Consider the following 112,646-nt stretch of genomic DNA (forward strand, 5'->3'; position numbering starts at 1 on the left):
CGTCATTTGCATCGACGTCAGTGACAAACACAATTATACGGTTGCGCAAATCTGGATTACCAGGATGATTTATTAGCACGAAACAACACAAATCGAAAAAAAAATGGTAGGGCTATTTTATGCAGTCCAACCATAAGGAGCAGAATATCACTGATACATGCTACAAAACATTTCTCGAGCGAAAACAAAATGCTGCTTTAGCTATTTGCAACTTTTACGACCTATAGCGGGCGCGCCGGTGCTAACAAAATGGTTGTCATCTGGATGATCGTCGTAGAAAAGCAGTAAGAGGCGGGGTTTGAGACGCGTAATTAATTCTAGTTTTGCTTTATACGCGCTGTATTAGAGCCTTACTTACATTTTTCCCATCACTGAAGTGTAGACAAGCACCTTTACTGTGAAGCCGATCATCCAGGAGCTAGGGAGTGCGATCCTCGCACCGCGGTACTACCATCGCTGAAACCTATATTATCTATATGAGGAGTTCACTATAAACAAACTTGAGATACGGAAATGAGTGGATGCATAACAAAGACAGCCCACATAAAAGGCACGGCACTCGCACCTTCTTTCAGTAGGTTGCGTTCAGAAAGGCACTCAATGTTGGGAGACGCTTTGTTGGTATTTTGAGAGGTCATCCTGCTCGTTAGTTTCCTGTCCTGATTTATGCTTATCAATGTTCGCGTACAGACGGTGTTCGCGATAGCAATAAGTGCCGGACTGACGACAAAAAGAAAAGGAACAAAAAACCTCGACGTTTTCACGTAGCAAAATCAAATATACAACAAGCAAAAAATGTGTCTTCTTTTCGTGTTCACTTCCGATTTTCTTCTATTTGTTATTTTCTTGACACTGAAGTCTGCATTGTTGACGTGGGTCGTTTACCGTTCTGCGTTGCACCTCAGTGCAGCAATGATTGCTTCCGTGAAAACACGTACCCCTTTTGTTTGAGGATTTTTTGGGGAAACTGTAAAGGAAAAAGGTGCCTATGGGAAAGCGAGGGAAAAAAACCCTCATCGTATAAACTTTCGTGTGAGATCTGAGTCATTATCGGCACAAAAGCGGTGTTTTCACTTGCTTAATCAAAGTCATCGTACTCTAGACTCTAGAAATCGCAACATAGAGATTAAGGGTGTTCCCTCAGTCGAAAATGAAGATCTGGCAGCAATCCTACAAAAAATAGGCAATTTGATTGATGGACCAATCCTTTCCCGTGATATCGATGTATGTCATCGCGTTCCTGCTGGCAATTCATCGTCATGCCCGCTCATCATTGCACAGTTTAAGTATCGTTCGAGACGGAACGCTGTAATTGAGAAAGCGCGGAGAAAACGGGTATCAACGGCCAATCTAGGTCATGCTACACGCGCCCCTGTCTACGTCAATAAACACTTGTGTCCGGAGCAAAAAAAATGCTTGGCATGACAATCGCCAAAAAGAACGAACTAAAGTGGAAATCTGCGTGGACGAGGGGAGGAAAAATCTACGCTCGAAAAACAGATGAGTCACGGGTTGTTCATATCAGTAGCACTAGCGATCTTGCCAAGATGATGTAGCAACTTTGGCATATCTTTTATTGTAGGCTAGTTTCTTCATCATGGCTGCTCACGCACATCTTACGCCAAGTGAAATAACCGCTCTTTTTACATCCACTAAAGGAAAATCGATATCTTTCTTTCATTCGAATCTGCGTTCTGCGCGTCACAAAGAGGACGAACTGTGTGCATTGTTCCAATTGACTTTGGATTCTCGTTCGACGTAATTATGCACACCGAAACCTGGTATCAAAGTGAGGAGGAGGTACTAAAACTGAATAAATCCAAAACGTTTTTCTTGAACCGTGATTGCAAAAGGGGTGGAGGAATATTGATCTGTGTAGAAGCTACTTTCGACTGCGAACTTGTTACTGAGTTTCCTCGCATATGTGCTGATTTTGAGATTCTGACGCTGAAGTGTGCGCAAAATATTTTTAGTGTGGTGTATAGGCCCCCAAGTGGAAACTCTAACAATTTTTTGTGTTATTTCGATAAGTTTCTAGATTTTTCAAGTGCAAACAAGTATAATCTTTTTGTGGGTGGGGATTTTAATGTCAACATGCTTACTGCCTTAAGTGTGCAATGTTCATTTAAATGTGTCCTTGATTCAAACGACTGTGTCAACGTCATTACATCGCCAACACATGTTACAAGTGTCTCATCCACGCTTATCGACCTATTCATAACTAATACCGATTTAGGTAGCGCATATGGCGGTGTCATGGGTGTGCAGGTAAGTGATCATTTGCCAATATTCATGATCGCAAGCAACGTCAATGTTATTCATTGTGATACACCTGCAGGCATTCGTGTGTTTCGAGATATAAATTCTCAGACACTCGAAACCTTTAGGTCCTTGATTGGTGACGTAAACTGGAACCCAGTATACAACTCAAGTTCCGCTGATGACGCGTATATCAATTTCCTAGCTCTTTTTTCGAAAGCAAATAACAGTAGTTTTCACTATAAACCAATCCAACAAAAAAAAAACACTCATAAGCCGTCAATAACCCAAGGATGTCTCAAGATGATTCGTATGAAAAATAAACTATACCATAAATTCATAAATACTAGGAAGCCTGGTGATTTGAAAAAGTTCAGGACACATAGAAATAGACTGACTAAAATGCTTAGGCAAGCAAAGAAAAATTATTTGCACTCTTTATTTAATGAAGCCACAACGTCAAGAGTAGACAAAACATGGAAAATAGTAAATCAACTCCTAAATCGATCTCTTGAAAGCAACAGCACTCTAGAAATTAAAATTGGCGATAGAATATTGCGCGGACAAGAACTCGCAAAATCGTTTAACAACTATTCGCTAACAGTGTTCATAGCAGTCATAACCCTCTGTCGACATGCTACCTAGAAACTCGCAATGAAAGCAGTGCCTTTTTTCACCCTACTGACGAATACGAAGGTTTCAGTACATTCAATTCCACCCAAAATAGTAAATCAAGTGGCATTGACGATATTCAAATTAGGCCTGTCAAATACGTTCTGGACTTATTAGCACCGGTATTATCCCACATTTACAATGTTGCAATTTCTTCGGGTACTTTTCCGCGTCAAATGCAAATTGCCAAGGTGGTGGTTATTTTTAAAGGTGGCGACACAAATTATCAATCCAATTACAGGCCTATCTTCATTTTACCCGTCTTCTCTAAGTGCCTGGAAAAACTCATCCACACCAGAATTTCTTCGTTTTGCAACCAATTCTCTATTCTGACCCCCTCGCAGTATGGCTTTCGAAAGGGGCGCTCGACTGAACTTGCCTTGCTAAGCCAGAAAGAAATAATCTTGAAGTCATTTGAAGAAAAGTGTACCGCTCTCGGTATATTTGTGGACTTTTCTAAGGCATTTGACCGCATTAATCATATCACTTTACTTAAAAAGCTTGAGTTTTACGGCTTTCGTGGGATTACTCTTGACGTTGTGACTTCATATTTAGAATTTCGCCAACAGTGAGTTGTCATCGACACTCAGCATTCAGGTTTACAGTCATTAGCTGACGGTGTTCCTCAGGGAAGTATACTGGGACCTTTACTTTTTAATATATATATATATATCAATGGTATTGTCAAAATTAGTACGGAGGCAACTTATGTTATATATGCTGGTGACACTAGTTTATTTTTTTCTGCTGAAGATAAGGAAAGCTCGCGCAAGTCGCAAATCATACTCTTAACTCGCTTCACAAATGGAGCTCTGTAAATTCACTTCCTATTAACACTTCCAAAACTAAGGCAGTGCTCTTTAAACCGAAGAATAAGTCTGTGGTTTTCGACTACAACATTGTTCTGGGGCCCTCCATCATTGAACTAGTACCTAGTGCTAAAACCCTAGGCGTAATTTTTCAGGAAAATCTGTCATGGGATATCCACATTGAAGGTCTCATTCGCAAGATTTCGAAAGCCGTTGGCATTTTTAACAGCTTTCGCTTCAACCTCCCAGTAAAAATTAAACTCATTTTATACAACTCTCTATTTTCTTCACATCTAAATTATTGTCATCTGCTTTGGGGAACCACAACATTAACCAATATAAACAATCTTCATGTCTCTCAGAAATATGCCATACGGAGTATCTTCAATGTCCCATATGATTCTCATACACAGCCCCTTTTTAAGACTCTTCATATCATTCCAGTTACCAACCTGTATGACTACACAATAATTTTAAGATACACAGCGGGCATTAAACTGAACAATACTTTATTTCAAGAGATCACTGGTATAGCACGAAGTATAAATTTTTATTCTACTCGTAATGAGGATGTCTGGAAGGTGCCATACAGCAGAACAAACTATGGAACGCAGATGTCGAGACATCACCTCCCGTCATGATTGAACAATCTAAGGAGCAACAACTTCACCATAGAAACACTAACACCTCGTGCCGTCCAAAATATGTTTCTGTAGCTCACTTATTTTTGTATTGTGCCTCATGATATCAGTGTTCAACTTCCCAGTTACAAGTGTCTACATATTTTTTTTTTGTTCGGTTCTTTTTTTACTCGTCTTCCTGCTATATAATTATCGATTTTGTTTACATTTTCTTACAATTTGCTTATCCGCCTCTGTCAAGAAAACGGGGGTGGGGCCCAGTCAAGCCAACATGTGTTGGCTTTTTGCCCATGCCCCTGTCGTCTGTACATATAGACGCAATAAACTGATTCTGATTTGGTTGCTCGAGAGAATGTTCAAGTTTGCTCGTGCCACGCCCACGCCGTTTCATACCGAAAAACTGAAAATAGCGGAAGATCAAACATTTATTTGGGATAATGAGTACAGGATACTCAATAAGGTAATTAAAATACAATATCAAATACCCTCAATCCAAAGTATTCCCAAGATGCCAAGATACTTTAAAAAGTATTTGAAATACAGTATCTTGAACAGAGTATTTGAGATAGGCATTAGTCTGCCTGCGACCCTTTCGCGCTCACTCTTACCGGCAAAAGACGAGATGCTGTCGTCAGAGAAGGAAAGAAAAGCAGTCTACTACAGAGCAGCCCATCCCGCGTCCTTCGATGGAGTCAACATACTCGCCAGTCACACGGGACGAAGAACGGCGGAAATGATTTCAGAAGGATCCGACGCCTATACCTTGTTCATGGAAACCAAACGCCCTCGACTAGACCACAAACCGTTGTCCCTGGGACTTTGAGATGTCTATCGGGCGGATCTTGTAAAATAAATAAAAAAAATCCAAATAAAATGATGCCAAAATATACATTTTTTTCATGATCTACTTGTTTTCTTGAGTTTTCACCAACGTTTCGATTGCTAGAAAGACGGGAAAAGAACTCGCGAGAGCGCTTAAAATCGCCTTTCGTAGGATGAAGAAAAGTAGGTTTCTATGCACAAACCACGGCCGTGAATTTTACGAGAAATGTGTTGGGTCATACCTGAATAAGAAGAAGTTTAACTGTATTCTGTGTTTTCGATGCAAAAGGCTTTCATAGTAGAACACGTGTGACGAACCATTATGAGTTAGATCTATAAACGCTTTAAGCATGCAAGAACAAGGAAATTAACGAAGGTTCTTCCCAAAATTGTAAAATGCTACAACTTCAGCTACCACTGAGTGCTCGACCCATCGACATCACCAAGAAGAACCAGACCGATATCTTTCTTTATCTTTTCCGTCCACCGTCGGGACCAACCTCCGACACCGAAATTTCAGATCGGGGACCATGTGGGCATATCCAAAGAACGACACATTTTTTTATAAAACCGTAAAAACAGTCCTTCACAGATAGGGTGTTGACTGTCGACAGAATCCGACTAGGTATTCCCACAACCTATTACCTCGTCGACGTGGTAACAAAGTAGCTCGTTCTCGGTTCCTCTTACGAAGCGAGTGGCAACGTGCTTCCATCCCCCAAAACAAGGCCTGGATCATCGAGAAGGCTTTGAGAAAACGACGCGCGCGATCTCCAGTACCTTGTGAAATGGAGAGGCTACGATTCTTCCTACAACAGCTGGGAGAGGGCCGGTGAGTTTGAAAAAATAAAAAAAAAATTAAAAATATATGCGATCATGTTCTTCACACTGCATTGAGTTTTTCAATGAACTCTGCAGATTTGTATCACACACACACACACGCACGCACGCACACACAAACACACACACACACACCTATTGTCAACACGGAACTTTAGATCTACGGTATTTCGTTACCTTTTAGGAGTAACGCGTAAAACACCATTTAAACAGTCTCGTTTTATTTCTAACCTGAGTATACGTGGCCTGTACATGACGTCATTTCCGATGACTTCCAGAGAAAAGGGGAAGGAGGAGCTCCCCTCTTATCAGGATCTTCCTTTGTGCCTCCCGGATTTGCACAGGCGTCGCTATTCTCCTCCTATAAGTTATAAAAGAATAACCTGTCACTTAAAATTCTTACAAAAGCAGTTTCCCTCTCCTCCTTTTACATGGTGTTCAAAAGTATCCGATGTGACGTCAGTGCAAGGAGCCCATATGTCTACTGCGACAAAGGCAGATGAGCAAGACGAAAGGCGACTAAACAATATCACAATATAGCATTGTTTATCGCTGAATACGTCAGTCGGACTCTATAGACCGTTTTATCGTGGGTAGCGCCATTTTGAGAGCGAGAGAGAAAAGGGGAAAGGGCTCCCGGCGCTTTCCCCCTTTCTGATTGTGTAGAAAGAGTGGAAGTCCCGGATGAGAGGCTTGGCCGGTGTTGGGTGTCTGCTGTGCCCCAACTTCGTTCGCGCTTTCTTTTCTGTTTTAAACTCGCAAACTTAATTAGAGCCACGGACTTCGATGGCAACAGTCCCCCGGTCATCGGGACACCATCGCTCGGTCATAGGGTGCACGAATAACGACAGAAAGCGTCGAATACTGCCCAAGGACCTCGTAGCTTGCATGGAATCCGGCAAGGCAAGTGCGGCTGCAATGTTTTGGAGCTCCACCACTTTCCGCATAACTGGAAATGATGAACCATTCATAAATTTTCGCTTGCAATAGGCTATTCCAACGTAGCCGTTTTTAGTCATGAACAAGCGATACACGAAACGGGAACCTCAATTAACTTTTGTAAACACACGGAGCTGCTACAGATCGTTTTGCTGCGCTGCTTTTATCTTGCGTGTCCGTGTTCTTATATTTCCTTGTGGATGAACGACGAAGACGTTCTAGATGTGCTTATATCGAACCGCAGAAAGCCTCAAAGCAGCCACGAATTATTTTACTATTTGATGCAATATTTTGGGTACTAACCTCCAATTTCTATCACTGACACGTTCGCTGCCGCTGTTCCCCTCGTCGCCGCACTGGCGGATGCCTGGAGAAACGTGCACACTGGGCTCGAAGACGCAGATCGCAACACACGAGACGTACCCTGCAGCGACTATCCAGCGCTTCAAAGCGCCCAATCAACAGAAACAACCCACCAGCGGCACTCCAAGGAGCGCTTTTGCCGGGTCTCTGGTATCGCGCAGGATATCGCGAATCAGGAAAACCGATAGAACTACCTTTTCAACAATTTCTAGCCTCACCCGGTGGCGGAAATGAACCTTCAACTAAGTGTTGTAAATGATGAAATCGAGTCAGTCACCACTGCAAATTATCAGTATTAAGATAAATTCAGTTACAAAATTTTACAAGCTGAAACAGCAATTATCACGAGAAAACTGGCACGCACCTTGCGAGCGTACCCCATGTTCATCGGCGGTACAGCGTTCGGTACGCGCTCCATTCACAATATGTTCCGAGCACAGTCGAGAGGATGGCGTTTAGGAAACGTCTTTTCGGTTTACGGACGCAATCCACTGCCGCCAAGACCGGGGTCATGCGGAAAGCGATGGAGCTTCAAAACATTGCAGCCGCACTTGCCTTGCCAGATTCCATGCAAGCTATAGAGGTCCTTGGGCAGTACTCGACGCTTTCTGTCGTTATTCGTGCACCCTATGACCGAGCAATGGTGTCCCGATGACCGGGGGACTGTTGCCATCGAAGTCCGTGGCTCTAATTAAGTTTGCAAGTTTAAAACAGAAAAGAAACCGCGAACGAAGTTGGGGCACAGCAGACACCCAACACCGGCCAAGCCTCTCATCCGGGACTTTCACTCTTTTTACACAATCAGAAAGGGGGAAGGCGCCGGTAGCTTTCCCCTTTTCTCTCTCGCCCTCTTTCAGTAAAACGGTCTATAGCTGGGGCTGTTTTTCACCCGGCAAACACAATAAGGTCCGTTGGTTGAGCCTTCTACAGTCGTGTACTGGCCGAACGTAAACCCGGAACTTGTCAACGCGGGAAGGCGCAAAACTATTGTCAACCCGGAGCTTTAGAACCATAGAGAACAAAAGAGAGAGAGAGGAATCCCATAATCGCCAGCTCTTTTTGAAACGCAGCACTGCCTTTTTTTGTAGCGCGTCAGCAGAACGACTCTTCAGCGTCGCCGGACATGTAATCGCAAAGAAGCGGGTAAACCTCACTCATGAAAACTTGATGAGGTAGCTACTGCTAAACTGCAACGACTACTGAAAAGAAAACCATAAACCATGAAACAAAAGCATTTGTGTATGTGTTCGTCAAAGTAACGAGAAAAGTAACTCGTTATCGTTGAGGTAAACTCAAGCGTTCCTTTTAGGATCGGTAACGAGTAACGTGTTTTGTTACTTTTTCAGTAATGAGTAACGGCATTCAGTTACTTTTGGGGCATTACGTGTGCGTGTCTGTGTGCAATCTATATGCGCAGAGGAACTAAGCGAGAAGAGAAGACGAGAGGGGACGGCAGAACGCCGAGCTCTGGTTGGAATCATAAGTGGGTAGACCTAAAGCTAGCAGCCTTTGTCTAATTGCGCTCGTCGAACGCGTTTGAATGCGAGATTCAAAAGCCGGACACCGGCGTTTTGCATTCGAACGCGTTCAACGGGTGCAGGGTAGGTAAAAGGCAGCTATAGTCGGTTACAAGTCAAGAAGGTAGGAGAAGCTCCTCCCACAAGTGTGATGCGCCCGTTTCAAATCTTTCCGCGGTCGAAAGAAGAGTTCACTGGAAACGCTCCTTGTTCCGCTTCAATGGATTCCCACTTGTCTCCGATCCCACTTTTTAAGAAAGCGACCTTTGTATTCATCGGAGAGGGAACCGAGCCCCTGAAAGCAGCCTTTGTATCCATCGGGGGGGGAGCTAATCCCCGAAAGTCGTATTTGTTTCCGTCGGGGGGGGGTTCCCTCTCGTGGCTTCCACAATGCTAAGTCAAAGTCGAAAGATAAAGCAAATATCTACAGAAAGGCAAGACCCTCCTCGCGCGTTGGCCGCGACGTCGCGGAAACGGTGGGACGCTATTAGATATGGAGGTGGCGGAGGGATATCCGATTCCCTTTGAGGGGCATTTGCCGCTACCTTCTTAACCTGTAACTGACTATAGCTTTAGGTCCACTCACTAATCCTTCCAACCAGAGATCGGCGTTCTGCCGTCTCCTCTCGTCTCCTCCTTTCCCTCCGTTACTCGCCGCATAGGTGGTGCAGGTTAAACACGCTGAATTTGCCCAAGTATGTTGTTGGTGTTGTTGTTTTTTTTTGTTTTTTTTCCGAAAGACGGCGCAAACACAGCTACCGTACAAAGGGGCCGTTGACCGACCTAAGGAAAAACTGTTTTTGACCGTCCTAAAATCTTGTTCACGTGATCATTCCAGTTGGATAAATAATTTGCTTTTAAGAAGCAAGCTGAGCTATTAATACAAGTAGCTCTATGATAAATGTTGTATAAAAATTTCAACCCTTCATTTTTTTGCCCAAGTTTCAATGACGACCATCCTAGTGATTGTTTCGTGTTGGTTATATAGAAAGAAACGGTCGTGGCCCAAGACAAAGGGTGCAGCAAGATTTTTTTTATGTTTTACAAGCCATGAATGCGATCAACGACTAACAGCGCCTCGAAGTTGATTGTTATATTAAAACAAAAACTTAAAAAAAAAAAGCCTGAAGCTTCACATTATAGCTAACGCGGCGTGCGTCAGTACTATTCACAGCCTCTCGGATTCTTGTTTTCCGGATCTGTGTAGGCTGCTGCAGAAGAAGTTTTTGCATTCACCAGAGTAAAGGACGTGCTGTCTTCTAAGTTACACACGCGCACACAGTTGTGTTGTAAAGCGCCGCACACTTGTTTTAGTTACATTGAGGTCCCCGATACCGAAAGTTTGATACAAGTGTTAGAGCCTCGACATGGGAAACGGGGACCAGTGAAGGTTTAAAAGCGAGCGTTTAAGCGCGAAACATATGCACGACGAAACCGTCCGATCCGACGTGCGGACTGCCGGAATGACCTTGGGGGGAGAGGGTTTTCGTAGCATCGGAGAGCGTTGAAAACCCTCGCCTCCGACCGTCGTATTGCGCGGTCGGAGGCGGTGGCAGCTGTGCTAAAGCGCGAGACACATGTACGACGAAACCTTCCGATCCGACGTGCGGACTGCCGGAATGACCTTGGGGGGGGAGGGTTTTCGTAGCATCGTAGAGCGTTGAAAACCCTCGCCTCCGGCCGTCGTATTGCGCGGTCGGAGGCGGTGGCAGCTGTGCTAAAGCGCGAGACACATGTACGACGAAACCTTCCGATCCGACGTGCGGACTGCCGGAATGACCTTGGGGGGGGGAGGGTTTTCGTAGCATCGTAGAGCGTTGAAAACCCTCGCCTCCGACCGTCGTATTGCGCGGTCGGAGGCGGTGGCAGCTGTGCTAAAGCGCGAGACACATGTACGACGAAACCTTCCGATCCGACGTGCGGACTGCCGGAATGACCTTGGGGGGAGAGGGTTTTCGTAGCATCGGAGAGCGTTGAAAACCCTCGCCTCCGGCCGTCGTATTGCGCGGTCGGAGGCGGTGGCAGCTGTGCTAAAGCGCGAGACACATGTACGACGAAACCTTCCGATCCGACGTGCGGACTGCCGGAATGACCTTGGGGGGGGAGGGTTTTCGTAGCATCGTAGAGCGTTGAAAACCCTCGCCTCCGACCGTCGTATTGCGCGGTCGGAGGCGGTGGCAGCTGTGCTAAAGCGCGAGACACATGTACGACGAAACCTTCCGATCCGACGTGCGGACTGCCGGAATGACCTTGGGGGAGAGGGTTTTCGTAGCATCGGAGAGCGTTGAAAACCCTCGCCTCCGACCGTCGTATTGCGCGGTCGGAGGCGGTGGCAGCTGTGCTAAAGCGCGAGACACATGTACGACGAAACCTTCCGATCCGACGTGCGGACTGCCGGAATGACCTTGGGGGGAGAGGGTTTTCGTAGCATCGGAGAGCGTTGAAAACCCTCGCCTCCGACCGTCGTATTGCGCGGTCGGAGGCGGTGGCAGCTGTGCTAAAGCGCGAAACACATGTACGACGAAACCGTGCGATCCGACGTCCGACCGCGCAATACGACGGTCGGAGGCGAGGGTTTTCAACGCTCTCCGATGCTACGAAAACCCTCGCCTCCGACCGTCGTATTGCGCGGTCGGACGTCGGATCGGACGGTTTCGTCGTACACGTGTTTCGCGCTTTAATAAAGCGCGAGACACATGTACGACGAAACCTTCCGATCCGACGTGCGGACTGCCGGAATGACCTTGGGGGGAGAGGGTTTTCGTAGCATCGGAGAGCGTGGAAAACCCTCGCCTCCGACCGTCGTATTGCGCGGTCGGACGTCGGATCGGACGGTTTCGTCGTACATGTGTTTCGCGCTTAATACCGGTGGCAGCTGTGCTAACGCTCCCGTTTGCGGTGCAAATGTCGCGTTTGTGCGGGTGTTACGTATTTCGTTCTTTTGGAAAATAAATTGCCAATTCATCATTACTCTTTTAGTGTAAAATATGATACGCATGTTTCAAAACTTAATGCACAATGAGAAAACAAAAAGTGCAAGTTTTGATATTTTCAAAGACATACCTCTGTGCATTCCAAGTTTCTAGACTTGTAATCCATCCAAGACGCATTCTTATTTTTTTATTAAATAGGCGAAGGACTCCTTTAGTTCCGCGTATACGGGTTTTTCCTTATTAGCACACTCACTTTATTTTTATATTTATTCAATACGACCCTTTTTTATGCGATTTTGAAGTGTCGTAACTCAGTTTCACATCATAACGCAGCCCCGACATTTAAGGGCATGCTCCTGGTAAATATAGGAACTCAGCATACACAATATTAGAAGTGCAAGGCCACCCGTTTTTTTGTAAACACAACTTGATTGTGATAAAATTTTAAAGAATTCCCTTAACGCGTTCCTGGTTTTCTCAGACAGCGTTCCGGCATCTTATCTGATTTTTTTTTTAATTGCATGCTAGAGGAATTAAACTGGTTCACTGCAAGCGTGATTTTTTTTTTGTATTCATATTCAGATTCGTTTAAAATAATTTTAAATCATGGGACTATTTTGAAGGTCAACTCTGTATGCAAGAAACCGGTTTCAAAAAAGAGGACAGCTATTTAAACAACGTTTCTTTAATTAGAGCATTTCTCCTTCTAATTAAAATAAATCTCTATGATTGTAATTTTTTAAAGCATACTAATAGTCCTGAATAATAAAAAGAACCTACGTTGTAGCAGACGACGCGTACTTGCGCCATCTTTTGTAAGGTGGCTGAAATTCGAGGTTGAGAAGTTCAGGAAAAGTGGCGCTGATTCTGTCCCTGACGCAGAAAAATCTTTTCTCAAATATTTCCTCGCGCTACTTCCTTGTTCTTGCAATAAGTAAATAATCCTGCAAAAAAAAGCAAAAAAAACAAGGGTCTCGAGCAAGTTCTCGAAAACATCTAGTTCTAGCCACCATAGTGCCTATAAATAAGCTATTCAATGCTGTCCGCCATGTTCCGACACCAGGAAAGGTGCGAATATTGAACTTCATATGATGGTGATGACAAAGGGGAATTTCCTTCCTTCACTCCAAGATTTTTACCCGATATATATATATATATATATATATATATATATTTTTTTTTTTAAGGTTCCAGTTTTTTATTTCCTTTGGTTCTGTTTTGTTCGCCATCGTGCAGGCATTTGGGATTTTTAGTTTTAACGTTACTCTACTCGTAGAGAACTTACGGAGTGTGTTATGTGTAAACCGCAGTGACTGGTCGTCATGGTAAGGCAACAAACAGCCAGTCATCGTGGTTCAGATCTGAGGCTCAGGAAAAGGGTCTAATAAACCCCCTTTCCATGCAGAAGCGTTGCACATGTGCGAAACCCTCAGTACGGTCGTCTTTCTTTTGATTAATTTTCATTTCATTTATTCAAATAAGAACAATGTCAGACGATCAACTTTCATGGTGTTGGTTTAATAATGAAACGACTCTAAGCTTCCACTTTGTGCTTTACACCAACCACGACTCTCGTCCTTTGCAACTAATTATAAGCAGCCAGGCCCGACCATGGCCGAACTGGAAGCGCGCGCTCTCTTTCTCTTCTTACGGCCTTTGCAATCGCCCGGGAGTCAATGGCATCTTTTCTCCGTGTGTAGTTCACTTGCTTGCAGCCAGAGGCGCAACCACCTCACCCCACTTGACCCCACTCGGAGAGTCCCTTCGAGCTGCTTTGCGCTAGTGTTCAAGCTTCGTAGGTTGTTGTTTTGGCGACGGTTTATTAAAGTTCGCTCCGATTTTAGTCACTCTACCGACAGTCAGTGTCGTCAGCAAACTGCCTTCTCCTGAGACAGTGGCGGGACCTCTGTACTTGTTTGTACAGTCACTCAAAGCGCTAGGCTGGTTCAATTTGCAGCAAGTTCCTCAGAATACTTCTGATTAACCATGCAAAGACGGTCACGGACAGAGACGAAAAATCAGCGGGATATGTGCACAAGCCTTCAAGGAAGCACTTTAGGTTGTAATCTGCACTGTGCGAAAATTGTACAGACTACTACACCCTCGTCTAGAGAAGCTGACCGGCTTCATGTGCGGCCTATGAAATGATGATGCAGACCACGGCAATAGATTGGGCCTGCTGACATTTCACGAGAGTGTACGAATTATTTATCGTTTAAAGTTCCTCCACTCAGAAGGGGTCCGTCTCCTCCTGTTCTTGAGTTGCAAAAGAAGTCCTGGAGGTGAAGACGAGTATGGTTTTTCAGCAATTGCATTCGCTGTCTCTACTTACTACTTTTTACTCCCGAAACTCTCGGAAATGTGCGTCAAATATTCACCGTTTTGGGCTCATCAGAAGCGCTTTAGATAGTGGCTGAGGGCCTAAACGTAAGGATCAGATGTCAAAGGCTATGAAAATCTCGGCCGCAAGTTACGACAGAGCTGAGATTCACTGTCAGACGCGCTCTGTGCAAACGGCCAAGGGTAGTCCAGGGTAGAGTTCCTGTATAGGCCCCCTATGGGAGCCAGAGTTGCGCATTTGTTTTCCCCGCGCCGCCACACCTCTATTCGCCGAGATCCATCACGTGAGGAGCAAAGCATCCGGTGGCGTGCAAGAAATCATGTACTTGTGCTTGATGGAAAAATAAACATTATTATTATTATTAAAGCCACCTTTACGGTCGCTCCGCCGACGTTTCTCGCGCCCCGGCGTATGTTCCCCTGCTTTCCGCCTCCTTTTCCTCCTCTCCTGTTTTCCACGCGCGGCGGCGCGCGCGGCGCCGCTATTCGCCAAATTTAGTCACGTGATGAGCAAAGCATCCAGGGCGTGCGGGAAAGCCGGCGCTACGGCCACTCGCCGATGCTGGATGCGCATCTCTGCTACCTTCCAGGGGTGAGGTGAATGCGCAACTCTGCTCTAGTCCAGGGGTGAGGTGACAGCGCCCCCCGCGAATTGCGGCGGGAGATGGCGATTGCTCCAATTGCAAAGGCCGTAAGAAGAGAAAGAGAGCGCGCACTTCCAGTACGGCCGTGGTCCGACTTGCTAAGAACAGCGTCTCAGCTGAGACTTTAGGAAAGAAAGCAATGTAAAAGCCAGCGCTCAAGCTGATCGAGACTCAAGCCGCGTCTCAAGACAGTCGCGCGCCCCACCCTGTGCACTACTTTCTTTCACACAGTCTCAGCTGAGACGCTGTTCTAGCAAGCCGGCCCAGTATCACAACTCATGAAGTTTCCTCGCGCTTCTCTTTCGTTTTTCTAAGCTCCCCAAATAAGTGTTGAGAAATAAAATCAAGCGAGATGCTCAGTGCTGCCCTGCCATGTTCTTCCATGACCGGGCTAGAGAGCGGTGTCCTTGTGGCCTTTACTCTCGCCGAGGAGCAATGGGACTTCTCTAGCTGCGTAGGGTGCGACCACACAACCATGCCCAACACCGCCTGAGCCATCCTGAACAACTGTTTCCCGACCACCGCTATTAAAAATGTGTGCAATTTTACTTGCTTGAAATAACTGTAGTGAGCCGATTGAAATAAGTTTCGGCTTACAATAATTAAATTCTCGCCTATAAAAACTCGTTTCTTAAGGAGACAATGAGAAAGACGTGTTCCACATAAGTCCCTGAAGGCAGCTGGCCTCACGACCTGTAGGTCTATTTACTTTGGAAACTTATCCAACTCAACCCCGGAGCAAAGAGGACAACACGGTGAGGAGGACGTGCTTCTCAGAAGGAATTAAAACACTGTATAGGAGCGGTAGGGTAACAGCGACCCCTCCAAGCTGCCGCCGCAGGGAGAAACTACTCCCGGTGCAATGGCCGTAAGAGATCATGCCTGTTCACTCTAGCCAACGTTACTAAAACAGTCAGTTGGGAAACTCACCCTTGAGATCGGGACCGCTGGCGTCAACCGAGACGGAGCTAAATACGATAACAGCGCCACCCTTTAGCCCCGAGTTAATACATGAAAGTGGCTTTATATAGCTATACTGCGAGATAGCCCTGCGAGATGGCGCCACCGGCCCTTGCCCGACTCGACCTGAACCAATACGTGCAGCCGTGCAGTTACCGGAGTGGACGCTGCGGGAGAACTGGGCGGCGTTGCGATCACCATTAGCCCGGTTCTCAAGTACGGATCGGAGCCACTTTTTCAAAGCAGGCTCTATGGCAGTTTCCCAACTGAGTGGTTCTAGTAACGTTGACTCTAGCCTAGGGTGGCTCTAGCCCACTAGCCCAGGGTGCCTACATGTATGTCTGTCTCAGGGTGAAGACATCCATTGTTGCCCTGAATGTGCCAGCGCGTGACGCTGTCGCGCGCTCTGTGCTTGACTTGGGCGGTAAAATGGCGTCTATGCATTAGTCAAAGCCACGCGCTCAAGTTGAGTGATACCAAATTGCGCGCGCTCAAACTGCATAAAAAACGACTGGGCGGAAAAATGGCTGAGATGTCACCACTTCATGTGGTCTACGGTTCGTTATCATTTGAAAAGGAGTAGACGGTCTACGGTGTTTTGCCATTCGAACGTGAACGTGCAAACGGCCATAGGAACGTGAAGACACACTGAACTTTGGGAGGTCCAGACCGCTTGGCGGTTCTCCCGTGTACATGTTGTAAAAATAAAAATAAATATTACGACAACAAGTGTGCGTGAGTTAATAATAATAATAATAATAATAATAATAATAATAATAATAATAATAGTATTATTAATAATAATATAAATAATAATAATAATAATAATAATAATACTTATTTTTAGACATACGTGTGTCTGAGGGGCAGTGGCAAAAGAATACAAAAGGAAATTCCGCACAGACACTTATGATTGCTTATTTGCGGGAATGTAAAAGGCATTGCAGTCCCTTTGGTGAAAAATTTTCATTTATTTTTTCGACATGCGTCATTTTTGCTGATTCGGTGAGTGACGCGCGGGAGACAGCGCGCTCATGTTATACACTCGACGTGGCGCCACCTTCTCCCCCATTGGCTGCGCCGTCATGTGTCCAATGACGCACGCACTTGGCCACACCTTTAGTCAGCCAGTTGGTTGCGACGTGACGTGTGCAATGACGCACGCACTACGCACACCTTAGTCAGCCAGGACCGTGGAGCCGCCGTGGAGTCGGGGAAGCGTGGCTGTCTCGCAGCCTGGAGGCCCGGGTTCGATTCCCATCCAGACCAAAATGTACTAAAGTTTCTTTCGAAAGCCATTCATTTACTTTGTTTATAGCAACCTTCGTGAAAATTGTGACGTCAATCCGAGCATTTCTAACGTGTTATTACTCTTTCCGCCGTCGGCCATTCTTGGTACCATCGCTTAATCATGCCGCCGACGCCGACGCCGGATTTTCGCTCAGTGGATTAAATAATCTTTTCGCATTAAAAAGTCTTTTGACGAGGCCATCAGCCCCTTTTTACAGCATTCAACGGTGTACAGGACCAGTGTCAGCATAAAAAGCATTTATGCATAAGATAATCAAATTGGCATTAGCTAAACAATAACTAATATCAACGTCATCAAAAGTTTCAAATAGAAATCATTCACATCGGCATCATTGAGATTACATTCATTAACATACAATGTTAGCGTTACTGTAAAATTTTCCTATGAAGATACATGTAAGACGTTGGCATACTTGTTTCAACTTCAAATTATAAATAGACCTAATTAATAATGCAAAAAAATATGAAAAGCACCATTAAAAGCACTTTGAATTCTGCTACTTACTTGCCTAACAAATGTTAAGCCACTGGGGCTATAAAATACACTTTTACTTGTTTCTTGAACATGCAGAATCTTCCTCCTCGGCGCACTATTTCAACAATATTAGGGTGGTTATTTATAGGGTCAGATAATTGGTAATCAAGTTTAATCAAACTACCATCAAAATGATGAGTTATATAGAGCGCCCTTCTGTACACCCGTCTTGAAAAAATAAGTCGGCTATTGCTTGCTTTATTATAGATCAAAATGCAGTCAAAGACTATAAGATACACAAACACAAACACGCATATTAAAAGCGCAAGGCCATGTTCATGGTTTGCGCTTGATTGCTCTGACCGGGAACAAAAAACGCACTATAGGACGTTGAGCTTTGTGACATAGTGTTTTCTGGCTCTGCTTGATTGGCCTCATTGACCTGTTATGTCGGCTGCGCTCTGACTTACAGTAAAAATGAATGTAAACGTTTATGTCGTGCAAAAGCTTTCTTTCACGAAATGCTGACAAGTCATGTCTTATATATGTTGTTTTTTTTACGTTTGATAACACTATTCACTGATTGATTGACTATGTTTTTAATTCTTAAATAGTTAAAACGATAGCTACTGGCTTGCGAGCCTCTAACGAAATCGCTTTGCCAACCCTGCACTTCAGAACAAAACCAGTATAGACGCTTTGCGGCAGCTGTGCATGGACGCCGCCATAACTGACCTTCAGTTTTTTGTTTCCTCTTATTCCGTTTATTTCACTTCATCATTACCATAGCAGGCCAGGCTATTGCCATATTAGATTCAACTGTGTCCTTTTCTAAAGCATTGGCCTTTGTAAAGGACCGTCAACTGCCGTTTCAGTTGCTCGGCATCTCGGTAAGACACGAGAAGGTCAGCAATGGCGGCTGTAATTTGGCGCCTGTGTAAAGCGTCTTGGGCACACTCGATCGGGTCGATGAGCTTGCTGGGCTCCGCTTCTGTGCGAACTGGTGCACTGCTAGCACCGCTGGCACGTTTGCTGGCATTTGTGTCAGCGGGAGTACGCGCTGAGCGCTGAGCGTGCACGGGCGAGCAGCAGAAAGGAGGAAATTAAGAGCAGAGGGGGAACATTACTGCCACGAGCTTGTTTTCTGGCCACACTAGAGTGCCTCAACGTCCTCAATGCCCTACAATGTTGTTGCCAGTTGGAAGTTTGTGTTTGTCCGTCCCTTCTCGTTTTCTTCCTCAAGTTTAAGGCCACGGTGCCACTGAATGTGGCAGTTTAGGTACTTTTTGGCAGGTCATTACTCATCTCCTTTTAAATACTGTTTTGTGGGATTGATGTCATTCGAAAGGCAATGCAATCCTCTTTCATTTGATATTATGTATCTGTTGGTTTTTACTGTTCATGCGCATTTGTAGCGTTGCGAATATGATGGCGCCTCTAGCAGCACATTACGGCCGGCTCAAGCTTGAGCCAGACTGGGTTGCCGGGGAAGTTTCGCTGGGCCTAGATTGTTTTGCCCCATGGCGCTAGGCAGCCCCATCCTGGTATGCCAGTCTGGCGACCACCGGCAGTTCCCTGTGTAGCCATGGACTGGCTCACCGCTGGAATTATGGCCTGGGCCAGGCGGGAAGCTCAGTGGTACCCCAAGCTTGGCTCTTTATTGTATATACAGGATGGGCCAGGTTAGTGGCCAGGTGGTCAGCCAAGCTTGGCTAGAAAATAGAAATTCACCATGGAGTTAAACTAGTTTAACTTGTGATATGACAAAACACATCGTAAATTAATAAAATTCAATTGATTTCCAGAAAGAAATAGAAACTGCAGGCCGCAAAAATAAACAGAAAAACATATGTACAATGCAAAAAATTGCCATGATATTATTCATGTGTCCCAGGCGATTGGCGAGATTCTCCACATCTTCTGGAGTGTCGGGGTTCCGGTGGTGGCTAATATAGTACCCCAGGGCATCTGAAATAAGAATAAACATCAGTAATTAGAACCATGGCAGATTTATTTGCACCCGTTTGTTCTAAAACGGTATGTAACTAATGCCACGAATAAAAAAAATATGCACCATTATAGACAGAATGAGAGGGAATATGGAAGCGTGTGCCAATCGTACATGTGGTGCCAGTCTCGCGGCAATTAAGTGTAGACCTTTTCTGTGTACTCTCGTCCCCAGCCACCTAAAAGGCGTATCCGGTATGGGCGACGAAAAAATAATCCAACGTTTCAACCTGCAAATAGTGAAAAAATAAAGGGGAGGCAAAACGAGAAAGTGTGACGGTTACGCTTATATCCTAAATGCCTTCTATTGGCGTGGCAAACGCAAAACAATGTTTTCGCCCATACTGGAAGTGACGTCAATTCAAGATGGCGGCGCACTTGCAGAAAAGGTCTTATACCACATATAAGCGATTTGACGAGCGACGACGATCCGCTTCACTGTCGTTCGGTCACTCGCGCGACTCGGAAAACCGCATCAAAGCGACGGGAGCAATCGACCCAGGCGATGAGCGACGATTTTAAGAAATCCAAAAACCGAGCTACGCGACAAGCGACCGTGGGAAATCTCCGCCGCTCGTCACTGACTCTTGTCGCTCGCTTAGTCGCCTAAATGCGGTTCAGCCTTTACGCAAAGCAACTCCTAAGAATGAAAAGATCCTCCACCACAGTGGCTAACCACTGTGGCAGAAGATCTCTAAAGCTGAATGTATACACTGGCGGTTGTATTAAAAAGTTCAGTTTCACATGCACCTGATTCTGAAAATGAATCCAAATGGTCGAGCCTGCTTACCTGGCTCGCTGGCGCAGAGACGGAGACAGCCATTGCCAGCGCTGCAATGAGGACGGAGCGAATTCCGAACACGCCGTTCTGGTATAGAACCATTTCGCCCACGAGCAAGTGGAACTCAGGCGGAGGACGTCATCAGCCACAGGAACCATCGGCAGAGGCAACACTCAATGCACCGGCAAACTATCTTATACATGCCTTGCACCTACGTCACATGATGACGTCGAACACCGGTGTCTATACCATGCTGGTCGTTGACTCGACGGCCCGTCGCAGCGAGAGCAATGGTAAATTGCGCCGCGCTTGGCTGTAGCAATTACCCTGTATCCCGATGATTGTCCGATCGTTTCGTCGGCATGCCCCGCGAGACAGAGTAACCGTCAAGTTAGAGAAAGTATGAGCGGCAGGAAAGGGATGTGGCCGCGGATTATCGAGTTTGCGGGACGAAATTTTATAGCGGCGAACGACGGCAGTTTTCTACCGTTGTTTACGTTCGCGCATGCCTTTGCATCAGCTTTTGCTCGTTCGGAGTGTATATGGCCTTTGACCTTCGTTGCGTAACGCCGTTTTCACGCTTTGAGCGCACCTTCGGGGCTCCCGGCCGAATCCGGGCGAGTGTCGCGCCGCGAGCCCCGCCCGACGGCGATCGGTCGGCGGCGGCGGCTGCGCGCGCTCACCAAGCCGCTGCCGCTCGGTCATCGGTTTGTACCGTCCGCGATACGATAACCTTTGCAAGGAGCGAAAGTATACAGGCGAGCCGGTTAGGACACATCATAATATAAACCCTGAAACATTAAGAGTTTCTTGTCCTTTATTTGATTTATTCTTGTCTTAGGGTTAAGATTATGACGGTAACGTTGCGTTGTTTACCAGTATTTCGCAAAATCGTAAAACTTTTTCTACAAGCGACTACTAGAGCCGCTCGCCAAATTGTGAAGCGCACAATTAAGCTTTTCTTTTTTTTTTTCTTTTTCTTTTTTTTTTTTTTGGCGACACGGCATTTTTTTGCGTCGAAACTTCGTCGGCGGCATTTCGAAACTTTCTGCTCGTAGTGCGATCTCACTAATGCCGAAAATTCCGCATGTACTGGATAAACATCATCATCTTAAGCTCAGCACGTTTTTCTAAGTTTACGGTACCCTTGTTGAAAATATGGTGCATGTCCGGGCCGTTAGCGGCATCCTACGCCTTGGTAAGCGCATCCGCGCGGTGTGAAGTCAACCACCAGCAGAGGTCGGCATTTTAGGTCGCCCTCACTCACCCTCACCCTCACAGCCACACTCACCTAAGCCCCTCACTCACTTTCACCCTCACAGCTACACTCACCTTCAGCCCCTCACTCACCCTCACCCTCACAGTCACACTCACCTTCAGCCCTTCACTCACCCTCACTGAACCTCACGGCCCTCACGCACTCGCCGCCCTCACGGCCCTCACGCCACTCACCGCCCTCACGCCACTCACCGCCCTCACGGCCCTCACGGCCCTCACCGCCCTCACCGCCCTCAAGGCCCTCACCGCCCTCAAGGCCCTCACGCACTCATAGCCCTCACGCCACTCACCGCCCTCACCGCCCTCACGGCCCTCACGCCACTCACCGCCCTCACCGCCCTCACGGCCCTCACGGCCCTTACACCACTCACCGCCTTCACGCCACTCACCGCCCTCACTCCACTCACCGCCCTCACGCCACTCACCGCCCTTGCGGCCCTCACACCCCTCACGCCACTCACGCACTGATGGCCCTTACGCCACTATGGCCAGCTTCAGATAGGGCAATTTCGCCCAGAAACTTTACGTCGCAACACCAGCAACACGGGCCGCCCGCGATCACACGCAGCAACCAATTGCTGCAATTTGCCATCGTCATCATAAAATTTTATTTTTCTTGCACTATTTGGACACAATTACGCGTTATAAACGTGCTTTTATGCATTTAAATCTCGTTAAGAATACTAATGCACCTTTCTGAAACAGTTTATTTCCAAAAAAAACGATCGATTTCAAACCAGAACCAAGTCTTTCGGTGTCATCATCACCGGCGCGAGGTATCACGTGAAAATTTTGCGTCCCTGATTGGATGCAGCCGCTTCAAACCCATTTGAATTGCTCCGAGTTGCTTGCTTATTTCGAGCCGGACCCGATCTCAGCAATTCGTGTCGATCTAGGGAAAGCTAGAGAACAACCCGCCATTACCACCAAAATTGCTGGGAAAGATGCTCGATCTGAAGGGGGCCTCACGCACTCACCGCCCTCACGCACTCACCGCCCTCACGCACTCATGGCCCTCACACCACCTCATGCACTCACCGCCCTCACGGCCCTCACGCCTCTCATGCCACTCACTGCCCTCACGCACTCATGGCCCTCAGACTCCTCACGCACTCACCGCCCTCATGGCCCTCACGCCCCTCACCGCCCTCACGCCCCTCACGCACTCATGGCCCTCATACCCCTTACCGCCCTCACCGCCCTCATGGTCCTCATGGCCCTCACGGCCCTTACGGCCCTCACCACCCTCACGGTTCTCACGGCCCTCACCGCCCTCACGGCCCTCACCGCCCTCACAGCCCTCACGGCCCTCACCGCCCTCACAGCCCTCACGGCCCTCACTCACCCTCACACTCATGAATTTTCCTGGTTCAGAAACTCACTCACCCTCACCTCACCTGTGAAGATGAGGGTGAGTGAGGGTGAGTGAGGGCCCTCATGAGTGAGGTTTGCCGAGGAATGACCACCGGTATGGTGCGGGGCCCCAACCTTCCCTAGATGTTCCCTAGCGTGACGTCACTTGCAAGGCACTTTTAACTTCCCCAAGCAGAACAGCAGCGTGAACAAAGACCCAAGTTCGCGCCACTAACGCCAGAACCGTTTTTTTTTTTTTTTTTTTTTTTTTTGGTTTTTGGGACTGCGCCACCGCCGACTGAAAACTGGCGCTTCGAACGGACGCGAGGGCCGCGCTGATTGGCCGCGTGCTCCCTCTCCTGGCACGTGAGCAGCTCTTCTCTTTCAAGGCATCCGCGCTCTGCGCGGGGACACTGCATCATCTCCAGTCCCGGGGCACTGGCGCATTCCAGGCGCTTGATTCATCTGGAGGTGCGGGAGTTTTCCCGCGGTTTCCAACATCAAGTGGGAGGCTGCCCGCCTCGGGCACTTGCGCTGGAGGCGGCTTCTCCGTGCAAGCCTGGGTAGATAAAGGCCGCGGTAAAAAGTGGGAAAGTTATAGAGTTCGCGTTCGACCAATTTCGACAGTTTGATTTTCAATTTGTTCGGTACAATTCCACTCCGACCAGTTCATTTCGGGTTTGGCCTGTTCATATCCAAACTGTTTTCAAATAGTTTTTTTTATTTTCTTTTTCAATAGGGTAAACGTGTTCTTTTTTATGTCTCTAGCTAAAACAAACTTCTTGCACTGAAACGTCGCTTTCTAGTGCACAAAGCACCAAAAATATGTTAACAGAACGCTCATACGAATTAAAAAAAAAAAGAGATAAAAAAGTTGAACGAATTATAGAGTAACAGTGGCTTTCAGCGGGCATTCTGGGTCCAATGAAATACGAGCTTGAGCCAAGGAACATTGCATAGCGGCATTTCCCTGCCCATTCCTTGGCTCACCCTATCTTCCATCTGGCAGCATGCCCGAACACTGGCTGTTGCTTGTATTGAGTGGACCAGGGAATTCATATGAACCACCATGGAACCTCAAAGCTTGGCAGAGGCATTGCTACCTTGGCCATCTCTGACCGAGGAAAATCAAAAGACAGCCAGGCTACATCATATACTGGCAGCGGCCTGTTTACCCTGGCCATCAATGACCAAGGAAATTGATTGGTCAACCAGGAAAGACGTTCCCTGGTAGTTCCGTGGCTTTCTGAGGCAAGGAAAGACTGTGAAACGCCAGGCTGGCATACAGACGTAAATGGCTGGGCAGTTGTGACCAAGCTATCACAGCTAAGTGCCAATCCTGGCCCCAGCTAAACCAAGCAAGTGTGCTACCTGCGGCGGACCCTTACTTGCTCCGCTAGTTCATGTTTTATGAACGATCCATTAAAGATAACACGGTTCCAATATAGCAGTTTTGTTAAGATGATGTCGGAGCAGAATGTAACGATACACTTTTTTGGTATTTGCACTACGTTTTTTTCATCCCTCCAAATATTGCCCTAAAATTGACATTTTTCAGCACTAATATCTTTTTAATAACACGCGCTAGGGCAATGAAATTAGCTACAGATGTAGTGCTTATAATTGGAAATATGCAGAAAAAAATTTAATGTTGTGTACATTTTTTTGTTTAGATATTTTATATCAAACGTAGCACTTTTTTCTGCTTCGAGTCATGGTACTTCAAATACCGCTGAGGAAATAATTAAACTATGATAAAATCTTTTATAACATTTAGAGAATGGTTGCCCAAGAGGTGGACGATGGCTTTTTTTCATTTTCAAAGTCATAACGCTCCAGGAGCGTTTCAAACTTACCTGTTTTGACGCATCTCTTTTTTGGACATTAAACAGATTTATTGGCATCTAATAATATTTAAACTTGGATTGAGCGCGTTGGTAATAAATTCAAAAATATATGAAAGAGTCAGACGAAGAGGATTTTGTCCTGTCCGTCCTCTTCGTCTGACTCTTTCATATATTTTTGTAATAATATTTATTGTTTGGAATATGTATACATTGCGATGTATAAAATTTTCACAGTGATCTTGCTTTGGTTTTTTAATAGGTGTAGAGCTTAGCTAATTTTAAAAACAATTAAAAACTGTTTGGGTGTTTTCTTGCGCTACCTGGCGGATGGCAGATAAACTGCTGATTTCTAATGTTCGAACAAATTCCGAGGGCGGCGTTGGCGTCTGTATCATCATCAATCTCCGTGTCTTTTTACCCTCACATTTAAAAAATATATTGGAAGATTTACTATCGATAACAGAATGGTTTAAGTACTGGGTCAGGCTAATAAATCTAAGACAAATAATTACACAAGCGTAGCGTAATATAATGTGTTCATTATTCGATATGATTGAAATCAATAAACAATGAAGACGAAGAGGAAAAGAATACACCCGAGTTCACTTTATGCCTAGAGTCACTAAATGAGCTTTAAAGTATCGGCACTCCGTTCCCCAAAATTGTTTTGGGCGCCGCCATTTTGGGTCTTGCTCCGAGCAAACGCAACTGCCGATCATCACGATCCAAAAGGACGACTTCCTCAGCATTAGATGCCGTGCTAGGAAGCTGATGCAATATTGCAATGGTCTGTCGCGGGTTGTTTAAACATTTGTGCGGGACGGAAAAGCGCTTCCTTTGATTTTAGATAAAGCTTCATATAACTGGCAACCATGATTCTAAGCCACAATATGGCCATGTGTCGTTACTCTGAACCGTGGCTAATTTACTGGCACAAGCGGGAACAATCAGAAGAGGCAGGTGTCAAAAGGTAGTGGCTTGTGGAATCCACGGGGCTTACGCCATGGCCCCTCCAGGTATTACAAGCCTCTTGAACAAGAGCATGAATAGTGTCATTAAATAAGCTACGCTTCAGAGTAGCGACACTTGGCCTTATTGTGGCTTAAAATCATGGTTGCCAGTTATTTGAAGCTTTATCTGAAATCACAAGAAACGCTTTTCCGTCCTACATTTTAAACAGTTTGCGACAAAGCAAAGCAACATTAAATGAGCTTCCTAACACCGAATCTAATGCTGAGGATGTCGCACTTTTGAATCAGGACGATCGGCAGTTGCGCCTGCTCTGCACAAGCACCAAAATGGCGGCGTTCACAACACTGTCGGGGAAGAGAGTGCCGATACTCTAAGCGCAGCTCATTTATTGGCTCTAGTTCCCGCGAAACTCCTTTTCCCTGACTGAAACTGAAAGTAAATATGAATAATACACCATTATTGTAGCTTATTTAGTTATAACCAAATACACATAATGAGAGGAGGAAGCGGCCGGGTAGGAGAAACGCGGGTTTTATGTGCGACCGTTATAACCGTCTCAAAAGAGAGAACGCACGAGCTTGCGGTAATTTAAAAGAAAAAAAGCATTTATTGAAAAGAGGCGGCACGTGGTTGTCTTTGTTATTATGCGTCTAATTGCAAATTGAAATTAGTCTGCCTTAGTGGGCGTCTGGTGTCTCAGCTGTAGATGAGCAATTTAGCCAGTACGGTACAACCGCAAACCTGGGGTCTTAAACGTGCACCACGCAGTAGTGATACACCACCGCACGCCGCTAAGATGCTCTTCCAGATCGAAACGGGCAGGGGCGGGGTGGGCTCTGCGGCTCGAGCTTCCGCTCCAAGTGCTCCGAGCTGGTGTGCGCTAGACCATGCACTCGGCCACCGACACCCCCCCCCCCCCCCCCCCTTTGTGCGTCTAATTTATATACAGGTATAAGTATTTGAAGATCGACGATGGACGTCGATCGTTTCGAGGTAATGTAACGTAATAACATTATATAAATAATAAACTTGTTGAAGGACTGAACGACTAAATTTTTCAATTCTTGGATTGTAATATGGCTGTAGCCCATTGTACTTACTGTTGATGAAGAGCAATATGAGGTGACGAGGTAATGATTAAATGATGAGGCTCTATAAGTACTACGATATTAGTGGGTGTCGGACCACAACGTACAGTGCCAGACTTGTTTCAAGTATCGTGTACCCTAAGACTTTCTTCACCCGCAACAGTATATGGTAGAATCAATGAGGATGCTGCTTTACAACTGTACGTGGAACAGGAAAACTGCAATGTGCAGAAGTGCGGCTTATTCGTTAATATGAGGGACGGATTTCTAGCAGCCTTCCCTGATTGACTATCTTGGAAAAAATGGCCTCGTTGACGTAAAGTGTCCCCGTTCCAAAAGATTCTTGAAGCATACTTAAGCCGCAAAGGAGTATGAGGCGAAAAATAAGAAAAAGGAGCCTGGTGTGAAGGATCCAAATCACCACCATAGCTTCTACTATCAAATAAAAGGGCAGTTACCCAATACACAAAGAGAGTTTGGTGATTTAGTTATATTTCCACTTAAGGGCATTGATATCCAACGTATTCAGAGAGATGACACCTCCTGGTCAACCAACATAGAGCCTTTTCTACTCAAGTTTTACATGGAAGGCCCGACTTCCGCTGAAATTCCTCACGTAGACGAGTTGTCCGACCGAATAAACTGCCATTATTCCCGATCTGGGAATCTCTGGATCTTTGTTCGTAGGCCATAGTATCATGAGATCGAGGGGTGTGGCTCTTCGTCCGCCAAATATTGCTTCGGCGATTTTTTTTTTTTTTTTTCGTGTAAGATGAGATTGTCGCGTGCTGCCGGAACAGGAACCTGGGGATTCTTCACTGAACTGCTTCTTCCGTAAGCTTCAAGAGGGCTTTTTTTCGTTTCGCACACTATCTGTTCTGCTTGCCGGTTAGTTGCAGGATGGTATGGTGCACTAATGTAATGCCTGATGCCGTTTTTTTTTTTTTTTTTTTTTTTTTAACTTGTTTATTTTATTTGAAGCAAGATTTGACGCGTTATCAGAGAAAAGTATTTTCTGTAGGGCAAAAGTAGGTAAAAGAGACCGTAGAACGTCAATGACGTGTTTGGACGTCGTGGCAGGCATCGCGTAAACTTCCAGCCACTTAGTACGCATCGCCCATGACTCCGCAGATGTGGATACGTTTCGCCACCCACCGACTGAATAGTGGATCACACAGAACCTTTATTTTTAAAATATCAAATAATTCCGGTTGAACGCATGTATGAGTATCGTTTGCTTTGTTCCATTCGTTTCTCCTCCACACACTTCATCGATTTCTTATTCACTATTTCTGAGCTTGTAAGGAATAGCAGTGATGTCAACATACGCCGCAGAGAAGCATGGGTCCTCCCTTGTTCCCGCACGAACTACAACTTACAAACTTTACATTACAACCTACCACTTGTTTTAAATAAATGCCTCACAAACAACATAAACATATACACGATTAGCATGCGAGACTTGCGCTCTTATATCCTCGTTGTTCCCTAATTTAGTGTTATAATGTTTAAAAAGTTCCGATTTTTTTTTTTTTTTCTCAAATGTTACGCTAGGAGAGTGTTGCGCACTACCAAACTGCTGCTGCCATGTAATAAGGGTCCCAGACCCAGTCAAGCTGTCTCAACAGCTTTTTGTCTGGGACTCCTTCCAGTGTTTCTGGAAAATAAAGCTTTGATTTGATTTGATTTGATTTGATTTTCAGTTACTGTTCATGATGGCGTTGGACTCAAGGAAGACTTCGAGTCCTTTCACAAAGTTAGCCCAGGTGCCAGGACTTCTGTCGAAAGCGGTAAGTGTTCGAAACGTCGACAACGTCGGTAGCCACGTGTTGTGCTTGACACTGGACACTTACCATTCGCTGAGAAGAAACTTGCTTGTTCGTCTGCCATGAGTCGTCTGATATCAGGTCATTACCGCAACACCATCTCCCGACAAAACTGGTCTTCATTGTCCGCATGTCCATAGTTAGCAATCACGTCAACTTATAAATTCCCGAACGCTCATAACTTGCCGTCGCTAAACGCCGTTCATTCATAGCGTCTTCATTGCACATAAACGTCTTCCTATTTCTTCTGATGGTTTTCATCATATTCCTCCTAAGCTGTACTTACAAGATTATGTGTGTCGTTACTTCCGAAAATATTGCAACGGCGTTTGTTTTCTGGGAACCCCCCCCCCCCCCCCCCCCTTATACAACATCTTCCGGACCCCGTGAAACATAATATTTCGTGACCTTTTTTTAGTCGTCATTAAAATGGTGAGGTAAGTACCATAAATCGCAAAGAAGTTTACTTGACGTCCGCTTCCACTGGTGTCTCGGAAGATTGAGTCTACTGAGCGTGCATTCCTGCAGAGGAAATAGGAAATTTTCATTGATAGAATATTGACACGTCAATCAACATTTGATTCCTTCTTGGTAAGATTTATTGCGAAAGCCCGTTACAACCGCCGAACCGCATGTCCCTATAGACGCTTTACACACGCGCCAGAATACAGCCGCCATTGCTGACCTTCTCTTGTTTTACCGAGATACCGAGCCACTGAAATTGGTGTGGACGAGCCGCGACAAAGGCAATGCTGGGGAGAAAGACAGAATAAAATCTAGGATGGCAATGACCTAGCCTGCTATGGTAATAATGAAGTGAAGTAAACGTAATAAGGGGAAACGAAAACTGAAGGTCAGTTATGGCGGCGCCCATGAACAGCTGCTGCAAAGCGTGTATACCAGAGAACAATTTTATACCCAGCCTGAGATTAGAGAGTTTTAGTAGATCGTTCCGATACCTCCGATAGCCCCGATAACGATACTATGCATGCGCAAGGGAGGCGGTGGCGGAGTAACGGGTATCGTTATCGGAGTCATGGGAACGATCTACTAAAACTCTCTATTCTCGCATACATCCGTTTGATGGGCCACGCTAGCTTATTTAGTGGCACTAGGCCACGCTACTTGAGCTATAGTCGGTTGCAAGCTAAGAAAAAACCGGAAATGCCTCTCAGAGGAAAATGTAATCCTACGCCGAGAAACGCCAGCCAATCGTTTTCATCACGTCACGATTCCGTGGACCAATCGCGATCCTTTTGGAAAAAAAAAAAAAAAGCTCAACATGGCTGCTGGCCTTAGCAACGCGACGCTAGTTTCTCGTGACAATTATTCTGCTTTTTTACACCGTGTTTTACGTGCCCGAGGTTACGCCACGAAATCTTAATGGTATCGGCTTGCATTTGCAGCAGTTTTTGCGCGACAACGTGAGAATCCAGCGACGCTATCGCCAACGAAAATTTCGAAGCGGGCGCGAGGCTTAGCACTGCTGAGAGGTATGTTAGACGGTATGTTAGACAGTATCTTGGACAGAAAATTAATTGGGAAAACGGTACATTGGACATGACTTTCTTTCTTTACTAAACAGCTATTTCGTTGACAAAAACGTATTCTAACTTATTTAAATGTCCTGAATGAATAAAATAAATGTTGTAGTAGTTTAAGACACGTTTCCTGGAGGAAGAAAAAGCAACGTTGCTAGCGAACTACTTTCTCGACGGCGGAGGCACTTCAGATGGGCGCAATGCGCTTGTGGGTGGAGCTAAAAGATTGTTCTCAGGTTGCATCCGACTATAGCTGAGCACAGCTGGCAGCGGCGCGAGCAAGGCCACGAGGGGAACGTGATGGTGCTCGAGCCATCCCACTGTGAACCAATGTTTCGGCCACCCCACGAGTGCGTGTAGCCATTTATTGGTTGAACTAACGCTTTGTTCAAGATGGCTGCCGTGGGACCGCAGCCTTAATTATCCATACCAATCTGCTCGTTCTGTCCTTACTATGGACACCCTGTGGTTGACATACAAAAGGTTCACAATTTCGGGTAACTTACAGTGCTGCGTGGGCATGCGTGGGCGCACAAATACTGCTTATCAAACTGTGCGTGCGGCGTGTCGGAAAGAAAATAACAAAGAATTCGCAAAGCCTAGAGCAGCGCACGAACATAAGGTGGAATAACTTTCCTTCCTTCAGCTTCAGAAAGAAGGAAGATGTCTTGTTCCTCCCTGCTTCTCGGCTGTTCTGGGGGGCGTGGTGAAAGGGAGGAAAACACGCTGTTGCTATCTTTCTCCTTCCTTTCGTCTTAAAGTGTGCAGTCACAATTTGTGACACGAACAGCTCGACGCTGTCCACAGTAAACGCAGCTGGAGCGAGGACCTCAGGGTCTCTAGACAACATGTCGGCAGTGGCGAGGCACTTGCCAGGAACATACTGCACCGTGAACTGGTAGTGCAGCAGCCGGATGGCGGAATTGCTGGACGCGGCAAGGCATGAGGTCGGTGGAGCCCAGCAACTGGATCAGCGGCTGGCGGTTGGTTTCGACAAAAGAGCGCAGATTGTGCAGAAGCTTTTTGAACCCCTGTATGGCCCACAGGACTCTCAGCTCTTCCTTTTCGATTTAGCTGTACCGCTGCTTGGCAGTAGTTAGTGACCGCGACGCAAAGGCAACTGCTCGTCGCTCACCAGGGGGGCTATGTTCGAGAAATGTTTCGTTTCTCCTAAAAAGAAACGGAAGTGACGTAAGTGATAATATCGCATCTGATTCGTTCAAGGCTCAAATGACGAAAGAGGGAACTTTCGTCATTTGCGCCTCTAGCCAATCAGACGCGATATTGTCACTTCCGTCACTTCCGTTCTTTTTAGGAGAAACGAAACATTTGTCGAACATAGCCCCCCAGATGTTGCTCCCGCAGGAGGACGTAAGAGCTGGTGCCTGCAGAAAGGGTGGCACATTGATACTTTAGACCCATGTTGTTGTAAAAAAAACTATCTCCAAACTCCGGTCTAAAAACATGCTTTTCGTGCAAGGCTCGTCAAATAATGAGGCGCTGGAGAAATGCAGCATTCTGCGTTAAGTCCTTATTTCGAACTCTTTTTGTTCGCCTTCCGCCCATTGAAAAGTATGCGGGAAGGGCCTTAGTACGCACCTGGTATCGCTGTGGTTGCTGGAAACTCTGGGTTCTATCGAGCCGCGCGGGAGCTGGATGCCATTATCCTCTCTAGCGAGTCAAAGGCTGAAGCGTGACCTGTCCCCCGGGTCCCGATCGTGTTCTTGTTTAAGACGGGCCTGATTGGCGCTGTGGCGGCGGAGAAGCTCAGCAAGAAATGTCCGATATGGTTCAGCATTTCCAGGAGGCCCAGCATGCTTTGCACGTCTGTCGGAAATTGCACACCCGTGATGGTGGGGGACCTTGTCGGGGTCTGATGCTATGCCGTTGGTACTTAACACCACACCAAGGAACTTGAGGGACGACACACTGAGGCGGCACTTGGAGGCATTCGGCGTAACGCTCGCTTGCTGCAGTATCTCGAGGGAAACTTGGAATCTGCTGTCGGGTTTAGACCGGTCTTCGCCATACACCAGGATGTCGTCTACCATGTTGACACATCCTTTGATTATCTCGAGAGTCAGTGATATCGGTTTCTGGAACACCTCTGGTGACTAAGTAATTCCGAAGGGCAGGCAGCGATAATTGAATCGTCCGAAGGGTGTAATGAACGTCACGTACTCCTGGCAGCTTTCGGAGAGGCGTACCTAGTGAAACCCAGACATTGCGCACAGTTTCGCGAAGACGGTAGCGCTTCCCAGCAACCCGAACGCCTGTTCGACGGTCGGCATCATATGCTGCCCTATGAGGACGACCCGGTTCAGCTTGGTTAAGTCGACACGCAGTCGATAGCCTCTGGCTGTCTTGGGAGCCCCGACAAGGTCGGCGCACCATGCCGTAGGAGTCTCGACCCCCGACCACTAAGAAACGCCACTGTTTAAAGACAAGGACCCCGCCTCCTTTCCTCAATTTTTCAATGCTGTTCAGCCTTCTTTTCCAAGAGCAACCAAAGTGCCCCTAGCATGCCATTGCACGCAGACGACTGCTATATTGGCCATAGTACGATCAAAGTTATGGTCTAGATCAGCGTCACAACATGAATATCCGCAGGCTGATAGATCGTACCATAGTCGCACACACAGTTCCCTAAAACACTGAAATCTTAAATAGAATAGCAACCAAGGAGCATATGTCATCTTGCTGTGAAACAGGGAGACCTGAGCGAGCAATCACGTCTTCATTCACAACCGATTCCAGGATAGCACCGTTTTAGCGATACTGGTGATGCACAGAGACAGGAACCAAGATGATCGTCAAATGATCGTCGGTTGATATTCGGACACATGGGAACATCGGCGACAGTTCGCATAGTCGTTCATGACCACTTTCACAACAGACAGCAGTGCCCGAGCATGTTGGTTATGCGTGGAAAAACAAAAACAGGGCGATCAACGGTTGACGCACTCGGCAAGAACGTAGTACATGAGGCACACAGACAATAAATCGGCATGGGAGTCGCACCTATGCGAATTTCGCAGTCTCAATGCTCACGCGAAGCCAGCGGCTTTTGAGTCTTGGATGCACCCGTATCATCAGGCCTACAGCTGCTCGAACCACTCGCTGACGACTGACTGCAGCCATCAGCGACGGCATTGCGAGATGTGCTAAAGACGGAAACGAGTGCGATGACACCTGATATCGGAAGCCTGACCGCAGCCAAAATGTACAACACGTCGCACTAGATACGGCCCGCACAAGTCTTAATATACATAATTTTGGCCCGTTTAATTTTTTAATTGTGTACCCTTCATCTAGCTCTTCCCAGTAAATAGGGTTGGTAGGAGTCGTACCCTCACTCTTAACGCACATTTCCATGAGCTCCTAGAGAGCTGCCAGCTAGGTGACGTAGTGTGTATCAAAAACCACATATCCGCCGTTCGCATTTAATCATTCTCCTGATAGTACCTTGTACTTGGATATGCAAAGGGAGCAAAATAATTAAAGGCAAAAAAATGCTGAGCAAGACACGACAATAAGGGGGTCCGTCTTAAAGGGGTCATGAAACGATTTTCCTGCTTCTTCCTCCTTAGCTTTAATCCTCAACTCAAATGCAAATTGTGAAATCACGTGGTCATGACATTCCTTCGGCACCGGTGCGATGACTCTTTGCTTCCACCGTGCTTTTTATGCACACCATAGAACTAGTCATTCCCCAGTGACGATAAGTTCCGTCAGAGAACTGATTGGCCACGAACGCGAATCCAAATATTCGTCGACAGATTGATTGTTGATGAGCGCATACGTCCGAATGACGCAGTTCTCGTGTCCAATGCGTGAGCTGTCCTCGGCTAACGTCAGGTTGGCACTGCTGACGCGCTTTGGGAACCGCGGATGTATCATAGTGAAAAGGCAGATAGCTTTCGAAGGAAAGAAGGTACAAAATAGTCCGCCATATTTTCAAATGTTCGTACCGAAAAGCTGGCTTTTGACTTTCTGCCTTCTTTCTTTTGGCCAATGAAACGATATGCGATTAGTGAAGTCCCAATTTAAAATCATTCATCCCAGCCCAAAATTCGTTTCATGGCCCCTTTAAATCCTCTGAAGCCTACTAAACAAACTGGTCTTCGACGAGTTGGGATCTGCAAATTGGCCTATGGCTGAGTGCTCTATATTACAAGTTGTCGATCAACAAATTGGCCTTTTACCAAATGGCTTTCCCCAAGTTGGCCGGATACCATGACACACAGGCATGAGCGCCAGCAGAAATATTCTCGGAAGGAGGAGAGGGGCCAGAGGAGAAAAGAAAACTTTCTTGTTTTCTTGCGTCTTTCCTAGAAGTAAAACGCTGCAACTTCTTCCCACCCCTCCTTGCACCCACACCTCCGGGCGCCCTTGCACGCATGGGACGTCGGCGACCGTTCACGCCTCTGTTCACAACAGCAGCACTGCCATCTGCAGCTCCAGAAACATAAAATCAAGGTGATGGTCGGTTGGCAGACGGTAAGGGGTGGCAACACCGAACGTTGCACAGAAGACGCGCAGACAAACCACACATCACAGTCGCTGCACAGCGGTCGCGAGAACAAGGGACCTCAAAGAGCCACAACTCGCTCGCAGTCCTCGTAGAGCCACAGCGTTGTAGTCTTTGCACCGTTGGTTGCAATGCTCGCAGCCAGGGTCAGGGCCAGGCAGTCGAGGCAGCCGAGGCACGATATGTGGCCGAAGTGGCCGAGGCCTGAAAGGGTAACTGCAAAAAAAGAAAAATGTTTTTTTGTTTTTTTGTTTTAACAGCTTAATTGGGACAAGCATGCCACAAAAGAAACCTTCCGCGAAAACACAATTTTTTTATCAATATTTATTCCACACGACGTAGTTTAGTCGGAGTCAAAACCTTTCCACATTTGGAACTCCCGCTCTTTCGACGCGCGCGGAGTGGCTGTTATTGGGCAGGAGATCGAACTATAGGGGGCGCTCTGACCCGTTTGTTTTCCCCACGCTTGGTGTTTACTCAACACAAGGCCTGTGCACATGCTGACAGGCCTTATGGGCATGGCTATGTCATCTACAATAGAGCGCGGGGCGCAGTTTAATAAAAAAAAATACTAACAATCGACGAAGCGACTTTAAGTGCCGGATCTATCCTCAGAGAATGCGAGCTTGACCCACTTCGGCTTTTGTGATGAGCTGGGATCGTGCATGCTGCATCGTTCATGCAGGCCGAGTGGAAACAAAAGAGCCCCTCCTCCCCTTCGCCGGAGAACACGAACTCCAGCCGAACGCTGACGCCGCGTTCGGTTATGTCGGCCGAACGCTGCGTCATTGTATTTGTTGTCCCCATCCGTTTAGTTGTTAGGTTAACCGCTTGGGGCGTCACGGTCTGTCCTCCTCCCCAATACGTCACTCCGTGACGTGTAGCAGCCACTCCATCACGTACGTATAATACCAACTTTGTGGCGCGCGATTTAAAACGGACGAAATAGCCGCAAACTAAAATTAGTCCCTCGCCATAAATATTGCTGTAAAAATTTTTCTTTTTGTTGGAAAAATTGTTTTGTGACATGCTTGTCCCAATTAGGCTGTTTAAAAATACTCTTTTTTCTTTGCAGTTACCCTTGAAGCCCGTCGCTATCGCAGCTGATCGCAGCCGCCATCTAAGCACAATGTACGTGGAAGTGTCGGCAGTGCCGGCATCGTTTCCAAGCTTAGCGGTTTATGACGGATGATTTTTATCTTTATGAATGTCGAAAACGCAAGGGCAAAAAAAACGACTGAAGGACCGACCTCGTCGTCTTGGCCCCTGCGTAAACGGCCTAGATTCAACCTGGGTATGGTGGCTGGAAGGGGAAGTGTGACGGGCGCCGTATGCTCGCCGTGTCAGAGAGGGGCGCGAGTTGCGATGAAAATCTTCGCCACCGCGAGGGGCGCTGCAGTCTGCAGGCGAGTCAGCGGTCTCGGGTGATCTGTTGGTTCGCGGGCGCCGGCGCTTTTCTGAGGCTGCTACAAGTTCTGCTCTTTTGGTTGTACTGCTGTTTTGGCTGTGAGTAATCATAATATACATTAGGCTAATAATAAATAAGTGTATGAAGATAAGCTGAAAGTAATCAAGAGTCGTCCTAATGTCATTTGGGTCCAGTTCAAGTCCACTGGTTTAAAAGTAACTAATAGCGAGTTCGTTTCACGGCACTCGTGCCCACGCGTGCCCACTCGCAGCGTGGAACGGGTTCGTTTCGGCCGGCACTCCACGAGTGGTTGCACTCTCCGAGTTCGTTTCAGCGCTGACACCCCACGCGTGCGTGCACTCGCTGCACCGAGAAAATCGGGAGTGCGCCAAAATGCAATCCCGTCATGCCTCACTCCGGCGGGGCCGGCGAGGAGCGGGAGCAGACGACGAGGGTTCGTCTGCTACGATGTGTCGCGGAACCGAACGGAAAAAAAGTAGATTTTCTTATAGATATCGCGTCTCGCGGGCCACGAAATCAAACGCGAGCTTGAATTGTGAGCGTCTGCTATAGACCCGTTGCTCTCGGGCAGGGGGAGCGAGCGCGTCCGCAAGACGCGACCATGTTATGCTGGCAGCACAATCCTGGCGGCGCTGTAACGTTCGATTTTGCACGTGCAACGTTCGAATGCAAGCATCTGTCAGCAAAGCATCTGTAGACGAGCGATAACAAAACGTCTAAAAAAAGAAAAACTAAAAAAAAAAAAAGAATTATGCAGCTCGCAGACTCAGCGTCCCATTCAGCTTTATTATTTTATTGCGTTCTTTCATCGCTTCCGTGAGCCCGTATGTTTCACTTTACGTGATAGCGAAGTTGAACCTACTTGTAAAAAACATGTCCCCCTGAACGATGCTCGCACTGCACGAGCGCGCGTGCTTGGAAGGGACACTGCAAGATCGGAGCTCGCTCTTGTAGCCTCTGCTACGCTGGTGGTTAGAATCGAACGGAGTATAAAAAAACTCTAGTAAGGAAGTGTAATGACGCACGTTCGAAACGCGAGCCAAATATTCTATTTTGCTCGCCTGGAGCGCTGCTCAAAACTTGAGAGCTACGGGCCTATTTCCCGAAGAAAGCAATTGACAACCCGTGATTTATTTGCAGGTTTTAAATCGCTCTGTTGCCGTACAAACGCTGAAATATACCAGTGTGTAAAGGAATGCTCAGAACAAACGTAACAGCGGCCCCCGAGATATCTATCACCATCCGTGTGCGGGGGAAAAATTTAACATTTGTCGACAAAGCTCCCCCAGCAGAAACCTCCGACTGCTCAATAAGCATCAGAGAAAGCTAAAGATGGTAACTTTACCCGAGGATTGGGCAACATCATCATGTTTAACATTTACCTATGTCAGCTAACTTGCCCCGTCGTATTTTGTTCGAGAATGTTCTCGTTCTCGACGCCCTCACCAAGGCTAATATCTGATCCACCTATAATGACGATCCAAATAGAAAGTCCCAGTTTTGCTGGATATTCCAACAGGCTAGTTTTAAGCCGCACCCTTTCAGCGGTTCACGCATAATACCATGTTCAAACGGATCATGCTTGTGCTCGGACAGCATCATCAGTTTTCTTCGGTGTAAACGGTTATAAGAATTGAAAGATCGCAACCAGCTGCTTTGTAGACAGCTGGTTGCGGAAATTTACGCCGTCTGTAACTATCTCTACGGCAGCCGAGCTGCTTGAAGTCATCGCAACTATAAACTACAGGTTGCAGCGACCAACGTTTCTAGATAAACGTTGGTAGCGACTGCATTCTCGCATTCCCACGCATCACTCCGATCAGAAAGGCGCTAGTTTCGGTTTAAAGTCGGTACCTTTTCTACAGCATAGATGGCGGCAGAATCAGTCTTCTGCACTCGGTGCATTTGGCGAGTTCGTTTGAGTCCAGTTTTCCGTGCAACACTCTGAGAGTGCGATGCATTCTGGGAGAGAACTCGAACGGTGCCAGTGCGTGTGAAACGAACTCGCTATAAAAGGAATAAAAAGAGTAATAATATAGTCAACTGAGTTCATTATGGATCATTTGGAGGTATAATAACAGGAAATAATCAAACGAGTAGCCAAAATATCAATTAGGCGGAATTAAAGTCCATTTGGTAATAAAAGTAATAAAAAAGTAATAAAGTAATAAAACAAGTAACTGCAATGTCAGTTGAGCGAATAATAAATAATTTTATTAAATCTTAGCCCCAAAAATTATAAAAGTAACTCGAAGTAATCAAAAGACTAATAATAATGACTGACTGAGCTACCACCGATAAATTAGCGCTATAATTATACAAAGTAAACAAGAGTCACCAAATGTCATTTAGGCCGAATTAGTCAATTGAATTCAGAGTAACTCAAAGTAATCAAGAGTAATCATAATGTCAATAATCATCACATAAAAATTAAATTTGCTGAATATTAGCTGAAAGTAATAAAGTTTAATTTGAATTTATGGCCAATGGGTCAAAAGTAACTCGAAGTAATCAAAAGAGGAATAACAATGTCAACTGAGCTTATTATAGATCAATTGGAGCAATAATAGCACGAAGTAATCAAAAGAGTAATCATAAATTGCAAGCTAAAATAAATTCGAGTGCGCCATAATAACTCCAGGTTTACAAAAAGAGTAATAAACATATCAATTTTGCCTCGTCAAAAGTGGGACAGTAACTCCAAGTAGTCACAATAGTGATCAAATGATCAGTTGTCGCCCACAAAATCTAAGAGTATAAACAATTATTCTAAGTTACCAAATGTGTAAGCAAAACACGACCACAGAATGCAATTAGTGCATATACTATATATCGTGGATTAAAATGACTAACCCCGGGATTAAAGTGGGTAGCGCAAGGATTAAATTGTGTGGCGCTTGGGTTAAATTGGGTGGTACTGGGATTAAATTGGACGTCGTTTGGATTAGGATGAGCGGGAAAACCTGTAGTTCAGTGTGTGGCATCTCCAGATCAAGCGGCAATCAAACATTTGTCTGCATGCGCACTTTTCTTGGACATTTTTTGCTAAATGATTTAAATAAAATACTCGGCGCGCTTACTAACGCCTGTTCATGCACTCTTCAGAGAAAGAAAAAGGTCAAAACAAAGGCTGCTTCAGAAGCAAGTAGTTTCTTCCTCTGGCTTGTATTCTTGACGCAATATCTGAAACAGTAAATAAAAGTGAGTTCTACATTCTATTCCTTGTTCGTCACATTTTTCTTCGGCTGCACTTTGAAGCATATGAAGTGTTTACGATTCATAAAGTTATCAAGTAAAAAAAGTCAAATTTCCCCAGCGGACGTTCACCTGCTCCAGCGCATTTGTTATTAAAGGTAAATCAAAAATAGTTTTTTTTTCTTTCCTTTCTATTGCGTAACAAGGCGTCAGTAGATTCAGCTCTCAAAGAAAACGTATAGTTGTCTTTTTTTTTGCGTATCAACTATTTTACAGTATTCGCAGCAAGGGGAAAATATCGCGCAGCGCTCTATTCCTATGCTCCGCACGCCAGCGCTAACTCGCCTGCTGCGCGCAGCGCCCTCTATTATTTTCATCGCAACTCTGTGCAGCCCCCCGCTCCCGGCCGCCACACTTCCCCTTCCAGCCACCATAACCTGGGTGCCCAAATTCTGTTTATCAATCAGCGTGCTGATGAAGTTTCTAGTAATGATATTTGTATAGTTTTCCTTGGCGTCAGTGAATAAGAACTTTAATTTTCCTTCCATCACTTTAGGTTTGTTTATTTTTTGTTTTATTAAATTACCAAAAAAAAATTAAAAAAAAAAAAAAAAAGCTTTGTTGCCTTTAGGGATTGAGCCCTCGGCCACTTCGTCAGTGCTATGTTCTACCTCTGCGCTGATTGAGTTTTTTTTCTTTATTGCCTGCCCATTGATATGAACAAAACACCTCACACAACCACAAAAGGTTGAAAACACGTCGGCCTTACTTTGGCAGACGCGAGTACATCAAAATCTCTTTAGCTGTACTAATTCATTCCAAACCGGGATCCAATCGGGGGGTTCAAGTTGTGCTTGGTACACATCACGAATATATGCGACACTTTCGATGAAATTGTCTCTATATGGTGCACGTCAGCGCATGTCCGGGCAGTTAGCGGCATCCTACGCCCTGATAAGATCATCCGCGCGGTGTGAAGTCCACCACCAGCATGGCGCAGCGCCCCGCCCTTCTCTAGCGTGACGTCACGTGCAAGGCATGGATAGAGGCTATGGCAAGACATGTATAGAGGCTATCTTGATCGGTATCCAAGTGTGCGAGGGCACAGAGATGCAGCACTTCGGCATGCCAAGGAAGCTTAGATCAGGCCGCGAGACCGGTGACACTTGTTTTCGACGAGTTGTGCCTTTACATACGGCTTCACGCACATTGCACTCGCAAAACACATCCACACGGCATCAATTGTTGATCGGTATCCAAACGTGCGAAGGAGCAGGGACGCAGTACTTTGGCGTGCCAAGGAAGCTTTGACCCCCCCACGAGACCGGCAAAACTTGCTTTCGACGTTTTTTTTTTTTTTTTTTTTTTTTTTTTGCGGCACTGCGCTTTTGTAAACTTTTCCACGGGTTCACAACGGCAAGTCTCAACGGTTACAGAGTCTTAGAAAACGTCTTCGGCGAATGACGACAAACGACTAGGAAACGTGCCTATAGCACGCTGGCAAAGCCGCAGCAAAACGCTAGCAAAACCGCAAATCGTCTACGAGCAAGATGGCCGTCCGGAGGCTTCACTCGCGCTGCAGCAAACAAGCGGAGAAGCGCGATCCAGCAATGGACCTTTTGCAGAAACATCGGTTCGAGAGTAAAACAAGCGGAGAAGCGCGATCCAGCAATGGACCTTTTGCAGAAACATCGGTTCGAGAGTAACTGGTTCCAGTACCCTCTCTCTCTTCCTTCTGGCCGAGCAGAGAGGGAAGATGGTTTCGTTGTGTCGACTTCGGGGCGGAAGATTACGCACGATGGGGACAAAGGCGAGTTTGGGGGAGCCGTATCTAGGTCACAGCGTCTCAATGGGTGAACAGGATGTAGCTGACGTTTTGGGAGTGCAACGGGTGGGAGAGGCCTCGCGCGCACGTTGTTTTCTCGTCACTTAGCCTCGACCCCAGTCGCGTGTAGGTGGCAGCACATATTCGCCAAGAGGTCCATTGTCATTGAGATCAGTGGGATTGACCGTGAAGATGTAAGGAACTGGTGATTCAGGTGAAGCACAGGTTGCACAGCTGACGACTACGGCGATTGGAGGTATAGGCCGCTACAGAGTTGTTGACTGGTCGCGCGACCAACGCGAACTTTAGAGTTGCATCCGTGTCCGTGGTGTCCACCCAAACGTCGTGTTTTCCTTTCCGTCCACCGGGGGAAAGGGGGGGGGGGGGGGGGGGGGGGGGGACCGGGAAGCGTTTGCTTGAAGTAGGAAATGGGGATTAGGCTTTAGCGGTTTGGAGGTCGCCATGTCTGTTGACGTTGGGGTTGTTGTTCGGGTGGTCGGCTCCCTTTCCGAAAGTGTTGGAGCCGGGGAGTGGCTCAGGCTGTATGGGGTGAACGCGTTGCCCGTCGTTTTTGCATTCGAGTTCTTTTTTTTTTTTTTTTTTTGCCCTTTCTCTTTTCTTTTCGTGTGAAAGTCTATTTATTGGTATGCTCATATCAATAAAATTGAGCTGCATTTGAGATTTGGTTGTGTTCGTCCGTATTTTTATCGTTCCCCATCTCAGGGTTTACAAGATGTCGATTAATTACCAGCTCGTCTGCACTCTCTCACTGTTTGACACGCTGATCGCGCATTCCCGCTCTGCGAGTGCGGCCACCGGACGGCCATCTTGCATCTCGAAAAATCACGTTTTTGGAACGCGTTTTTGGGGCACGGGGACGGGACTCTTCCCGTCTGAAGAGCTGACCTTATTTTGGGGATCAGCTTGTTTCCCATCCCCTCATCGTCGTGTTGAAGAGGATTCCGCTGTCCTAGGAATGTTTTTCGTGCAAGCTGGCTGTAGTCGTTCGATCAATGTGTCCATGGAGCAGAAAGCAGTGAGAGTGTCAAAGGACTGATCTGACTCTAGAGTCACCGCATTGAATCTAAAGACAACGCCGGGCTTCGAACGCGTTAATTTCAAATATTGAGTCAAATAGCACATTTAGGAATCGTATCAAGTCAGACTACGTAAACGAAGTGCTCATTTTATATCTTTTAAAGCATTTATTTATCTCCGCCTGCGTTGCATTTCCCACGGCCGCGACGAGAACCTACGGAGCTTCACGCCTGCTAAGCTTTTGGGATTGCGAATGTCCGGTATGCAACAGTGCCTACAGCTTTGATGTTTGCTCTTCTGCGACATCCAGTGGCAATTTTAATTACCAAAAATGCATGAATCAACACCTTCAAAGCGATGCGTGAACAGCCCCACGAGCAAGCAGGCTGGCGAAAGGGCCTTCCCAGTGTTGCAAATATTTTTAGCTAGACGGCGCGACGCATCTAAAGGGACTTTACACCAAACTAGGGTGCCTACATGTCTGTCTGTCTCAGGGTGGACATCCATTGTTGCCCTGAATGTGCCAGCGCGTGACACTCTTGCGCACTCGGTGTGTGACTTGGGCGCAAAATGGCGTCTATGCATTAGCCAAAGCTATGCGCTCGAGCTGAGTGACACCGGATTGCGTGTACTTCAAGATGCATTAAAAAAAGATTGGCCGGAGAAATGGCTGAGGTGTTATTACTCAAGCAAAAGCGCGCGTGTGTATGAAGCACGGTATGAGATACACTCTTTAGGTGAGGACACGGCGGGGCTGAACGCGCGGCGCGAGGAATCAGATAATGTTCGTTCGACGGGCATCCGAAAGGCTGCATCACTCCGCGGCCACCGTGCCCGCGGCTGACAGTGTCGCCGGCGGCCAAACGGCGAAACTGTGAGAGCGCAAAAAAAAATTATCTCGTTTCCATGACACCCCGGTACACCGTGGTCTTTCTGCACGTGCGACAACCTCGCTGGAGCTCTGCGCGTGTGGTACATTAGGCGGCACGAGCCGTCTTGTACGTGCCCACGAGTCACCTGCCGGCGCCGCTTGAAACCATAGTGAGAGAGAGTGAAGGGCGAACCAAATACTTTACTATGGGGAATACATTCCACTCCTCTCAAATACAATAGCCTCGGCGCCAACAGGTTTTCTGAGCTTGGCGAGAGCCATCTATCGTCGGGGAGGTCTCGGCTATCGATGATATTGATGTTCTACATACCAAATTCACTGCTGTGGCAATGCGAGACACGTGCCGCGCGCCACTTCTAAGAATAACATGGCGTCTAAACTCTATAAAAAAAATAGCTCAGTGGTGCGCTAAATACTTTGCTGCGCTGTGCCGCCATGATCTTCCCAAGGGCCGCACGTTCCACGTGCCTCGTGCATCGATGCACCTTGTACAGTGTACACCTTGCGCTACTTTTGAAACATGAAGGGGCTTTAGGTGGAATCGGAGACGACACCGCCGCGGCCGCCGCGAACATCCACGTGCACTTGCGCGTGGACTGACGCGGTGGATTCGGCGCTGTAGGCGTTCTGTCTAATGCAAATGAGCAGAGTGGACTGTATTCCCCCTAGTAAAGTATTTGAGCGAACTTTATCGCAGGGTGTCGAACCGGAACCGAACCGAAAACCGGAACCGAACCGGTATTTTTTCCAGAACTGAACCCGAACCGGAACTGAACCGGAAAAAAAAATAACGGTTACCGGCTCATGTCAAAACGGTTCGGCCACGCGCTGTTGACAATGAATGTGCTATCAATGCCATTTGTTTTTTAAGAGCCGTCAACTGACACACACCTCGCTTACATAATTTTCTTCTCCACTCAGTCTTAGGAATATAAACGCTGCATCCATGAATCTTGACCAACGCTGCATCCATGAATCTTGACATGCACGAAAGAAAAAATTGGAAAGCTGTGCAAAAAAAAAAAAAAAAAATCGCGTCACGGGATTTTATTTTCCTACAATCTCGTAAATCCTAAATGCTGCTGTGTGCTCATTTCATAACACGTTTCTAGAACGCGCGAGTTCTTGAAGCTTGCTTCCATCGGAATGAGAAAAGAAGAGGCTGTGGAGTTTGATAATAATGCATCCGGTTTAGAAGCTAACATATTTGCGAGACAGCGAACTCTTCTATTTTAATATTTATCCTATTACGTCCTTCTGGCGTTGCGTTCGGTGAAGTGTTTTTCATATTCCGTATCTTGTTTAATGAAAACTTCTTTAAGGGTCTAATTTGAGTTACCGAAGGCTAGTTCAAATAAAGAAAGCTGTATTTTCTCCCCACTTGCCGAGGTGGCGGGATAGTTAGCGAGTTCTACTTGTAAGTGGGTTTGTTAGGAGGTCGCGGATTTTACAGCTACTGCATAGGACCCACTTAGATGAAGTCCGAATGCGTAAACGTCGGTGAGGTAACGTTTGAGTGCACATAAAGAAACCATTCCTGGTAGAAATCCCTGAGCCTTACACTACAATATATCCCGTTTCGTATGAGCTGATTTCAGATGTTTTATTTGTAATTTATTTTGATGTTGCAATTTGTCATTTATAATTTCCGAACCGATTCGCGAACCGGTTCAGCGCCCCGAACCGGTTCGCGGATCAAATTAATCGAACCGGAACTGAACCGGAACAAAATTAATTTCCCTGAACCTGAACCGTAACCGAACCCGTATTTTTTTCGGTTCGACACACTGCTTTATCGGGCACGTCGCGAGGAGCGCGCTGTCCTCACCTGAAGAGTATTATCTTATACCGGGGTATGAAGGCACTCTACACCAAACTTGATTACCCCGAGGCTACACGGAGTTGGCAGCGCGAGGAAAAGAAACGCGATACTCTGGCTGTGCAAGCAGAGCTTATACAGTTACTCTATTTTATAGAGGCACTTCTTCAGAACAGCTTGCGAACAAACTTTTGCTTCTTCCACTGCAGGCGCGGTCACGGACGACCCGTTCTGAAAAAGCGTTTCAGCCAGAAGAAAAACAAAACATGTTCGTGTCTTTCTCCAACACATGCAACATCTCGCACGAGCATTCCACTAAAGCACAGATCTCCTACATCAGTTCCACTGAAAGCAAAGAACCTATTGCGAACATTGTACAGCGCACTGGCTGAAGGCAAAACTCTTTCAACATGCCTATCCACAACGCAGCACCTAATGCTGTCAATCGCAGCACGCTTTTTGTAATCGTCTGCAATTTTGTTTCCAGCAGGATTACTCAGCAAGTACGACTCTCCTTAGCATTGAAGTGTCGCTGAACAAATTGCATGAAGTATGCTCGGAACAACTAAAAATGAAACACAGTACTAAACAAGTTTTTAACATCTATACACAACCAGGTAATTAGTACATTCAATGGCTAGTTATGCAATTTATGCATAACTACTCTAGGTATAATTAGGTGCCCAATGTTTGCCAACTCCCAGAACGACAACTGGTAATATCACCTCTCACGAAATATGTTCTGAATAAGCAATGCCATCGAAAAATTCCACCGTTGCAGGATTTCGTTACATACACTGTGCAATGAAGATACAAAACCACATAAAAAAACTACCATTACTGCACCAGTTTTCAGGTACAAGTGAGGGTACTGCCTACTTGGGCTACATCTTATGAAGAAAATAGTTTTGTCTCTACCAGAATGCAGTAGCTATAGTAAACCAAGGTTATAACTCTTTCCAGCTATTAATATATTCTTAATTCTTTCCATATTTTATTGATTAGTACATCCTTAGGTGCAAGGCCTCATAAAAACTGCTTTCCAGAGTACACCACCAAAATGTCGGTAAATATTGCACATATAACATAATTATGCATAGGTATTGTTGGCTGCCAAAGCAGTCAGGAATATGAGAAATTTTTACCAGCTCTGTGAGCAGCAAAACACTAGTTCCTGTGTCAAATTTAGAAAATTTAAAAAACTATTTAACTTAAAAAGCTAGTACACTTAGTGAGTGCTTTTGGGACGCAATAAGCTTGCCTGTATCACCCACAGATCAGGTAAAAAGAAGCAGTTGCGAAGTCCATGGATTGCCCATTAACTTGGCATAGCCTGCCTGTCCCTAAAAAGATATCAGGTGACCAAAACACTAAATAATCTAACAATTGTGACTACCACACGGCTTGGGACCAAATGGTGAGAAATATTTGACGTTGTTTGTGACCGACTGTTGGGACCGTCACTTCAAACTTCCTAGCATTACTAGTAACATAGCTGCCAGAAGTTACAATTTCGACTTCTGGCTGAGCTTCAGGCAGTCGTGCATCTGCGTGAGGCTCTCTTCGAGGGCGTCTCTGAACCGAAGGGCGGACGTTTCGGCGCAGCTCTTGAACGAAGACAGTCCGAAGCCGATGGAGTGTTCCTGGGGGTTGTAGCAGCAGCCGTAGCCATCCGGAACAAGGGGACCGAAGAACATAACGGCACCGCATTTTGTGGCCACCTAGGAAGCAAGGCCAAATATGTGCCACGTTACAACTGCTGTGTTACAAACGCTGCACTCCAACTCCACATACCACCGGTTCTCAAAATCCCAGTGGCACGCGGAGGGGAGGGGGGGGGGTGGGGGGGCGGGTATGCACTGATTTTGGGATTGCACCCTTAGCGGATGGGTGAGGCACTGAAGAAATCGTCGAACTGAATGTCTTTGCAGACATTGTAGAACTCTGACAAGTCACACCGAGTTCTTGCCGGTTTCCAGTTGTGAGTGTGTTTTCACTACAGGCTTTCTTTGAGAAAGTGCTCAGATATGCGTTGGCATTTCCGTTTTCACAGCAAGACTGCTTTGAATGGGCTTGCCTGCGGGGTGTCAAATGCAATAAACGGGATTTACCTTCATTCGGCCGGATGACAACTACAACTTTCTCCGATTTACGGTGATGAAAGTTCACCGATGTGCATGCAGCACAATATAAACAGATTCAATGGGGGTCCGCTAATGACCCCTAAGATAGTTGGGGTCCTGCAGCAATGTGGAAGTTGAGAAACACTGCCATACGCTGCGATAGCTGCCAAACAAACATTTAGTAATCAAACTATTTACCACAGTTTCTGCAAACCAAGTTTTGAAAGTAGAGTAGAAAGCATAGTTCGAAAACTTTCGCTAGCGGCAATAAATTCAAATACTATTTCGCTCACACGACTAAATTTTATTGCTCCATAGTAATGGGAAAAGCACATGTACAAGTCCATAGGTTCCACGAGAGCTTGGTTAACACAAGCACTCACACAACCAAAGCACTGTTCAGACTAGCATGCTAGCACCAAACCTTCCTCAATGCTGTCCACAACTATACTGTATGATGAAATAAAAGGGTTGTGTCCTTTCTTTTGTGCAAAAAGTTTAGTACCTGTGAAACATTCTTAAGCCCTAGCCCATGGCAAGTTTTATTGAACCCATTAGAAGCAGCAAAAATGTTGAAAAACAAACAATATTACTGCTTGTACCTTTTGATGAAACTCGTGTTGTGCACCTTCGTCTGGCACAAAGAATCAAATATATCGTACAAATACATCTCCAACTACAACAAACACAGGCATGCATAATGCAAAAAGTGCAGGTATTGGGCCAGTGAGCCAGTGACTAACCGAATGAAATGTCTCATCATGTCACCTTGCAATTTTAAAGAGAAAGGTGCCTAAGGTACAGTTTTTCTGTATACATGAATATAGGAAGTAATATATAGTGTTCATAGATACATCACGAAGGTTATTTTAACTTCACCTTTGCAGACACTATTTAGGGAGACTGAACGTAGGAAGAAAAACCATTTTTTTTTCTACCTAATTAGGGCAGGCATAACACAAAATAAATGTGTGTCGAAAAAAAAAAAATTGCCCCTTATTCATGCTACAATACGAAATTGTACATTGTGGGATGTTGATGATAGCATTTGTACAACTCGGAGAAAACATTAGATGGGTACAAATGCTATCATCATCATTCCACAGAGGTACACTTTTGGTTTTGCCCGCAAACCGAACATTTTTTATTGTAACAAACCTACTGGGCAAAAAAAAAATTTTTTTTAGATAAACATTTATATTAGGCATGCCTGTCCTAACCAGGTAAAGGAAAATAAATTTTATTTTTATTTTTTTGTCATTTTCAAACGAATGAATGTGGGTTATATGATAAAGGACAAGGATTCCAAATAGACATCTAGCTTAGAATTTCAGAAAAATGTTTCACACTCCCTTTTAAGCAATGCTCTAACGAAACAATGGAAATTAACAACTGCTTATTTTTGGCAACATGTGACCCAAGGTATATATTGTTACAGGTTAAGCGAGCCCCCCTGGTCAACTAAAAGTGCCGGTCTACTGAACTTGTATACATATACAATCAAAACTCAATTTAATGAACCCTAATCTTACAAATTTCTCGATCTAACGAACAAATTGTTTCTCCCAAGGTTTCCCATAGGGCCTAATGCTTATATAAACTCAGAATAACGAAGTGAATTGACCCTCGAACTCGATTTAATGAAGTATTCCCGAAAAAATTATATGGCAAAACAAAGGTTATTCCACATTTATTTCGCCTAGAATGGATCGAAGCTTGCCATTCGCGTGCCTGCGGTAGAATCGAGGTAACGGAGGTATCCTACAAAACGAAACTGCAAGGAACACGGATTCTCCTCATGGCTTTGAATCAACTATACCTACACCAGATGGCACTAGCGGCGATGGTTCCTTCATGTTGCCTGCGACACTGATAGTCTCCGTCTCCCCACTCTTTGTTGCTTTGTTAGGATTTTCGTTTTATTTCATTGCTTATCTCTCCCTGCAACCGACCGCATTATCTCGTACATTATCTGTTCCACTCCGTTCTGCGTTGCTGGAAATGGAGCCCCCCAAAAAGAAAAGTGCTGACCCTTGAAGAGAAAGCGGATATCATTCGTGCTGTCACGAGCCGACGGAAGAAATGTGAAGTTGCTGCAGAGCATGGCATCCCAGCCAGCACGCTTTCGACAATCTTGAAATCGAAAGACGCCAGTGTGACCCCTTCGCGGTATGATCTCTTTGCAGACTTTCCCATGCGTTGTTAAAAATTTAAGTGCATGGACACGTAAAATCGGTACCATGGGAGTTCTCACAATGCCCCTGAATTAAGAGTCCATGTTTACCGAACGAAATGTCAGAGAGACGTCTTTCTCGATTTTACGAAGTTCCCGACTTAACTAAGTAATTCGCAGCTCCACTCGACTTCGTCAGATTGAGTTTCGACAGTACATCATTTGATAAAATGAATGCGTTATGAAGTGACTGCCATCTGCTAAAGTGTCATTCTGAGGGCCCCTTTCTTTTTCCAGAAACAGACTCACAGCCTTGGATTATTCTTCAAAAGTGAGCTCCACCTCAATATACAAAAAATAATTGATGAAACATGATTTTTGGACCAATGCACACCACACTAGTTGTACACACCTGACTGGAAGAAATCCGAAAGTGTGTGCTGACTTGAAAGCCTTTGTCCTTGAACAGGTCAGGAAGCGGAATTCCATTCTCGGCCGCTACCAGCTTCAAACCAAGGAACAGCCTGTCCACTCCAAGTCCGTTGATCGCCTTTAGTTAATGAGCAGGCAAGGACAGAGAAAAAAAGAAGGTACATCCTTGTGGGTTCCCACTCAAACCACAACATACTAAAAAGAGGTGAAGAACACTTTGAAGAATCTTTGCACTAAATCACTTTCCAGAGGTTTTTAGCAATACCTACCTACAGAAGACAGAAATACCATAGAAATGTTTGACACAAATTTCAATCAACGGGTTTCTGAATAGAAAACGCTTTTCCCAACATACTTCACTACCGTAAACTCCTGAAAGAATGCCCTCCCAAATTGGAGAGATAAATGTTGAAATATATGAGGTGGGTTAACTTTAAAGATGTGACAGCAAAATTTTATAAAAAAATTTGTGATAAACCCTTGGGCCCTGCCACAAACCACATGGAATGGAAACTAGTACTGCAGATCGTGGACATGGCTAATTTACGTTTAACTGTGTGATAAACACACGAGAATTTGTTACGGGCGCCCCTGTCACCTTTCCTGCCACGGGAAGGGTCTTTCCACATCAGATCGTGCAATGATGGTCTGGGTCATATTTCTTATATTTATGTAAAAAATATATGTTAAAGCCATGTTTTTGGGAGATGCACTCAGCTATATGTGAACACTGTAGCTAATTTTCTTCCAGAGATATAAGATTTCGAAACTCGAGGCGTGGAGACTGCCAAGGTTTTGCTATGGTACTTTGCACAGCCATCAATTTCACACTTCAGCATGCACATAGTTTTAATTATATTTTCTACTTATTTTATAAAAGGTTTACGACATGTACATGAAATAGTAAATATTATTGTAAAAAATTTCTATAGAAAAAAATTTACAATGTCAAATAAACATGTGTTAGAGACAGGTTCACAAATTATTTGCCAACTACTTCAGATAAAACAACGCTAAGCACATAAAAATGTTTGGCTTTAAATGCATTATACGAATATACAAGAAAAATACACCTAGCCCTTATTGCAGTTCTGTTATTTACGTAAAAACGCAGCTCATTTCTCTAGATGCAGCAAAATTGCATGTCAGTGTTTAAAAAGCCCAGCTTTTTATTTTATTTAAACACTCCTTAACCATTTATAGTTGCTTGAACTAACTTGTGATGGTAAAACATTGAGTAACATTTGACCTCCTTAAAGGCCGACATACCAACCTCGGTTTTCTGCAGGGAAGATAATCCTCTTAGTGTTCTCCTCTACTAAGTTGCGAGGGGAACCCAAGTTGGGGCAAGGTAAAAAGTGGAGAGGATATAGGAAAGGAGGAGACGGGCAAAAGTGGAAAGCGCAAAGTGTGCGTCGGCCTTTAAGAAAAAAAAACAACCTTCACTCAAGCCGAGTTAACTTGTCTTTGTTATAGGGGCTGGGCCGCATGACGTCGGCTACAAGGACACATTTTTACAACCTTCACTCAAATCGTGTTAGTTTATCTTTATTGTAAGAGCTTTGCCACATGACTTGGGCTCCAACGGGACATTTTCTTGGACCTACATAGGCTGTATAGCAGTGCTGCTCTACTGTAGGGTGTAAAAAATTATGGAGTCCTTTGTTTAACTTTATATTTGTCTTTCCTTGTGTTGCCTCCTTGAAGAATTTGCAGATTCGACAGCAAATAACTGTTGCTATCGCATCTCGCATCATTTCTGCTGTCACAGAAAAGGGCATGCTTTGGTGTAGGAGGCAACGCAAGAGAACACAAACATAAAATTAACTAGGTAAGCTAGGGACAGCATGACTTTTTATTCACTACAATAGAGCAGCACCACTCCTACAGCCTTTGTCGGTTGTAAAAACGTGTCCTTGTAGCCGATGTCATGCGGCAAAGCCCCTATAACGAAGACGAGCTAACTCAACTTGAGTGAAGGTTGTCATTTTTTTTTTTTTTTTTTCTTAAAGAGGTTATATGTTACTCAGTGTTTCGCTATCACAAGTTAGTTTGAGTCACTGTAAATGGTTAAGCAAAGCTTAAAAAAATAAAAAGTGAATTTTTTATATTTCTTTTTTTAATGTGCAATTTTATTACTTTTAGAGAAATAAGTTACATTTTTGTGTTAATAACAGAACTGCAGTAATGGTTCAACAAATTTTTTTATATATTTATCAAATACATTCACAGACAATCATTTCAATGTATTTTGTGTTGTTTTATATGAGGTGGTTCATTGGTAAATAATTTGCAAATGTGTCTCTAAAACGTCTTTATTTGACGTGTTCCATGCATTTTTTTTACATAGAAATCTTTAAATGTATATTACGTGCACATGTCGTAAAGCTTTTATAAAATAAGCAGAAAACATTACTACAGGCATGCTTCAGTTTGAACTTTACGGCTGCGCAAAGTACCATAGCGAAACCTCAACAACCTCCACGCCTCGAGTTTCGAAATTTTATATCTCCTGAATAAAATTAGTTACGACATTCGCATATAGCCAAATGTTCCTCCCAAGAACATGACTAACATTTTTTTTAAATGCAAAACCATTTACTGTTTGATGGAGCGAGCCAACGATATCAGTTTGAAGCGCGAAAACGGCACCTAGCTTCCCAGATCCCAAAGGTACCATTGGCTGGCACACGGCAACGAGGCTCCCATTGGCCGCTGTGCGCATCAGTTTCAACGATCGCCGCCAGATGGCACTGCGTGTCCGTGCCGCCAGCACGCTGATAAAACTAACCGCCACAACCCCATGCCACTACAGGCCCTGCACCAGTTAAAACGGACACGCCGGCGTGCGCCCAGAGGCTTCTGCACGTCTTGCCGCCGACCAACATGCCGTCGCCTCCATCATCCATATCATCAACAGTGCTTCTGCTCGTCTCGCTGCCGACGAACATGGCGCCGCCTCTGGCATCCGCATCGTTACCAGTGCTTCTGCTTGTCTCGCCGTCGACGAACAAGGCACCGCCTCCAACATCAACATTGTCGGTGGTGCTTCTGCTCGTCTCGCCGCCGAAGAACATGGCAACACCTCTAGCATACACATCGTCAGCAGTGCTTCTGCTCGTCTCGCTGCCGAAAAACATGACGCCACCTCTACCATCCACATCGTCGGAGGTACTTCTGCTCGTCTCGCCGCCGAAGAACATGGCAACGCCTCTAGCATCCACATCGTCGGCGGTGCTTCTACTCGTCTCACCGACGACGAACATGGCGCCGCCTCCAACATCCACATCGTCGGCGGTGCTTCTGGTCGTCTCCCTGCCGACGAACATGGCGCCACCTCTAGAATCCACATCGTCGGCGGTGCTTCTGCTCGTCTCGCCGCCGAAGAACATGGCACTGCCTCTAGCACCCACATCGTCGGCGGTGCTTCTGCTCGTCTCATCGCCGAGGAGCATGGTGGCACCTCTAGCATCCACATCGTTGGCGGTGCTTCTGCTCATCTTGACGCCGAAGAAAATAGCGCCGCCTCTAGCATCCACATCGTCGGCGGTGCTTCTGCTCGTCTTGCCGCCGAAGAACATGGCGCCGCCTCTAGCATACACATCGTCGGCGGTGCTTCTGCTCGTCTCAACGCTGAAGAACATGGCGCCGCCTCTAGCATCCACATCGTCACCGGTGCTTCTGCTCATCTCAATGCTGAAGAAGATGGGGCCGCCTCTAGCATCCACATCGTCGGCGGTGCTTCTACTCGTCTCGCCGCCGAAGAACATGGCGCCGCCTCTAGCATCCACATCGTCGGCGGTGCTTCTTGCTCGTCTCGCCGCCGAAGAACATGGCGCCGCCTCTAGCATACACATCGACGGCGGTGCTTCTGCTCGTCTCAACGCTGAAGAACATCAGCATCCACATCGTCACCGGTGCTTCTGCTCGTCTCAACGCTGAAGAAGATGGGGCCGCCTCTAGCATCCACATCGTCGGCGGTGCTTCTACTCGTCTCGCCGCCGAAGAAAATGGCGCCACCTCTAGCATCCACATCGTCGGCCGTGCTTCTGCTCGTCTCGCCACCGAAGAACATGGCACCGCCTCTAGTATACACATCGTCGGCGGTGCTTCTGCTCGTCTCAATGCTGAAGAACATGGCGCCGCCTCTAGCATCCGCATCGTCACCGGTGCTTCTGCTCGTCTCAACGCTGAAGAAGATGGGGCCGCCTCTAGCGTCCACATCGTCGGCGGTGCTTCTACTCGTCTCGCTGCCGAGGAACATGGCACCGCCTCTAGCATCCACATCGTCGCCAGTTCTTCGGCTCGTCTCAACGCCGAAGCACATGGCACCGCCTTTAGCACCCACATCGTCGCCGGTGCTTCTGCTCGCCTCGCTGCCAACAAAGAACATGGCGCCGCCTATAGCATCCACATTGTTGGCGGTGCTTCAGCTCGTCTCGCCGCCGACGAATATGGCGCCACCTCTAGCATCCACATTGTCGGCGGTGCTTCTGCTCGACTCGCCGCCGAAGAACATGGCGGCACCTCTAGCATCCAGATTGTTGGCGGTGCTTCTGCTGGTCTTGGCGCCGAAGAATATGGCGCCGCCTCTAGCATCCACATCGTCGGCGGTACTTTTGCTCGTCTCGCCGCCGAAGAACATGGCGCCGCCTCTAGAATCCACATCATCGGCGGTACTTTTGCTCGCCTCGCCGCCAAAGAACATGGCACCGCCTCTAGCATCCACATTGTCGGCGGTGCTTCTGCTCGTCTCGCCGCCAAAGAACATGACACCGCCTCTAGCATCCACACTGTCGGCGGTGCTTCTGCTCGTCTCGCCACCGAAGAACCTGGCGCCGCCTCTAGCATCCACATCGTTGGCGGTACCTTTGCTCGTCTTGCCGCCGAAGAACATGGCACCGCCTCTAGCATCCACATCGTTGGCGGTACTTTTGCTCGTCTCGCCGCCAAAGAACATGGCACCGCCTCTAGCATCCACATTGTCGGCGGTGCTTCTGCTCGTCTCGCCGCCAAAGAACATGGCACCGCCTCTAGCATCCACACTGTCGGCGGTGCTTCTGCTCGTCTCGCCACCGAAGAACCTGGCGCCGCCTCTAGCATCCACATCGTTGGCGGTACCTTTGCTCGTCTTGCCGCCGAAGAACATGGCACCGCCTCTAGCATCCACATCGTTGGCGGTACTTTTGCTCGTCTCACCGCCGAAGAACATGGCGCTGCCTCTAGCATCCACATCGTCGGCGGTGCTTCTGCTCGTCTCGCCGCCGAAGAACATGGCGACGCCTCTAGCGTCCACATCGTCGGCGGTGCTTCTGCTCGTCTCGCCACCTAAGAACCTGGCGCCGCCTCTAGCATCCACATCGTCGGCGGTACCTTTGCTCGTCTTGCCGCCGAAGAACATGGCACCGCCTCTAGCATCCACATCGTTGGCGGTACTTTTGCTCGTCTCACCGCCGAAGAACATGGCGCTGCCTCTAGCATCCACATCTTCGGCGGTGCTTCTGCTCGTCTCGCCACCGAAGAACCTGGCGCCGCCTCTAGCATCCACATCGTCGGCGGTGCTTCTGCTCGTCTCGCCGCCAAAGAACATGGCGACGCCTCGAGCGTCCACATCGTCGGCGGTGCTTCTGCTCGTCTCGCCACCGAAGAACCTGGCGCCGCCTCTAGCATCCACATCGTCGGCAGTACCTTTGCTCGTCTTGCCGCCGAAGAACATGGCACCGCCTCTAGCATCCACATCGTTGGCGGCACTTTTGCTCGTCTCACCGCCGAAGAACATGGCGCTGCCTCTAGCATCCACATCGTCGGCGGTGCTTCTGCTCGTCTCGCCGCCGAAGAACATGGCGACGCCTCTAGCGTCCACATCGTCGGCGGTACCTTTGCTCGTCTTGCCGCCGAACAACATGGCACCGCCTCTAGCATCCACATCGTTGGCGGTACTTTTGCTCGTCTCACCGCCGAAGAACATGGCGCTGCCTCTAGCATCCACATCGTCGGCGGTGCTTCTGCTCGTCTCACCGCCAAAGAACATGGCGACGCCTCTAGCGTCCACATCGTCGGCGGTGCTTCTGCTCGTCTCGCCACCGAAGAACCTGGCGCCGCCTCTAGCATCCACATCATCGGCGGTGCTTCTGCTCGTCTCACCGCCAAAGAACATGGCGACGCCTCGAGCGTCCACATCGTCGGCGGTGCTTCTGCTCGTCTCGCCACCGAAGAACCTGGCGCCGCCTCTAGCATCCACATCGTCGGCAGTACCTTTGCTCGTCTTGCCGCCGAAGAACATGGCACCGCCTCTAGCATCCACATCGTTGGCGGCACTTTTGCTCGTCTCACCGCCGAAGAACATGGCGCTGCCTCTAGCATCCACATCGTCGGCGGTGCTTCTGCTCGTCTCGCCGCCGAAGAACATGGCGACGCCTCTAGCGTCCACATCGTCGGCGGTACCTTTGCTCGTCTTGCCGCCGAACAACATGGCACCGCCTCTAGCATCCACATCGTTGGCGGTACTTTTGCTCGTCTCACCGCCGAAGAACATGGCGCTGCCTCTAGCATCCACATCGTCGGCGGTGCTTCTGCTCGTCTCACCGCCAAAGAACATGGCGACGCCTCTAGCGTCCACATCGTCGGCGGTGCTTCTGCTCGTCTCGCCACCGAAGAACCTGGCGCCGCCTCTAGCATCCACATCATCGGCGGTGCTTCTGCTCGTCTCACCGCCAAAGAACATGGCGACGCCTCTAGCGTCCACATCGTCGGCGGTGCTTCTGCTCGTCTCGCCACCGAAGAACCTGGCGCCGCCTCTAGCATCCACATCGTCGGCGGTACCTTTGCTCGTCTTGCTGCCGAAGAACATGGCACCGCCTCTAGCATCCACATCGTTGGCGGTACTTTTGCTCGTCTCACCGCCGAAGAACATGGCGCTGCCTCTAGCATCCACATCGTCAGCGGTGCTTCTGCTCGTCTCGCCGCCGAAGAACATGGCGCCGCCTCTAGCGTCCACATCGTCGGCGGTGCTTCTGCTCGTCTCGCCACCTAAGAACCTGGCGCCGCCTCTAGCATCCACATCGTCGGCGGTACCTTTGCTCGTCTTGCCGCCGAAGAACATGGCACCGCCTCTAGCATCCACATCGTTGGCGGTACTTTTGCTCGTCTCACCGCCGAAGAACATGGCGCTGCCTCTAGCATCCACATCTTCGGCGGCACTTTTGCTCGTCTCACCGCCGAAGAACATGGCGCTGCCTCTAGCATCCACATCGTCGGCGGTGCTTCTGCTCGTCTCGCCGCCGAAGAACATGGCGACGCCTCTAGCGTCCACATCGTCGGCGGTACCTTTGCTCGTCTTGCCGCCGAACAACATGGCACCGCCTCTAGCATCCACATCGTTGGCGGTACTTTTGCTCGTCTCACCGCCGAAGAACATGGCGCTGCCTCTAGCATCCACATCGTCGGCGGTGCTTCTGCTCGTCTCACCGCCAAAGAACATGGCGACGCCTCTAGCGTCCACATCGTCGGCGGTGCTTCTGCTCGTCTCGCCACCGAAGAACCTGGCGCCGCCTCTAGCATCCACATCATCGGCGGTGCTTCTGCTCGTCTCACCGCCAAAGAACATGGCGACGCCTCTAGCGTCCACATCGTCGGCGGTGCTTCTGCTCGTCTCGCCACCGAAGAACCTGGCGCCGCCTCTAGCATCCACATCGTCGGCGGTACCTTTGCTCGTCTTGCTGCCGAAGAACATGGCACCGCCTCTAGCATCCACATCGTTGGCGGTACTTTTGCTCGTCTCACCGCCGAAGAACATGGCGCTGCCTCTAGCATCCACATCGTCAGCGGTGCTTCTGCTCGTCTCGCCGCCGAAGAACATGGCGCCGCCTCTAGCGTCCACATCGTCGGCGGTGCTTCTGCTCGTCTCGCCACCTAAGAAACTGGCGCCGCCTCTAGCATCCACATCGTCGGCAATGCTTCTGCTCGTCTCGCCGCTGACGAACATGGCACCGCCTCTAGCATCCACATCGTCGGACATTAATGCTTTCACATTCACAAATGATAAGAAGTGCTTAAGTGTCCTTTATGCGTAACATGTGTCTAAAGTGTCAAACTGCCCGCGTCATGTAGGACAAATAATAAGAGGATTGAAAGAAGAAAACGAAGAGGCGACAAAACACTCACACAGCGCTGTGCGAGTGTTTTTTGTCAGCTGTGAGTTTATCACTAAGTGTGATTGCTTTTGTGGCCGGTAGTGACGTGTGTTTGTGTGTAACCCCATACTTTTTTTAACATAAATATAAAAAGTATAACCCGGACCATTACTGCTGATCCGATGTGGAAACACCCCACAGAATGTGGACGCAGCAGATTCGCACTTCACGGCCCGATGAACCTGCGAGAACTTGCTAGAAACTCTGGTTTCATGAGAATCAATACCGTGCGTGCAGATTGCAGACATAAGTGTGGGAACCTGCTACAAACTCATACATCACAAGAATGGATGCCGCAGATTGCTGACGCAGCAAATTAGCGTTTCACAGTGTGATAAACACGCGGCAAAAGCTGCACGTTTTATGCCGAAATCATGCTGCAATCACTGCTATCGTCACCTAGCTCTCTCCTTGTGGAGAATACCAATACACTATACTCGACGTCCACCAGTTTGTGCAATGTCGTTAAGGTTAGCGTAACTTCTGCAGTGCTACAGCTCCGTCAAAACTGGCTGCGCAAGTGCATGCAACCGGCGCAAAAGACGAAGTCACGTGCTCTCGCAGCGGTGTGGAGCAGCAGCACCACTCAAGCCACGCTAACCTTGACAAATGTGGCACAAAACAGCAGACGCCGAGCGTGTCAAGTCACAGATTTTTTTGCCAAATAAAGCAAAGGCAGCCTTAAAACAAATCAACATGCTGCAAAGCTGACTGGGGAATAAATAGCACTCTCGCTCGGCATTAGCTTGTGTTGTCGACGAGTCATTGAACGGCAAGATGGGAGTTACCAGCTGGGTGTAGCTTTTGTGGTTCTCTACCGCCTTCCTCAGGCTGGCGTCCCTCTCGGCCACACTGGAGGCCGAGTTCTCAAAAACCTTGCAGAAGGCCAGGCTGTCCGAAGAGGTCGACCGAATCGTTTCCGTCCGACCGTGCAGGAACATGCGCGTCGAGGCACTCTCGTATGTTGCGCCCGGAGCCCGGTGTATTCTGGGATTGCGGAAGAAGAAGGGGCAAGCTCAAAAGCCTCTGGCTCGAAAGAAAACAAAAAAAAACGTATGTAGCGGTTTTGAAACGGCACGGAAGTTTGGGTGTGCTGTACATTTGCATTGTCGATGAGGACCAGTGCAATCAAGGTTGGCGAGCGTGTCACGCCTTACAAATGTCATTCCCTCCACCACTGCAGGAGCAGTAAAGAAGAAAGTGCATAAAAATCAGTACCAAAACCTATTGCTAGTTGACTGCAGGTTCTCAAACCTTCAGATCTCGAGGAGCTATCCTCTGCCTCGAATGGCATCCAGGAACCTCTGCCAGTCTCGGCAGTGATGCACCAGAGCAGTGCAGAAGCATGCAGACCTTGCAATCGATAATGTATGTGTCGTAAGCGTTCGGCTCATAGTTACGTATCAATTGGCAGCTGATATTCTAAAATGGTGGTTACAATGGAAAACTTCACTTAAAGGGGCCCTGCAATCATATTTAAGCGTCTACCTTTTTTGCGGTTTCCAAGACTCTTGGAGTTCGGGCAAGCCAGCGGGCACGGAGAGAGTAACTAAATATCAGTGCAATATATTTTAACCGGACGACGCGGGAACCTCCTCCACCGACGAGGGCGACCTGTGGTACCGAAAGCGCGCAAAATGTGACGTCTTTGGTCCTGGGCTTACTACTGGTCAGAGCCGCTAAAAGCTTTTTTTTTAGTTGAAATACAAAATATAAGTGGCGCGAACCGTTTCAATTACTGGTAAAAGTAGTTTTTGTTCAGTATTTTAGATCAGAAAAGAAACAAATGCAGTTTATAAAGTACGGAAACAAGAAATGACCCGTCGACATACCCGCCACCACGCGGTGGAAAAGGCGGCGCATACTAGAAAAGAGTAGTGGGATCAGGCACCGGACACGGAAAGGTCCCAGATGTACGCGACGGCGCTGCGGTCGTTTACGGACTGGAGAATCCGACCGGCTCCGAGCGGTCCGAAGGCCTTCAGCGAGTAACTTTGTCTTGCGTTTTGGCCATCTCGTGGTACAACAGCGCGAAGGGACTCAAATTCTGAACTGATTTTTACCCCGTGTTTGCTGTCGTTTGTGGCCAGTGAAGTGTCATGCCGAATTAGTGTTTTATCCCGCAGCAAATGCAATGAGAGCCGCTCTGGCTGCCCGCTGTATGCAGCCTATCCAGAACACGCTTCAGTGGCGCCCTCTCGCGCCGTCGACAGGGAGTGCGGCAGCCGTGTGCGCTCGCTGAGCTCACTATCTCTTTTCTAGTTCACGGCCACTCAAGCAACCAAGGATGTCATGAGGGAGGTTATTTTTTGCTTGTTTTTGTAATCTTAATTTGCCTATAACTTTTAAAATAAAGCGAAATTCGAGAAAAGAAAAGTTACATTAAGTTACTACGATCAGTGCGCTCAGGCTTGGCGCAAATAAAAAACCAGTAAAAAAGTGCTTGCAGGGCCCCTTTAAAGGGCAACTCCGCTTCTTTTCCAGTAGTGCAAAACTATACAGTTCTCTTTGTTATCATCTACCAAACCCCCATGGCAAATATTACGACGAAATTCCGCCTAGAAGTTCATTAAAATCGCTGTCAAAGTTTGACAAGCACGAATCCGCTGGTTTTGGTTGAGACGTGCGGGCCAGACAACACTGCCCGGCTGCATTTCCGCTTCCTCCAAATTCCTTCTCCCGGCACGTCCGCGACGTCATCAAACATGTACAGCTTCTTTTTTTTTTTCAATTTTGTTTTCTTTCCCGGGGAGAGCACGGGTGGCACCAGCGCCGTGAAAGACGTGAGTGACGCGCTCGGCCGGCCCGGCGCTAGACTATTGATAGTACTGATAAGCCGATCACCTCGTTGAGCGCGGCTTGTGTTACATCGCATACTTTTGAACACCAAGTAAAAGGAGGAGAGGGAAGCTGCTTTTGTAAGAATTTTGAGTGACAGGTTAATCTTCTATAATCTTCTGGGAGGAGAATAGCGACGCCTGTGCTAATCCAGGAGGCACAAATGAGGATCCTGATAAGAGGGGAGCTTCTTCTTCCCCTTGTATATCACGTGGGTGTACATGCTTAGTGATGCCGAATATACAATGTTGTCCGGCTTTGCCACCATTTCGGTATCGGTTTGTGATCATGGCTAGAATAAAATTACACGAAAAATATTTTATTTTTCGCGAAACAAAGGATTGGGGATTGTTTTTGAGTGCTTCAAAAAGCAAAATCGGCCACTATCTCAATATTTTTGAAATTAAGCGGAGTTGCCCTTTAAAGAGAGAATTGTCAGATAAAACCGGGGAGCTCGAGGAACTTACAAGGATATTCCAAAGGACCCCAGGTCCTTGGAACCCAGTTGTGGATCCAATGGATAGCAGACATCTAAATGCACTCCCTTCTAGAACCAATTTTCCCGTTTTGCTCACAACCGAGACCCTAGCATGTTGTTTAGAACATGCCAGAGCATTTGAGGCAGTGCACATGTTGCTTCGTGGCATGGTTAGCTTATTCGGCGCTCCTAGCACGAAAGTTCCCAAAGGGGTAACTCTACTATCACGATCAAACTGAACTAAAACAGCTATCTGGCCTTTTTCTGCATCAGTGGTCCCAGAAGTACTGTTATCTCTCAATCTGTCAAAAAGCCCAAGTATGGGACCTCAACTTTGCATTCAACTCCTAGTTTGGACCACACATCTCTCTTGAAAACTGGCAGGTACGCCAGAGAAGCATGAAGGACTGTTTCAGCTCACATTGAGTGCGATGGTACAGGCTAAGCTCGTTATAACAGATCTTGATTTTGACCAAGATTGGGTGTGTTGTAAAAGGAGTATGTTGTATGCAGATAAGAAGTTGCGTCAATGGTACATACAGGAAAACCAACTAAACTCCACAAATCCGTATGTTATATCCAAATGTCAGTCAGTTGTAACCAGGTCTGTTGTAATGAGCTTAGACTGTACATAGAGAATACAATGTGCAACCTCAATGCAAAGAAAGTGGGTGCTGCAATACGGCGTAGGCGCATACCTACTTGTAAAACGCCAACTGCATGGCCATTTGCACGTAACTGTCGGGGCTGAGTTTGCAGGATTTGATGAAGTCCTTCCCATAACTGGGAAACTTGTACAGCAGGAGGTCCATGTCACTCGCTAGCCTGCCAAGGTTAGAAGCACCAGCAGAACGTTTCGTAAGACCTCGGCTCACTTGTAGCAGTTGAAATATGTATTCCTTTTAGAGTAGGGCTGTATCGCCACGTTTCTGGCCGAGAAGGAATATGCTACTCCATACTTCTAGAAGATTCGCGTCTACTTCTACCCCAAATGTTTAACACTTGAATGTTTGAGATGCCGGATGTAATACATAAGGAGGCCAACGTTACCTTGCAAAGTCCGTCTCCCGAGTGTTCAACGCATAAACGTTCTAGACCGAATATTCGAGATACCGAGGGTACTAGCTAAGGAGCCCAGCGCAGCCTTGCCGGCTGACTCTTGCACCCTTGCACTAGCCAGCTATCATGCCGACGCCGCGATGCTCGCTAATGCTTTTCAACAGTCATTCTCTCTTTTGTTTGTGGCAGAAGTTCACCCATTAAACCTTTATTTTCAGTTCTACATTGGTCAATCCATTTTCCATCTGTGACTATATAAAGGTAAGTAGAATCTGCTAGTGGCTATTATACAAATTAAACCAGTCCCTAAAAGATTTCAAGCTGACATGCAGCATGTTGACCTATGCTATACTCAGTCACGAAGTAACCATCGAAGGAAAGATTAAGATCAAATAACAATGAAACACAAGTGATATAACATCAGGTGTACTCATTTAAACACACCGGTTTGCCGCCTCCTTTGTGGCAGTCACCCACCTTGCAATGGACAACTTGGCCTCTTCAATGTCCTGCAGGGTCTCCGGCCCAACCTCAAACTCCAGTCTCTCTGGAACGTTTCCTGTGGCAGGTGGTGACCAGTGGAACTTGCCCTTGCTTTCCCTGCATTTTGAATTTCATGAAAGAAAACAGAATTCATGGTTCTCTGGGCTTGCTGTTTTCTGTAAAACATATAATCAACACCTATTTTTCATGGCTCAGAATGCACTTCATAAGTAGAATGCAAGGGGGAATATCGCCTCAAAATTCCACTTTAAGAAAAAAAAAAAAAAAAAAGCTTTTTTTCGAATAATACTACAGTATTCATGTTTACTAACTTCCAAAGAATGGTTACAGAAACTTTTATTTATAAAAAGTAGAAATTTATCTCACAAAAAAAGCTTTCAGCCTTTCCACTCTGGTGAAGAAGGAAGACCAGCGAAGCTCTACTATGATGGGACGAGCTCAAGCCCGACTTCTTGGACGACCTCAAGGACGACGCCTAGAGGACGTCTAGGACGATCTCAAGGATGACTTCTGGATGTCCTTGAGAACGACACCTAAAGGACAACCTCAGGGACGACGTCTGGGACGACCTCAAGGACGACACCTAGGATGACCTCAGGGACGACGACTAGGATGACCTCAAGGACGACTTTTAGGACGACATCAAGGACGACGTCTAGGACGACGTCTAGGACGACTTCTAGAATGACCTCAGGACGTCTAGGACAATCTCAAGGACAACTTCTTGGACGGCCTCGAGGACGATGTCTGAGATGACCTCAAGGACGACACCTAGGACGACCTCAAGAACGAAGTCTAGGACGACCTCAAGGACAACTTTTAGGACGACCTCGAGGACAATGTCTACGACGACCTCAAGGACAACTTCTAGGACGACCTCAAGGACGACTTCTAGGACGACCTGGAGGACGACATCTAGGACGACGCCTAGAGAAATTCAGCCTTTCCACTCTGCTGAAAACCAGAGTGGAAAGGCTGGAAAGGTTGCTGCCGGGTGCCAGGAAGTTGGTTGTCTGATTGCCGTCGTCGCTCATAGATGGCAGTAGCTGTCCAGAGTTTTTTGTCAACATTTTTTTGCGGGGGACACGATCCTCGGGAAACTAACCCTTAACAGCTCCGCTGTAAAAATAATTTTCAGCATGCCAGCAACAGGGAGCAAAGTTTTACATTTAGGACTGCTCTATGCTCATTTAACATAGCCAGAACATGTAACCCTCATTGGAAGCACTATTTAGCCTAGATTTAGCGTGTTAGGAGCTTTCAAGGTATAAAAGAATCAGTGGCCAAGGCAAGCCCATACATCCAAACAGAATGAAATGTGGAAAATAAAGTATGAGCGACCATATTGATTGAGACCTAAAACAGGGTTTAGGACTAGTCCTGCCCGGTAACATGGTACCATTGTGATATCTCCTGCAGTGCCCTTTTGACAGTATCTTCCACTTGCGATCATATTGCGACTTTGCCGCTCTTCTTCAGTATTGTTTGCCTTTTAGTTCTCTGCAGTTTATCTGTCAAGGAATGCCTGCTGCCAAAGTTAGCTCGCCCACAAACGACGCAAGCTTATAGCTAATGCTAGGAGGACAATGAAGTCTCAGAGGAAGGTGACACCTATGCTTCAGGTGAATTTTGTCTGCCTGGGACTCATAGAAAATAGAAAAGCCTAAAGGTGAAACTTCAAATGCAATTTCCTCAGTTTCATATTTTGGTAGGAAATGTTGTATGAGGAAAAGTATCATTTGACTTTCCAAAAGCAGGCATTCCTCGACAGATAAAATTAATTCAGCGCTGTCCTTGACCAAAACTTCTCGAGGAACAAGATAGGGCATTCATAATCCAAAAAACAAAACAAAAAAAAACACTCCTTCATGATGAAAACTTATTATTTTAAAACACAAAGCTTTAAAAATTTTGTTGTTATTAATGCATTTGCATTAGTACCCACATGACAGCGAAAACCTGACAGCATCCATCTGTGGACAAAATGGTGAAAAGGGAAGCACACCGCATAGAGATCAGGAGAGTAGTGAAGGACAAAGGCGAGGGGGAGGCAGTGACAAGGGGCGGAAGCCAATGTGCGCATGGATGCTGAAGCGAGTCTGAACTTGCAGGTGTGCGGAGCGCGTATGCATTGGTTTGTGCTACAAAATGTAGTGTGTACCAAATATTAGCAATGGTCCAATAGGCAGAAAAAAAATTAAAGGAAGATCCATTGGTGAACCTTTAGGGAATGCGTCAGTATGACACTTGGGAAATGCCACACACGTCCCACTCTGGGAAACATTAACGCTAACCCCATAACGAGGTCAAAAAGAGGCAGCAAAAAAATAGAGTCAAGACCGAAACGAAACCAAAACTGATGTCACACATTACCTTTTTTTAAAAAGTGATGCAAATGAATTATATGCACACTCTTTATTCATCATAAATGTTTAAAACAAAACAAATGAATTTCTTTTTTGTTTTAATAGTAAAGAAACTATCATCAAAACGTTTCACATGAATTCACAATGGCCGCCCTTGCCGAGCTTTGGCTTCTGCAACATGCTGTGATTGTTTTAGCGGCAGTTCTGGTCCCGGATCATACCCTTTCCCACAATATTTGCTGCTACTGTCGAGACCGGTTATAACAAAGTCAACGGGAACCGGAAATTACTTCGCTATATTCGCTATTTCATTATAACCGACTTCGGTTAACGAAGTGCAGAAGGGAATGGGAAATCGTGATATTGCTTCGCTGTAGCCGCTATTTCATTATAACCGACTTCGTTATAACCGGTTTCGACAGTATAATACTTTCTAGATACCTCCACCAACCTTTTGCAATAGTAAGTGCTTTGCTGGCGGTGGCTATGGGCGGCGATGAGGCAAACGCACCACCTTCAGCTCTATTGGGGCGAACCCCCATCAGTTAACTGAAGTACGCCAGCTCAGTTGAACTTGATGATCGTTAGCGGCTCAATGACAGTTGATGCCACAATGAACCACCGACTCATCGAGGTTGAATCAACTGTCATTGGCTTAACGACAGTTGACAGCGGTCGTGTAACTGGGTATTAGACCTATCTAACTTGTTAGTCGTGTGTATGCAACACACTTTGTATATTTTGAATTTTTAAAAATTATAACATGATTTTATATAGCCTCAAATATTTAATCTTTTGTTCTCATTTTTGCACAAATTCCAAATTCAGCATTGAAATTTGGCAAAGTTTTTTTGGACATTAGTGTAAACTCTTTCTTCTTATACAGAGCAGCTTTGTAGCTACATTTTGATGTATCATAAATAATAATATGCTGCGTAAATATTCTTAAAAAAAGTGTTTATTTTTTAAAAATTATTGGTCTTCCCCATTGTACGAAAGACATATGGTATGGGGACAAGAAAAAAACAATTATACACAAATGCTCACATGTATTTGTAGCAGTGGTCGACAAGAAAGGCCACGGGCGGACCTTCAGAGGGACTGTGCTCGTACAGGAGTCCTGAGCTGCCATCCTCCCCCACAATGAACTGGAAACCAATAAAGAGAAGGCACAGCTCACATTACTCCACAAGGGCCAGAAGATGCTCAGACACATCAACTGAAAGCTCTAGTAGTAATTAAGAACATTTTGGTTTCAAAAGCAACCATCTTGGTCCTCAACACACAATGAAACAAAAACAAAATTGACAAAGTTTGTTTTTCAGCAGTTTGTGGAGGTGAGTTATACGACCCGGGGGTCGTTATATATAGGCGGCTAATCTTCACAATGAGTCAAATAATTACTTAAAATTTTTTAAATGACTGTTTCAGTTAATTGTTTAAATTATTGTGAAGATTAGCCACCTACAGGACGTCCCCCTATGAACGAACTGCATTAGGATACCATTTACAGGTATTAATGCAAAAGCATTCACTATCCCATGGAGCGAAGACGGCGGCATCTGTAACTACAAAAAAATGCTGAAGAAGTGCCCATTCTCCCATTGGCTGAGCAAAACGGCTCCTAGATAGCCACTGGCGGCCGCTTCACAAGAGCGAGTGCTCGGCCGCCGCTCTCGTGTCAGGCGTTGCCAGGGGGGTTGAGGAGGGGGGAGGGGCAGTTGTAACCTTGGCAGTAGCGAAACGTGGCTGTCCATGCGAGTACACTGCAGACAAACTAGGGGAGCGGAAGAACAACATTCATGCCTTCGCATTCACAGCTCATAAGAAGTGCTTGGGTGTCCTCAGAATTTTCTTGTACTAAATATGTTTGAATTAAAATCAGACACCTTATATACCATATTTAAGGTAGGTGAAGATATACAAGGTCCTTAACCCCTTAAAGGGATTGTCCGGTCAAATTTTGTATTCGAGAAAACAATTGAATATCATCGTTATTGCATCGAGATGCATCGTACGTGCAATATCTGAATTTTATATGCATCTCTGCATGAGTAATTGAATTTATACTGCTCCAATCGCACTCTAGCGTAAACGCTGTTTTCGGTGGCAACATTGGAGCTCTGACGTCACACAACACAACGCGAGCATTTCTGTCTCATCGTTTACCTGCAAGTGAACGCCTCGGCGTGCTTCGTTTTTGTTGTTGTGCTCGACTTGTTTCGTGGTTGGGTGAGTTTTTTTGTTGCGCGGTTGGGTGCCACAACCACCGGGCAGCACATGCGAGCCAAGACATGACGTTCCACACTTTTCCGCGAGACGTGCAGTGACGAGCAAAATGGATCGTCGCCGTGCGTAGGGACTGGGTTCCCGTCACGATCGAGATCCCGCTTATGCAGCAATCATCTCACAGAAGAGAGCTACGAGCTGAGTTCAGCGGACAGAAGGCTTGTAAGCTGAGGTGTGATGCTGTGCTAACGATATTAAACTACGTCCATGCACTCCTCGCCCAGATCGGATCAATCAATTTGTTTATGCAGCGAAACCGAAACCAACAGCTAGACCACCTGGAAACGACCCCAGAAGTTGTATTTAGCACGCGTGCAGCCAAATTCTGTTTGACCCGCATGTGCAAATAGAGTGTGGCTACGATTCACCAATCTCGTCCAAGTCAAGTGACGACATGCATTTGAACGATTCGCCGGTTGCCTTCGACCCGCGGTTATCGCCTCTGAGGGAAAGACCCGCAGCCTCATCACCAATCCAGTGGATCCGCCGATATGTGCACCCAGATACCGCTCCGTGTACCTAGTTGCCGCTTCAGGGACAAAGTCTGCGTCGTTTGCTTTGCAAGCGCTCCTGATTCAATCGGTGGCCGTCGCAGTTGTGTTTGCGCGAAACGGCATACGTTTACTCGAAGCTTATGGCTGTTTTCGAGTAATATTCTGTTAAAAGGCGTGACTTTTTTTCACACGCTTAGGAACTGCAATAGAAGAACCTTATTTCAGTAGGGTACAGCCTAGGACAGTGGTTATCAACCATCGATGTTTCGCGGACCCCTCGTAGATCGGCGGAGATGATGGAGCACCCCGTTCGTAGTGAGAGGAGAGAAAAGGTACAGGTTAAATATAATAATCAATTTAATAAATGGATATAACTAAGGGCTAGTGTGAGGCATACCTCTCTTATTGACGTTCACACGAAAAAGACTCGCACGAAAAACAAACATTTCGACCTGAAAAAAAAAAAAAAAGAAAGTTTTTATACCCGGGCTTGACTGATCAGGCAGGGCTTCGCGGACCCCTAGAACCCGAAAAGGCCTTCGCGGACCCCCATTTCTGAACCACTGGCCTAGGGGACTTATATTTTGAAACAAAATACAAGGCATCCATCGACCAACGCTTGTTATCCCGACCATCCGACAAACCATGGCGTTTTGTGACGTCACGCAGCAGCTACGGATGTCAGCCGTTGACAATGGCGAAATTCGGGGTGCAGTTTCGTACCTACGCTCATGAAAGGTTTAGTTAATAACGGGAGATCATATATCAAAATAAAAATGTTGTTTGTCTACATGAAGGCTCCCTCGACGTAACGAGTGCAAAAATTTAAGTACTTCCGGTTTTGACCGGACAATCCCTTTAACTGCCGATGACGAGATGTCTCGTCACATTGACTATGACCACAACCGGCGATGATAATATGACCCGTTTGAACACAGTATAGTAAATAGAAAACAATTTCATAAATTTTCTTTTTGGAAAAACATTAAGAACATTTTGCGGGTCGAGCAATAGACGTTTCGACTAGAAATTTCAATTTTAGTTTTTTATGATTTTTCTTTTATCTGTATATCTTCTGGTTACATATATAAAACAAATTGTTAAAAAATTCAGCCTAGAAATTACAAAAAAAAAGAACTTGAATGCCTTATCACGACTCACAAAAATGACGAAATTGGTCATTTTCGAGCTTGTGTCGCTCCAAACGTTTGCGTCAGCCACATTTGCTGACACTTTGACAAGGAGGAGTAAGCCTTCTTTCCAATGACTCCTTTCACAGTTTCGTACTTGCGTTGAAGAGGTACTCCGGCAATTTCTTCATGGTCCCCGATTTGCTTGAACTCGCCAAACAACATCACCATAATAGTATCCCAAATATTAGGTTAAAATAATTTTTTTTTTTTTTCACGAAGTTATTGAATTTACAATTTCAGTCCTTACCATGTTTTTCAAACTGAAAGTCTTTACTGGCAACAACGAAAACGTGCATCAGTGGAAGTGCAGGGGTTCACTCTTTGGACTGTAGAATTTGTTCCCAACTGATTCGAAGCAGATTCATGGTGTTAAATGAATGCTTTGGAAGCTCGCTCCAGGACCCGTGCTCCAGCACGGAACAAATGATTGGCATGTTCTATTTTTTAGACAGCTCGCTCGACTGGCAAGCTTGCCTTCCACTGACGTCACGGCACTGAAAAGTGCGGGTATTTTTGAATGTTGGTTTTTGCATAATTTTCATTTGCCGATTTCACAATAACTATTATGATTTTCGCGATACAAAATAGCATACCGAAAAGGGTAAAAGCCGGGGAGTCAGAAAAATTAGTTAGTTGAGGTAGCTCGAAAAATCGCTGGAGTACCCCTTTAAGAATAATATAAAAAAAATTAAAGCCGTTTACAATCCCCTGTAACGCCGAATTAGAGCGCAGCTCTTGAGGAGGAGGAGGGAAGGGTACTGAGGGGAGAAGGTGGAAAGTCTCCCACTACCAACATGGGTGTGGATCGACGTGTGCTAAACGCAAGTCGCAGAAAATGCACATCTTTAGTGAGAGTATCGCGTGTAGATTTGGCGGGAATTTAGCCGGGGCAATTTTTCCCCCTAACTTCAGCGGAGAATTTTTTCCACTAGATTTAGCGGGGGAAATCTTTTCCGCTAAATTTAGCGGGGAAATTTTTTCCGCTAAATTCAGTGGGGAAATTTTTTCTGGTAAATTCAGCGCGGAATTTTTTTCGCTAAGTTTAGCGGGGAAATTTCTTCCACTAGATTTAGCAAGAAATTTTTATTTTTTCCGCTAAATTTAGCGGAAAAATATTTTCCGCTATATTCAGCGGGGAAACTTTTTCCGCTAAATTCAGCGGGGAATATTTTGCGCTAAGTTTAGTGGGGAAATTTCTTTCACTAGTAAAATGATACGTGACGTCACTGATGAAGTCATCGTCATCGTTTTCAGCATCGTCATCGTCCCTGATGACGTCATCAATGATGTCACCAGTGATGTCACCAGTGACGACACCAGTGACGTCACGCGTCCCATAATGCACCAAGCGGTTAAGGCGACGGCAACGCCACTCAAGCCGGAAACAGGCACCTAAGAGCTGTGCTCCAAAAACATTTTCCTGCATCTTGATGAGGCCCCAAGTGGCCTTTCTAAAACCCTGTGACGCAAAATACGCCACTGCCATTGGCTGCTGCCCTGATGCACCGTGCAGTGAAGATAGCGCATTGTTTGCGGTCGCATCGCAGGTTGTCTTAAACAAAGAACTAAGTTTTCTGTTTGCCTATCGAGAGTTTTTCATGAATAGTTGTGTTGAAAAACACAACTTTTGATTCTGGAAAAGCCGGTCACTGCACCCGTACAAAGGAAAGCGCAAGCAAAAGCGCAGAATTGCAACGAAGGCGACAGACCCACCCGTGGCCCTACCACTACAGCCGAATGGCAACGTGCCTTCGAGCTCTTCGAGCACCGCAAGCACATAGCAACGAGCGCTTTGGAGCTCATCAGCAATGTGTCGAACTTCGTGAAAGCTTCGGGAAAGAAGCCTGCGCAGAGTACCATATTTACTAGCATAATGAACACACTTTTTTTCCCGAAAAATTGACATATATTTCGGGGGTGCGTTCATTACATGGGGCAAGATTTTCGCAATTACACACTTCGCGCAAATGTCATATTAGGTGCCATTATGACACGGCAAGGGCTGTGGCACGTCTCAAGTGATGGAGGCGCACCCACAGCTGGTCGGGGGCGCGCCACAATAACTGTGCTTTATAAATTGCAAACCCCTTTTTAGGGCGCTTTTGGGGTGCCTTTTGCCGAAGGTAAAGCGCCCTACGAAGCTCACTCAGCACAAAAAGCAACACGACCGTTCTTAACCGTTCTTAGGCGATATATATTGCTAGTATCCGGCGGGCACGCTCAGGTATAATCCACGACATATGTTGCAAGTATTCGGCAGGCACGCTCAGGTATAATCCGCGACTATGCGTATAAGAACTCGTACGAAGTCCAACCCCGGACCGCCGAAGCCCGCTCGCATGGATGCATGAATCAAGTTTCGTTCACGGAGGCAAGAACTTGTATGAAGTCCAACCGCCGACCCCAGAAGCCCTCTCGCATGAATCAAATTTCATTCACAGAAAGGCTACCAGACACTCTCAGCCTCCAGCGTGCACCTTACTGTGCCGTTCTGCTGTGAATTAAATAAATGCATTTACCCGGAGTATCTCAAATTAGGCCTAACCCCTTTCACAATTTCACTGTCCAAAGCGGACCACAGGCGACCGCTTGTTTGTTGACATCAATGCATCCGATAGGCGAAGAATGTCTGGAGCTCGGCAATTCGTCGACCCAAGCTTCGTCAAGTGTGCGCAACACTTGGTTTCGTGGTTGATCATTTCCGTAACTACCGCAACTATGCACTTGCGGCCATTACGAGAGCAGCCTGCCTTGGCTTGACCGCTTGCGGCAAAAGAAAACTAGCTTGGTGGCTTGCTAAATTGGACGCAATTCGAGACTCACAGATCCAAAAATTGGAGGTACGTTGATTACGGAAAGGAAAAAAAAAATTGACCGCATTTTCACGTGGCAAATGATGTTGATTGGGGCTAAGCTCTGGTGGTGCTTGTCTGCGTAGACGCCGAGCCGCAGCATGCCGAGCCTTTTGTTCGTTTTCATCCATGTCAGAAAGAAAATGTGTGGTATGGAACGTGGTTATATATGTACGCATTTGAGCATTTGACTGCAGCGTCCTCTCGTCTATAAACGTTGAGCCAATGCATGCAAAGTTTGACGCGATTATATACGCATTGGACCGCAGCGCCCTCTCCTGTATAGACGTTGAGTGGCTACATGCAACGTTTCATCCATGACATCCCCAGCTCTCGAGCTACTACCACATCTCAGAGCCCCCTACTCGTCCCACAGTCGTGACCGAGTGGTTAAGGCGATAGACTAGAAATCCATTGGGGTCTCCCCGCACAGGTTCAAATCCTGTCGACTGCGCAAACATTTTTTTTCCATCGTGTTTTTTTTTGTTTTTGTTTTTTCCCTACATGAGCACGTGAACATGTGAGCTCACGAGCACGAGCACCAGCAAGATCGATGTGAGCACGGACGCCAGACGGACAAGGCTAGACCCTTAGGAGCTTCGCCCCTAAAAAAAAGTCGAAATATTGATGCCCGCTGTGGGGGGTGTGTTTATTACGCGAGTGCGTTTATTATGCGAGTAAATACGGTATGTCTGACACGACAGACGGGAAAGCGCACCTGCACCGTCTTGTCGCACCAACGGTTGGCTGCATTCACTCCGTCGTGGCCGCCAACGAGCATCTGCGTGGGACAAGCCACCTCGTAGGGATCCGTGCCCTCCAGCCTCTGGTCCAGGCACACCACAAAGATGGCCCGCTTGATCGCTTCCACCGACGCCACATTCTTGGGATCTGTGGTGCACGAACACCGAACATTCCGTATGCTCGTCTCAACAGAAATCGGGAGAAAGGCTGTCACACTTCCATATTTCTCGCAAGATAGGGGATTCAACTGATGTTGGCCGGAAGGATCGGTGGTCGAGTATGTTTGCGCACTGCAGCTAGGTGCAGGTAAAGCAAAGCTCATGCTGTAGAAACCAAGAATTCTGAGCTCAACCGTCATGCCCACCCGTTTCAGTCTGGATGAGCATCGTACCAGCGTGTGCTTGTGTATCACTACTGCATAATGCCCGTTAAAGACACCAGGCTAGCAGTGGTACTGCGGCAGTAAAATTTCGCATCTACGGCCGAGACACCAGACGCCCGGTGGGGCTGGCTAATTTCCCGCTGTCTAAATTTATTCATATGATCTGAGGTACAAAATAAAAGTAATAGGATTAAATTAAGTTTAGTGCAAAAATGCAGTAAAAATATGATGGGTCGAGGATTAACAAAAACGATTTGTTAACACAATTCCAAATGAATCAACCACACTAAAGATGTGGGAAGGCGGTTCAATTCGAATGACGTTTTGGGGATGCAGGAGTCCATGTGGGCATTAGTGTAGCAGGAATGAATTCCGACTTTCAACATATGGTCAACGCGATGGGAGGTATGTGTACGGGGGGAGGAAGAAGAAGGTAATCTTCTACAGTACGGTTAGTGTAATAAATTTTAAGAAAAGGACATAAACGAGATATTTTGTGATGCAACAGAAGAGAAAGAGAAAGGTTAGCTTTCGTGGATGTGACACTGGCTGTACGGCGATAACTGGAGAAAATAAAACGAGCCCCGCAACTCTGGACAGCCTCAAGGTTAGACAGGAGCGTGTTGTGACCAGGTTACCAGATTCATGCAGCGTTAATTAAAGTAATTGAAAAAACACGAGGGTCAATGCAAAATTTTGTTTTAAGTATCCGAGCATAGAGTTGGCGTCAGCAATTATATAATCAGTATGAGTTTGCCACGACATATTAAAGGTAATGTGACGACCTCTGAAACGACGTCTAGGACGATCCAAGGACGACCTCAAGGACAACTTCTACAACCGACATCGAGGACGATGCCTAGAGGACAACGTCGAGGACGACTTCAAGGACGACACCTAGGACGACCTCAAGGACTTCTAGGACGACCTCGAGGACGACTTCTAGGACGACCTCAAGGACAACCTCTAGGTCAACCTTGAGGACGGTGCCTAGTGATGATAACAAGGGATCAGGGCCTCATTATCTAATAATGCCAAGGAAGGCTGACTCACACTGGTTGCCCCATCTTTTTATTTTTATTTATTCATACTTGCCACAACCAATGAGGAGTTTTCTGTCGACATGTGAGGACGCATTTTTTTCCAGACCCTAGCGTATAACAGCTTCGCTGTAAAAACCATAAGCTATTTATAGCACGAGGGCTCACTCTGGCAGAGTCTCTGGAAGGCCTCCGCCCAGACGTCCCTGTGCTCTGTGGTGAGAACACCGACACCAGGGCCCGGGCTCTTGGACATCTCCACCACTTGGAGCAGCTGGGCAAACAGCTGGTGCTCGTCGTATGGAGTTCCCCTGGCATCGTACGCATTGAGCGCGAAGAACTGTGTGTTTAACAGAATGTCACCGAAGCTGGTTCACAGACTTGCATTTGACTGCACTCAAATGCGCTGCATTTCCTTCTCTAACCTCTTACGACGAGAAAACACGAGAGCCGTTTAAGAGAGGGAGCGACTCAAAAAAAGAAAAGAACATTAGCAATTCAATGGAGCACTCCTCCCGCGCAGATTGGTCGCAAGAGCGCCCGCATTGCGTCGTCGCGTGGCTTGGGGGAAAGCAGGCAGATGGGCGGAGACGTCCGCAGACGATCAATGTTTTCGTCGCCTTCTCCAGGCTCGCATTGCGAACGCAGTCCGTGAGCCACGCGACCCCGATCAAGCGGTTGGAAACACTCCAAAATCTAGGCAGCGGTGGGCTAAGGGCCCCGTCAGATGCTCCTCCTCCGGCACACGCCCGTTACCTTCCGCCGAGTTCTGGCAGTGCATGCAACAAAGTGCTATCAAGGGCGGAAGGCTTGCGCCGAAAGCAGAGTATCTACCGGGTTCTTAACCTCCCACCAACTATGCGGAGCGGAAGTTTGTCTGCTTCTTGCGCGGTTGTGGTGACGTCGGAACGATGCCGAGCTCTGATTGGCTTTGAATGAAAGGATAGTGAGCAGACCTCAAAGCTAGATGCCTCGAGGTCTACCCACTATATTTTTCAATTGGTCAATAAGAGCTCGGCGTTCTGACATCATCGCAAACCCTGAGCAAGAAGCGGACAAACTTGCGCTCCGCATAGGCATGTTAAAGGACGCACTGGCATACTGAGGCCATCTGGGAAGCAAAGGGATGGTAGGAACATGCGTGCTAGCTCCAGGCCTCGGAAACGAGCCTAGATTTTGTTGGCCTCAGTGAACTGCAGCAACATAGACTGAGCCCCAAAATGTGTCTTTTACGTCTATAGTGAAGTATACTCTGCCCTTCTTTTATTTCTGTTTCAAAAAACAACAAAAACAAAACAAAATAAAAGAGAAAGGTGACACGCATACTACTCCAAAAACATTGCTCCGAAAGAAATGGCAGATTTTTTGCCCCGGTTGAACTAAAGTGATATCGTTGTGCAGCATTGCAAATGTATGTACAAGGGGGGATGTTGAGAAAACATTCTCTCAAATCTGACATGTCCAAAAACCAGAAAGGACTACGATGAATAAAAAGATGCTGCGCAGGAGGAAGAATACCGTATTTGCACGAATATAACGCGAGTTTTTTTTATAGAAATTACGTGCTCCAAAACGCACCTCGCGTTATATTCGAAATCGAGTTCAGCCACGAGGCGTGCGAGTCTGGAGAAAGCCATCCCTCCAGCTCAATGCAAAATATCCAGTGGGAAAAGAAGTGGGCGTGTGGAAAGGAATTTTATTAGCTATTGGGCCACGTGAAGGGGCGAATAGAAAATATAAAAAAGCATTTTTATTGCTTTTGTGTTTGTAGAATGCGCGCACGCCGCAGGAACTCAGCGCGTGTGTGCGCCATGCAGGAATCAACGAGCTTGAGTCTTACCTTAGAGTGGTAAACAGGAACCCACTGCCTGCAGCGGAAATGGTACCCCCCCGGTTGCTGCCATCTTGCCTGTTTGCCACATTAGTGATCACGTGACGTTAAGATGGCTGCGCCCAAAGGTGGGCCAGATCAGATTGGCCAGATCGCAGTCAGCAGATGGGCGCTCTGGTACTGTGTTTGAATCTTACTCGAACAGTGCCGAGTTATTTCGGCGGATCAAGTCACGTGACAAGACAGATGCAGCAATGCTGGACGCGGGTAGGTTTTTTGAACGCAACGGGTGCGAGAACTTCACCCAGGCGTGAGATAGAAGCTGCGTTCGATTTACTTGCACCTACTGCACCGGTGCAGAAAAGTGTGGGGCAGTGTACTTTCGGTCGTATCTCAATACATATACCGAAAGTAGACTGCCCTACACTTTTCAGCCCCGGCGCAGGAAGTGCAAGTAAATCGAACGCAGCTTTTATCTCACTCCTGGGTGAAGTTCTTGTACCCGTTGCGTTCGAAAACCTACCTGCGTCCAGCGTTGCTGCATCTGTCTTGTCACGTGACTTGATCCGCCGCAATAACTTGGCGCCATTTGAGTAAGATTCGAACACAGCCCCAAAGTGCCCATCTGCTGACCGCAATCTGGCCAATCTGATCTAGCTCACCTCTGGGCGCAACCATCTTAACGTCACGTGATCACTAATGTGGCAAACAGGCAAGATGACGGCAACCGGGGGGGGGTGCCATTTTTGACCGCTGGTTTACCGCTCTAAGTTTACTCAAGCTCGTTGGCGGGAATGCGGGCACTGGCCAATTTGAGCCAAGCCAAGCCGGGCCAAGTCACCACAAGCCAAGCCAAGACCACCAATCGCGTTTACGCAATCATGCAACACGAGGCATTTGCTTATGCAGAGGGACCAGAACAAGAAGTGGGATCGTGTATCAGATTCAGCAGTCTTTTTTCTGCCTGCGCATTGTTTAGTTTCTGCTCCAGAGTGATCTGGTGTTTGTGTGTTGGTGCTTCTGCTTCATGCCTTGTTTGGATTGTGGGCTGCCGAGGAGCTCGCACGAAAGGAAAAGGAACTACCAGACAAGCAGGTGCCCTGCTGCTGCTTATCTGCGTAGTCGCCAAGTGGATTGTAAACGGAAGGACCTGAGCAGTGAAGATGAGTGCAGTCAAAACATAAACTGATATTTCTTCCATTTGCATTGACTTTTCACACCTGCTACGCCCCCGAGCGCAAGAAATTGACGCGGCCTCGGTTCGCGTTATAATAGTACATAATAATATTTTTTTTTCTTTTTGAGGGCATCAAAATATGCCCTCGTGTTATATTCGTGGTCGCATTATATTCGTGCAAATACGGTACGTAAGCGACGAGGATTATAAAATATTGGAAAGCCCAGGGAAGCACTTTTACCATGTTCCAATGCTACTTTTTGTCTACTTAATGACTCAATTGTGAAAAAATATGATGATTCCATATACTGAAAGAGATCAATACTCTCTATTGTTAATTATAGTCTAAGTTGGCCATAACAAACCTTGACAGTCACCGAGATTTAGTCTGCCGTAAAGGAGTATGCTGTATGCAGATATGAAGTTAAACCAATGGTACAGGTAGGAAAACTATGTGATCTTCAAAAAGCAGAACTAGTATGTTGTATCCAAATGTCTTTTGTAACCAGGTCTGTTTAACAAGACCCCCCCCCCTTATACTGTAGTTATATATTTGTAAATATAATCAAAAAAAAAAAAATTCTAGTATACTTATTTTTAAAAACCCAGTTTCTTCCTGATTATCAGCTTGGAACAAAGTCCCCAATTTTTACCCCTTTCCCCCCTACCCCCCCCCCCCCCCCCCCCGATTTTCGGAAAATATAAAACCCGAAAACGAAGAATCCTACATATAAACAATGAATGGGCATTGGATGCACCTGGTTGTTGTGGATAACAAGCAGATGCTTTGGGGGATTGCTGCTGAGCAGGTAGGTGTCAAGCTTGTCGCAGACCGGATGGGGCACACGGCAGGTGCTGAAGATTTTCTGGTACTGGGTCATGTCCAGAGGGCTTGACCCCATCATATCAGGCTTGAGGAGTTGCCTGTCCAAAGTCAATTACAGCATTAGGAGAACTTGGAAAGTCTTTGGGATGTTCACCCATGCAGTGAGAAGATTCAGTGTCTTGCAGGGTTAAGAAAGCAAGTTGGAGAAAGACAAGCACAAAAACAATACTGTAAAATCCCATAAGGGCACCCACCCAAAATGGAGAGACGAATGGTAAAAAGTGAGGTAGGTTATCTTTGGGGATGAGACAGCAAAACTTTATCAAAAACTGATGAAAAACACAGGGGCACCCACTACAAACCACGTGACACGGGAACTGATAGTGCAGATCATGGACACGGCAAATTTCCCCGTTTCACGATATAATAAACGTGAGGTAATTCGCTGCAAACTCCTATGTCATGGGAAAGGATACCGCAGACTGCAAAGGCAGCAGACTGTGTCTCACAGTGCAATAAACATGCGGGAACCAGCTACAAACTTGTATGCCACGGGAACTGATATTGAATGTGCGATCATGAGTAAAAAATGTGGGAACTTGCTACGAACTTGCATGTCACAGGAACCGATATTGCGCGCACAGGTTGCCAACAAAAACGTGGAAGCCCACTATAAACTCACTTGTCACATGCATGGGTGGTACCGCAGATCGTGCAGCGGACATGATTCCCATCGGACATTGTGTGATGTTTAAAGGGATCATGAAACGCTTTTCCAACTTTTTCCTGTTTAGCTCTCCTCAACTCATAAATCGCACACTCTACCAAGCAGTTCAAGAAGACGGAAAGGCGAGAGTCCCCTCTTGCTCGGACTGTCGTTTGTGTACCCGGACACAGCCATTCTCCCCCTAGAAGATTAGCCTGTCGCTCAAAATTCAGACAAAAGTTGCTTTCCCCACCCCGTTCACCCTGCAACTGACAGTGCTGTGGAAGCTATGTGCTCGTTTGGCCAGCCACACTTTTTGCCACGTGATCAGGCTCTCTCGCGCATACCCATGCGCAGAGAATGAGGTCAGGTGATGAAAAAGAGGTGGCTGATTGGTCCGGCAAGCGCGCACATCCACCACAATGTCAGCTTAGGGGTGAAGGGAATAAGTGAGGTCCAGTGTCGTGTGAAGTGCATTTGGACCCGGTGACGTGCTACCTAGAATTCTTTCGATCAAATGACTTCCAGAGAGACATGCCAAACGCAAGATTACAGCCGACCTTAACGCAATTTAATGTTAAGGACTTACCGGTCAATCAGAGTTTTGAAGTCTAGAGCTCCTGCCATCAACAAGGCTGCGTGTCTGCAAGTTAAAAATATTTTATAAGCATCTCCCACGTAGAGGCAGTGATGAATATGCCAGAGGAGAATGCAGACAAATATGCAAGTACCAAGTTTAGCAGTGTAGTTTATCCTTACAAAATATGTATACCGGGGGTCTCCAAACCCCGCCCCCGACCCACGGCCTTCCGACCGGCCCGCGGCTGGCTGCTGTCGGCGCAAAAATAAACGCGTGCGAAAAAAAAGAAAAACTAAGCCGCTACGCGCACCAAACATGCACACAAAGTTATCAGAAAAATTACCACTATTTATTCTGTTCTTTAGTTTACATTTTATATTCATATTCCAGCCCTCGAGACTGCGACCAACCCGCAATACGGCCCCTCAGCCAAAATGTTTGGACACCCCTGACCTATATGGTCATAGTTATCTGGAATGCAGACAGCTTAACAACACTGAAGATTGTGACCTAGGTGGTTTTCGTGGTTTCAATGAACTCAAAGCAACCTTACAACAGTGTACATCATATGTGCTAGAGCCAAAGCATCTCTGAATTTTCATAATTTCATTTTTACTTTCCTGCACATTTGTTGTTAAATTTGTTTTCTTTGTATACTCTTCGTATGATACATATGCACGTTGTGCATATATTCTGTACATACTGTATATTATTATTGCATTTCCGCATTTTCGTTTCTATTTTTTTCAATTTCATTCGTTTTGTTTTATAAATGTGGTTCCTTTTGTCAATGTGAGACCCGGTGTACCCCACAAAATGCATTACAGCTGTCTGTGGGCACTCCAATAAAAATGAAGCATTACTATTATTATTATTAGTACCGTAATATCCCGAGTCATCGCCCATCCCCGAGCCATCGCCCACCCCATTTTTTGGGCCAATATCGATTTCCGAAAAAACACCGAGTCATCGCCCACCCCTTCAAATACCCCAGCGCAGACTCAGCGATCCGTGAACACTCATGCTACCCGAATGACGCGGCCGCGGACCTTACAGTTGGAGGACGTCCGTGACAAAGTAAAACGAAGGAGGGAAAGACACTTCTTTTTGTTTACGCATTTCCTCCGTGAGCGACCCTGAAGTGGTTGTGTATCCGTGCAAAAAGAAAACGATGGAGATAACAAAATAAGAGTTTGTTAATGTAACCGCGGAGTGTTAGGTCAGTCTGTCTCCGCCGAAGTAAGGTCACCGCGAACCCGCTCCTTCTTCCCGCCCGTCGCGACCGCGGTTGTGCAATATTTTAGGCAAAGCCAACGCGTAAATAAAGCTTTGCTGGAACGTAGACGTTTGCAGAGCGTCCCAACCGTGCATTGATAGCCCGCCGTGCACCGACGCACGTATGTACGCACCAAACAAGAAAGTTGCGCAAAAGCTTGTAATTGACAAGGCGCCCGACTTGGCCCGACGCCAAAGTATTTGCCAACACGACCGCCGGCTTTCCCGCTTTCCCAGCATTGGTCTTGGTCGCTTCTTTGGTCTGCTCGCTCGCTCGCTCGCTCGTTGCGCCTGGTTGGTTTTTCCATTTTCTTGTAGACTTTTCTTTCTTTTTTTACTAACTAGGAGAACATAGTGGTGACATTCTTTCGCGGAACAAACGTTCGCGCTATATGCAGATCGGCGGTGTTTCTAGCGCGTATGCAAGCAACGGACTTCGCTATAGTAAAATATTCTTTATTGAGCATTTTTTTCTATAAAACAATGAAACTAAATCGAGTTTTGAGTTTGATGTATCTCTTGTGCATCAGCGCTAGATACGCAGAAAAAAATAGGTGTTTTTTTCCGCTTTTTTTTAATTGTTTGTGCTCACCCACCGAGACATGGCCCACCCCACTTTTTTATGAATTTCAGGCGGTAGGGGGGTGGGCGATGACTCGGGATATTACGGTAGTAGCAGTATCAAAGGCACGCAGAAAAGAGCCAGTACTTGAGCTGGTCTTCCTTGGTCTGGAATGTTTGGCGTCCAAAGGCCATCCCCGGATTGGAGTACACCACCACGGGCATCCGGTATTTCAGGTAGGCATTCTCCAACCACCAGTCTGAAAGCTGAGAGGTATTTCACCGACAGAACACCTAACACCGCTGCATGCTCGGTCGGAGAAAGTCCCACAAGGTTTAGGAGAAGCTAGAGAATTCATAAATATAGCAAGCTGCAACATTACAATCATGTCTTGCTACCCCAATAATATGAATCCATACAGACTACATAACTGGGGACGAGCCAGGCAAATATGTGCATTTTTGTCTCATTGTTATGGACAACTCATTACGGCGCCTCTTGGAGGAGAATGGAGGTGTCCGTTTTAACAAGATTCACGGTCATATGAAGAGTATGTTGTTACTAAAAATAAGGGCTATGCACCAATTAAGAAATGTTTTATCAGTTAATTGGTGACCTTTCATTGACTACTTAAAGGGGCGATGCAACAATTTTTGTATTTTGCGCAAATACCGCTTAAAATGGATCCCCGACGTTAATGCCCTATGAAACACGCATTCGTCTTTCACCCCACGCAATAGAAGTTCCAGAAAAAAATTTAAAAAAAACGAGCACCGTTCGCCCTCTCAACTCGCAGCGAGAACAAGCGGCCACGTGATCTCGAGCCGATTATATGCTGCCAATGTTGATCATAACCACGCGTTGGGGTTGGCAAAGCATAGGACGCGCGCTGAGTTCCAGACAATGTTATGGCTCGGCTATCGTCGTCGTTGCAGCAATTGCACACGGGCCACTACCTGAATGCATGTCGAGGCATCGATTGTCACGAGCCCCGATCGAATGCGTACGCAGTCTTCACGTCCAAGCAGCATTTGAATATCGTCACCGCAAAGCTCCATGACGCATTCCTGGGGATCGTACTGTTGCCATTGTCCCCACAGCTCCGTCATCAAATTTCGCGAAGGAGCAAAAGGCGGCTTTGAAAGGAGAGACTGAAAGAAAAGCTCCGCTTTCATCCTTTGAATTCTGCTATGACGAAGAAGCTTCTTAATCAGTGGTGTTGCGTTAGAGTATTCTGGGGTCCCACTAATGCCAGGAAGCTGGTGTAAAGTAAGAAATATTCCTATCAAATGTCATTGCACAGCCCCTTTATAAGTTAGTCTAATATGGAGCCTGATGAAATTCAGAGTATTTAAAAATGACAGATATATGACACCATTCATTAGATGGACACTAGTTTTGGAAATTTTCTAGCCTTACCAATTTTATTGCACTCATTGGTATGTTTGGTGATGATGGCAGAAGCAGAGGACTGCAGCTTTTTACTGACATCATGCAGGCTGCAAGCCACTTAAGGCTCTTTAGCAATTAAAAAGTGTGAGATATGTTTTATTTTTTTTTTGCTATAGATTCCAATAGCGGGCAGATGAGCAGAAAACATTTCCAGTTGCATACAACATGGCATTCTGAAGAAGCAGAGTCTCGGCAATGACTAAATTCTTGATGTCAAGCTTGACAGTGACGAAGCCGGTGGTGCCCATGGTAATCCCTCTGAAGGATGGACTTTTGACTCGCTACATTGGATAAAATATTAGATCGAAATTAATGCTTTCATTGATTCATTTGTCAGTGAATGAATTAAGTTCAGAGCCTGAAGAAGTAATATAATGCTATCTTTTCTTTTTCATCAAGACACCACATACAGAACCTTTCAAAACCATACATGTTCACTTCTTTCTTTTTTTTTTTTTTTCACAAAGACGATCCTGAGATGGTTCAAAAAAAGGAGGAGCTGGCATATGCAGCCCATTTGATTTCGAGTAATTATCTGGCCATGATATACAGTGAAACCCGTTTAGAACGAACCCACATACAGCGAATTATTGTCGATATCAAACTCACGAAAAATTTAAATCAAAATGTATGTAAAAAGTACTTCTTATAACGAACAACATATTGGCTATATCGACCTTTTTTCCCCTGGGAAAGCTTCCAAAAACGTGCAAACAATCGTGTTTCAGCCAATGCCTTCACCCGAAAAAGTGTAGGAAAGAAAAAAAATTCCAAAAGCTCGAGCTGCAAACAAAAATAATCGAAAAAAAGCGATTTTGAAGGGGCACACAAAAAAAAATCTTTTAAGTGCAAAGCGGTTGCTTACGAAGAAAAGCAATTAAAAACGGAGATAAGCTAAAAAAAGTCTTTCTAGCGCGTTGTTACAAGGCGGAAGCGAAGAGATGAGAAAGAAAGAGAAGTTCTCGCCTCCTCTCCCTTCGCGCCCTGTTTCACCTAAAGTCACTTTAGTTTGACCTAGGGGGCCTTCATGTCCCGCCGAAGAGAACTTGAAGTCACTCTAGTTTGACCCTCCTCACCTTCGACGTTCACTTGGGGCTTGACACGCCTAGGGTGCCTTCATGTGTGCTTCACATAGAGTGATGCCAACTGCCTGCTTCCCTTTCCCCTACCGCCATTTTGTTCCTTGTTGTTTCCCCGTGCGCCGGAAAGTGGCCTTTGTGTTCATTGGTCCCCCCATCCGAGGGAGGTAATGCTAATCCTCCCTCAATGGGTTCCACAACACTGCTCCGAACTTGTGAGATAAGGTGCTCGTTTCCGGGAGGGTTATAAGCCCCACGGATTATCGCTGAGACCAAAATGGCTGCTGGTTTGTCGGCGAGTGGTATTATAAAGGGTAGCACCACCCTAGCAAAGTGCACATGAAGACTCCCTAGACACGCCATGCCCCAAGAGGCAATAAACCTATCACATTTCAGATTCCATAGCATTGTCACATGCCGTTGAAAGCGTCAACCACAGGCAAAGCTCTCTCTCTCTCCCTCCCTCCTTTCTTCTCGTTAATTTGGTCGTCGTTTGTTGTCGTCTTTCTTGTCCCCATTGCACTTTCTGTTCACTGTGCGGGCCAGCTAGTTCGCGCCCGAAATGACGACGAAGCAGCAGCAGGCTCTGCCACTTTCCGACAAGGTCGACATCATCAGTCGTGTGGAGCACGGCGAAAAGAAATCGGACGTTGCCGCCGCCTACAAGATCCCCAGAAGTATGCCGAGTACAATTCTTAGAAACAAGTCTGCCATCCGAGACAAGGCCCGTGAACAGCCAAACGTGGACAGCAGGCGTATCCACAAGCCGGCGTACGACAAGGTGGAAAAAGCGCTGTACCAATGGTTTTTGGACATTCGTGCACGGAAGGTCTCCGGACCGATGTTGCAAAGCAAGGCTAGAGATTTTGCATCCCTCCTGAACGTTGAGGGCTTCACCGCTAGATCTGGGTGGCTGCAGCCATTTAAAGATCAATATTTAATCGTCGGGAAAGTCGTAGCTGGGTTGTGTAAATGGGTTTCGCTCTATCAAACTACTTGCTATATCGAACTGATCGTAGCGTTTCCTGCTGTTCGTTATAAACGGGTTTCACTGCATAACTTGCCATTAAGAAATCTGAATTTTAGAAAGAGCAGAAACCTCCCAAAAGTACCACTGCTCAAAATCTATGGGAAAAAAAAATATATATATTTTTTTTTTATGATGCCTATTTCTTTTTTTTTTTTTTAACTACTCAGAAAAAGGATGTACAGTTGAACCTCGATTTAGCGAAGTCACTGGGACCTCCTAATTATTTCGTTAAATCGGAAACTTCGTAAAGTCGAGAAAGACATTCTTCGGGATAGGCTGCGCGGGAAATCCAAATTCGTTCGTTAAATCGGGAAACTCGTAAAATCGGATTTCGTTAAATTGAGGTTCAACTGTATAAATAATATGCATATTTTACTTACCCAGTTTTCTGAGGATGCAGCCTTGGCCTCTAGCACTTTATACAGTTTTGTTCCAGTACTATCTGGCCTTGAAAATTCGCTGACAACCTAAGGAGGGTAGCGGAAAATTAGGAATTTGCTTTTTAACAGGTCATGCGCTTGTCACTGGCAGGTTAAAACATGAGGCACCTTTTAGGTGCCTTACCTTCTGCCGATGAACCTTGATCACAAAGCTGATGCCCAACCACAATGCGCCCCCGAAAACTAGTTGAGTTTTTTTCACTCGAAAAATATTCTATGCGTTGCCGAATGCTCAGTCTCCTCCCAAATGTAGTGCCAGCAATCCAGATAATATACCTGAGTTTCCGAACTAACCATTATCTTATTTAAAAGTTATACGCGATTTTCTGAGCCTTTCAATGGGAAAATGAAGCCATCATTTTACCACAAAATATTTTCAAAAATCACTTTCACACGATTTTCTGAACCTTTCAGTGGGAAAATGGGGCCACCATTTTCCCACAAAATATTTTCAAAAATCGTTTTTGGGTGATTCCATGTCAGTTCATGCAATGATGGTCCGGGTCATAATGTAGATCTTTCTGTTAAAAATATATATGAAAGTCATGTTCTTGGGAGGAACATTGAGCTATATATGAACGCCGTAACATTTTTTTTTGCTAAGATATAAAATAGAGACGTTTGAGGCGTGGAAATTGAGGGGAGGAAGTGGCCGAGTGGGCTAACGCGTCTCAGCTCGGAGCGTGGAGCAAAAGCTTGCGCTGGGAACCTCCTGGGTTCGAACCCCGCCGCCCCCGCCCGTTTCGATCTGGATGAGTTTCGTACCGGCACGTGTTCGTGTGATCACTACTGCGTGATGCACGTTAAAAATCCCAGGTTAGCGGTTGTACCGCACTGGCTAAATTTCTCATCTACAGCTAAGAGACCGATTACCCGTTGAGGCGCATCTCCATCAAGGCTGTATAAACATAAAGAGCAAGCCAATTTTTTTGCGTGGAAATTGAGAAGATTTACGATGCTACTTTGCACAGTCGTCTTTTCCTCATCAAAGCTTTCACGTCACCATCACTTTTTCAATACATTTTTCAGAAGATATAAAACACATAGGTACACAAAAAAATAATAAAAGTATCGATAAAATATTTCTATGCAAACAAAAAAAATCAAACATGGCATAAAAACACATTTTAGAGACGTCACAATTTTTCTGCAAATAAACCATCTTTCATAATACTTCACAAAATGCCCATCTTTAAGTATTCTTCACAAATATGTAAAAATTACATGGCCACCCTTAATTGTCTTTTTGTTATTAAGGCAGAAATGCAGCTGATTTTTCCAAATGTGGCAAGATTGGGCGTCAATATTTAAAAAACTCCATCTTAATTTTTTTTTTTTTTTTTTTTTTAAGCTCCTTTTGGCATTTTGCAGTGACTTGAACTAACCTCTGATGGCAAAACTTTGAGTAACATATGACCTCTAAATGGGAAAAGCTACGATAAACCTTCACTCGGAGCAAGCCGACGTCTTCGTCATAGCAGCTTTGCTGCACAGCACCAAACATTTTGAGCGCTAGTTATGGCATGTATTTTATATTTTTAATATTCTTTTTTTCAAAAGGGGTGAGTATAACTGATGCAAAAAGGGACTTTGAGCTGGAATACAATTAATTAGCTTACAATTCACAAAAACAAAACGGCCCCACTCTGCAAATTCGCTAACCACAGTTGCGCAAGTGGCCATGTATACATCCAGCTTTTCCAACCGCACTCAACAAAGTGTGGTTGGAAAAGCTACTGGCTCAACAAACAGTGAACGAATCTGACCTTTTATGCCAGCATTGCTACAAATACGTCAAGAATGAGATTGCTTCTCCTCACAACCGAGACTACATCAAATTCTTCTTTCCGGGACTCTGATGAAGTTCTGGCTGAAGTCAGTCAAGAATTGTCTGCTGCTAGTCCGTCGGTAACCCCATTAAAACCACGTAAAACCATTAAAAAAAAGGCGTGAAGCGTATTTGAAGAAAAAACAAGCTCAAGTGAGTTTTTCAATTAGAAGAAAGCTGTCAAGCGTTTATGACGTGAAAACTAGCGAAGACAGTTGTAAGCACTGCACGGATTGGTCTGACGCGTTACGCGAAGCGCTGAAGGCATGCAGTTCCTACCAGGAACACAAGCGATTATACACGCTACTGCCACCAAGCACCTCAAAGAAAGAAACACTGCGTCTGGTGCCTGAAGCGACTGCCAACATGGTTATGGTCAAACAAGAAAATTGAAGCGTAAAGGTGGTGTATGGGCAACCCCTGATCCCTACATGGGGAAAAAGCCGAATGCCAAAGAGTGGAGGGTAGCACTTGAGTACTACACACGCGACAACCTCGCATGCTCTGTTCAAAGCCCCAACAAAAAGGTTTATTATAACAACAAGACCAAAGTTGTAAAAAGGTTTATGACCCGCTCTATTAAGGAACCTTACAAGCTGTTTAGGAAGGACCATCCTCATCGAGAACTAGGCATCTCCAAATTTTATTCCCTACGACCAAAATGGGTAAAAAACAGTCCCGAGCACAAGGTGTGCGAATGCATATGTTGCGTCAATTTTCAGTTGCTTTTAATGGCAATAATAATTGCCTCAAAGAGGACATTTACTGAAGAGGACCTCAAACACATCATCCTCTGCAGCAATCCCCAGAACGATTGCTTCCTGCACCGTTGCAAAAGGTGCCCAAAAATGCAGAGCATCTAGCTGCAGTCGCTCCATCTCGACGAAGACAAAGAGATCTGTTTCACGTAATGGGACGCCAGCGAACTCGTCAAAAAAGGTTATCTACACTTCCGCCTTTCTGCGGAATTTGGAGTCATGAAGCAAGAAGTGTATGAAATATTCTTACATCCGTGACCTCAACGAAGCCTGACACGTGACACAAGAACCGCCTTACAAACTAAGACGGTGATGTTCCACTTCGATTTTGCAGAAAATTGGGCAGTAATCTTCCCAACCGAAGTGCAGAGTTTTCATTGGAAAAAAACTCAAGTGTCTCTCTTCAGATCTGTGGTTACGTCCACACATGGTGCGTAAAGCTTTGCCGTTGTAAGCGATGACACGACACATGACACAGCTCACGCTCTTCTAGCCATAGAGGCCATGGAAGAGTATGTTGATGAACATTACCCAGTCTTTTCTGAAATAATTTTTGTATCGGACGGAGTGGCAGTGCATTTCAAGAATCGCTTTCAATTGCACAAACTGTCTCGGAAGCCATACTCTTCGGCAAGATGGATCTTTTTAGCAGGGTGTCAAACCGGAACCGAACCGAACCGAAAACCGGAACCGAACCGGTATTTTTTCCGGAACTGAACCCGAACCCGAACCGTTATATTGTTATCGCGATGAACCCGAACCGGAACTGAACCGGAAAAAAAATAACGGTTACCGGCTCATGTCAAAACGGTTCGGCCACGCGCTGTTGACAATGAATGTACTATCAATGCCATTTGTTTTTTAAGTGCCGTCAACTGACACACACCTCGCTTACATATTTTTCTTCTCCACTCAGTCTTAGGAATATAAACGCTGCATCCATGAATCTTGACAAACGCTGCATCCATGAATCTTGACATAGGAACCAGTATTGCGCTGGTCGCGGCTTGCACGGAAAAAAGAGAATTGGAAGGCTGTGAAAAAAAAAAAAAAATCGCGTCACGGGATTTTATTTTTCTACAATCTCGTAAATCCTAAATGCTGCTATGTGCTCATTTCATAACACGTTTCTAGAACGCGCGAGTTCTTGAAGCTTGCTTCCATCGGAATGAGAAAAGAAAAGGCTGTGGAGCTTGATAATGTTTGAGGGAGAGAAAGAAATTTTATTTACAGTTGAAATGAGCATTCATGAATTATATCTGCTCTTCGCTGCCCCAACCACCGGTCAGAGTATATCGAGCTATGAAGTGTCAAGATTTACATGCCGTATTTTTTCGTACCGGAAACTCGATGTATCCCGTTTCGTATGTGCTGATTTCAGATGTTTTATTTGTAATTTATTTTGATGTTGAAATTTGTCATTTATAATTTCCGAACCGGTTCGCGAACTGGTTCAGCGCCCCGAACCGGTTCGCGAACCGGTTCGCGGATCGGATTAATCGAACCGGAAATGAACCGGAACAAAATAAATTTACCTGAACCTGAACCGTAACCGAACCTGTATTTTTTTCGGTTCGACACACTGCTTTTTAGTCACTGGACACAGAAAAAGCGCTTGTGATGAAGTAGATGGTGTTCTTAAATACCACGCAACGCTCACCAACTTGAGATCTTCGCTCAACTCAACGACTATCACCGCTAAAGACTTTGTGGAAGTGCTACGTGAAAAAGTAACAAATGTCTGCATGTTCCACCTGTCTGCAGAACGTGTTCGAGAGTTTCGTGCAGTGAAGCAAGCAGAGTGGACTACCGTAAAATCTGTGAGAGGAATCCAAGCATCTCATCCGTGAAAGTCATCATATGCCGAGAGGCCGGATGTATACATGGCCACTTGCGCAACTGCGAGTTTTAAGCTCATGTACGCATAGTTAGCGAATTTGCAGAGTTTTTGTTTTTGTGAATTGTAAGCTAATTAATGGTATTCCAGCTCAAAGTCTCTTTTCGCGTCAGTTGTACTCACCCCTTTTGAAAAAAAGAATTAATAAATATAAAATGCATGCCAATACTAACGCTCAAAATGTTTGGTGTTGTGCGGCACAGCTGCTATGGTGAAAACGTTGGCTCGCTCCAAGTGAAGGTTTGTCGTAGCTTTTCCCGTTCAGAGGTCATATGTTACTCAAAGTTTTGCCATCACAAGTTATTTCAAGTCACTGCAAAGTGCCAAGGGGAGCTTGAAAAAAAAAATAAAAGATGGGAGTTTTTTTAAATATTGATGCCCAACATTGCCATATTTTGAGAACTCAGCTGCATTTCCGCGTTAATTACAAAAAGACAATTAAAGGTGGGCATATAAGTTTTATATATTCGTAAAGAATATTTAAAGACGCCCATTTTGATGGGTTATGTGAAGGATTATAAAAGAAAGTTTATTTGCAAAAAAAAAAAATAGTGAATATGTGTCTAAAACGTGATTTTATGCCATGTTAAATTTTTTTGTTTTCATATAAATATTTTATTGATATTTTTCATTTTTTGAGTATGTGTTGTATATCTTCTGTAAAATGTATTAAACAAGTTATGGTGACATCAAAGCTTCGATGAGAAAATGACGACTGTGCAAAGTAGCATCGTGGAAACTTCTCAATTTCCACGCCTCAAGCTTCTCTATTTTATATCTTAGCGAAAAAAATAGTTACGGTGTTCATATATAGCTGAATGTCCCTCCCAAGAACATGGCTTTCGTATATGTTTATGAAAATATGACTCGGACCATCTACGCACGAACTGACGTGGAATCACTCTTTTAACTTTTAAAAACACTTACTGGTTAGTTGGAAAATTTGGCATCTGTTTTGGACCACTAGCACTACAAATGGGCAGCGAATGACTACTAGTTTGATCTTGCAATGAAAAAAACATTGTAAATTCTTTTGGGGGCATTCCGTACAGCAGGCAGTAGCAGTGTTCATGTATACAAGAAGGAGTATGGCTATTAGAAGTTGATAATCGGCTATCTAAGTCAACTAGCAACGGCAGGGGAATGGACTACTAATGGAACGCCACCCATGTGCACTGTTCTTCACTGACAAAAGCTTTATTCTGGTTAGGCATAAATGCACCACTATGTCAACAAAACTGCCTACATCACCAAAGTTTAACAAAATGTAAGGATTTTCCCTTGGCTATTAGTTACTCGGTACTCGCGAGCATTACATACGGTTCTGTTGGTAGATTGCTGAGTAACTTTGAAGTAGCTCTTCTGGTCATTCAATAGACCGATCTCACCAAAGGAACTGTGCAGGTGCGCGTATTCCGGGAGTAGTGCCGCCACCATGCTACTTGTTGCCATCACTTTCCAGTTTTCCCGGCTGCCGTGGTGCACATACATCGTTGCACATCATCGTTTGGGATGCCCAGGTATTGGCCTGGATCAAGCTGTCATGTCTGCACTTCGTGGGATTGTGTTCTTTTTGATGCCTTTGTCAGCAACATGGAAAAGCAGTTGCCACCGTTTTATAGCTTCAGAATCATTTTATCATTTGCTGCGACATCCGAGTCGTTCACACGGTGGTCTCACTGCGGCCGCGGAAAAAACGACAATGCCACAACTCTATCTCTCCGGCTGCTCAGACGTCTCAATGAACTTGGAAACAAGTGAGCATCTAGTTCAAGGGCAAAGAACACGAAAATTCGAGGGACCACAGGCTCGCCGTAGGATGGCGGCACCATGAAATAGCATCGAGTCGGTGGGAAGTGGAGCATGGTATGTACTTTGGCTTGTGCATGACGTTTAATCTACAATGAAGTATGGAGAGCTAAATAGACTTTCTCAGGGAGCGAGAGTTTTCTAAAAGTCGTTTCACTATGATTGACAGCCTGTGCAAAAGGGTACAGATGAACTCCGGGGAGAAGCCTGCACACTAACAAGAAGCGATCCACAGAAGGAACATGCCTGACACGGCGTAACAACTCGCATCTGTCAAAAAGCAGCAACCATGCCATATACGTAAAATGTCTCTAAACATAAAAAAGCAATTTATATCTATTTTATTTTGTTTGCGCAAGTTCCAAACACCAACAGTCGCCCGACGGTAGGAGCTTTTGTCTGCAGTCTCGACGGATCAGTAACGTTAGCCAAAATCAAGTTGTGGAATAATAGACCGCCACTAGGAAGGGGGGGGGTGTTTTCGCTGACTTTCTGGCGGTAAGTGTTGCACTTCTAAATTACATTGCGCGGTGTTTTAATGTTTTGTTCAAAAGAAATAAAGATTACTTTGGAAAAGAAGTTGGTCTCATTTCAAGAAATCACCGCTTTTTTGTTAGTAACTGACCTAACCTTTTTAAGCATGGATGTGCTTGAAACATGTTGTAGCAATAGCAGTAATAACCACCAAAATACATCAAGCAAAAAGTGCATTAAAAATGACCGCCGCAAGGCAGCATGGACGACCCACTTGAGATTAGTCTGCTACGGAGCGAGTGCTCAGGGAGATTCCAACGCATGGAACACTTCGGCACGCCTGACTATGTCTCGTGCCCTGTAACCTTACACTCCTTAGCTAACGTGCAATAGGGTGGATAAAAATCATGAAGCAAATTGCAAAACACATTGAAATCACCTAGCTGTGTTTGGAGGTTTGTGTTTGTCCTTTGTCCCTTTATTACCCTTCTCAAGGGATTATTTTCGCCATTCTTGTCCAGCTTGCTTGCCCCTTTGCATTTAATTGCATTGTAATTATAACATTGAAATTCCTTTTCTTTCGTCCTGCTCTGTCTGGCTCTGTTCACCTTGTTTAGCCCCACTTGTCGGAGGCTGCTTTCTTTCGAGAAGACATGAAATCCTATGCCCTTTTTACCAATGCCGTTATTGTAACACCCTGGCAAACAGGTGAAGCCACTCATTAGAAACTGTTAGAAAACAGCCCATTAAAAGCCTCATGCTAACCCTCGAATTTTCAAACACCGGGCAAACAATGCGCACCGAAGCGGCCGGAACACCGGGGAGAACTAAAGATACCAGGGTGCACCTTGGCTGCCGCGCAACTCCTGGTGAGATAGGTCTATCGTGCGTGCAGGTGCGAGTTGATTCCTATAATAATAGAAGTGCTTTCGCTTTGCTCCAAATGTACCAATGGATGTAGCCCGATTTTAAGACAAACTAGACAAAAGATTGCAGACCTTCCAGAACAGCCTGTCACAATAGCTAGGTAATTATTTTTGCCAAAACCCACTGCCACTGCCACTGCCACTGCCACTGCCACCTGCCACCTGCCACCCCCCACCCCCCACCCCACCTTAAAAAAAAAAGCCTATCATGTCTTTGTCATTTCTGATAAACATGGAGACGCATAAAATGTGTTGCAAACGAGCTGGGCACATGTCGTGTGTGTGGGTATGACATCACAGGTGTTACGCGACTCTGACATGAGGCCTGGAGTTCGGCAAATTGAGGCCACACCTACAAAATGCAGCCAAGAAAAGAAAAACATAAATATCATGAGTCCTGAGCTGTTTGTTGTCCTTTCAATTCACCTCAACAGTCCCCATACATTCCAAAATACCATCAAGGTCAGTTCCAACCCGAACCAAGACCTGCCAAGACGCTTAAAAGACAGCCACCATCTGTACCCAAACCCATGCTTACCTTCTGGGTGTTCGCAAACTCCTCGGCGGTAAGCAGGGGCCGCACAGAGTCCAGGTACCTCTTGAGGGTGTCCTGGAGGGGTGCCACAGGGAGTCGCTTCAACTCCTTCTGCCTGGACAGCATGAGGCCTGCCTGGAAGGCCGGAGCAGCCGACCCACCTGACGACGTCCGAGTCGCGTCTCGGCTGAATTCGTTAACCTAAACGAAAGCAAGACACCGTGAGCCCACAGAAAATGGCAGCGGAAATTAATGATGAAATATAACCCTGGAGAAGGGGAACAAGAGGGACAAAGGACAAACATAAATCTCCAAACAGAGCTAGGAGACTGGTGAGTAACTTTGAATGGCTTCGGCAAAGATGGCCTTAACCCACAAGGCATCTAATGCAAAGCAGGAGGTCTCTCGTATCTAACCCCCACAAACAGGTACGTACATCTATATGAAAGGATAGATTAAGTGAATCTTTTTCGAGTAATGAGCGCCCCGTCTGGGAAATTGTCTGCAAACTACAGATGAAGGGCGGCCCAGCATGCGTGGAGGTAGGAAACTTCTCGAGGCGACATGACGCCACCAGAAAAAAGGCCAGGGGAGACTTCCGGTTTGGAGAGATGCGCCCCGAACGATGACCAAAACCAAAAGAAGTTATTGGACAGAAAGGACAGCCAATTTGGTGCCAATGGCTGTTTTGGCCACCCTCGAGGGCATCCGCACCGAATGTGAGCTCTACTTCCGGCTTCACTTGGGATTTAATCGTTTGGCTGGCTTGAGCCCGTATGTCGCCTCCTCTTCTTTCTATCTCTATGCCAGCATGCCTCTGCCCGTCAAAGCACATAGGCATTGTGCCGTGGTATCGGCTTTCACTGCTATTCATACCTCATACTGCCAATGTTAAAGGGAGAATCGTCAAAAAAGATGAGATATGTTCATAGATAGGTGCCAGACGGCGCCCTTCGAACATGGCGACAGTGGAAAAGAGGGTGTACGCAGGCGGAGATTTACTGGTAAAAGGTCAATTTGAACCTGTTTGCATTGCCAGATGTGCCTGATGTTCAGTACATCCCCACATCTATAAGACAGTGATGTGATTGGCCTAAGCCGTTTTGGAGCACCTTTTGGCGCAGCCAAAACAGTGTTTGGGAGCAGCAAAAGTGGACTTCGGAGCAGCTAATACAGTGTTTGGGAGCAGCAAAGGTGGATTTGGAGCAGCTAAAATAGTGTTTTGGAACAGCAAAAGTGACTTTTGGTGCAGATACTCTTACAAAAATAGAAATATTTCCTTCAAGTGCTGGACAAACGAAGGGCACTTTGCTCGCCGCAATAAACAAATTATAGTCAAGTTAGACCACCTGGGAGTCTTTCAACATGTAACTGAAATGCCAATGACATGACACGTTTTGGAATGCTTCAGTTAAGTGATGCATATATATGTATCCGTTATAGGTGAATGAGAACCAAGCTGCACATATTAAAATTTATTTGAAAATGACCAGCTTAGTAGTAAATATCGCAGCATTAGGTTGACTAGTTATATAATAAATGGAAGCTGTCTCTGACTGTTGATACACGAGACCACTACAGTGCAATGCGAAATTGTCGCGCGAGCGGCAATGGCTGTTCGATCGAAACCATGCCACTCCGCTCCGTCGCCAACTGGTTCTCAAAATTGTATACAAATAGTAACTGTCCAGGATACGACAAAAACAGTGCAGCCGCACGTGCTTGCGAGACCGGCTGGTGAGGTACAAGCTAAACACACAGAAAAAAAAAAAAAAGAATCTGAGCACATCGATGCAAGACTTCACGAGCCAGGGTCAAAAAGCTCTCGGAGCGCTTTGTGCACCGACTGAACTCGAGACAAACAAGCGCGTTGTGAGTGTTCAGCGTGCAGACATTGCCTTCTTTGCTTTAGCCTCACTTCCCTTCACCAACTCTCTTTCGCGGCAGATTTTTCACGTACCGGGGTACCCCTCGAAAGAAAGTGTACCGAGAGAAACCCAGGCAATCAGTACTTCGACACAGCAGTCTTTGAGCTAAAGGGATTTTAGCGTATTAAACAAGAACTGGAACGTTGGTGAACATTAGGGCGGTCCTTACGTTTCATTTTAGAAAGCGCCATATCTGCAGCGACGTGGGGACGGCAACAGCCGACGTCGCGCGACCCGGGTGACTGGCAGGCAGGGACCAAATATATTTAAACTTGAGGAAGAAAACGAGAAGGGACGGACAAACACAAACTTCCAACTGGCAAGTTTCCTCAAGTTTCCTTAAGTTTTTAATTATCTCTACCAACCCGCTCGTTCTGTCTCGACCGAATATAGTTTTCCCACGACCATTGCTTTCAGGCGCAAGTGCTTCAGCTCACAAAGTAACTCCCACCGCGCAAAAACGTTTTTCGTTTCACAGCTTGATGGCATGGCTGGTCCGCACATGCGCGCGTCTATCGTTGAAAAAGTTTTAAAAAGAAGTGACATGCGAGACGACGAGAGCGCGAAACGAGAGACGGCGGGAACGAGAGACGGCGCGAAACGAGAGACAACGGATGAACGATTGATGCAGGGTACTTTGTATCGGGCGGCCGCTTGCGCCACCTAGCACACGCATGCTCAATTACGGCACTCAGTTTAGTTTTAGTATTGTAAGGCGACCAAAATTGGTCATTTGGCGCAGGCTTGGCGCAGATTACCCTTATTTAGGCAAAATGTAGCAGGATGTAGCAGGCTTAGCCCCTTGGCGCAGTTTGGCGCAATTGGCGCAGCAATCACATCACTGATAAGATCATTTTAAAGAGAAATTGATTTCTCAGACTTTGTGTGATTTTGAGGAATATGCTCATCGAACTGTCATCCTTTCGGTTGTTTCAATTGGAATTTATAGTCGAACTCCTCAAAAAAGTGCTTGCATGTCCCATGAAACATTCTTCCAACTTTTCAGAATGAAGTTCTAAAGGTGCGAATGCAGACATTGTGGATGCTGCCACGACTTTGCAATGCAAACGTGGGTATGTAAAAACCGTGATCTGTTGCAAAATATTGACAGTTACAAGATATCTCGTTGATCGGTGCACTCTGCCATGTTGGAAGAGGTTTGTCCTTAAAACATGTGGACGCAATTGGCTGGCAGTGACATCAATCCCTGTGAGGAGCACGTGTCATTGCATTCTTTGTTACCGATTGCAGAGAAGAGCATCTCGATGTACCCACGTTTATGCTCACAGTACTGATTCTGCTCATCTTGAAATACTGTGGTTGTCTGGGACCCGTCAACTGTGCAACTTGAAGCATGATTGGAGTCAGTATAGCGCTTGGGACGCCTTTCCCATTGTGAGGCCACAGCATGGTTACTCAGCAGTACCCTACCAAAAGCTGCATACCTGCACCCTCTTCCCTTTAGGATCCACTCCATCTGAAACGCCAAATGGTGATTACACAGCTCCTGGCAACTCTCCATTTTCCAAGCTCCGCACTTCCCCTTGATCTCTCTGTGGCATGCTATTAATTCTGATGGGTTTACTTCGGTTGATCGAATGCTATTTCATCAAACCACCATTTAGAAAACGGGCATGTTTTATCAAAGCTCGGTTTAGAGAAAGCAGAGCCTCAATTTAGAGAAATGCCGTTTATCGAACAGGAACGCTGTTATTTGCATGTGTATCACTAGGGCACATATTAACCCCCCACCCCCGCATTTTTGCCACTTTGCGGCAACAGTCTGCGGCGGCTCAATAAAAAAAAATGCGAACCCACCCGGACCATCCGTACACGCTATTTCACGGCGGCCAAATTCGCTAAATTGAGGCTCATCACCATTTTCCCTAAACTGGGTTTCTCTATAAAGAGATTTGATAAACTGTGGTCGGTTAAGCGGTGTTCGCTAAAGTGAGCTTCTCTAAACCGCACGTCCCCGTATTCTGCTGACCCGCAGCATTGTTTGTTTAAGTTATGGTGACTGAGTTGCGTCTTTGACTGTTCTATTTAAAAAGCCTCTGACACGCCAAAAAAAAATACTTTTTTTAATGCTAGGCGTTGAAATGGCATGTCGGGACATTACAAAAAAATTGCTTCACTATAGAGTTGCGTAGTTTTTTAATAAAAAGTAGAAATACGAGGCCCAATTCAAAGTTCCCGCCAGTGCACTGTGACGTAACAGTGTACCACAAGGTGTCGGGGCGGTCAGAAGGGAGGCATCGTCCTACGTCACTAAAGGTGGGTTCGCAGGAAGTCATGTGAGTTTCACTCCTTGTGCTCTCCGCGACCGCGCCCAAAACTTTTTTTTTCTTTTTTTTTTTCTGCTTTTTGTACGAGCAATATTAGGAAACGAAGTTTCAGCTCCACTAGCTCTTTATCGCTGCACCATTGGTTAGTTTGCGTACTGTAAAAGTTGAGGACGAAGAGTCAGTGGATCGACGTAATGGAGGTCAATGATGAAAACGTTGCGAGTGCAAGCCAGTGTACGAGAGTATGCCGTCAGTCTGATGATACAGAGCTATACTGGGCACAAAAAAAGCTATCAAGTTTTGAAAAAAAAATTTTAGAACGCTCGCAGAAATTAGGATTGCTAGCGTACGACACACCCAATTGCACTGCTGAAGGTTCGGACACCGAAGTCGTCGAATCATTGTATACTCTCCAGGCTGAAGATGCCTGCCGTCTCTTGGAAATGCAAGCAGTGTCATCTCTTCTTCAGTTGCTGAAATACCGGGACAGTCCCTCACACAGCACCTTCTAGGCATTGTAGTTGATCAAGTGAATTCACTGACTCCTCTTCTTCTACCTTTACAGCAACATTAAGCGATGAAAAGCAAATAAAAGAAACCTTGTCTGCTTGGATCACTCGTGGAGGTGCAGAGAATAACAAAAATATTTAAAAAAATTATTACACGCGCTCGCGGTAAGCACGAGGAGGGATACAACTCACGTGACTTCCGGCGATGCCTCCCTTCTGACCGCCCCGACACCTTGCGGTACACTGTTACGTCACAGTGTACTGGCGGGAACTTTGAATTGGGCCTCGTATTTATATTTTTTATGAAGAAAGCTACGCACCTTTATAGTGAAACAATTTTTTTGTAATGTCCTGAAATGCCATTTCAACGCCTAGCATGAAAAAAAATTTTTTTTTTTTTTTGGCGTGTCAGAGGCTTTTTAAGTCTCATATTGCCCAGACATTGAAAGTGGTTCCAAAACAGAAACAAAAAGATCCGGAGAAAAAAAGGAGCGAATACAAGAATCGCTGTCGTCACAGTCTCCCAACTCAAGCTGTTGGAGTGCACCTGTCAAGCTGAAGAGCAACCGACAGCGAACCATATCTCCTGTATCCGTATCAGCTGCTGCATCACCGCCAGGATCATGGCAGGCAGCAGCATGACACTTCTGTGCTTTCATTAGGTAGAAATTAAGGGACCAAAAATGAAGACACAGCTATTTGACAGACCAGTTGGAAGCACAATTCAGGCACCATACTCAAATCCTCTGTCTCTTACAATCCTTCAGGGCTTGCGTGGTACAGCTCAAGAGCTCCATCCCAACGGCAATCACCTAATTAAGACCCGACAGCAGTCTGCAGTTCATGCGCTATTATTTGCTAAAAGTGTCACCCGCAAAACTGGAAAGCATTTTTCTTCTTGATCTTCCTCTTCTTCTTTCTGTATGAGCATCACAAGTCCCTTGGTATGGATATAAGACCTAGTTACAGTCACCTTACGATTAAATAACGTCCAGTGTTGTGACATTTAACCTTGTCATGAATGCTTGCACCACTTCATATTTCGTGTTATGCAAGAAAACAAACATCAGTCCTGATTGATTGTTCGCTATGAATCTTGAACAGAAGCTCACCAGAAAATGATGTCTAATGCTAAAACATGTGAAGGCAAATATAGCCTGCCAACACCTCCAGCAGTTTCGGAATGTCTCTGTAAAGCTGACAGTCCACACACAGCTTCCTCGGGCGGTGCTGAAAACGCTTTGTTGCCTTTTAAACCCTCTTCACCAGGGGTTCACCTTGGCGTGCTTGCAGCAAAGCTATCGTGACCTACACTAGATCCTGTTAAAGACATTCGATCAGCCTCCAGACACTTGAATGGTCCTGTCCCACAAGCCTGGGGAACCCGTTATTTTACTCACGGCACACCACAATTCATGGATGGCCTTTTTCGTGTTGCGCAAATGAGTATCCAGCCCTTAGCATCATACTGTCGAGACCCGTTATAATGAAGTCGGCTATAACAAAATAGCGGCTACAGCGAAGCGATCACAATTTCCAATTCCCTTTTGCACTTCGCCATAACCGAAGTCGGTTATAGCAAAATAGCAGATACAGCGAAGTGATTTCCGATTCCTATTGACTTCGTTATAACCGGTCTCGACAGTATTTTGTTAAAGGGACAATGAAGACGATTTTAATTAATTTTTTTAAATGGTGTTTTAATGCTTCTTGGGCACATAGCATGCCGCCCAATTTTTTGTAGACATTTATGAGGCGTATTTATGTGCCTACGAAAGAAGTAAAGAAACCGAAACTGAACCATCTCCAGTCTAGTTTCTGGGCCTCCGAAAACGGAGGTGACGTAGGGAGTGACATCAAGTGTGAATAGTCGGTATCGGTAGTATTTAGGAGATTGAGACTCTGGTTACCGTGGTGGGGTATAGCAGCGCGGTGGCGCGGTCGTTGCGCCGACTTTGTCAACATGGACGGATGCCGCTCTCGCGAGCGAGTTCGAGCTTCCGTTCAGTGACCGAACACCAACAGAACGGGAGTATGTGTGTGGTGGCCTCTGCCATCACCCGACGGAGACCGCCCAGCTGGCAACGAGCGGCCCGCATGCCGAAGGACGGACGCGGGGGAGATGCCGAAGGGAAAGCGGCAGCGATCCCGCCGTTCCGGGATCCGGTTCCTCCGCGGACTTACTCTTTTCATCGTCAAAGAACACGAACAGCAACCCACACGTGAAAACTAGCGTCGCCCGAACGAATACTGGTCTTCAGTCGACCGTTAGAACATCCATCTACAGCTACCATTTCGCAAAATCTTACGAGTACCGTGTTCTTTTTTAATTTTATTTTGTTGGCCCATAGTTGCTCGTTGCCGGTTTCGCGTCCGGCGTAGCAAAGAAAAAAGCAATGATGCTGCTTTATTTACGGTTTAGTAATCATTTCCGATCCGATTTATACTTGTGATGGTTATTCAAGCGGAAATTAGAACAGTATTTCTAAAAATCGCGAACCAAAACATGACCGAGGGCACGTTTCTCGTTTCGACCAATCGCTGTTGCGTCTCTTGTGACGTCGCACTCCTTGGCCCCGCATCGGTCACGTGAGCTCCGCTTCTCCTGGCTTCTCCCGCAACTCTTGGGGCGTCGCCCCAGTCGATCTCGGTACGATTATAACCGCGACTGTTTAATTGATTTGCGCGGCACACAAGCGCCGGTTTCAGCTGAAATTTGGGCAACATGGCCTGAGACGTGCCTGGAACCCAGTTCAATCGCCAAAAAGATCTCCGAAATTGCCTTCATTGTCCCTTTAATATGCATGATAGCTGCTGTTACAAACGCAAATAATCAGCAATGGGTGTCACATTTCCTAGATACAAGAAGCTTTATCCTGCTCAGGGATCAGTCAAATTGTATGTCAATGGCTCAAGTCCGTAACGTAGGTAAGCCGCACATAAGGGCGGAGTCCTGGTTAAGGATGCACAAGCATAGCCTCCTATATACTGAAAAAGCCTGGCATATCGCCACGAGAAGCGGCTGCCGAAATGGAAAAGGTGGAGCGGCAGACAACGGATGACGGAAGAGCCACGTGACTGGCACCACGCTGCGATGAGACACCGAAAACAGCTCTTCCGAGCGAACAAGTGTGTTTTGTGTCCTCGCCGCTGCAAAAGCTGTGCGCTGGCGTCCAGGTTTCCCGAGAAATGGCTCTCTAATGCTCTGCGTTACCAGATCCTTGTGATCCAAATATGCGACTGGGCACTCTATGGCTCCGTCGTCGAACTGCCAGGCTTTGCGAGTAATTGCACCAGTGTCTTATGATGGCATCGAACACCAGTAAGCACCATGCTGGTGGTTCTGGTGGTTGACTCGACGGCCCTTCGCAGCGAGGGCAATGGTAAAATCGGTAAACTGCACCGCGCTTGACTGTAGGAATTACTACAAATCCCGACAATCGTGACGTCGGCATGTCCCGCGAGACAGAGTAGCCGTCAAGTTAGAGAAAGTATGAGCAGCAGGAAACGGATGCGGTTGCGGATTACCGAGTTTGCGGGACGCATTTCAGAGCAGCGAGCAACGGCACTTTTCTTACCGTTGTTTACGTTCGCGCACGCCTTTGCATCGGCTTTTGCCCGTTCATGGTGTAAATGCCCTTCGCCTTTAGTTACATCACGCTGTTTCCACGCTTCGAGCCATGTTCGCGCACACCTTCAGGGCTGCCGGCCTAGTACAGGCGAGTGTCGCGCCGCGAGCACGGCCAGATGGCGGTCGGTCGGTAGTGGCCCCCGTGTGCTAGCTCACCGAGACACCGCCGCCGGGGGATCGATTTGTGGAGTCCACGAGACAGTAACCTTTGCAAGGAGTGAAAGCATGTAGGCGAGCCCGTTGGGAAACATTATAAGCCCCAAGACAATGTGAGTTGTCTTGTACATTATTTTTTGTATCCTTGTATCATGGGTTTAGATTATAACAATAACCTAGCGTTCTTTATCAGTACTTTGCAAAATCGTGACACTTTTTATACAAGGGACTCCTGGAGCCGCTCGTAAAATTTTGCAACGCGCAATTAAGCTTGTTTTTGGGTTTTTTTTTTTTTTTTTTGTGACACTACAGTTTTTTGTTTTAAAACTTAGTCAGCGGCATATCGAAACTTTCTACTCGTAGCGCAATCGCACCAATGCCGAAAAATGCCGCACATACTGTCTACACGTTATCACTGTAAGCTCGGCTTATTTTCCCGAGTTCACATCTAACAAAACTAGGTACCTTTGATGAAACTATGGTGCATGTCAGCGCATGTCCGGGCAGTTAGCGGCATCCTACGCCCTGATAAGATCATCCGCGCGGTGTGAAGTCCACCACCAGCATGGCGCAGTGCCCCGCCCTTCCCTAGCGTGACGTCACGTGCAAGGCATGTAGGCTATGGCACAAGACGACGTGAGTCGTGAGCAGTGGCGTAGGCAGAGGGGGGGTTTGGGGGGTCGAAACCCCTCCCGAAATGCCAAAGCTAGCTAACCTCCCCTCCCCCCTCCCCCTCAACGGGGCCCGCTCGCTCCGCTGCTCACGCAGTCGGTTTTGCACGAGGCACAGAGCAACGGGGGAGCACGGACCATCTCCAACTTGAAGGATTTCGGAAAAATTGTTTGCGAGGTAGAAAAAGCTAAAATTAATAAAATATGCAATATTGCTTAATTCATGTTTTTTCGATGGGATGCGGAACTTGATCTCAGATATATAGAGAATGGATATTTCGAAACATTTGTGGGGTGAAGATGGAAATTTCAAAGCAAATTATCACAAACTATACTCACCGAAATACGCAGTTTAATCAAACCAATGTGAACATAATGAAACGAACATGCGGTGGTAGTATAAAACAATGTCTGTGATGTAAAAAATAATAAATGAATTGTAAAAAAAAAAAAATCACACTGTAAGCAACGGTTTGCGCTACGCTCACGCACACCTTTTGTGATCAGAATTACGTGCTTTCGACTAGAAATTACCGCGAATAAAAAAGTAACTTCGACTAGTTATATGAGAATGCATTTTACAGGTTCTCTTTATCATCTCATTTATGCCAAGCGCCTACGCATTAAAATGAAGCTGCCTGCGTTCACGAATACAAAAATATCGCGGACGTCCTCCGCTTGAACTTTAATGTCGCGGTGTACATTCAAAAACGCTATACTTTGTTTCAGCTTAGGTCCAGACCAGTGGTACAGACGTAGCCGATCCTACACGTTCCAGCTCCGGGCTTTCAGCGTCCCTGCCAAGCACGCGCGCTCGTGCAGTGCAAGCACTGGTCAGGGCCACATGTTCGCGCCTGTAGCATCGAATTAAGCTGAAACGAAGTATAGACCTTTCCAATGTTTACAAATCCACAGCTCAGCGTGCGATCTCCACAGCCCAGCATGCGCTTGAGCGTCGCTTCGGAAAGCGAGCAAATCAAGCGCGAAACGCACGAACACTGAAAATGAAACCGGCCAGCAGCCCTTTTCTGGAAAGGTCTATAGACCGTGCAGTCGCTCACTCGAAGTGGACTCTCTCAGGTCAACCGTCCTAGTGAAGAGAACGAGCACTCAGCTTCCGCCGTTGTTAAGGGCAGAGTCACTGGCATCTTGAGGAGACGATGGACGTTCTGAAATAGGGCCTCCGGACAGAGGGTGACCGCCTGTATACCGCAGACGCGACGGGCGCTTCACCTTTCTTCTCTTCCATTGGACGCCTAAAATTTCCCCATTTTTGGCGAAGTTTCTCTGACATATGTGAAAATCGTCGCTCACGGATGCGATGAAGTCTGTCTTGCTTTCTGCTTTATATGTCAAGGTGGCATCCGATGCGATTCCTTAGTACTATCAGCTTAATCTCTTCGTTGCACGGAACATCAGAAACTTGAAGAGACAAGCCTTCACATTCTCACTATGCACAGGCGCAAGGCTAATCAAGTTCCTTTCCACGTTCGGCGCATAGTTTCTTGGGGATGCGTCATGTCATTTCTCCGATTGAGGGAACGACGAGTTCGGACTAATGACTTCTCCTTACCCCGAGGATATGCTGCTGCTGCCTTTGGACCACGCTGCAAGATAAAACGGCCTAGCAAAGATAGCACTTCGGCATCTGGTTCTGTAGCACGAATTTGTTAAACCTTTAATAGATAATATATTTTGGTCTTGTGATTGTTAAGAATTACCTTCGCCCTAAATATGGGCCCCTGGTGTTTGTGCGTGGTCGATTGCTCCAATTTTTCAGTGTTGCAAAAATAAATTATTTTTTCTGTTTATTTTTTTTTTTTTTTTTGTGAAAGTATAGCTATCCTTGTGTTTTGTCTGGCCTTCACGCGTTGGTATTGCAGTGCTACATCAAAAAGCGGGGGAGTTGTGTGCTGTCAAGAAGCTTTTAAAGTTGGTGGGCCGCAATTACGAAGACAGTAGAACAGTGAGCCACCTCGCCCGTATTCCTGTAAATGAAGCCTGTTCCGTTTTGAAAAATGACAATGCAGCGTTACCCGTTTTAACTTAGAGTAAAGCTATACGCACTCCGGAGTGCGCTTCGGACGGAAATGGCTATACGCACTCCGTTTTTCTCGTATAAAAAGAGTGGACACAACGAGTTTTCTAAGCGGTGCCATGGCGTAGGGGTTAGGGTGTCCGCTTCATACGCAAGTGGACGCGGGTTCGATCCGCGTTGGGCCGACTCTTTTTTTTTTTTTTTTCTCAAACATTTTGTTTTGTTGAGGCATTTGGCGATATTTACGACATTTCCTTTTTTGCGATGAACAGTAAAAAAAAAAAAAAAAAAAAATCGAATGTTGTCGAGAAACTTCGCAGAACTAAATGGTATCGGACTCCCTTTCCGGAGGTACGATCGGGGACAGCGGGGCTTGGATTGCCGGCTGGACGCCGCGAAGCGGCGTGTACTGATTACGCTTTGTAATTAGCAGCCGATACTGTCGCCGCGAAGCGGCGTGAACGCAGGCGGGGGGCTGTGTTAACGAGCGCCCCAGTGATTCACGCGCCGTTCGAATTGGTGGCCCGAGCGGCATGATCTCTCGGAGGAGTGCGTATAGCCATTTCCGCGCGAAGCGCACTCCGGAGTGCGTATAGCTTTACTCTTTAACTTAACAGCGCCTCCCTAATCTTTGCCTGAGCGTCCGCGTCGGCGAGCTCGCCCTCCGTCATTGAGGCAGGGGGGGATGGTGCCGTTGAACCCCTCCCGAAATAAAATCCTGGCTACGCCACTGGTCGTGAGGCACACACGCACACATAAACGAAACTGCCGGTCGAGCTTCCAGGCAACCCTTAACTTCAGTCGCGCGCTGCATGCATATGTCCTTACTTACATGTGGCAACTCCACGATGTTACAGACGTAGTTGCCACATGTAAGTAAGGACATGCAAGTAAGGACGTGTAACACAAACATTCAGAATCGTTGAATGCGCGGCACAGACACCCAAGCAACCATCCAGTGTCTACTCAGTGCCTCGGTTAGAAGTGGATCTAATGAGGAATGCCAGAAGCGTACACGAATGTCAACGGATGCATAAATTGGCCTACCATTCTCCGGCAACTGCGGGAGACTTGCAACCTACATAACATCGCTCCAAAGGTTCCCCGAAGGCGTTCGTGTTTTCCTCTTGGCAAACCGATCCAAGATTGGATGAATAGGTGGATATAAGCTGTTTTCTTTATACCGGGCGGTAGCTTGCGCCACCTAGGCCTGAATTACTTCATTTAAAAATTTGTTTTCTTTTCTTCCTCCTTCCATACTTCAAATTCTTCTCTTTTTACCTCCCTGCAACTATCACCAGGCAGGTAGAGTACTTTCCACAAAAAAAACCTTTGGGGGATCGGGCAAAAAAATTAATAAAAAAATAAAACACCACCCCGATTTTGCTTTCTACACAGGGCGATGGAGCCGCCAATTTTCCTCGGTGTTTGAACCAAACTCACTGGAATACAGGTGTGAGGCTTTGGGTCCTTTGGGTCCCAGCTGTGCTAATTGTTCGTCCTTGTTTCATTTTCCCTAGACTTTATCCACCAACTTTCCAGTCTCCTCTTTGCGATCGCAACACTTTTTTCCTCATCCTCATCCGCAAACCCTAGCGCCCCCGCCAAATCAATACCCGCTGAACCCTCCGGGTCAGCGGATTCAAAGTGTACAGGACGAAGCCCTGTACATTTCGAAACCAAGTGCTCCGTTGTTTCGTCACTGTAGTTTCGTTTTCATTTTTGCATATGGCACATAATACGCCTCGCAAGTGGGCTCATTTTCGTCTTCTGCGCATGATAAAGGAAGTAGCGGTGACGTCAGAACGCCGAGCCCTGATTGGCTGATCGCGACCCCCTATCTGAGCGTCGTCTGCTCCTTTGCAACGTCGTCTGCTCGCAACGTCGTCTGCGTCTGTCTTACCCTTCCTGCGACTTTCGGAAGTGTTACCAGCGAGGTCGACTTCGCCTTTCAGAGGGGGCAGACGAAATAACTCGAGCGGTACGTTGTTTTTGTCTAACAACTAGCAGACGCGCATCAAGGAGGGAAGTCAGACGACTCACTGGTGAGCTCTCCCGAGGCGCTGAGATTTGTTTGCTAAGAACCGAGAATAAGCGTGTTTGTGCCCCGCAAGTTCCCTCCCAAATACTTTTTCCCTCCTTTCGCGTGCGGCGAGACCCCTCATTTTTTAACGGCGTCGGCGGGTTGGCGCAGTTAACGCCGTCTGCTTTACGTCTGCTAGTCAAAGCGATGGCTGCTTTACCTTTCCTGCGACTGTCGGAGAATCACCGCTTTTTCACCGGCGAGAGTCACCGTTGCCTCGGGAAACAAGGAGATAACAAGAGGAAGAAAGTGACCTCTTAATCTAAAATTGTGGCCAGCGATCAAAGTATAATACGGGAAGGGTTCACAAAGGTCGCGCGGGCATATTCCATTCAGCACGCCAGCCGGTTGTGGGCAGACGGTCGCCGAGTCGCGGAGTGCCTGCTAGGCCTAACTACCGTACTCGCTTGGTCGTGTTCGGTGTAATCGTGGCCGTTGGAACTTTTCCCGGGTGTTTGTGGATCCAGCGTTCTTGTTCGTCGTGGCCTGTTTCAAGTACTTTTTACTTTTTTCTTGCTGCTTGAAGTCGGGACGCGTGAGAAGCGCAAGTAGAAAAATAAACGTCCGTTGGTCGTCGCGACCGCGACGCTGTCGGCCATGCTGATTTGTTCGTAAGAAGTGCGTAAGACAGCTTCGGAGCTGTCGTAGGATTTCGTCCTAACCTGCGCAAAACTTACGAAAATTTCGTTTCGTGAATACGAATTTGTTCTCAAGTTTTGTCTTACGCATATTTTTGGCGTAAGATCGTTTTGTGAACCTGGCTTCTGCACTTTCGAAAGTCGCAGGAAAGGTAAGACAGACGCAGACGACGTTGCGAGCAGACGACGTTGCAAAGGAGCAGACGACGCTCAGATAGGGGGTCGCGATCAGCCAATCAGGGCTCGGCGTACTGACGTCACCGCTACCCCCTGCGCAAGAAGCAGACGAACTTGCCCTCCGCATAGCGTGGAGCAACCGGGCGGCCACCTTGCTCGGAGAGGATTTGCGGTTTTGCTATCGTTACAAAGGCTGGCGGCAGCGTGCTGAAGACCCGTTTTCTGCACGTCCGTCGTCATTCGTCAAAGAAGATTTTTAAGACCCGTGTAAGGTTGAGACTTGCCATCGAAAATACATGAACATTTTTACAAAAGCGAGTGCCGCAGGAAAAAGCCCCCCAAAATAAATAAAGATTTTGTACTACTGATTTGATTGCCATAAGCGTTTAGTAAACAAAACAAAAAAAAAAAATAAAAAAACGCGCCGCTGATGCTGCCCCCTTCTTCCCCTTTTCCATCACCACTGTACACTGGATCAAGCTCATTTCTGGACTGCAAGTGCCACAAGTTACAAAATACAGTCAGAGTAAAAGGTAAACGCTGCCCCAGAGGTACATACAGCTTCACGCACATTTGCACTCGCAAAACACATCCACACGGCACCGAAATGAATCTTGATTGGTATCCAAGCGTGGGAAGGCACAGAGACGCAGCACTTCGGCGTGCCAAGGAAGCTGTGATCAGGCCGCAAGACCGGTAGCACTTGCTTTCGACAAGTTGCTTGCCTGGCTTCACTCACATTGCACTCACAAAACACATCCACACGGCGTCAATTCTTGATCGGTATTTAAACGTGTGAAGGCACAGAGAAGCAGCACTTTGGCAAGCGAAAGAAGCTTTGACCCCGCCGTGAGACTGGCGAAACTTGCTTTCGACGAGTTGTGCCTTTTTTCTGCGGCACCGCGCTTTCGTAAAATTTTCCACGTGTTCACAACGGCAAGTCTCAACGGTACACAGAGTCTTAAAAAAGCTTTATCGGCGAATGACAACGAACGAGTAGAAAACGTGCCTATAGCACGCTGGCAAACCGCAGCAAAAGGCTAGCAAAACCGCAAATCGTCTACGAGCAAGAAGGCCGTCCGGTGGCTTCACTCGCACTGCAGCGAACAAGCGGGGAAGCACGATCCAGCAATTGTTATTGAGATCAGTGATAGCAGCGTTCGACCCTGCATCAGTGCAGAAAAGTGTAGGGTAGTCTACTTTCGGGTATGTGTATTTATATGACCAAGTACACCGCTCCACACTTTTCTGCACATTGAACACAGCTTTTGTGTCCATTTCCTCATAAAAAACCCGTTCTATAACCTCAAATAGTAGGGACTACCCCCCAATTATCAAAAACCCGTTCTTTTCCGATTTCGTGCTTATGTGACCTATACATTGTTAAAGCTGATTTTCCCTGCGTCCTTTCCCTCCATAGTACTTTTCCTTCGGCTTCTTCTACGCCCTTTTCTACCATTGTGTTCCAACCAGTTTCCTCCCTAGTCGGCAGGGTCCATATCACGAGCGAATGACGTTTTAGCGAACAGCAACATTTGAGTGAATCAACGTCTCCCCGCGCTGCGCTTATGCCGCTTCACGGAGACAATCTGCGGCGGCTCAATACATAAATGTGAACCCACTTGGCCCACCCGTAAACGCCGCTTGGCGACGGCCAACTTTTCGCTAAAGCGCCATTCGGTCAAATGTGGGCGTTCGCTAAAACATCATTTGATCAAGTGAGTGCTTGCAACACCTTCCCTGCCCATCGTGCATCCCCCATTTTTGTTGCCTTTGATCGAATTTCAATTGGCTGATAGCCTCTACTTTCAAAAGACGACAAGCCCATGTCCCCTGTACCCCTTCATTTGGCGTGTTCTTATGCACCCCCAGTGCTAACCTGCCTACACCTCTCTGTCCGACCTCCAAGCTTGTCTGAACCTCTGATTGCATGCACAACACCGCTACAGTTGCCTAGACTGCATTACCAAATGACAAACCTGGCACCATATCACTTGTTTCTAGATGCCCCGAACTACATCATATATGTTATAATTCCAAAGTGCCTTATGTTTCATAATAGCCGTATTTCTTTTCTCCTTTTTCATTATATTTTCCTCATGTTCCTCTAAATATTTCTTTCCGTTTCATCCAAACCCCCAGATATTTGTACTTATCTACATATCTATTTCAAAGTTCTGAATTCTCAGTGGGTCCCCCTTTTCGTTATTAAAAGCCATTAGTCATTACTCCAGATTTTTCTTTACTGAAATCCAGACCTAGCTTGTTGCCCCCCCCGCCCCCCCACATGTCCCAATTAGTTTGTCCAATATATCCTGGCTGTCTGCTATAAGTGCAATGTCGGCTGCATAGATCAGTCCAGGTATGACTTTGTTTTTTTACTCCCTCCCTAAATATATATCAGATCAAATCCCAAATTTCTCTGCTCTAACCTGTTTTCCAATTCACTCAGATATACCATGAAGACCAGTGGTGACAGGGGACAACCCTATCTAAACCCTCTTTCTATCGCTGCAGGTTCTCTACATAGTCTCTGCCTCCCACTTTATAACAACCTTATTATATGTATACACCTACTACAAGAATCTAATCAAATGTGCATCTAGCTTATACCTCCCCAGCAGTTCCCAGAGTTTTTCCTGACTCACATTGTCGTACGCCCCCTTAATATCTAAAAATGATACCCATCATGGTCTATTGTTTGTTGCTGCTATTTTTATGCACTGGGTGGGTGGGTGGGATAAGTAAGTTATCTTCAAGGCATTCTGTCTTTTCAGAAACCATATTGGAGCTCACTCAGAATCTGCAGGCTTTCTGCCCACTCTTCCATTTTTACAACGGAGCTGCCAACGACTAGTTTCTCCAGTTTCGTGTCCGCCACCAAATAAATGTTGACACAAAACTCTGGACAGCTAACGGCATCTATGAGCGATGGCAGCAACCTTTTCACTCTGGTTTTCACCAGAGCGGAAAGGCTGAATTTCTCTAGGCGTCGTCCTAGATGTCGTCCTCGAGGTCGTCCTAGAAGTCATCCTTGACGTAGCCCTCAAGGTCATCCTAGAAGTTGTCCTAGACGTCATCTCTGAGGTCATCCTAGGCATCGTCCTTGAGGTCGTCCTAGACGTCGTCCTTGAGGTCGTTCAAGAAGTCGTCCTTGAGGTCGTCCCACCATAGTACAGCTTCGCTGGTCTTCCTTCTCCACCAGACTCAAAAGGCTAGAAGATTTTTTCTTTTCACCATCTGCATAGCCTAGCCTGTATACACCTTTCCAAAAAACACTCGACCCCAAAAACAAACTGTTTTCGGGCTAGACTCTCACCGGCGTCCCTGCTAACCCTAAAGGAGTGGACTGCGATTTCGACAGGCGCAGCGTGCGTAGGCGCAGTTTCAGACACTGCTGGTGGATAAATCTAAATAACCGAAAGGTATGCATTTTTCACGCTCACAAATAACGTGTTTACCGATGGACAGGCCACGGACATACAATTTAGCAAGTTTTAACATTCAAACAATATATTGTATGTACCATACGATGCAGCGTTTTCCGAAAACAATTTATTTGAGAAAGATCTCAAATAACACAGTCACAGTGGATGACAGTCACATCTCTACAATCGGACGGAATCCAAGATGACTGTTTTGGGGCACGTTTTGGGGAGAGCCTCCTTTTTTTCGCGACAGCACCAAGGCAAACCAACGAACGTGACTGACCCGTTTCCCACCCCAACCCAGACAACTATTTTTGGAGATGACTGAGATGACTACGCGGATTATCTCTGGAAGGGAGGAGAACAATGTTTGCAAAATCGCGTCGAGGGTCGTTCGACGTCCTTCACCTCCTTCGTTTCCCGTGAGTGTTGAGGAGAACAGCTTGAATGGCAGGCACCTACCAGTCTTATTTCTCACAATAGAAGATAACACAAAAAAGACACCCAGCACGCAAAAAAAAAAAAAATGAAGTGGAAACTTTTAAGAGGGGCGAGAAAACGTTGAATGCAGAAACCGCAAGAACGTAGGTAGAGAACCACGCTGAGTGGGTCTTCACAGTCCAAGAGTGGCAAAAAATTTCTAGCTGATAGAGGGCGCGAGAGTTGCACCAGCCGCATCAGCATCAGCAACATGGCGGCGGCCTAGGAGCGGTTTTTGGAAAGGTGTATATGGGTGAAGTTAATGGACCTCTTGGCGAATATGTGCTGCCACCTAGACACGCGACTGGATTCGAGGCTAAGTGGCGAGAAAACAACGCGCGCGCAAGGCCTCTCCCACCCGTTTCACACCCAAAACGTCAGCTACATCCTGTTCACCCATTAAGGCGCTGTGACCTAGATACGGCTTCCCCAAACTCGCCTTTGTCCCCATCGTGTGTAATCTTCTGCCCCGAAGTCGACACAACGAAATCATCTCCCCTCTCTGCTCGGCCAAAAGGAAGAGAGAGAGGGTACTGGAACCATTTACTCTCAAACCGATGTTTTTACAAAAGGTCCATTGGGCGACGTAGTAGCGTAGAAGACGAGAAAGACTCGAGACGTAGGACCATGCTGGGCTCACATGAATCGAGGGATTCAGATCCTGGCGCGTATGAGGAACGGTCTTCGCAATGCAGTTCTCGGGCCCAAAGTAAAGTGCATTTATCTTGCCATACGGATCCGTGTCCACTCCGCTACAAATTGGCGACGAGGATTCCTGGAGAATGGCTCATGATAAATGCATCGGGCGAGACATCGCAGCGAGCAACATCGAATGTCTTCCGGTTCATGGGACCAGGACCATTCAACCCGGAAAAAGAGGACTGGAACTTATACCAAACAAGGTTCCAAGCATCTCTGGATATCGCCGGAACGACAGATGATGCCACAAAAAGGAACTTTCTGATTGCATCGCTGGGGTCGGAGACGTTCAAGCTGCTGCACTCTCTGGTTCAGCCGAGGCAGGTCAGTGAAGTTTCGTATGCAGAACCGACAAAAACACTGGACACTCATTTTTCGCCGAAGCGTTTCAAGGAATTTGAACGAGCGAAGTTGTTTTCAACACGCCAGGATGTACGTGAGACACCAACCGAATTCCTAGCACGACTACGGTCAGTCATTTGCAACTGCGAGTATGAGAACGAAGTCGATGCTCGCGCATGTTCGTTGCTCACTGCTTTTATAATTGGACTTCGAGATCAACGCCTGAGGGCACGTCTCGTCCAAGAGAAAGAGTTATCAATCGACATTGCACTCAGATTGTCGGAAAG

At 46.4% G+C, this 112,646-nt stretch overlaps 1 protein-coding gene across 1 annotated transcript; it reads right to left on the reverse strand.

Annotated features, from left to right (window-relative positions):
* Positions 1 to 45,913: 45,913 nt before the first annotated feature.
* On the reverse strand, positions 45,914 to 93,729 carry LOC8050662 (carnitine O-acetyltransferase). The gene is made up of 14 exons (XM_042292797.1): positions 93,718 to 93,729; positions 93,295 to 93,492; positions 85,005 to 85,091; positions 81,211 to 81,329; positions 79,236 to 79,289; positions 77,873 to 78,038; positions 74,275 to 74,446; positions 72,659 to 72,831; positions 66,160 to 66,260; positions 62,720 to 62,842; positions 61,886 to 62,008; positions 58,656 to 58,854; positions 49,656 to 49,793; positions 45,914 to 46,668 (listed from the first exon to the last, which is right to left on the reverse strand). The coding sequence occupies exons 1-14, from the start codon at positions 93,727 to 93,729 to the stop codon at positions 46,453 to 46,455; spliced, it is 1,881 nt and encodes a 626-aa protein (XP_042148731.1). The 3' UTR covers positions 45,914 to 46,452.
* Positions 93,730 to 112,646: the final 18,917 nt, after the last annotated feature.

This window comes from Ixodes scapularis, unplaced genomic scaffold (genome assembly GCF_016920785.2).
Source record: "Ixodes scapularis isolate PalLabHiFi unplaced genomic scaffold, ASM1692078v2 PGA_scaffold3__209_contigs__length_174095766, whole genome shotgun sequence".
Lineage (NCBI taxonomy): Eukaryota > Metazoa > Arthropoda > Arachnida > Ixodida > Ixodidae > Ixodes > Ixodes scapularis.

Bases quoted from the DNA above. Each gene is read 5' to 3' on its own strand.
- LOC8050662 (XM_042292797.1), bottom strand. The intron at 81,330-85,004 runs GTAAGTAAAATA...AATACCTCTCAG, and splicing joins CTGCATCCTCAGAAAACTGG to CTTTCAGACTGGTGGTTGGA. The intron at 46,669-49,655 runs GTGTGTACAACT...CTTGCTTCCTAG, and splicing joins TTCGGATTTCTTCCAGTCAG to GTGGCCACAAAATGCGGTGC.